Below are 144179 nucleotides of genomic sequence, written 5' to 3'. Positions count from 1 at the left end.
GCACGTCTTTTATAACCGAAATCTGACGGTTACAAAAGATGAAACCGTCAGAAATCTGATGGTTTCATCTTTTATTACCCTCAAAACCCCATAACCCTGCAGTCTTCTGAAGAAGTGGGCCTAAGGAAGTTATCTAAATTAGACATTCAGCATCAATGTAAAATGAAGCAGGGCCCCATCACCTTTCGAAGCATTAAGTGACTTGCAAAAAAAAGTGTGCTATCACATGAAGTTTGCTACCACTTGTGCATTACCATGGGTGGGTTGTACTGTCTTTTTTATGCTTCATAATGTACTTCATAACATCATAATGATATGCCGTTGTTATGCCCCGCTAATACCTTTGCTTCCCTTAAACCCCAAGTCAGCTCAGATTCAGCGTGATCTCCCCAGCATTTAGGACTGTGTCATCTGCAGCTTGTTTTCTACAGTAAGAGTGAAAAAGGTTCCAGTGTTATTAACATACAGGCTTACCTTTGTTCCCATGCATGCTTGCATTATTCCATGTCAAATCGATGCAATGTGATGTGTGGTTATTGTGGCGAGAGGAAACGCATGAGGTCTCCTTTGCTTACCTTCATCTCTGTAGCTGTAATACAATGAGCAGCAGTGCAGTGGTGCAAACTTTGAGCTTTAGATGATGTTCGTAGACACACATCTTTTAGCAAGAGGGGACGGTGTGAATTATTCAGTAGCGCAAGATGTCGTCTCTTCTTCCACTTTGCTTTTTTCTCTTCTTCCTCTGCTGTGCATTCTTTCCTATTTTTCCTCCTGATTTTTCTTCTTCCATGTCTGAGGTCTCTCAAAACTTCAAATAAACTGATTAATTTAATCTAGAAATGTATTTGTTATAATTCTTCGAACAATAAAATCTTAATTTGTGTCGTAAAGTTGGACGTCAGGCATTAAATTGGCACTAAATAATATAGCTATTTCCAAAACAAATGCTGCTTTTAAGGAGCATCAGATAAGCTGCATGTAGTAATAAACTCGAGGAAGTAATCTTTTATGAAGTGGAAGGTAGAAGCGCTGCCTTCGTCTTTTTCGGTGTGTTCACAGTCTTCCCGTTGAGTTACCTTGCAGGCCTCAGGGAAGTTAACACACACTGACTTTCACTGTATCCGAGCGCTCGCTCTGGCTGAGCGCCACACATTGCTTAGCGAGAATCTCAAATTGAACCTAATCGGTTCTCCAGTCACCGTGTTTAAATGGTCTTTCTGCCAGGTTAATGGGATTTCTGCTGAAAGGTCTGTGCTCGACGTCTAAAGTGGTCCAGACAATCGCAATGAGCTCCGAGTCAAGTGTGATTAACCCGCTGACCCGCCTGTAGCCATCGCGCCTCTGCTCCCTCTCAGCTCCACTGGAACTGTGTTCGAGTCAAGTCCGATTTACTTATTAGGATGTAAACAAGGACGCAATGAAACAAAGAGCAATGAGTAGAGCGGACAGGAGAACTTTATCCCAGGCCACAGGGCCTGCTATTTTTCTTTTTTTTTTTCTCTCCCCTAACACCTTCAGTTCAGGCAAACAAATGCCTGTTTGCCTGAACTGAATCCAAGTCTTGACACTCAACAGCCTTCTTGGCAATGCCTAGTTATTCTGAAGCCCCTACAGTATCTCAGTGATTGTGGACAGATGGTTAACTTTAATTTCAAAGGTCTTAAAATCAGATCTGAAATCTGTGATGAAAATGTAAAGTTTTCTAGCATTTGCCTAAAATAAGGCCAAAAATGGATAAGACTTTAACTATTTCATGAGTCCCTCCTCAAAACACTTTGGCTGGCAATTAATTATCAGTTATTATTGCTTCTTCAGCAGATCATCTACCTCCATCTCACCCTCCCACGCCTCACTTTCTGCCCAGCAGCTCCATCTTCACCTTCTTTGTCCAGTATAGCTACTATCCCTCCTCTGCACATGTCCAAACTACCTCATTCTTGCCTCTCTAAACTTTGTCTCCAATCTGCTTGACCTGAGCTGTCCCTCTGATGTACTCACTTCTGATCCTGTCCATCACTCACAGTGAAAATCATAACATCTTCAGTTTGGCCTCCTGTCTGTTTGTCAGAGCCATCATCTCCAAACTATACATCATAACAGGCCTCACTACCATCTGGTAAACCTTCCCTTTCACTCATACTTCTAGCCTTCTGTCACACATCCACCTGTTTTTGTTTCTGCTGACAATCATTCCTCTTCTCTGCAGAACATACTCCACCTCTTCAGGCCATTTTCTACCAACTCTCTACACTCACTACATCTCATTCTTGATGATCTGCATGCTTGATTAGGCAAAGATTTTACATTAGATACCCTTAGTGACGCAACCCTCCCAGTTTGTCCAGGCATGTTCACTGCCTTGTGGCGCCAGTGGATGTGTTACCAGTTATTATTGCTTACTGTTCTTAAAATAGTTAAAGCAGACAAACCTCTAGCTTCAACCAGATTGCCTTCAGTTTTTAAAAATTTGCGTGTGCCAGGCTAATAAATAGGTAGGTTCTGTCAAGAATTGGCCAATGAAATCAAATGTTTAAATGCTCTCAAGTGCACAATTTGGCTCAGGTAAAATTCTGTCCCTGTAAATAAAAATCCAAGATATTCTTGTGTTACTGGTGTCTTTACACCTTCTACCTGTGGTTTTGCTACTAGTACCTGGAGATATAAATGCACTAATTAGTAACTAGTCTTACTATCAAGGTTGTGCAACTGACTTCCTGTCCAGTGGAAGACAGAGTTACAGAGACAAGCTACATGAGGCAACCACTATAAAGATAAAGCCCATTTAAAATGAGTTTTCCATCTCTTCCAGTGGTGCATGTTGATATCACTATGAGATTATGTACAAGTAATTCCTGCGAGCCAAAGGCTCTCTTGGATCAGGTCAAAGAGAGGAAATGCCCTTTATATGATCACCTCAGGTAGGTGGAGTCCCTCCCACCTCTTGCTTGTGAGGGACAGCCAGTCAGAGGAATCAGAAAATGGCTTCTTGTGAATCATGCAAAGCTACTGGAAAAGAGCTAATTAGGCCCCATTTAAACAAATGTGCTGTACTTTCGTAAGCTAATGATTAATTTGAGTGGTACAATGGGAATTATCAACAACTTTGCAGGTGCTTTTAGGTTTTGGTGGTTGCAGTGGTATAGCCAGCGCTCACCTCACCAATGTCAGTTTTGTGGTCAGTACCACAAACACAACTTTAACTTGTGATAAACTTGAAAAATGGATATTTTCTGGGAGGCAGAAATGAACAGTGTTATCACCTCTGACGGCATCTCCTGAACTTGAGTTGTCCTTTAAAAGTCTCATTCAGAGGACATATGGGACCATTTCCAATTCCCTTTTGCTTTTATGTTCCGGTATTTTATCATCTTATTTCTGGTAAACTTTTGTTGCTTAACGTATCGTCTAGTCTGTTGTCTAGCTATCCGGCCCTGATAATGGAGATTTTTCCGCATTGATCCACACGGAGCTTTTATGGCGGTAATCAACCGTTTGTGTGGGTCAGTGTCTGTAATGATTTCTCTCGTCTTCTGCCCCCTGACCTTCATGTAGTATAAATCTTAGTGTGTGAGTGTGTGTGGTGTATTATTGCTCAGAATTAGCCAGTGAACCGTCGTCGTACATGTCAGGGAGGCAGAAATGAACAGTGTTATCACCTCTGACGGCATCCCCTGAATGAGTATTCACTTCTTTCTGATTCAGTATGTGAATCAGTGAAGCATTGCTGCTCCCGCATGTGTGTGAGCACATGTTTATTTTACCTTTATTTAACAAGTGAAGTCTGACTAAATGTGACAGCGTTGTTTTCTGTTTGCTACCAAGAGAAGCCATCAATATCGGTCTTGACGCAGGCTACATAAATGTCTGACATTTGAGCTCTACCTTAGGCAATTTCAGTGCCTTTATTAAGTCCTGTAACTGTATTTCATGTTAAAGATTAGCTGAAGATTAGTCAGGGTGTTCCCGAGTAGCACGGTGGTTAACACTGTAGTATCACAGCAGGAAGGTCCTGGGTTTAAATCCACCATCTGGCTGGCTTCCTCCCTCTGTCCAAAGACATGCAGTTAGTGGGGTTAGGTTAACTGGTGATTGTAAATTATTTGTATATGTTAATATGAGTTTGAATGGTTATTTCTCTGTTTTAGCTGTGTGATAGACTGGCGACCTGTCCAGGGTGTACACTACCCCTTCTTCTATGACAGCTGGATAGGCTCCAGTCCCTCTGCAACGCTGAATTACATAAGTACAAGAAAACAGATGAAAGGCTGGATAGTTTTTGTAGCGGGTGCAAAGTCAAAGTCAAAATGGAACTTGTTTGATAACTTTACTGCTGCACTTTAAAATAAATTTCCGTTCCAGGATTTTGCTTTTGTCAGCAATATAAGAATGTTTTTTGTTTTTTTTTATGGAGCCACATGATCCATAGTAGTAACTCCTAAAGAGAGCAGGCAGAAGAAGAAGGTCCATTGGGCCGTTTTGTGTAGATTTCGCGGCTGGCCAGGCCTGGGACTAAACCTAAGCAACGAGAAGAAATTATTGAAATTATTAAAAATAATTTATTAACAGCTCAAATTAAGCTACATGGTAGAGTAGAGTGCCAACAATGGTAAGAAGTAAGAGAGGATCCTTGGAGTGTAGATGCTGGTGGTGGTGGCTTGTCACGTGACCAGGATGAGGTGGGTCACATTAATGAGGGTCTGAATGACAGAATGACAAAGATCACTGAAAGTGGGATTATGGTGTCTACGTCAGTGTGTCCGCTATGGTCCAGTCTGGTCTGAGTGATGTCAATCTTGTCATCAGATGATGACAGTGAGGATCCGTGAGGATGTGCACATATCGCTTGTTTTTTGTGACCATACACCTAAATTGTTTTCCATGAAAGTAAGACTCTGTTGTCCATGGAGAACTAACATGACAATGGACCAACTCCACTCTGGTAGCACAAGTCTAATAACCACAACCAGTCCTGTCAAAACTGTCCAAAAATACAAAAAAATACTAAACACTAAGTATATGTTATTCTTGTAATTTGGACCTGGCATAAATTAGACTTAATTAAATCAGAGTTAGTCCCAGAAAAGTTGTTGTTTCTGTCAAGAAAGTTATGTGATTGGCCATTTTTTATTGGTTTGATTGTTTGTTAGTAGCAATTAACTTTTTAAGCTGATCTAGACCTGAATCCATTAATTAAAGGAGGGATTCTTTTTCAAATTAACAAAACTGAGAGAAATCATGTTAATAATCTCTAGTAAATATGACAGACTAATGGACTAATGAGGATCCAGTTATCTTGGGCTTCTGAATTGCACATTAACAACACTACCTGGACCAAAGAGTAGAAAAGCTTCTTTTCCATCCATAACTGCAGAGGTTCAGGCCCTGACAGCTGACGGTGGAGTCCTTCCCATTTAAGGCTCTAATTGGGAGCTTTAATAATGAGATTTTTTCAGCATTAACCTGCCTAATATCTATTCCACCAAGAGTTAAAGAGATCAGGTAATATCCCAGCTCAAAGCCTATAAACCACTTTGTCAACCGGAAAGCTAAGACACACCTACTGTCCATGGAAAATTGCCATCATTTGTTTTAATTGAGCACTTTTTGATGTCGCTTCACTTGTCAGTGGATATCTCGTTTGGGAGGAAATCTTCACATGTTCACTTCAAACGCTCCAGGCAAAGGATTTCCCCTCCCTTTTTGTCAAAAGGAGCTTGCTTTCAGAAATTGGGGTTGATTCTGTGACAGCTATAGTACATGTGTGAGAACTAGGTCACACAGTATTTAGAATACTTACTTATCAGCACTTAAAGAGGTTACTCGTGCCCACCTAGTGTGATTGGAAAGTGTTATTCCATCAACTTCTGTAAGTGAAGGGCTTATTTCAAATATTTTTGACCAGCTTAATAAGATGGTGAAAAAAAAATTAAACGTGACGATAATTTTTTCTTGAAGTTCTTGGTGATGATAATAGGTGACATAAAATTGTATTTCTTCCTTAATCAAAGAATGCTCACTTCCACACACATATTTTAATCTTGGACTCTTCTAAAGTACTAAGCTTTGGTGCAGCCCCTCAATTCATCCACTCTCTTAAACAACCAGTTTTAACCCCTCCTTGACTTGATCCATGGCTATGTTTGGAATCCCTGCTGTCTCTGACATGCATGCAGAGGCAAGAAAAAAAAAAAACAATCAAAAAAGCAATCTGATACATGGGCTTTTGGCTATCAGGGATTATTTGAACATATAAAGTCATCTTTTGAAATCTGAAACCGTCACCTTGAGGGTGCAAGCAATAAGACAAATGCTAGCCAAGTAGTTGGCTAGCATTGGAAGACAAGTTGGCACTTTGCATGTTTTTAAATTATGGCATATTTTAAATGAATAACTTTCACATTTAAGAAAATCTGTGACGTGTATGACTTGAACTTGGATCCACAGCTGACCTATTCAACCTCCAAATCTGTTGGAAGTGAGGTCTTTTTGCATTTTAAAAAAAGTGTAAAATATTACTTTAGTGTGCACAGACATGACTCCTGTGTTCATGAGAACACACAGATCAAAATTTGTGTTCAGTAAATGAATCAGGAACACAATAAATGGCAGTTTATGACTAGTTAATGAACTGCTGTGTTGGTGAAACACTCATAAACTGCTGTGATGCTGCACTGTGTAGTAAACCAGACAGGAAACAAATAATATTGACAACTATTAACAAAAAGTTCAATTAATATTAAATTGAGACAAATATTTCAGAGCCTGAAATTGTGACAATACATGTGTTGGAAAAAGCATAGGCCTAATTTATTTGTGCTTATCCTTTCTAAACCCAGCTCCAGGATTCCCCATTTAAAGCATTAGGATGTTTCTGCTCCGCTGTAGTCCTGGACTGAAGCTGTTTTAATTCTCCACAGCTGAACTCCGCAGCTTCAGTATTAAAAGGGATTTCAAATAAAACTCATGAGCCAAGTCTGCTGTATTCACTTACTAATGTTAACGGTCGTGCCTCGGGAGTGGCTGACACAATATTTGACGTGAGATGCCAAGTGTGAGAAAGTGTGTTTTGTTCTCCTCAGGGTGTGGAGGTATTAAACCAACTGGCTGGATTGGACTGGAGAACCTGTTGACTGACGGACCAGAACAGATGCACAGGTACACACACACACATTACGTACAGTGCATGATGATACTATGTTTGCCTTTCATGCCTCATTTTTAGATTGTGTATGGTTGTTGGTTCGCCATTGTGGATTTTTTTTAAATATTCTTCCTGTGTAGGAATATTGGAGGCTTAAGCAATAACATTTTTTATTAATGAGTTTTGCTCAATATTACCTTCCTTACATCATATTTGACCACAGCCACGTTCTTCCTATACACCCCATGAGGCATGAAGCAATAACTTTTAAGTGAATTGTAAATGAAATGTAGAAAATCAGTGGTTGTTTGAACATCAATCAGTAAATAATCGTAATTAAGGTACAAACATTCGGTGCAAACTCAATGTATACCAGTCAAGTAAATTTCATTTAACCAGATCTCATTAAATTTAGCATTTCACATTGTACGTGTGTTACAGTTACAATTACATGTAATTAAATGAATTAAAGTGAGCATTGAACAGAGGTCTAAACACACAGAGAGTGAAAAAATGTGAGTGAACGCTCAGTGCATCATGGGAAACCCCGTTCATCATAGGGATATCGCCTCACCAAAAAGGAAAGTTTTAAGTCTAACCTAAAAAGTAGAGAGGGTGGGATATGTGACTGACCAGGTTGGAACATGAATATTTTTCCCTGGTGACCAAAAGTTTTGTTAACATCCTCTAGGTCTGTGTGACTGGGCCTAAATTAGCTATAGAGAACAAACCAGTTTTTGTACCAGCTTACTTACTTATTTTTGTTTATTTCTGCTGTACAGCATATTTTAGCACAGGTATCTATGTATATCTACAACTGTGGCTGAAATACTATATCCATGAATATCTAAATTGCTCGCTTCAGCCCTGAAGTTTTATCCTGAACGAAGAATGAGCCAAAATGTCATCACTAACTGCGATTACCCGTAAAATTCCTGTGCACAAAACCGACACGCACAGACACACACGCTATTTCCCAACAGGTGCAGAAGAAGATCAAGTTGCAGCACTTTTTCTTCCTCCCTCCTCCTCTTGTCCTTCCCGCCTCTCTCTTTCTCAAATTAATGCCAGCGAGAGCGGCTTTAGAAACATTTCTGACGTGCTTGTGTATGTGTGCGAGGGGGTGAGGAGGAAGGAGGGGGGGTTGCTAATAACCAGGCAAGGTACACTAATCTCCGATGGCAACATTTGGTTTACCTTAAGCTGGAGGGACAGCTGTATTAAAAGCAGGAATTATCCTAATCAGTTCAAACTCCATCCTCCTCCCTCCCCACCTCCCTGCTTCACCTCTTTGCATATAAAACTTCCACATTAGGCTTAAGAGTACAACGGCTTAGCTGCTGTTCGCCCTACATCTGTCTTCCCTCTGTGACGACCAATCAGAAAGGTGGATAGAGGGATGAAGGGAGGGAGGAGAGATGGGGGGAGGGAGAAGGTGGATCCAAAAAAATGAAAGATGGAGAAGAGTGGAGGGGAAGACCGTATAGGAAACAGGAGAAGTAAAGGGGGAAGAGGGAAGTAAGGGAAAACTGAGAGTCGAGGATACAAACGTGGAGAGCTTAGTGGTAGTTTTGAATATCTAGTTGTATCTTCTACTCGTTTTACAGTTTGTGTGTTGAGTTGTTGCAAATAAAGGCATGTAAAGCCATGATATTTTCTAAAGAGAACCGGACAGTCTCGGTCGTTGTGTCCTTGGGCAAGACACTTCACCCGTTGCCTACTGGTGGTGGTCAGAGGGCCCGGTGGCGCCAGTGTCCTACAGTTGTGTTACATTGTGCTTTATTTACCTCTGTGTCAAACAATGAATATTGCACCCATGGCAGTAATAATGCATTGTGTTGATGGATTAATCAGACACGTGTGAAATTTAAGTGTTTCGCTCATCTCACTCAATGTCTCTCCAAAAAGTAACAGTAACTGTAAATTTAATTGTTAGATATGTAATCTCTAAATGAATCGAATTACTTAACATGTACATGCCAATGTTGCTTTTGTGTAATAAAGATATTACTATGCTTGTATTGCCTTTTCAAATTCATCATCCATTCATATTTAGTGATGAGTGAAACAAACTTTGGTGACAGTAATGTTACGTACGGGCTTATCATAATCATTACAGATTGAACAAATGGGAACGTGGAAATATTACGTTCACAGGGTGATGATGAGTTCGAAACTCAAAAGAACTGTGTTTTATCATCTTTCTTAAAACATAAAGATGTTAATAATGGCTGCACGTGTGTTTATTGGGCAAAGTTTCATACAGATTGACTTACCGGTTGAGGAGATAGAATGTATGCAGACATATAGACACTGATCGGCTACATATTAAATATAGCTTATGCGAAAAGGTTGGTGAATAAAAATGAAATTCTCTGAAGAGGAACAGAAATATAATATGGCAAATAAATCACCACATGCAAGAATCACATGCCTGAAAAATGCAGAAATTTAATGCATGAAACAAATATAAAGACCATAATTCCTGTCCTGTGCTTGCCACAATTTTAGGTTGGGCTGTTGCTCTTTTAATTGCACAAGCTCTTCCTTTGCAATGCTTTAAAGGTACATGACTCAGAGTAGCACAATAACTTGTCCTAATATGCTGGATTATAACAGGAATGGATGCAAAAGCACATTAGTTTGTATTTTATTTAGCAGATTTTCTGAAAAGAATGCCGTGCATTTGAATTGAAACTCATGCATATTTTACAACTATTAATGGGTCAATTTTTTTCTTTACTACAGCATCCTTTGGTGGTTGAATTGACGCCCTGGCATTGGCGTAAGCACTGAAAAAGGAGCATTTTGCTTGTGCTTCTCAACTCTACATTAATGGAGAACACTGGTGCATAATTACATCATTAAAGTGACATGTACTCATACCATGACTCTTAAAATATGAAAGTATTGAAATAATCCATTTAAATTTATAAAGGAATTTATAAATCTTTACCTTCAATGCTTTTGTATTTTATCTTCTATTCTGACCTACCTTTAGGTTCAAATGTTCACAAATGGTTTTAGGTGTAATTAATTTATGTACGTATTAAAAACTTCCCATTTTAGTAATTTTTTTGGGGGGAGGGGGGGGGGGGGGGCACTGTGATTAGTTCAGGTACAGTAGGAAGCAAGATAAACTCGGCCCTTAAACAGTTTTTCTGCGTATGAGGTATGTGTATTTCAGACCTGCTCTGCAAACAGCTTCTATCTGGCTTTTTTTTTTTTTTTTTTGCCTCTCTCCGAGGCCCTCGGCACCATAAATCCGACTGATTACTCCGCACCCCTTTTGCTTGACTGAACCTTCACAATCAGCCGTGGCCGCCAACAATGAGGCCCTGATGAATCAAACATCCATGGCATTAGTTTCACCTTGCTGCCCCTTTCCCATGCGCCACCGCCTCTTTGTCAGGCCCCGGTTTGATGAGAAGGACTACTGACACTGGCTGCACCTATTGATAGACAATTCTGTAAAGACAGACCTCAACAGCCCTACCAATCCACAAATGCTCCTCCCTCTTCTGCACACACCACAATTCTTTTACCCCCCAAAATAGGCAACAAAACTTGACTAGTGCACCAAAACCCCTGATGTCTGTTTTGCAGGAGGCCTTGTGTTAAGGTTTGAGCTTTTGGGGTGCTTGATTGCACTGTCCGAGTATTTGCCAGACTTTTATGAACTGCCCCTACAGTGCACACAGGCAGCATTAAACACATTAAAACTTAATAGATAATGATAATGGACTCAGAAAAGTAGTTTGGCAGTGAGGCATTGCTTTATATAAAGGCTAAACAATTCAGCCATTAATAAATGTCTTAAACCCAGATTTCTTTTCCAACTCTAAGATAACCAACCTGTACTTGCCCTAAAAAATAAAGCAAAGTAAAAGATCAAATCTTACTCCATTGAAAGAAAATGCAACATTCAAAATTGTACCACAAACCATAGATGTACACTCACATCTTTATCCTTTATAAAGTTCAACAGTTTCTTAGTGTAAATATCAGCCAATCACATGGCTGTGTTTAGGCATGGGGACATGGGTGAGCACGAAGTTCAAAGTGAGCATCAGAGTGGGAAAGAAAGGATAGTTAACAAACTGACTTTAAATGACTGAATGTGGCATGGTTGTTGGTGCCAGGTGGGCTAGTGTGAGTTAGTGGCACTTCTAAAAAATAGGAGTAAATCTCTTGGTGACGCCAGAAGTAAATTCATACAGGCTCACCTGAAGTGAATAAGAGAAGATTGAAAATATATTGTCTGGTCTAATGAGTCTTGATTTCTGCTGCAACATTGAGATGGTAGGGCCGAAATTTGGTGTAAACAACAAGAAAACATGGATTAATTCAGCCTTGTATCAAAAGTTCAGGTTGCTGATTGCTAGATTTACACCAAATGTTGTTATATGTTATAATTTAAGTACCGTACATGGACATGCAGTGTCAGAACCAGTTTATGCCTTTATCCCATAATCCCCTAATGGTGCCCATATTCCAACACTTTAACTGTTTCTGGCTATAGCTATGCTGGGGTAAAACCAAAAGTGCAAAGGTTAAGCTGGGAGCTTCTCTCAGTTCATGGACCTCTTTTGTTTGAACCTCCAGCCCCATTTCCCTCTGATAAAAAGCAGAAATTTGAATGTGAATATAACGTATATTTAATACTTGTGTGGTTTTAGTCAAATGACAAAAAACCGACTTCCCACCACCACTGTCATGTGTTAAAAAAACATAAATTACTGAACTTCAATAACTTAGTAAAACTTAAAAGAGTGTGTTTAATATATAGTCTTACACTCCCTTGCTCCACCACCACTAAAGCAGTTCATTAGTCATAAAGAAAGCTCAGACAGGACCACTCGAGCTACAATCTGAGGAGACTTGTTTATACCCCACAGACGGACAGCATTTGGGCAGAACGTCCTCTCTGTCAAGGGTGGCCATCTGTGGAACAGTCTTCCTCAACCCATTAGAGAATGCTCTACATTCACTTTGTTTAAGGCAAAGGTTAAAAACTGGTTATGGACAAATCAAGTGTGTGATCATGTGTAAGTTGTATAGTTTTAATGTTTTATTTGGGAACAGAATGGTGTGTATGTGTAAGTTTGGTGATGGAGTTTTTATTATGAATGAATGATGAATTTTTATGAATTATTATGTCTATTTTTTATGCTTAAGGACAACAGATGGAAATTAGCCCTCGGCTATAATCTGGTATGTTCACATTCATGTAAATGTTTTTTTACATTTATGTTCATTAACATGCACTGTCCTAAATAAATAAATTTTTAAAAAAAATTGGCACCGAGCTACCTCAATGAGCTTCTTAGGTTACACGCTCCTGTCCAGAGATGGGCAGTAACGCGTTACAAGTAACGCATTACTGTAATCCGATTACTTTTTTCCCAGTAACAAGTGAAGGGATTACTATTGCAAAAAATGTCCTTTGATTACTGTTACTTTCCCGTAAGCACGCTGCGTTACTGATGCCATAATGGCACCGGATACCGGTACCCATCCCTATTTTTTAATCAGTTTGAATGTATTCCTTTTGCCTGTATATTTCCACAGCTTTTCTGTTATGTGTAGTTTTCTCAAAAGCTTTTCTGTCTGCTCAAGTCCAGTTAAATATGTTGTCTATAACACAGGTGTTTTTTCTACCTGGGTTTCCTCCTCAGGGAAAATGAAGTCTTCGCTTGGTGAAAACCTGATTTCAAACAGCAAGTCCTTATTATCCTCTGCAGCCAGCACAGAGGTGAGTTTCTATACGGGTTTAAGTGGTCCTCTGCCTGTTTCTATGGTTTGCCTATACCCTGTGCAGCAGGCAGCTCGGCCATGCTGCGCCATCGTATCACTAGCAGAAGATCAAACTCTAAATGTACTGTGAAACTGTTTGGGGCCACTAACAGCTAGCACACAGCCTGGTGGAAATGTGTGTGTGCGGGGAAGCGACGAGAGCGAGAGAGAGGGAGTTGCTATAACGCTTAAGGCTGGTTCTAATGAGAGAGAAAGAGAAATGGCGTTCACTGTGAGCAGCGAAAGCTCATCCAACGTGCTACCCACAATGTTTTATTCATTGAGATATATTTGATTATATTTGAATTTAATTGACATTTGGAGATAAATGAAGAGTTTCGTTCCAAAACGAGACATCCACTATTTAACAAAATTAACACCTCTTCTTAGAAAGTGATGACTGGCATGGAAGTGAAATCATATTTAAAGCCTATTGTTAATTGTATTTATTACCTGAGGATACATTTTCTGAATAACAGTGAATATCGCGATTGTTGAGAATTAGTTAGTCTTTTTAAAATCTGTTATAGAAAGCAGCAGTATATTTAAAATAAATTCATCCAACTTTGCCAACAGATACAGCAATAAAAAGCCATTCTGCATATTCTTTTTTACTACCTTTACTTTTGGTAGCTGTAATGTACACCTATGTACCTACTCAAATATCTTTAAAATGTACTCACAGCAACTGTGAACTGTGAACTGACTAATTAAAGTTGGTGCCTTAATCTAACAAATAGTTGAGTTTTGGCCCCTAAACCTAGCTCCCAAAGAAGCAGAGTTATTGGTGCTTAAACCCAGTGTTGGGGAGTAACGGAATACATGTACCACTGTTACGTATTTAAAATACAAAATATGAGTAACTGTATTCCGTTACAGTTACCGTTTAAAAAGGTGGTATTTAGAATACAGTTACTTTGTTGAAATAAATGGATTACACGGCGGTACTTCCCTGTTTCATATTGTGGCGGGTCAGGCCTGTTTGGGTTTTGTTTGACAGCTACGTTCTGTTGTTCCAGGTGGCAGCGTTACGGTTGCCATGGTTACAAGGTGACGCTCTCTCTCTGCGTGTTTCCTGGGTGAGAGAGGCCTTTTTGTTGTTGTTGTTGTGCTAAGCTAATAGGCAGAATGCTACCGGTATAGCTCTAAAAATGTAGCATCATAGGCAGTGTAGTCCGTGCTGCAGGGAGAATGGACTGCCATACACGTTATGTGTCTGTGAGCGAGGGAGGGAGAAAAAGGAAAAGTATGAGCTGTCATCGAGCAAAAACGGGAGCTGGAAGCATGTAAATATAATAATAACCACTGCAGCCAAGAAGAGAGCCTGACGAGCCCAGTTGTAAGTAAGCTATTAAGACTCGACTGTACACCGTGTTCGTGTTTTCCTCCAAAAACAATAAGTTCTGTTGGAGCAGCCTTTCAACGACTCTCTCTGTCTCTCGCTAGCAAAGTTGACCCAGACAACAAAGTAAAGCTAGTTTTCGGCTACGAGCCCGACACAGAACCCACCGTATTAGCCAGAGGTCCCTTTACTACGGTTCGGAGCTGCGGACCTTCAGTAACAGTAATAAATCACAGCAATAGTACATTCACGTAGTTGTAAACAGCATGATAATATATTAAATAATCCAAAGTATTCAGAATATTAACGTATTCCGTTACGTTACTCAATGAGAGTAACGTAACGGAATACGTTACAGAATACATTTTGGGGCATGTATTCTGTATTCTGTAATGGAATACATTTTAAAAGTAACCTTCCCAACACTGCTTAAACCTCATTGATTGGTTCAGATTAAATGTCTAAACCTAACTAAGTGTTTTAGTTTTGGTGCTTCAACCTCATCGAGTAGTTTGGTTTTTGTGCCTAAAATTAACCGACTAGTGTGGCTTTTTGTTCATAAACATAACCTAGCAGTTTTGGTGCATAAACCTCAGTGATTGGTTTGGTTTTAGTGTCTAAACCTCACTGAGTAGTTTGGTTTTTGTGCCTAAAGTGAACTAGTTTAGCTTTGGTTCATAAAGATAACCTAGTACTTCCTGGCTAGATTTGAGAACCAGTTTTGGTGACTAATCTATCCGAGTGGTCTAGTTTAGATGCTTAAGATGTGGCTCTTGATGCTTTGTAGTGTGGTCCAGTTTGGTTTTGTGGTAGACGAACTGGTTCAGGATATCTAAAATTATTGTATAAGTAGTAAAACAACTAGTATACGAGATACTCGCACAAAAGCTCAGTTGTTTTGACCTATAGTTTGTCCCTTGCAACATGATACTTGGAAAAGCTTCAGGGTATTTTCTCTTTAGAGAGAACTGGGCTTGCTTTTTGCACCTATTTCCAGATTTTATGCTAAGCTAGGCTGAACAAGTCTTGGCTCCAGCTATGAACAGATATATTGAGCTTTAAATATTAACAAACAAAGTAATTTGTTAGAAATATTGAGGTTTGACCCTTTTAGTCAGAGGTTCAGTCATATTTCTTATGACAAATTGTATCTGGCATCTTATGTGAAAGAAAGGTCAGCAGGTACATTCATGGGAGGCTAAACTAGACAGATATTTCAATACATCTAAAGCCACCTTTGTGCTATTATAAAATGATGCCCAGTCTACATTTTTTATATATTTTCCAGTGTTCCATAATGTATTCGGCAATTCATCCACTATTTTCTGTGCTGCAGTTTGAAGGTTTCAGAAACAGCACAGGAAACATTTAACAATGTTGCTTTCATTTGATTTCATTTTTTTCTAACCATATAAATGCTGTCTCTTCCTCTTTCTTTACTGCACCTCTCTAATTTCTGTATGTGTGGGATAAATCAGTCATGTTTCTCTCTTTCTCTCTCTGTCTGTCTCTCAGTAATTTCTGTTTCCTTTCCTCCCGTGGAGGCGCTCAGCAGGTTGCTTCACATCTCCACTGTTCCGGATGGAAAGGAGATAAAACACAGGTAAATATGCAGGGACGTGTTCAGTTACCCAGGCGGTGTGTGCGTGGGGGTCGGCAACTAGTTAGGAGGTAATCTAAGTGTGTGTGCATGTAGACTGGACTTTGCCGAGTTTGTGCACAGCAGTCTGTGCTTTTTTCTCCATCTACAGTATAAAGAAGAGTTAAGCTTTGTTAGTAAAACTACTACTAAAATCAGAAATAATGTTAGTGTAATGCAATATATTTGTCTTTAGTGTTCTTGTAGTCCATGTTTTACCTGTTTATCGACTCTTTCAGCTGAACCAACAGAGGAAAAGAGTGGTACCTAAGACACCAAAGATGATTTGGGTTAGAAACGTGTTAAATAGTCATAAAAATGTAATCTATTCTTGTACAAGGACAGAAATTGTCTATTTTTTCCATTACATTCAGCATGACCTTTAAAGTATTTCTACTGGAGGAATGTGATGTAAAGCACATTGTTTCCATTGTGCTTTTCTGCTCTTACTGATTATTAAAGACTGATAACAGTAGGGATGTCTAATTGAGCAGACTTAGTATCTAAACGCAAGCAAATGGTTGTGGTGTTTTTACCTAACTTCCATACCTAAACCTAACCGAGTAGTTTAGTTTGGTGGATGAACCTTAACCTGTAGTTTTGGTGTATAAAGCTAATGTATTAGTTTCATTCAAGATATTAAACCTAACCAATGTTTTCTACTCAAACATCTACACCTAAGTGATGGGTTTCTGTTAATAAAGTTAACAACGCACTTTGGTTTTGGTGCCTAAACCAAACATATTCGTTTTCTGTTGGTGAGTAAACCTAACACAGTAGCTTTGGTGAAAAAACATAACCAAGTGTTTTGGCTTTGGTACCCAAACCTAATTAATAACTTCACTTCTAGTCCCTAAACCTGACCGAGTGGTTTTGTTGAATAAATCCTGTGTGAAAAAAAAGCACTTCCTGTTAAGATACACAAATCATATAAGACTGGGCAAAAAATGATAGTTATGAAAAAGGAGGCAAATACTTATGCAGGAACATGAACCTGTTAAACTTTTTCATAGAATTCATAGAAAGTGTTAGAAGTATTAGTAGTGGTTAAAAACTGCACCATTATCAGAAGCTGAAGAAACCTTTAAAGCGCCCGTGTATCCCATCAGAACTTCATGTTTAGTTATTGTTTTGCCAATGTAAACTTTTGACAGTGGTAAGTTCAGTGTGTCACCTTTGAGCATAGTGCCATGAATGAAGACTGCAGTTCAAACAATAGCCATTGAAAAACAATGTGACCGGGCTCCTTTATGGAGAGCCTTTCATGTGTTTAAACACCATAAAGGTCCTGTGTGGAACCCTGTGAAATGGTACTTGGCAGCAGCAAATGGATTGTTGAGGCTTACATTCGGAGCGCTGTTTTGAACAGTTTCTGTTGCATGTACGCAGACATTTGGAGTTTATCCATGGAATGAAAAAAAAATCCCTCTTTGTTCGGGATGATGGCTTCCCTTCAGTCTCAACATGTGTCCAGCCCAGTGAGGTTTAAATCTGCCCACCTGTCCACACACTAATCCTCCCAGCCTTATTACAAAACTGTGCAATTAATTAAAGGCTCAATCGCCAGGATTAGTAACCTACATTCAACCTGATACTCATATCAGTATCTACAGAAATGATGTTTGCAGGGATTTAGGGAGGGAGAAAACGCTGAATTCAAATGTCTCGAATAACATAAAATCCACAAAATGAGTGAACAAAAACAAACCAGAGGTGGGTTTCATGCAGCAGCACTGCTGTTCTCGTTTACAGTGGCATTACAGAGATTAAGATTATCTGTGCTGTATGTTTACAGCATAATGAAGCAGGTCTGATATAATGACCATCAAATCTGGATTAGGTCATTCACAGCAGAGGAGGGAATTTATTCCGGTGATTATTGTGAGCGGGCTGAGCTCCACGACAATCCCAGGCCAGGCTGACGTATGCCTGAACACCACACACACACACACACACACACACACACACACACACACACCTTTGGATACACTTATTGACTTTGTAACTAGATTGTTAGATTTTCTCAGGAGTGATGAAGAAGATTCCCACCTTGGATTTCTTCCTGATTAACTCGTTCACATGTAGAAAATCACACACACATTGACACGGAAGAGGTGAAGCGTGCATGTGCGTTTATGTGTGTGTGTGTGTGTCTGTATGTGTGTGTGTGTGTGTGTGTGCAGTGCCGTTACAAAAGCAGGTTATGGCGGCACAGAAATGACACGGTGCAACAGATGATGGGCATTATCCCATCAACCTGCTGTTTCTGTACACTCTCTGTCCCCTCTGTGTTCTCTTTGAAAGGACAGCAGGAGTGTGTGTTTGTGCATGTGTGTGTATGTGTGTGTGTGAGAGAGAGAGAGACATGGATGAAGGGAGGGAGTCCTTTCACACACACATTTTCATGCACACACACACACACAGACAGACACACACTCTGCACCTGTCACAAACAGCCTGTCAGAGGAGAAGAAAAGAAAGTTCAACCATGAGGAAGAACTGAGGGAAAAGGGGTGTTTGTTTGAGCCGATCTGGGGTTTATAAGGCCATAACTGACTGCATGTGTTGCTAAAATTAAAAAGGTTTTTGAATTCATAATTCAGTAGGTGTGGGCAATCAATCAGATGTGATTTTCAGTTAAAGCTACATTTCATTGGCTTCCAGGAATGATCAAAACAGGATAATCGACATAAAAAAAAGGATAATTCTGTGTTATTAATCCAGCACATCCCTTTTCAGTACAGTGGTGACTTTGCTCCCTTAATGTGTATTTATTCATTTATTTTTAGTTGACATCATCCAAGTGTGAATTTTTAAAAATCTAAATGGCATATCTCATATAGGACGTGCTGTTGAAGCTGCTTCAGCCTGCCTGCAGTTGTGACACGTCTGCTGCTTTGCAGCCCACCTTGCCATTCATGCCAGCTCTTGCTTTTATTACAAAGCGTAAACTACATTTGTTGTATGGAAATTGGAATTTTCTCTTGAATGTAGGGTCTTGATTGATTTACCGAGTTGTTTTTCCAACTAGTTACAAATAAAGGCTTGAATTGTTTTGGCAACAAAAAAGTGCGACTAGCCAGTATTGTTCAGATATAGAAATGTGTTCTAGCGTCATGATGGATCTTTTGGCGTTGCTGCCTTAAAGTGGTCGCTGTTGCATTGTTGAATAACCACAGATAACAGTGCTCTTTTAAAGAGTTGCAAAGATTTGTCGAGTAGAGTAAGTCAGTAGGAACCAGTAAGGAAACAGCAATTTGCTTCCTGTTTGGGAGCTTTTTGTTTGTGCTCATTTTCCATTGCCTGGTTTATACTTTACCTACTATACTTTCCTTTTCTTTCCGTTTAGCTTGCTCGTTACAATCAAAGGCAGAATTCAAAATTAGTCTTTGGCTTGGTAAATTTGTACTACCTTATTTGACAGAAATCTGTGCTACTTCCAGTCTCTTAATCTTGGGTGAATAATACTCCAGTTAACAAAACTGGATAAGTAGTGGGGTGGCTGTGGCTCAGATGGTAGTGTAGATTGTCTACTAATTAGAAGGTGGGTGGTTTGATCCTACCCATGGTTCTTCCTTCCCTTAGAAAAAAAGGGGGTCTCTTTGAAATGGCAACCCCGGCTGGTGTCCATAGACTTTGTCTCAATCTTTTAAACAACCATTTTAAAAAGAATGAGATTGCAATTTTATTCCACACAATCACAATAATTTAAGTCTTGCTGCTTAGATCTTATATCATAGACACTGCCACGTTATTGTCATTACGAAGATGAGAATGTTAAGCATTTGGCAAAAGATTTTGATTTGGGTTCAAAATTCGCCTCTTCACACCATGGTAAAAAACAAGAATGTGACCCTGGCAATAATCATCAAATTTTACAAGCTGTCCCACTGTTTCCAGGGAGTCCTGAGTGTCACCAACGCCAAGGGACACCTCAAGGGTATCTTAAAGTTGCCAGTGGCTTGGAAAAACGTCAGCATTTGACTCCATGGGAATGGAGATAGAAAAGCATGAGGACAGTTGAATTAAGGATCTCTCACAGCAGGAGGAGCGACGAGGATCCTGACTGATGGACATCCTGGTCTTGATAAAAGAACAGTATCAGCCCAGCATATCAGCAAACACGAGAAGATCTGCATGCATACGAGTATAAATGTACCTCACCAGAAGGTTAAGTTCACTGCCTGTAAATTGCCCCCCCCCCCGCTATCCCCTCTGTCACCCCCCCGCCACTACCACCACCACCGGACAATAGGCTCAGCAGTGGCCTGGTGATTGCCTCTTTTCAAATGGAAATGCCGGTTGCCTCTCTTCTGCCTGGTTCCCCTAAGCAGTGTACAAATTACAGTTTACAAGGCATGCAGGAATAAAAAAAAAAAGATGGAGTAGATAGACTGAAAAAAGAAGGTGGGAGGGAGGGTGAGCAAAAGCAGAATATCTTTTCTCCCGCTATGTTTTTTTCTTTTTTTAATTCGGCAAAGTGACATGTAAATTAGCCTTTAAGTGCTCCACTTGGGGACTACGATCGTGCCCTAATTGTCACAGTCAATTGTGGCCAACAGTCTCTTCAATCCAGGCAGCTTTTGACAACAAGCACGCTAGGATCAAAAGACGAATCATCGACTCCCCTCCTAACACATACGCCAACACACGTACACATACAAAGAGAAATAGAAGCGAGAGGTGCGAGTGATGGTTTTACTCGGCGAGGACCAAACGTGGAAGGAAGTGTTGAACACAACAGCAATTTGCTTCCTACGCCAGCTTATATTCCCCAAAATCCTTTGAGTGTCAAGATAACAAACGCCATGGATGACAATGTTGGAAGGATAGTGCGTCTAAAATGAGCAGTGGAGGTATACAGTGCATCCAGCAGAGCGTGAACTGACTTTCTACGAGTTCCTACAGGGCCATAAACTTTAGCAGAGGATGAAACAGATCTGTTTGTCTGAGGCAGCTCTGAAAAATAATGCAAACATCTGAAAGCCCAAATGAGCAAACTGGGAACTCTGTGAAGTCTTATCGAAGAGGCCAAGGGTTCAAAGCTGACTTCTCTGCAAAGTTACCCACAGTTGATGGCAAAAAAACCAAAACATTCATTTGCTGCAGTCTGGTTTAAAGTTAGTGATCCTTTGGGAAGACACACATAAACACACTCAAACCAGTTGTAGTCATGTGGTCCTAGGCAATAAATTAACTGATAGTGAGTTTGGACAGTTGTAGGTGATATTCTGGGAATCAGTTTGTTTTACTGAATTACTTCTGTGGTATAATGTGTTTTACGCTTTACTTCATCGATAACACCAACACCCTAAACTCTAACCCTTTGCTATCATAATATGTGGCTTTTAACTAACACACATCAAACACGTTTTCCAAATAAAGTAATTTTCCTTCCCTCCAGACCTTTTGGGGTTAAAACTATTCAACCATCCAACGCACCAGACTCACTCACCGTGAAACTAGAAAAGGTACAATGCAAACTGACTGCCTTCAAAGAAAAATTGCACCTCACCATCAAGTTTTACTTACACCAATCAGGCATAATATTATGACGACCTGCCTAATATTGTGTCGGCCCACCTTTTGCTCCTAAAACAGCTCTGCCCCATCGAGACATGGACCCTACTATACCGCTAAAGGTGTGCCTGGGTATCTGTCACAAGGTATTTGGAGTCCAAGTCAACACCCAAACTTGGTGTTGTGCTACTCAAACCATTTCTAAACCACGTTTGCTTTGTGGCAGAACATTATCCTCCTGAAAGAGGCTATCAGGGAATACATTTTCCATGAAATGGTGTACATGGTCTGCAGCGATGATTAGGTAGGTGGTACGTGATAAGGTAACATCAGACCAGGCCACATTCTTCCATTGCTCCATGGTCCAGTTTTGATGCTCATGTGTCCATTGTTGGTGCTTTCGGCAGTGGACAGAGGTCAGCATAGGAACCCTGGCCGGTACCCTGATGGGTACCGGTATCCAGTGCCATGATGGCACCGGTTCTGACATAAACGGTAGTAACCAGACCGAAAAGCAGCGCACATTTCAATGCTTTATTTCGGTGCTTTTTTTTCCCTGAGCTGTGATACACTTTAGATTCTAGCCAATCATTTTACGTTTCCGAGGATAGTAGGCAGATCTAGGTACGTACGTTCTTTTAGAGCAGAGCTACAGATTAAAAATGCCCAAGGCGAAGCGGTCAAAAGTCTGGCTGTACTTCACAGCAAAATATGCTGTAGTGTTGGACCCATGAACATATGCTGGAGCGAATATATTGACAGCAGAACTTTTATTTGATGTTGTGGTTTCATTGACACCGACACTCCCGCTCTCTCTCTGCTGTCACGTCCGCTCCCCCTCCAACTGTCACTGCCAACATATAAAGGCACACAATCAATGTCAGATCCCAGCACACCTGTTCACCCCGCCGCTGCGCCGCCCCGGGAGCTCACTGTGTCACCCCTCCTCTACAGCTGGCCAGAGACCACACCCACGCCACACATCCCCACCGCCCGACTGAGGCCGGGGCCCATCTGGCCGAACCTACTCCCCCCCCCCCCCCGCGAGCGGGAGAGGAAATCGGCCGTGACTATCTGCGCACCCGGCCTATGGATCACCTTGAATTTAAAGGGCTGCAGAGCCAGATACCACCGAGTGATCCGGGCACCCGGTCCATGAGGCGCTGAAAAGTGGCAGGGGCCCCGAACAAGCCGAACGGAAGCGTAACGAATTGGTACAACCCGTACGGAGTGGAGAAGGCCGTCTTTTCCTTGGACTCTGCAGACAAGGGAATCTGCCAGTAGCCCTTGGTTAAATCTAGTGTCGTGAAAAAGCGAGCAGTGCCCAACCGGTCCAGGAGCTCGTCGACCCGGGGCATGGGATAAGCATCACTCTGCGATAATCAACACAGAACCGTATAGACCCATCCTTCTTCACCACAAGAACGATGGGGCTACACCAAGCATTGTGTGATTCTTCTATTACTCCCAACCTCAGCATTTCCTTCAATTCCCGGAAAACAATTTGCCTCTTATGTTCCGGCAGCCTGTAGGGCCGTGAACGCACCGTCACGCCAGGCTGCGTCTCAAAATGGTGCTCTATGAGAGAAGTACGACCGGGCAAGGGGGAGAACACGTCGGCAAAGCGCTGTTGCAATGCGGCAACATCCGCCCTCTGGGCCTGTGTGAGATGGTCACTACAATGGAGGGAGGCGGGGATGTTAGATTTTGGCGCCTCCGGCCCCAACTCATCTCTCTCTCTTACCAGGCTCACCAGAGAAGCGGTCTCTGCCTCCCTCCAGGCTTTGAGGAGGTTGAGGTGGTAAATCTGCGTGGCTCCGCCCCTGTCCGACCGTACCACCTCATAATCAACGTCCCCCACTCGCCGTGTGACCACGAAGGGTCCTTGCCACTTGGCGAGTAATTTAGAGTTGGAAGAAGGAAGTAACACAAGCACTTTATCTCCTGGTGAAAATTGCCTAAGTTTCGCCCCTCTGTTGTACAGGCGTTGCTGCCGCTGCTGGGCCTGGAGCAAAATTCTCCCGTGAGTTGCTCGCAGGTCCAGCACGTACTGAATTTCACTTTTCGCAGGGCTCGGACCTTCCTCCCAGTTTTCTTTAATCAGGTCGAGCACCCCCCGCGGCTTTCTGCCGTACAACAAAGGGAGAAAATCCCGTGGAGGCCTGGGGCACCTCCCGCACTGCAAACAACAGAGGGTCTAACCAGCGATCCCAATTGCGTTCATCGCGAATGAACCTACGAATCATGGATTTTAAAGTCTTATTCAGCCTCTCCACCAGCCCGTCAGTCTGAGGGTGGTAGATGCTGGTCCGAATAGATTTAATACCCAGTAATTCGTACAGTTCCCGCAATGTGCGCGACATGAAAGACGTGCCCTGGTCAGTCAGTATTTCTTTCGGAATACCGACTCGGGAGATGACCTGAAACAGTGCCTGCGCCACGCTCTTCGCTGAAATTGTGCGCAGCGGCACTGCTTCCGGGTATCGCGTTGCGTAGTCCACCAGGACCAGCACAAAGCGATAGCCGCGTGCACTCCGGTGAAATGGCCCGATGAGATCCATGCCAATACGCTCAAATGGGATCTCCATCAGTGGTAATGGGTGCAGCGGCGCCTTTGGCACGGCCGGCTGGTTAACCAGCTGGCATTCTGGGCACGACGCACACCGGCGGCGCACGTCGGCCCAAATGCCCGGCCAATAGAATCGGGCCATTATGCGCTCCAGAGTTTTCTCACCACCCAAATGTCCTGCCATGGCGTTCGAATGAGCCGCCTGGAAAACCGTTTCCCGGCGGCTTTGCGGCACCAACAACTGTGTGCTAATCTCATCAGTGTGAGTGTCGCGGCTCACTCGATAAAGCCGTTCCGCAATTGGAAATGAGGGTAAGTTCGCGCAGCGTCAGGGCGCACCAAGCGACCATCAATATCCATCACTTGGTCACAGGCTGAGCGTAGGGTGTCGTCCCGAGACTGCTCTAGTGGAAAATCTTCCGTGGGGTGCACAACGGGAGGCAGCGGGGCTTCCGTGGAAGTCCCCGCCACCTCCTCACCCCCAGAGTCAGTGTCGGTCGACCCCGCGTCACCGCTGAGCGCCGCGCAAATGTTACATAAATTTACAGACCCACGATTGCATCCCCGCGTACTGCCCCAGTAAGCTGTGGAACCCCGGCCAATTTGTACCCAAAATAAGGGGATGCGACAGGCGCGGGCTAACCGCCGCCTTCACTCTATGCGTTTTGCCCCTGAATTTCAGCAACAGTGACACTACCGGGTACTTGTGAATATCCCCGTGCACACATTTAACCTCCACCCAGTTAGCCTCCAACAATGCCCCGGGGCGAACCAAACTTTGGTGGACCAGGATCTGCGTGCAGCCCATGTCCATCAAAGCATGGCGAATACCGCCTTGACACCTTACCGGCACGCGGTACATCCCTCCTGGACCGGGGACGGGCGCTGGAGCGCCGGCAACACGGAACACCTGCCCCACCTCCATGAGCGGACGTTCTTGGCGCAGGTGCCCCGGCCGCCCACACTTCCAGCAGTCCGGCCCCGGCGTCTGTGCGGCTCCCCGTGGCTCCGGGGCAACCCCGGCGGGAAGCAGCGGCCGGAACAGGTTCCTGGGGCTCCACCCCGCTGCCTGCTCCGTTCCCACAGGGCCACCGTCCCTCCGCTGTGACGCCGCCGCTGGTGGCCTGGGCGGCGGAATACGGGCGCTCCGCCGCGGCTCCTCACGGCTGGGTGCCGGGTTGGCCGCCAGATGGTCCTCCGCCAGCGTAACCGCCGCCGTCAAATCCACTGGGCGGTGGCAGTGGACCCAACGAGCCGTTGCCTCGGGCAGGCCCCCCACGAACTGCTCAAGGACGACCATATTCAGCATCCGGGCCTCCCCAGCCGAGGGGCCCGGTCGTAGCCACCTTGCTGCCGCATCCTCCAGCTGTCGAGCCCACGCAAACGGCCGCTCCCCTCCCGTCATCCTGCTGGCCCAGAATTGACGGCGGTAATCCTCCGGGGAGAGACCCAAACGATCCAGCATCGCCCGGCACACATCCTCAAACACCCCCCGCGAGCCGGGGGGCAGGCTCAGCGCCGCCGTCTGGGCCTCGCCCGACAGAAGCGGCAGCAGCCGGGCGGCCCATTCCTCCTCCGGCCAGCGACTGGCCTGGAAAGCCTCGATGAAAACCAGCGGGTCCTCCCCATCCCTCATCCGGTGCAACGCCGCCGCCGGGGGAGCAGGAGGGGCCGGCTGGGGACCGGACATCGCGCCAGGGTTTCGGCACCAGTGTAGTGTTGGACCCAATAAACATATGCTGGAGCGAATATATTGACAGCAGAACTTTTATTTGATGTTGTGGTTTAATTGACACCGACACTCCCCCTCTCTCTCTGCTGTCACGTCCGCTCCCCCTCCGACTGTCACTGCCAACAAATAAAGACACACAATCAATGTCAGATCCCAGCACACCTGTTCACCCCGCCCCTGCGCTGCCCCAGGAGCTCACTGTGTCACCCCTCCTCTGCAGCTGGCCAGAGACCACACCCACGCCACATATGCAAACTAAGCAGCCTGCAACAAGTGCTTTAAGCTGATACTGTGATACTGTGTAAAGGAGGTAACACCTCAAATCCGATGAAACACCTGGCAACGCATAGCGTTTTTTTTTAAAAAGCCGAGAAATGCGCCGTATTTGATAGCTTGCTGCGAGACCTCACATCGAGCGCATCTACTGCGGGTGTAGCCGTAGCCCTGCCAGTGTAGCAGAAATGATGACGGATGATGATGGCAGCAGCAGCCGTTCTTCTCTGCGTGAGTAGCTTAATGTTGTTCGTGTGTAATTTACGTTGAGTAGGCTAACCACGTTAGTACATTAATGCATGTAAGGTGAACTAGCAAACATCATCATAGCTACATGCGGCTGTCTTCTTGTTTGATGGCAGATACTCCCTTCACCCTGGCTAAAAAGGCTAAAATGACCAAAGAAAAAGTGGAAAACAGTTAAACATGAGAGGTTTTTGGACAAAGTTTGTGTTTTTTTTCCATTGTTTAAGCACTGCTTCCAGCCAAGAGTGATACCATATATGCCCCATAGCTGCAGAAAAGGCTAACATTGTTATCTTTTTACAAAAAAACAGCTGAACATGAGAGGTTTTTTTGGACCAATTTTGTGTTCTCCATTCTTTAAGCACTGGTTTGAGCACCGTTTAAGTACCGGCACCGTTTCAAAAGTACCGGTTTGGCACCGGTATCGGATAAAACCTAAACAATACCCATCCCTATTTACCACTGATCTTTCCTTGAACCACTTTTGATTGATACTGACTACTGCAGGCTGGGAACACCCACAAGAGCAGTAGTTTCGGAGATGCTCTGATGCAGTCTCATAGTTTAGCCCTTGTCAAATTCACTAAATTCCTTACACTTGCCCATTTTCCTGGCTTCTAACACATCAACTTTGATGACAAAATGTTCACTTGCTCTCTAATATATCCCACCCACCAACAGGTGCCATAATGAAGAGATTATCAGTGTTAGTCAAATGGTGTCCATTTCTGGTTTGCATCATACATGTTGCAGTTTCACCACCACTTCGGCGAGCAGTGTGTGACTCCCCTGCGTCTTCTATGCAAACTACAGGTGACTGTGGCTACGTCCACGCTAATGCGTTTCCGTCCACACTGAGATGGCGTTTTCGCTGATGGAAAACGCAGCGTTTTGAAAACGCTCTCGAAAGCACTTTTGCGTCGCACTGTGGACAGCAAAAACGCAGACTTTCTAAAACGATGACGCATGTTAGTCATATGATGCAGTCATGTGACCTATAAAACTAAGGCTACGTCCACACGTACCCAGGTATTTTTGAAAACAACGATTTTTCTATGCGTTTGTCCACACGTAAACAGCGTTTTCGGTCACTGAAAACTGAGTTATTTAAAAACGCCTTCCAGGGTGGATATTTTCGAAAACTCAGTTTTTGCATTTACGTCTGGACGAGAAAAACAGAGAAAACGCAGAAAACGCAGCATCAAAGGTTTGCGCCTTTTTTGACGTCACACTGTGCGCCACGTTGTTGTTTCGGTAAAATGAATTTCTACAATACTGTTACTGTTAATTGTACTCTCTGCAGTGTTTAAATGCTTACATATACACACACAGTTTCTGTCCCTCCACACATAAGACTCGGTTCTGCTTCTATGCCCCAGCTTTGTTTACTTTTTCCCACCGAGGCTTCTAGACTTCTGATTGGCCAACATTTCTGCACGGTTAGGAATATATCGCCACCTGTTGCTTTGGCATGTTCCTAGCAGCGTTTTCCTTCATTTCTGCGTTTACGTGTGGACGGGATTATTTTTTAAAACGAAAACGGAAAATCTCTGTTTTCAAAAATACCCGTGTACGTGTGGACGTAGCCTAAGATAGCGGAGAGCATTATACAGCAGTTGTTTTGTTTGCTCTCAATTTTGACAGCCCTATTAAAGAATAATATCAGTCGGTACATGCTCCAGATAGCTTTTCTTCAAATACTTTAACTCTCACTCACTTTTGCAACTTTGTACCTTTGTGTTACTCGCAGCAACAACTCCACCTCATTGTTAGTCCATTTAAAAAAACTCTGTGCTTTTCCTCGACCTTTTGGCGCGACGTTTCAAAGAGTTTCAATGAGGCAGGTCGAATCTTCTTGCATTTCACGTATGCGCAGTACTGGAACGTAAGCGTTTTCGGCCGTTTCAATGTGGACGCACAACTCTGTAAAAACGACTGAAAATGCTAGTGTGGACGCGGAGCATTTTCAGACGAAAAAGCCGTTTTCAAATCTATTCGGGCTAGTGTGGACGTAGCCTTTGTCAGACTGCCAATGTCTAAAGCAATCCACAGGAGGTTTTTGGTCCAGTGCAATCTACCTCATTTTAATAAGTTTCCCCTAGCAACCGTTCGGGGAATATAGAGGGCCTGCGTCTCTTTCCCTCTGAGTCTTTTTCTTTTTCTGTGAGTTGGCTAAATCACAAATTTCCATTCCTGGAGGCAACACCAGTTCTTAAAAAGTGGCTAGCATCCAACCCTGGTTGAGAGGATGGTTAGCTACTGTGCCAATCTGAAGAGAGTACAACGGCCCTCCAAACAGTTAGTGACAGAGCAAACTGGTTAAAAAGAACTCGTGTCTATGTAATTATAATCTGTCAACTTGGCCTATTTAATGGAAGCTAAAATGTTATAGCACCTAAAAGTAAGACTTTAAAGAGAATAAAAACTGAATGTTGCTCTAAAAGCGAGTAAATGCCCCATAGACCATTGAAAATAATAAAACAGAGCATGTTATTTATTGCTAAAAATGTTTGCCCCCAAAACCCACCCAGTGTTTGGTTCGAAATTGATTGGTTTGATTTCAGCCAAATGTGTTTACTTTTTAAGATATCTTGCTAACAAGCAGACAGGGGAAAAACTTTAAAGGCTGATATTATTCCAGCCAAGACTCATCCATTTCATACCCAACAAACTTTTAATACAGCTAATTCAGCCTTTTTAATCAGTCCACATATACTTTACCTATTCTTGAAAAAGAAACGATACTAAGGAAAATTTTTAGCTGCAGTTGCATGTATTTGCATTCCTAGGTGTTGCAATATTACGTGGGCTTGCAAGTCTTATTTTTCGCCTTTATCCGTATGTTTAGAAACTCTTTTCCTCTCTGAGCAGTGCTTCTTCCCTCTCTGAGTGAGAACTCGCCGAGAGCCGGACAAGGTTTCTGCAGATGTAAGTTAGATCTTTTAATTCTATCCGTGCGTCCTGAGAGGATGTAAACTCATATACAGAGGCAGATATTAAGAGCACACCGATATGCAAATGTCTGTCGAGATTAGAGCTACAACAATTATTCAAATGTTTGATTAATTATTCATCGGAGACGCCGTCAATTATTCATTTCGGTGAGCGATAAGTCGTCTCTCTTTTTCTCCCCCTTCATCTCGGAGTGAAAAGTTTTCTTGAGGGATCTATCAGAATCCCAATCAAAACCATTTTATTTGCGAAGTGCAGTAAACGTGCAGGATTTGTTTTGGTGGCAGCAGACAGACGCTACGCTTTAAATACTGTCTCTTTGTGCTCGTTCAAACATGCTCAGAGCATTTCTGATATTGGTTTTTACAAGAAATAACTGATTTTTCTATATCTCTGTTCTCTATATCTATATTCCTTAGATCTCCATATTTCTATTTTCTCTGTGATCTGCATCTTTCTGTCTATTCTTTATTTTTCCATCTCAGCTTTCTATATCATTATCTCTATGTGTCTATTCTCTGTATTTATATTCTCCATATCTCTCTATATTCTTTCTATGTAGTTATCACTCCATTTTCTGTATCTCCTTTTTGATCTGCCTCAACATAGCTGTTCTCTATTGAAATCAATCTATTTTCTAGTGCAGTGCAATTATCTTAAGCCACCCCTCCTTTCTTTATATTTTGCTAGGAAAATGGAAAACAGATGGGCTTGTTTATTGACATATGCAAATATACGTGTAAATGCAGCATATACGGCAAAATCCAGAGTTTGTACAATTCTAACAAGCTTGAAATTCAATATTTGTTGTGACCACCTTTATTCTTCAGCACAGTCTGAACTCTCTTAGGCAGCTTTCTTGTCATGGCTTTAAGTAGTCTTCAGGAATAGTTCTCCAGGCTTCTTGAAGGACATTCAAAGCTCTTCTTTGGATGTTTCTGCTTTTTGTTCTGTTCTCTGTTCAAGATGACCCAACACTGCTTCAATAATGTTGAGGTCCGGGCTCTGGGGAGGCCAATCCATGACTGATAGTGTTCCACTGTGTGTTTTTCTATCCAGGTATGATTTTACTGCATTGGCAGTGTGTTTGGGATCATTGACATGATAAAAAATAATGCTGTTGACAATCAGATGCTTTCCAGATTGTATTGCATGGCAAATCAAACCTGATGGTACTTTCTGTGTTCATAATTAATTAATTGACAAGATTGCCAACACCACAGACCGAAATGTACCTCAAACCATGACAGAGCCTCCATTGCGTTTTACAGATGGCTGTAGCCACACACTGTTGTTCCTTTCTGCTGATCTTTGTACATACTGATGATGATTTGAACCCCAAAATGTCAAATTTGGATTCATTACTCCATCAGACCTACTTCCACTGATTTTCAGTTTAGGGCAATCTGCAGTCTTGTAATTTGGAATACCTCAGCCTTTTCTCCCTGTCAAGAATGGCTTCTTGACAGCCATCCTTCCACAGGGACCATTTCAGATGAGGCTTCAGTGAACAGCAGATGAATCAGTTGAGGGTTCAGATGGATCTCTTAGGTCCTGTGTCAGGCCTTTGCTGGATTTGTTCCTGTTTCTTAAGGTCATGACTTTCCGATACAGTTCACCTGCTGTAAATAGTAGTTTTAGTAGATAGTAGTTACTGTAGTTTTTTTTCTTCTTTTGTCTTCCACATTTCCAGTTTCCTCATTTTTTTGAGGACACACTGCACACCATGAGAAGTTTTATATGACAAGTTATGAAGTTATGACAGTCTGACAAATTTAAAATTGTATTTTAAATTTGTCAGACTGTTATGTTTGACATTTTTCATAGATTTAACTGAAAAAAGATCTGTTTTTTGAGACAGGCTTCTAGTAACAAAATGTCAAATAATTCATAGGTCACTGCTAAGTGGCTTAACAAACTAGAATTCCTCTGAAAATGGTGAATACAAGAACTGATTAGAAAATGAGTGAAAAAAAAGCCAACGTCCAAAGAAAAACTTTGAAATACCTCGAGGAAGCCTGGAGAACTATTGCTCAAGACCACTTTAAAAAAATGACAATGAGGGGTGGCTCAAGACTTTTGCACAGTACTATACATCTACTCTAAATGTCAGTTACGTCCAAGAAAATAATACATACATTCATACAGTTATGTACTTGTACACTGAATATGACATATTTAAAAAGCTCATGTTTGACTTTCCTAAATTACAGTTTAACAAAAATTAAATAGTCCCGATCTGCTGGGCTTTCTTTACATTTTACGCTGTTGCTGGTTAACCTTTGTGTCACGTGAACATGACAAAAGATGTCAATGTGTGTCTGGCTAAAATAAAAGTTTTCATTCAGTTTTCTTTCCCACACGGTTGCTTTTTTCCCCTCTTTTTTAAAGACTGTCCACAGGAGAAAAGGGCACACGATGTGTTTGTCTTTAAAGTAGCTCAGTCGTGGTCATTTGTAGAAGACTCTGCTCGGGTTTTTCAGCTAACAAGAACAACATGAAGAATCAATACTTTTTTTAGTGTGAGCATTTGTTTCTGCACCAATCTGCTATGCAGCGATCTTGTTCTCTCTGCGAGCTTTCTTGTCCAACTGAGAGAGATCAGAAATGCTCAGAAAAAGAGCAGTTTTTCCTCCTCTCGCCCTTTTTCTTCCTCACGGCCAATGTAAACTAAATTCATTTTGCATGTTTGAAGAGTCCTCGCAGATCACACGCTCCAGCCTTCGCCTCTCGCTCTTTAATTGTCCGTCAATCTCTGGAGTTGTTGTGGTGCCGGGGCTCTTGCGGTGGCTATCACAGAGCCAAACCCCGTCGAGAGATTTCCAGTTTGATGTTGCAGAGCTGGAAGAGCCACAAACGAGTGCAGAGAGGAGCCAGAAAAGGAGATGTGATCTGGGATACTTCTGTCGTGCATTCAAACCCTCTGAACGCCAACAACAACCGTTATTTTAATTGAAAAGAGGCGAAGCTCGCTTTCGGGGCTAAAGCACAAACTGTATGCTGAGGCTTTAACACTCGAGGGGCTGAGCTGCAGCCACTTGACAGCTGTTTTGAATTGTAGAAGTGCATTTTCAAAAATGTCCCTCCTCTTTTTTTTTAGACCCACTTTCTGGTCAAACCAGCTTTGTTTGATTTTCTACATGAAGTGGTTATAATTGTATTTACACCAGCTCCCTGCAGGCATGTTGTTCAAACTCTGTCCATCCTCATAACTTTGTCTAACCTCGGTCTTTCTCCATATCTCCAACAGGAGTCGAGCAGATTTGAAGTTTCTAGCAGTTTAACTCGACACCTAGATTTCCACCCTGTGGGCAAATCTGAATCATTGTGATGATCGCCCAAAGATAATAAAAAAAATCCCCTCTTACTTAATGTCTAAGAGATGTCATATGCCCTTGACACATGAGCAAAGCGGCACCACCCATCACACGAGGTGGAGCTGGTGTATATTACTGTCAGACTTTGTGGTTATATCACAACTGAACACTGAGCAGTTGTTGATTGAAACTCTGCAAGTGCCCCTTAAAGTCTCCGTGCTCATAAAGGAGGGTAGTTTTTAAGAACAAATGCTGCTTAATGCTACAGTCACACAGGCAGCGGCACGACCAGAATTATGGCGGCCGAGTGCAATGAACTTGTGATCCTGACAAGTCCTGCAGTGATTTGTGGTCAGTTGACGTCCTCAGAGCAACCCTGGTACATCAACTCAGTCGTAAATTACGATGGAGTCAGCGTGCTATCAGTTTGTGATTGAATCTGATCAAATTTAAATGTATTTGTCACAAACACACACACATATATTCTTTGAGTCGCTCTTTTTCATGATTCACAACCACTCAGTGCCTAGTTGCCAAGAAGTCGGTATTTTCTATGCAAACAATGTTCAACAGAAAAAATCTGTCATCAAAGCAGTCACATGAGGTTTTTGGTGCGACATCCTCCTTGCAACTGATTCGACTCCCAGGAACTGCTTGCCAACTAGTTGAGGAATGGATGGTTTTCCCTAGTGACCAGAGATAAATGGTAAATGGACTGGTGGATGGATGCAGCTGACATTTGACATCCAATTAGAGCAGCGGTCCCCAACCCCCGGGCCTTGGACCTGTACCGGTCCGTGAGTCGTTTGGTACCGGACCGCGAGAGTTGAGGCTCAGGTGTGAAATGTATAGTTTTCAGGGTTTTTATCGGCTTTCAGCATTATTTTGTTATCGTTTTTATCATTTACTCAGTTCTCCTTGGTCTTTTCACGTGTGTTATGAATAAATTTTATTTTTTTCGGTACTGGTACTAGTTTTATTTTGTTGTATTTATCCGCGACACCTTAAAGGCCGGTCCATGAAAATATTGTCGGGCATAAACCGGTCCGTGGCGCAAAAAAGGTTGGGGACCGCTGAATTAGAGGATGACTTGCACAATCACCTGAGCTACAGCCACCCCAGGGGTTGCAAAGAGGCCCTGGTATGTAGTTGCACATATTATACATAAAGCACGTATTCTCACACATGGTTAGAAAGTAGGGTAAGGGTTAGTCCTAACCCTACCCTCTGGTTTACACGAGTTCTAGATTGATCAGCAGCCTGGCTCACTGTACTATCATTCATCGATCATTGATCAGTGCTTCAAATGATTTTACCCTGCATCTTATTGGCGAAGAATTCGTGGCAAAGCCAGGTGTAGCTATGGCCTCGCAATCATTAACAAGGAACAGCAAAGCCAACCCTAACAGCACTTTCGGATTAGGTAGGATTATGATGGAAACCATGTTTATCAAATGTACAATGATTCTGTGTAGTTAGACAACTGTTTTATGGCACGTTTTAAAATTCAGATTTTTTCCATAGCCGGTATACGGTTGCGGTCACCTCTTCGTTTGAAGAGTGAAACCAGTGCACAAATGTGCAAAAAGCGGGAGGGTGACTCCTCTGGTTGCAGAGAAGCCTGAAAAAAGCAGGCTTACTTCTCACTTACTTACTTTCCTAATTAGTTTTTAGGGTAATTTGCTACTTTCTAGTCTTATTTACTACAACATGATAATAATTTTTATAAATTATGGTTTAAAAAAAAATAAAAAAAGAATGTTTTAGGTCAAAAGTTGCAAATGTGTGTGATGTGTTTGCAAACCAATATGGTGATAGAGAAAATACTAAATAGTCTGTAAACCAATGAGAAACGTTACAGTTGCCATTCTTTATATACAGTCTATGATTTTTTAGTTATGTGTATTGTCACTCATATTCAAAATAGTATTTTTTATAGGAGTGGGGGATTTTCTGTACAGAACTGAACAGTAGTTATGTTACTGGGACATTTGTACTAATGCTACTTTGCGATTACCCTGAATTTCATCTGAATCTCTCATTTCTCCCTGGGGAGTTTCGGCTTCCCATGTCGGACAGAATTCTTTGTAAGGCTATTTTCTGCTTTGATGTCATGAACCAAACTGAGAGGGAAACGCTGAGTCATTGTTTTGCTTGGAAAAGTGTCAGATTTGTTTTTGCCAATAATTAAACTATTAACTGTTGGCACGAAACAGCAGTTTCAGCAGCTTCAAGCCAAATGCATCAGCGTCGGGATCGTCCTCCGTCTTGACCTTTGACCTCCATCATGTCAGTTGTGCGTAACTGCAAATAGCGTTGAAAGTTTCACCCAAATCTGGGCATTGGCGTCAACTGACAGCGTTTTCTCGGCATCAGCTCCACTCCTTAATGGATGGATGTCGGGTGTGTCGTGACACTTGCAATTCCCCGACTGAGGCGTCGGTGCCAAAACGAGCTCAGCTTTGGCCCGAATGTGTCTGCTCTCTGGCATCTTTAACCTGATCTGTAGTCACATAAAACCTTTCCTCTCTCTTCCTCTCTCTTTGATGTGTCATCAGCAGTGAAACTCCTCTCGGCGACCCAAAATGAGGCGTATCACCCCCTCACCGTCATCCTCCATGAGGCTGATTCTATAGCTCTTGCGGTGTAGATCTGAGCGGCACAGGTCAGTTTTAGATAACAGACACACCCGAATGCATCACTGTCATGCAACACTCTTTTATTTCTCCCTGAAATTAAACCATAAGAGAACAGCACGCGCAAACGACCGCAATGAGTATTCCCCTCATATTGTAACAGGTTTGGTCGAGCTGCTTCTGCTACTGATGATGCTGCTGCTGCCGGACTGGGCATAGATTCATCACCGCTGCGTCACGTGACGCTCACAGATCTAAATTAGGCCAATAATCAGGGACGCCTGGCGGCTGAGTTGTTGAATGCACAGCATGTACATGCAACAGTCCCGAGGCGTGTTCTGCAATGGCATCCTTCTTTCTCGCTCCCTTCTTGCCTTATTTCAGCGTGCAGCAAAAACCAGAGACGCACACGGACACGTTGATCCCTGCAAATATATCCCTAGCACATTGTGGGCCTCGTTAATAACCACACACACACACCGGCGGTGTCAGATGGCCAGTGATGTCGGCCACGGAGAGGGGAGAGCGGGCACGGCTGTAACACAAGCGACCGCACCAATCAGGAGACGGGAGTTGTTTGGTCATTTAAGGTTGGAAACAGGTCGACGTAGATCCTGGAGGGTTTTTCTTAGTTATTTACACTATTCCAGATTAATTGATGAGATTTACACCGGAGTGATGGGTGCAATTTGCAGGCAAAAGCGGGGATGGAGTGGGTTGTAGCACACCTGTAATCCTCAATGTGTGACCCTAATCCCAACCATGCCTGAGACAAATTGCAGCTGATTTTTTTTTAGGGGGTGTAAATGTAAAAATAATATAAATAATAATTTGTTTTAGTTCCCTGATTGCAAAGACTGAAAAGAATAATTTTCAAAAGCCCCCTCCCCCCACAAATCACCTTTTTTGTGAGGGTTAGGGTTTGTATTTTATTCAGTTAGTGCAGATTATAATATTATATTTTTATTATATTTGGCACATTAAGACTTTATTTTTTGCTTCCTTGTCCGTTTAGGGTGAGTGCACACCGTTACACTGAGAGACCGGAGAACACCACCCGACACGAAATCAGGAAGCTTCCAGGACGAAGATCTAGCCGTCTTCTAATCGAGAGGCCGGAGCGTCCCCGGGCAAAAATACTGAACCTCAGACTGCTGCTGACAGATCCCTCATCGTGTGTGTGGGGTGTGTGAGCTCTGAGTAGAAATTAATATAAGTACAAACACATTTACACTGACAGAGGTATGCAAATTAACATTTTCAAAGGACAAAATCACATGCAAATTTTTACAAACCTAAAAAAAAAAACCTTGATTGATTGAACAATTGGAAGCCAGAGGAGAAGTAAATATTAGCACATGTGTGTGTGTGTGTGTATAGTCTCTGTTTTCTTTCAGAGACATTGCAGATTAAATTTTCACAAGGCAAGAAAAAGAGAAAAAGATTCCATGTTTGTAAAAGCTTTTGAGAATAAGGGTGGGGTTTAAAAGTAAGCTGTAAGAGGATCACTTCTCAAAGGATACCTGCACGGACAGAAGTTAAGCCGCAAGTGCACGAACGTGTCTAACAGGTCAGCTTGTTACAGACGGGCTCCCTGCACGCTTCTTCTAGAGCAAGAAGTTCGCAGCATCGGGTGAAAGTAACACCGAACAGCGTCTATCACAGATTCTTCTCTAATTCCAGCAAAGCAGTTTTTCTTATTATTATTTTATTTATTTTGCATTTTTTTGCTTGAAGCACAGCACGCATCTCTGCCTCTGATTCGGCTTCTTATTGCTGATTTTTTTCTCCTGCCCCATTAGCGGTAAATACGCCGCCTTTTGTAGGTTTGATTTGTGGTCGTTTACGTGAAATCTTCTGAGGACTCAGTCGCTGTGGGCAAAAACGATCTGCAGAAAACCCACTAAAAGTCAGCTGCTTTGACCTCTGACCTCCCCCGTTTGCCGCCTGTGATCTCAAAGTTGCATCCTATGAGTGACGTTTGTTATTATTAACACGGAGGGTTTTTTCTCTCTTTTTTTTTTGTAACAGCAGCTGACAGCGAGCGTAACCCGACTGCTCAGCAGTCGCAAAAACAGAAGCCGTAATTAGACCGACAGATCCTCCAAATACTGCGAGACGTTCCTGCAGAAGCCTCTGCACTGCTGTCTTTGTGTGTTTACACCGTCAAAAAAAACTAAAAGTGGGCCTCCTCTCTCTCTCTCTCACACACACACTCTCACTCACACACACACTGAGGCTGGGAGAGAAAATTAGGATTATAATCTCGGTAATCAGCAGTCACGCCTGAGGCGGGCAGCTGCAGAACTGCAGAGCTCCAATTTAGGCGTCGGACATTAAAAACCATTAAAACCCAAGTGAATTTCCCACTTATTGATTTTTCTGGGGCAACAATTCAACTTCAGGAAGGAGGAACGACAGAAAAAAGAAAGAAAGCCAAAAGAAAAAGCAACAGCGGGTAATGTGCTGCGAAATGTTCTGGTTTTTATTTCCAGAAAAGAAAAAAAAAAGCCATAAAAAAACACACGTTTTGATCATTTTCACTTCAAACCTGCACAGTTATCTCACACTTTTTATTCTGCAGGTAATGCGCACATACACAAAATGATGAATCATGCATGTGTTGTTTTGGGTACCCCCCCTTCCCCTCCCCTCCCTTCATTGAAACCAATATATTCATTAAGCACAAGGTCCCCCTATAGGTCACACACCGACTGTAATCCGTTTTCACGGTGAATATGTGGTGGCCCCACGGACGATGGAGGGGTGGGGGTGTGGGAGAGGTGCCACTCAGTGGGGGCAGAGTTGGAGCTGTGGTTCAAGTGTGTGTGTGTGTGTAAGAGAGAGAGTGAAAGAGGAGGAAAAAGGGGGTGGGGGGATTATGGCGTGACTGCTTGGTTTACACCGTGGTAGCAAATTACACGTGACAACAATTCACCCGGAACCAGAACCACTCTGGACCCTGAGCAGCAACAGCAACGGGGGGCGAAGCAGCTTCGCTGGTCCTCGTCATGCTCAGGTTCCTTGTCTTCCTCCTTCGACATCATCCTCATCAGGGTTTAAGGAAGGAGACGAGAAGAAACGATGGAAGTGATTAAAAAAATACAGAAAAACAAAAATAATGAGAGAGAGAGGACACTTCCTCTCCTTGCAGACAACAACAATAACAATAATAATAATAACAAAAACACAGAGGAGGGGTTTCTATGCAAAAGTTTCTTTTGCAACATCTGATGTTTTTGTTTTGTTTTTTTGGTGTGAGTGTTGGGGGGGGGGGGGGGGGGGGGGGTCATAGGGGTGGAGGTGGTGGAGGTGATGGGGAGGTTGAGGTGAGGTGGGGGTGAATCAACCAGTTCAGCCCCTTGATTGATGATTTAATTAGCCATACAGTGGCGAACTGCAGGGAGGACAGGACGCAAAATAATGCTTTATTTACATAACCAATCAGAGCACTGCAAAGGTGGAGCTTCCTCCCTCTCTCCCTCCCTCTCTCTCTCTCTCTCTCTTTCTCTCTCTCTGTGTGAGTGGTGCAGAGATGGTTGACTTCTGTAATAAATGCGGGATTCATCCTGTTAAGTGGCGTCCAGAAACACACACACAGACAGAGAGGGAAAAATCACTCGAACCATCCCGGAATATTCCTCTGATATTCCTGCGCGGGCTCGTGCGGCTGTGGCGGTGTGACATCACACTCACTTCATTCCAGTTGGGGTCTTTTTTTTTAAAATAAAAACAAACAAACAGAAAAAATGTAATGATTCCCCCCCCCCCCTCCCTTCACACACGCGCCGAGGCTGCGCGGCAAACATCGAGGGAACAAACGGCGAGGACTCCTGCAAACCGGTAAACATGGGACTATTTTTTTTTCGTGTTTTATTTTCAGTTTTTTAAGTTGGATAATGCGCCGAGTTTGCGCGCAGGTGCATTGATTTAAACACACCTCCAGAAACGAACCGCAAAAAAAAGAACAAAACTTGTTCCAAAAGCATCAAAAAATAAATACGAGGGGAAAAAATAAAAGAATTAAGACGAGCCGAAAACAAGAAAATTATCATTTCTAACATTTTTCACTAAAAAACGAAAACATTTTCTTCAGAACCCAAAAACTAATAAAATTGAGGAAAAGCTGTATTTTCACCAAATTTACATATTTTTACAGCGTAAATAAAAACCGAACATCCGTCAATCTTTTGCAGCCAATTGCAAAATAATAATAATAATAATAATAATAATAATTAAATAAAGAACACATGTAACTGCCCCCCCCCCCACCAGCTCCAGCATCCCTCTCCTGTTTCTGCGACTTAAACCACATTACTCCTAACAACAGGCACACATTTCCACGAGCGAACACATATAAATGAATCATTCTTAGGAGTTTTTTTCCTTTTGCCCCCCTCCCCCCAACCACCACCACCTCACCTCCTCCACCTATCTTCTCTCTCTGCAACACAAACACTCAGAAGACAGGGGTTAAAAAAAGAAGCACACTCACTGTCGCCTGGTTCTTACTCCGTGTCGAAGCCCGACATAGTTGGTTTCACGCTCCAAAAAAATAAGAAGAAGAAAAAAGGGAAAAAAAGAAGACGAAGAAGAAGAGAGAGAGGGAGGGAGGGTGGAGAGAGAGAGAGAGAGAGAGAGAGAGGGGGAAAAAAAAACTTGAGCCCAGAAAGATGCTCACGTTTGGCTCTCCTCAATTATCCCCTCCCGTGAAGATAGGTGGCGTGCGTTTCAGGGGGCTTCTCCTCTCTCTGTGTGTTTGCACGGCAAAGAAAAGGAGGTGGAAAGGGAAAAAAAAATGTCATTAGAAGAGGCGTAACACGTCAGTCCCTACCCAGGTTTGTTTCCTGGAGTGGGTGTAAGACATCAGTTGTAAACCTGCCCTAGCAGGAATAGCGGTCCCTCCCTCCTCCCAACTATTTCTAAGGCTTTTATTTCTAAGGCTTTATCATCACCGGTGGAACAGGACCCGCTCACCGCCGCCAAGCTCCCGCTATCAGCCCGTCCTCGCAGCTCCTCTTCCCTGCAAAAAGAAGCCTCTGGACCCTCCATTTAAAAAAAGCAAAAAAAAGAACAAAACAACAAAAATTAAAACCCAAAAGAGAAAAAAAACAGAGCCGAGCAGGTATGTGCATCCTTACTTTTCTATCATTTCCACTCTTTTTTTTCTTTTATATTCCTCTTCTCTCGCGCTCTCTCTCCTTCTCTCTCTCTCTGTCGCTCTCGCGCTGTCGCTCGCTGTCTCGCGGACAAATTGTGTCGGATATTACAACTTCCACGCGCTCGCGCCAGAGTTTGGGAGCTCCGAAACTTCGACTTACCTGCGCAGGTGGAGAAAGGTGCGCTTGGGTTTAAAAAAATTATTTATTTAATTTTCTTTAAAGGAAAAAAAAATTCATCCGCTTTTTACATTTTTCTCACACACACGCAGACACACGCCTCCCTGCGCTCTGCTCGCCGTCTCCCTCCGCGGTGTCCTGTAGAGGCGTCCTGCGGGGTTGTGACAGTCGGGGAGAAGCTGCTTTTTGTCGGGCGTCTGTCGCCGCACAGCCCCGGAGACCCGGAGGAAAAAAAGGCGATTCCGTACGGGTGTCTTTGTTTTTTTTTATTCATTTATTTATTTCCTCTCGTTCTGGATCTTATTTGAACCATTTCTCCCATTCGCTCGCTCACTCAGCTCTCCACTCCAATACCCACTTCTCCCAGTAACGGCGATTTGCGCTGATAGATTCGCAGGCGAAACGCGCAATTTGGCTCTAATCGCTTCTTCTACTTTTATGTTTATGCGCCATTTGTGCCTTAAAGCTTTCTTTCCTCTCTCCTCTTTCTTCTTCTTCTTCTTTTGGCACATTTGAACAATTATCCCCCCCCCCCCCCCGTCCATCTGTTATTTATTAGCGGAGTTTGGATTCACTTTATTAAACCTGAAAGAGCAATTTTTGCTCAAGTGTTTATCGGGAGTTGCGTGACTTTTAAATCCCAGGGAAAGCTCTCCGTTTTTTAGAAGAACAGAGTGACTGAAATGTGAGTTTGTTCTCCCTAAAAAAAAAGCGCAAAAAACTAGAAAATGATTGTTTTGAAGTTTAATTAAAAGAAGTGGATTTTTTAAATATTTTGCTTACATCGGAGAGGAGGAGGTAGAGAGCGGGCTGTGAAACTTTACTGATTTTAAAATAAGAACAATTCCGCTTCTCGTCCTCAGCCCTGATCTCTGAGCCGATCAGCTGAAAATCTAAATTAGACGGACACGGATCTCCCCCCACCCTCCACCTCACCGCTCCTCTCCTCTCCTTCCTTTCCCCTATTTCTCCCATTTTTTCTTTCCTCTTCTCTCTCTTTGAAACGATCTGTCCCTCCGATCCAACACGCATTTTCAGCTTCTCGTCCGGGGCGCAAGTGGATGTGGATCACTCTCACACCCCTCCTCCTCCTCCTTCTAGTACTTCACCACCACCACCACTACCTCCTCCTTCCCTTCACCCCAACTCACATTGTTGGTGCTGGTGTGTGTGTCTGTGTGTGTTTTCAGATCTCAAGCTGAAATCAAGGAATCGAGTCCATGCGAGCTGCCATCTGATCCCACACACACACTTATCAATGAAGCAGGAGATCATGGCGGATGGCCCCAGGTGTAAGAGGCGAAAACAAGCCAACCCGAGACGGAAAAACGGTAAGAGAAAAGATGACGGGACGCAAAGCTGCTGCTGTTGTTGTTGTGGTGTTAGTGATGGTGGTGGTTGTGTGTGTGTAGTGTAGAGGTGGTGGTATCTTTGGATGTAAGCCCGCTTTCAAGGCTTCTCGCTGCGGTTCAGGGGTGTGTGTGTGAGAGAGAGAGAGAGTCCGCGTTCATTCGGGCTTAAAAAAAATATATTATTATGACTATTTAGTTTATTTAGTTTTTACGCGTGGATGTAAAGAGAGCGTTACCCCGAGAGAGAAAGTGTGCGTAAATGCGTCCTAGGATTCAGTTTCTCTGTTTTTCCCCTTTTTTTAGTTATTTATAATTTGAAATAATAGCGGCTTTTAATTGTGGTGAAGTGAGGCGGAGGGTGGAGGGGGTGAAGATTGTCAGGAGGCTTGTGTTGAAAAAAACAAACAAAAACAAAACAAAAGAAAAGTCCAAAAATGTTAAATAGTAAGAATAAACTTGTGGATGTTGGAAAGTTTGGCGGTTGCCGGCTGCTTTCTCTTTGGGGAAAAAAAGAGAAAAGACAAGAAAAATCCGCCATGGGGGAGGACTGAGTGTCTGCCTGAGTGTAGCGGTCACTGGCTGTGGAGGAAAAAAAAGTCCAGTCTTGTGACTTTGAGTTTTTAATCCACGCGCTGGCACTCCGTGACCACGACACACAAAAACACACACACTCTCCCCCTCTATTTCTATAATAAATCCACGCTAATGGGCCTTTATATTCTTTCTTTTTCATTAGTATTTTTCAAAGTCTTTGAACGCCTCACTGTCGCTGCTTTTCCGGGACATATATCACAGGAGGTGGCACTTGGCTTCTCTGGTTCACTTTTTTCCTTCTTTGAATTTTTTTTAAACGATTAAAAAAACAACAACAACTTTATTTTCCTATCAGTAAGTGAAGGCAGCACGAGGGGCTTGTATAAATAGGGTGACATGTCCGATAAATGCTGGACATTAATTGGGTCTGGACTGGGGAGCGCTGGAGGTGGAGATTTGTTGCTTTTCTTCCTCCATTTGACTGCACCACACTTTTCCCCACAAGAGGCAAATCTGCAGTGACATTTCCTGGCCCCCGTTATTCCTGATTATTCCATACAGGCTCAGAGAGAGAGAGAGTGTGTGTGTGTGTGGAAGTGTGTGTGATTCAGCAGGTTTTTATTTGCAGTTTTTAATTTTATAAGAAAGGAAAGACAGAGAGAGAGAGAGAAAACTGTGCCCCCACAGGTTATTTATCTAGATCAGATTTCACTTATTGATCCCGCGCAATCGATGGCAGACAAGCATTTTGTTCCACGCTTAAAGAGCCTCCCAACAGTGCAGGAGATCTCTCACGTTCTGGATCTGCGGCAAGATGGAATAACGAGGACGGAAGAGATGTGATGGTGTGTGTGTGTGCATTTTAGCCTTGGCCACCTGTTTTGGTTAAAAAGGAAATAAAAATAATAATAATAATAGGAGCACAAATATCATTTTCACACCCTTAAACCTGACGGAGCTCTGGCACGGCTGCAGGGAGATTATTTTTATCCGTTGTAGGGAAAGCATGCAGCGTATTCCCGTCTTCTTCTTTCCTCATTTTAAAAGAAAGTACATTTATTTTAAAAAAAAAAGTCAAACAAGCTCTCTCTGATGACACCCCCCCCCACTCTTCCCTTCTTCCTCCTCACTCCTCAACCCCTCACCCCCCCCCCCCCCCCAACCCCCCTCCTCTGGGAATTCAGAGGCTTATTGAGGCTTGGCCACTCTCTCCTCTCTGTGTCCTCTTCCTGCCCAGGCTCGGGTCGCTCAGAGGGGATGGCGGCGTGTTTACGGCCCGGCTGCCACACTTAAAAACAAAACAGAGATTTAAAAATGAAGAAGAAGAAGAAGGAATGCTAAATATTCCAGCAGACGGATGTCGAGTTAGGCGCACTAACTGGCAAATCAGATGAATGTACACAAATGCGATATACGTTGAATTAGAGCTGGTGTCTCTGAGGCGGCGGTGTGCTAATTCTAATTTGTGTGCCACCTGTTTTGTTATGTTTTTTTTTTTACTATTTTTTTAAAAATAGAAATAACACACACACACCCCTTCCTCCTCCTCCTCCTCCTCCTCGGTGGAGCGCTTTCTTGGAGCCCCTCTTTGACATTCTCCTCCAGATGACTGTTGGCCTTCAGGGTTGGAGTTGCTGCGCTCGCTCTCACGTCATGTGGTATTTAACAGCGCAGTTCGCCACTTATCCCTCTCCCAAAAAAACCCCCACCTCTCTTGCAGATTTCCGAGCAAAATATTTTTTATGAAAAAGCGCAGAAATGACATTTTTTTATTCTCACACGACTGTTAGAACCACCGCAGAGAGAGGAAGAAGAGAGAGAGAGGGTCTCTTCTTCCTGCTGTGAAACTCGATCTCAGCAGCGTGAAGCGTTTGAGAGTTTGGCCTTCGCCAGGTGTTGCTTGTCACATCCAGCTGTGACAGCACACACACACACACACACACACACACACACACACACATACATACACACACCTGTCCTTATTTTCTTATTACTCAACCAGCATCAAAAACAAAAAAGAAACCACGAAAAGCTCGGCTCTGTTTTTGCAGTTTGGACTCCCTGCACGAGCAGAGGAGGAAGGAGGAAACACACGTGTTGCAGATGTTGCAGGTGCTCTTCCCGTCCTGCTTTCTTTTTTCCTTTTCTTTTTTTCTTTTTCAGTGATTCTTCGCCCTCCAAAATACTCCTATTACATAATCCGAAGCAGTCCGAATCCTGCTCTCTATCTATTGCTGACTCTTTCTCCTCAGTTGTGCGAATGTTGTCACATATTTATGAGTAAAATGGAGGAAGAAACCATCTTTTTATTCTTCTTCTATTCTGCTTGTTTTTTTAAAGTTGTGTTTGGAGCATCTGCAGTCAACAATTTAGGGGGGTCAGGGCGACTAAGCAAAAAGAGAAAGAAGGGGTTGGGGGTGAGGAGGAGGAGGTTTCACGGGGCGCTCGCGGACAATTGATTGTCAGCGGTAATGTGTTTCATTTACATGTTTATACCGTCAATAGTGGCGAACGAGGGGGGGGGGGCTGGGGGTGTCCACGGCACGCCATTCACTGCTGCCATTCCCATACGGGCTGGCGATTGTTGTGCACCAGCAGACAGAGCACGAGAAGAAAGAAAGAAAGGACAGAGAGAAAGAGTTCAGCTGTGCGTTATTTTCTTTAAGTGAAATGATGACATCAGGCAGGGACGACTCCTCCGAGCCTCCTGCCTGTCACTGCTTCGGCATCGAGAGGCCCGATATTCCTCCTGCACGGAGCTAAATATATCTGTGAATGAGATTGCTGTGGAGAGAGGAAAAGCAAAAACATGAACAAAAATATATTCAAAGGAAAATAGAAAAGGAGGGACTTTTTATTCCTTATAAAATTCCTGTGATTGGGATTTATTTCGGAGATGCGGTGTGATGTCTGTTCCCCTTAGCGTGTGCTTTCCACCAGGAATTAAATCAGGAATGTTGCTCGGGCTGCAGCACATGCACGTTTTTTTTTTCTTCGACTTCTTCCTCTTTTTTTTTCATGCTTTGATAAGGCAGATAAAAGCAAATAGCATGGCTTGTGGCTGTACACCCCCCCCCCCCCCCCCCCCCCACACACACACACACACATGAACACACACATATTTTAAAAAAAGAGGTAGAAGCTAATGGTCATCTCACCTTCATCCTAAACACAGGACAGCAAACTTTCATCAATTCCCTCCTCCACCTTCTTTTAATTTTTATTATTACACCCCCCCCCCCCCCCCCCCCCCACACACACACACACACACACACCCCAGGGAAAAAAAGGCATTTTTTTTACACTTCTTTTCTTAAAAAACCAAAAAAACTCCTTCCTCCTCTTCTTCCTCCTTCCTCCTCGACCGCCCTGCCTACTTGTGTGAAGATATTTTTTCCGCCTGGCGGCCAGAGAACACACACTCACAGAGGCACGGCGAGCCCGGACCCCCTGACACCGTGGGTCTTTGGAATGCCTTAGGTACGATTTCACTTTCGCTCACATCAATGCTGACCTGAATGCCTTTCATATCTGATCCGCCGCGTCTCTCCTGGTAAACATCCCCCCGGGGGGAGGAGAAGGGGAGGGAGAGGAGAGTAGAGAGGGGTGGGGGGGGGGGGGAACAAAGAAAAGGAGCTCCTCTTCTCCTTCTTCTCCTTCTTCTTCTCCTCCTTCTTCTCCCTCTTAATCACAATTCAGCCCCTTTCGCCGCCAGCAGCAGGGCTCGCACATTTGCATTCAGCATCAGGAAGAAAAAAAAAGGGCCTGAGATGAAAAGGGGGGCGAGAGAGAGAGAGAAAGAGAGAGAGAGAGGAGAGAAAAAAGGGAGAAGAGGAAAGGGGGGGGGAAACTAGAGGTGGGTGGGTGGTGGGAGAGAAATAACTAGGGTGTTTGTGGTTGTTTGTTGGTTGTCCCCTGGTTACAAGCCTTTTATAGCCTCCCTTACTCCATTGCAAGGGTCCCCGGGCCCCTCCTGACAGACAGATAGTGTTACGAGATGCCCACACTATTCGTGGCCACTCACACTTAAGAAGAAGGAGGAGAAGAAGAGAGAGGTATAAAAAAAAGAAAAAGATCCTGGCTGCGACCGATTGGATTGTGCACAAAGAAGGAGATAAGAGTCGGGAGCAGGTGTCTGCACGATGCGCTTTTTTTCCCTCTGCTTCTTCTTTCTCTGTTTGGCACCAACTTCTCGGCAACTTTGCACGTAAATACAAATAAATAAATAAAATAGTAGCCGCAGTCTTTAATTATTTATCTGTTATCGTCAGATTGCCAGAGCTGCAAAGTGTTGGATGGATGGATGGATGGATGGAGAGGTAGGGGTATCATGTGATCTGGATTTCAGTTTTCCTTTCATCCCTTCCTCACCCACAACTTTCCTCTCTTTATTTTTTTTCTTTCCTCTTTCTTTTCGGTTAAGAAGAAGGATTATCGGTACACCTTCCCTCCCTCCCTACTGGCCCAAGCTGCGCAGGATTTAGGCAGATTTACTTCAGCAAACACCTTTGGACACTGGGGCTTGTTGGTGGTGGTGGATGGGGGGGGGGGGGGGGGGGGTGAGAGAGAGAGAGAGGAATACGAGTCTGTTTGCAAAAGGGGCCTTTTGTTCAGAGAGGTTCTGGATAATGCCTTACCAGGCAGCCACGATATTAACCCGTGCTTTGGAGAAAACAGGGGTGGAGGGGTTAACGCTTTGCATGAGAGCGCTGTGACCATCCCTGCCGCCTCCTCCTCCTCTCTTGTTTTCTGGGTTCAGTTAAAAAAAATTCCCATAATTTTGAAAAAATTCGACTCACATATATATATATATATATATATATATATATATATATATATATATTTCATGCAGAATGTATTTGGGCTGATGCACACTCACACAAACACGAAGCAACTGCCAAGAACGATGAAAGCAAGCGAGAGCGGTGGCCGGGATCCGTTGCCTGACTAACACCGAGGCATGAATCAGCCAATAGTGAGCCAACTCTGCCCCTCTCTGACTTGCCTTTATGCTTTTAAACCCGCTTGCAATGACACGTCAGACCAAAGAAAAGCAACTCTTTAAAAAAAAAACTTTTTACTGTATCTGTTCCCTGAACCGCCGGTAAGGGTCGAGCTCGGTTTGCTTGGACTCTGGCAGTTCGTGGTGGTGTAAAGGCGGCGGCAGCAGCAGTAAAGATGGAGCAAAGGTGACAGACTTCAAGGTGTTTGTGGCAGCCGGCTTGGTCCCTCCTTCCTTATTATTATTTTTTATTCCACCACCACCATCCCTGAATTTGACAGCTCCTATCAACTCCCCCTCCACCCTCCCCCTCCTCCTCGCTCTAAAAGTTGCTCTCAGATGTCTTTCTCCTGCTTCCCTGACTTTATTTCATGCCTCCATGCGTGTTTTCTTCCACCTCTTGTTTTTTCTCTCTCATTTATTGGGGGGGACATAAAAAAAAAAAAAAGCAAACACAGAAATTGAAACTTCACTGGTCCGGCAAATAATTGCATGCATTTGGACTTTTCATTTACACTCTTTACCCTAAGCCCAGGCATGTTTTATGCATCGCGTAGGAAAGATGGTAGGAGGAGGGAGGGAAAAAACATGCATTTTCTCATTTTGTTCCCTTTAAAAAAAAATATCATGCCTCATTTGAGTCTTTCTCAAGTGAAAATGCAAAGTCTTTATTTGGCCCATCCGTTCCATCTCGTTCCTGCTGTTTGCACTTATTCAGTCGTTGCATTTTCTACGCCTGTGATTTTTCTGTTTTTTCTTTTTTTAAAAAATGCTTTTCGACATTCTTTCCACGACTTTTTTCCCATTTGCGAGGGAGTCTGGGCGCGACAGGCGACAGGTTGCTGAGCAGGTGTAAACTAACGTTCAGATTTCATAATTAAACAGGAAGGAGGGGGGGGGGGGGGTGAGAGGGGAGGCAAAAAACAGAAAAAAAAGAAGACGAAGAGAAAGAAAGAAAGAAAGAAAGAAAGGAGAGAGACAACTTAAAAAACACTGACTTCTTTTTTTCTAACAGCGCCGTCTGCGTGCACGGCAACTCTTCTAAAATGTCCCGTTTCTCTGGACATTCATCACGACTACTGCGGCTCAAAGTCCCCCCCCCCACACACCACAAATATCGATCATAATGGGGGGGAGGCGAGGCGTCAGCTCCGATTATGAAGCGCTTTTAACAAACAAGATTGAGTCTTAATAGAGCAACAAAGAATCAAATATAGATTTAATCAAAAGAGCAAACACCTCACAGCTGCTTTGAGCTCGTGTGCTAGCACGCGTGCGTGACTTATCGCTGCTGCTGTCAAGTGTAAAGCAGGGCACAGCTTCATGAAATAATCTATTAAAATAATTTTTTCCCCATTTCTTCTTCTTCTCTCCCCGTTTTTTTTTATTTGGCGGCAGCTGCTTCAGAGATGACACCTTTGTGCAAACAAGTGTTGAAAGGAGCCTCCAGTTTTTCTGCTCTGATGTCGGCGCTGCTGATCTGCAAGCGCCTGCTCGCTGCCACATGTACACACACTCTCTCTCACACACACACTTAGTAGGAAACACACACATACACTCTTTGATGTATGTTTGATTGTCGGGTGGAAGAGCTCTTCTGGCAAGGTCACGGCCGCGTGGAACAATCAATAACAGATTGGCAGATTAAGGCACGGTGACATCTGGAAATCTAGGTCCCTTTTTCCACGTTCGCCTTCGTGCTTCCATCCCACCTTTAATTCTGGATAATAGAACATGCTATTTGATCAGGGGGCTCGCTTTCTTACCGTAGTTCATTATTCAGAAGGTGTCCCGCTTCTCTGCCACCTAAGTGCGCCCCTCTTGTTACCTTTTCCTCTTTTTTTCTTTCCTTCTAACGAGGACTTGCTGTCCGCTTCTCTTTGTGCTCCGGTCTCCCCCCCTCCCAGCTCCAATCCCGTCTTGCGTGGAAGTAAATTCAGATGTGTTATCTCAATTTAATTGCACCAGATTGCCAAGTGAGATTAGGACAAAATTAGGTCATTTTGCGGTTGTACAAATTTCACTCACTTTCATCTCGCTGTTGATCAAGCACCTTCTTAACCGGAGGTTGCAGCGCAAAGAGGGAGATGGTCAGAAATTGCCCCGACCTCCTTGTTATTCAGACATTCATTTAACCTTTTGGCACGAAGGAGAGCTGGACCCCCCCCCCCCCCCCCCCCCCTTTTAAATGTCATCTGTGGTGCAGGCAGTGGACTCTGAGAGGTGAATCCACGTGTTAATGGGTTCTGACTGGAGAGGGAGCCCCCTCCCCTGAACGCCTCGTGTCCCGTCGCTGTCAAACACGAATGTCAAACAAACACCTCCTCAGGTAGAGGGGGGATAATCACACCGACAGGCCTGTCCTCAGCCTTTCTGACACGCAGGAAGAACAGGATGGGGGGGGTCTGCAACAGAGAAAAGCTTTTTCTGGCAAGAGCGCAGGTCAAGGTTTTTCGGCAAGGTGGTCTGGCAAAGAGTTCGTGGGTTTGAGTGTAAAATACATGACGGTAAATTAAGGATTTTGGGAGCTGGAGGCTTAGGTTTGACAGGGTCGAGCTTTTTGTGGTTGCAGTTTTGGTTTTCGGGAGTCAGAACACGATTCTGGTTTTGGATTGGAAAAAGCTCTAAGGCTGAATTATTATCGACCTTTAGAAGTCATGATGAGGTGATAAACCCCAGGTTTGTGTGGTTGTAGCTGCTGCTTGCTTTTGAGGCCTTGAGAAATCCGATGAGACCTTTTGGCTATGGCATGCTGTTCACGCTGGATTGTTGGGACGAAAGGGTATTTCCTGACCTTGAAACCTTGCGGGAAACAACTTAGATCTGGTCCGATATGAAGACTCGAGTTCATACTTGGCCTTGTGACTCAGTCTAAGACACAGCCTGGTCTTTGGTTGAGTCAACATTTTATGGCTTGATAGCCTGGGGATGTTTTTGTACATCGCTGAGGGTTTATTCTTTGGGGTTTTCAAAACTCTTATGAATTCCGTAGGGGGTCGCTATCAAGTCAAGGGTTCACCTCTTCTCTTCTGTGTTTTTCCTTCTCATTTTTGGTTGGAAAACCTTCAGGTTAGACTTGTGTTGCACTATCAAGTCATTAGTTCGGTGCCTAAACTCTAAACATGAACAACCAGGGGGAGTCTAACTCTCCTTTTTGCTCCTCGCCCCCCCTTTGTGTCGCCCAACCAGTCCATTTCCCCTTACCTCTACTTCCATCCATCCCAGTCAGTCATCTAATCAGTCAGCCGTCTCTAATTACTTCTCCCCCACCCAAGGGAAGCTACTTCCTTATCGCCTGGCCGTCTTGCTCCGGCATTCCTGAGATAAATTCTCCACCACTTTGTTATTCTTACTACTTAGGGGTATTGGAATTAGCATGGCCATCAAAGCAGACCTTGTACTCTGCCTTTTTTCTCACACACCCCCTCACGACCTTATCTGTGGTCATACATTACAGTCGGGCATGGGGGGGAGGCGTGCCCACAGGCCGCAGAGGTGAATAACGGACAGAGGTATCGAGCCGACTTCAAAGACGTGTGGGATGATGAAGCGATGCAAATGTGCAGCTTGTGGCCTTTGTAGCCGTGCAGGTACTCGAGGGCTGCGTGGTAAAGGATTAGTCAAATTGCACTCGGCGGTCCAGGTATTGCATGTGTCCTTTCATATTTCCATGTTTGTATTTATAGAAAACGGCACACTAAAGGGCTTCCTGCGCTGCCAGAAAGCTGTCATTTACGCACCGAGCCAGTTTCACAACCTCACCAGCTCCTTCATACCTGTTAAAACCTCCACTTGGCAATCTCAAGCATCCTGGGGTAAATAATCAGTGCTCCATTCATCCCCACAAACCCCACTTTCTTTTTTTTTGCTTCCGCTTTTTTTTTTTTTTTGCAGATGTACGGGTTCGCCCTCGCTTCCTTCCTTCCTTCCTTCCGCTCCTTGCCGTATGTTACCCAACATGGTTTATACCTCAACAGCAAGCAGACGCCGCCTTATAAACTGGCAATCACAGTATCCCTAATGTTATTACTTTTCATAATTAGTTACAGCAACACTCATTCCACGACTGGCGGAAAGGAGTATTCCTTAGTAATTAAGGTAATGAAATATTCATTTATGCTACCTTTTCAGCGGTCTCACAAATGAGCCAGCCATGCTTAATGTCCGCCCTGCCTCTGATTTTATTATGATGGCAGACTGGCACATCTGCAATTAGTACTCGCGCTGACAGTTAGCGTTTCAGTTAGCGGCACTAAGCAGAGGGAGGCGAGGTGATGTAGCGAAGGGTGGGTTGGGTGCACCCCGGTGCGATTACACGCCCCTCTGCCACCCTACCTACCCCCCTCCACAGCTTGCAGCCTTTACTCCACTTGTCTTTTTTTTTCTTTTGCCCCCCTTTTCTGCTTTTTTCCTGTTACCTTTTTCTCCTCCCCGACGGAGAGGTTACCTTTTCCCAACGGTGCAAAATTGACTTGACATAACTGTTCATCAGTTTCAGTCCTCCCCGCTGCTGCCACCGCTACCACTGCCGCCCTCTCTCTCCCCTAGCTCACCCCAAGGTAGTTTGCATCAAATCAGGCCCAGTCAAGCTTCAAGTGGAAATTGGCAGGCCAGAACCTGACAGTGGAGGAGAAAACGAAGGAAGGGAGGGAGGAAAGAACCAGGCAAATCGCGGCACACAAGGAGAGACCTGAACTACATCCAACATGGTGATCGGGAGGTCAAGCTTTGGGGTTAAGTGCTAATAAGTCAGCTCGGAATCAAATCTTATTAGCGAGAATATAGCTAACAGTTTGGATATTTACTGGGCCAGATTGCCACATTTCTTCTTGCTTGGAACCACTGACACGAGCAGTTTTCCCACCGGCTTGGAGCCACGACGTAGCAAAAAACATAAATTTTAAGGAAAGTATGAATATTAATTACCAGCTGGGAGAAAAATGAAGTCAGAGGAGTTTTTATTTTGCATATTTTTAAAGGGGTGGTGGCCATCTTCTTAAAGAGGGCCACAAACATGCATCCATATTTGCATATTTTTGGACACATGTCTTTATACGCCACCCATCTGTGCATGCTCACTGGCACGCAGGTGCGCATGTTTTGCTCTCCTCCTGATCCTCGCTGTGGCCCGCAGTGGGACATTTAGTGATGAAACTTTTAGCGACTCTTCACATTTGCTCCAGTTCTGTCGCAGCCACGTCACACGAAGCTCAAACCCCTCCTCGCCTCCCTCCTCACAGCTGCTATATATTCTTATTAAGCGAGAGAGGTGAGTGCTCTTTTTCTTTTTTTTTGTTGTTTTTTTCTTGCCCCTTTAATGGCCTCTGAGGATTTTTGACGCTCCTTCTTCACTCTTGCGTCGCCCCATCACACCTTCTCCCTCTTTATCTTCATCTACTTGCGTCATCTTTGCTCCTTCCTCGCCACTTTCTCCTTTTCTCCCACCTTCTATCTTAATCTCCCCCCCGCCTCCCTAGCCTACCCCTCATATTTTCGCCCTTTCTCTCATCCCCATTCCCTGCCTCCCTGTCCTCGGCTTTGCATGTGCCTCCGATGGGCTGATGGGCTGTTGCGACAGGGCAGCATTGAGGTAAAACGGTGTGACGGCAGAGTTTTGTTAAGCCGAGAACAAAGGCCTCGGAGATGCCGGGGCCAAGCCATTGTCGTCCCCCACCCCCTTACCCCCCCGTCCCCATATTGGCCTTGCCACAGTTTTGCAAGATTTAATGCTCTGTTTACCTCCAGCCAATCGCCACTAATATTCAAAGAGGAGCTTCTTCCTTTAAGATAGATCCCTCAAAAAAGAGAAAGAACTGCGGGTTTGCTCGTAGAGGAGTGTCACGCAGGGTATTCATCGAAAATCATAAAAGGAAGTTGTATTCAAATCAAACTGTCAACCTCGGGCCTGTAGTTGTACGGAAGCAGTGGCATGCTCCTTATATACATCTCAAACTTCCTGCGAATCCCATAAATCTTTAAAATAACACCAAATGCTTTTTGCAAACAGCGAGACTGACGGTGACTGTGAGAGAGATAGGGAACAAGTGTATGTGTGTGTGTCACACAGAGGGAACGAGTGTGTGTGTGTGTGTGTGTGTGTGTGTGTGTCTGGTCCGTTGGAGTTACCCTGCATGGTCTTTGGGCAAACTGAAAGCAGTGCTCAGTGGGATTAGAGAATGAGTGTTGCTGGGGTGGCGGAGGGTGGGTGGAAGGGGGGCAGAACACAAGAGGATTCTGGGAGGTTTTTTTTTTTTTCCCTGTGCTATAGCAGCAATCTGCTAAAGAGAGAAAACAACTGCTTCCTAAAGGGCGCGTACAAAAAAAATCCTAGATCCTGATCGCTCCTGATAGCAAATCATTTCCCAAAAATGTAACCTGGCAAGCTGGGAGTTTTAAAGAAAGGTGCTTAATTTGCATAGAGTGCATAAATAAATAAATCTACAAGTTAAAATACAAATATATATATATATATATATATATATATATATATATATATATATATGTATAAATTTATCCCATATTTCCTCTAGCAGGTCTCTGTCTTCTGTCTACATCCGCCACCTGCATCACTCTACAGGAAAAAGTGTTTATCTACCTTTGATGAGAGGGCGTACTCATTAATGGCTTCCCTCTCAATTTGGCTGGCGGATGTAGATAGCAGACAGAAAATAGTTCCTGCATGCTAAAAGCTACTGCTCACACAATGTTTGTGGATTTTTTGAATAACCTGGTCATGAAAAGCTACTTTCAGCTGCTTCCTCCTCTTTGATCCGGCTTCTGACACAACCCTGAAAGGATTAGTGTCTCCTGCTGGAATCAAACCAGTGACCTTTTCCTTGCAAAGGTCCTTCATGAGGTCCTTTTAGCGCCATTTTACTCAAATTAATCACTCCAAAACTGTGCAACTCACACCAGAAACACCTGCAACACCTAAATTTGACCTTTGTGGCTCAGAGTAAAAAAGTCGCACCTCCAAGCTTACACAAGCATTTTAAGGATTTCCTCCGCAACGTGACGCGTTTGCTTTATTTATTTATTTTCGCTTCAAGTGACTCGGACATTAAAATCAAAGTTTCCGAGAACAAGGGGCCGTAAACGCAGTCGAAAGCGCCGCCATCGAACCCAATGATATTTTCACGAGCGCATAAAGATTATGAGTCCATTTCGGTCGCACCCCATCTGTGCTTTCATTTGCGACTATATGCCGAGCAGTTAAAGGGGGGAGGCAGAGTTAAGACGTGCCGGTGACTTTCACTCGGTTAGATAGTTTGTTAAGGTCAAACGAGATGGTTTAATCCACACGCCCTTCCTCCCTCTCCTCGAAAAGCCTTAAAACCTCGGGATGATTGACAAGCAAGGAAGTTGATGGCAGTTGTTCTGAAGTGGTGGTGGTGGGGAAGAAAGTAAATAAGACACTTCCTGCCAAATCCTCCCCATACTGCGGTGGCGATTAACGGGTTAACTAAATGAAACAATTTGTCAACAGACGAGTCTATCCAAACCCCCTTTTTTTTCCACTGCTGGTTTTTGCCTTCCCGCCCCCCCCCCCCCCCCCCCTGCTTCCCTCCCCGCAAAACAATTACAAAATTACAGTAGATAAAAACTGAACGTCGCTCCGTATTTATGCAATCAACATAACGAAGAAACAAAACAATTTAATGTGGAAAAATCATCATTCATCTGCATTATAATTGCTTCTCTTTCACATCTACAGGGATGGTTAATTAAAATTGTGATTAAATGCGCCTGCACTGCCTAAGATGTCTTCCCCCTAAACAGGTGCTACAGAATTTAAAAGTAAAGAGAGAAAGCTAATTAGCATTGGAAATTGAGAAATTGCCTGCAAGAATCGGTGTTAATTTCAGTCACTGATGAGGTAATTTATAAAGGGGGAGCACCAAGGAGAGGCTGAGATTGCAACATGGACTCCCCCACCCCACTGCACCTCACCCCAACCCCTCCATCCACATAACTGGTTTCCCAGTGTGCAGGTGAAGCTGTTTGCAAAACATCGAAGCCGCTTGGTATTCTGTCTTAGTTACTGCCGCTTTAGGAGTAAAGGCAAACACATATTTTCTTTCCAAGAGGTTAAAAAAGGGAGTCAGGAGAATTGTTTCCAAGCAGTAAGATAAGAGGGGGGTTGAGGAAGTAGGAAGGAGAGGTTGCATCCTAAATCTGCCTAGAAGTTTTTTGGTTGTAGCAGCGCTCAAATGGTGGTCGTAAATCTTTCAATCCAAGTCAGGGAAAACACGACATCGAAGCTGCGGTGCTGTGGGTTTTTTTCCCCCGCTCGGGCTTTGTTGGCCGGCATCCTTCGTCCCACTCAGAGTTTCCAGAAACTTCACAGATACCGCTGATCTCGAGTTCTCGTTGTACGCTCTCCACCCCTCCCAACACTAGTAATTACCTGTCATTGTCCATCATTATAGTTGGCCTAGGAGAAATGTCAGGCCTGGAACGAGACCGAGCCAAGCTGTTCCAGCGTGTTCTGAACTTGGCCGCAACCGGGTCACATCTCCCGTTTCTGAAGTCGCCCCGTTGACCTATCTGTCTCATTTATCTGCTTTATCTGTCTCTCTTGAAACGTGTCAGAGTTTGCATAAGTTTACATGCTTCTGTCAGTGGCTCTTCTTTGACAAAGACAGGCCTTGCTCCCGAATAAAAAAAAATTCTTCTTTGATGCTTGACCTTTTCTGATTTGTCACCAGCAGTGGTTTTTGGAGCAAAAAAAACTTCAGTGGCATCAGCAGCTAAAGTTTTCACAGAAATTGCCGTTTTTGAACCGAGAAAGGGGGTTGGACAGGTGGGAGGAAGGGGGTGAGCTAGCAGGCCGGAGATCATTAGGCTTCCACAGCGGTGGAGCTGAAGCATCAGCCAGCGCAAGGTTTAAAGAAAAAAAAAAACTAGGAAAGCCAATTTGCTGAGACATACTCTGTCGACCTTTCATCATAACTGGGGCCTTTTTCTTTTAGATTAAGTCCAGTGAGCAGAACCCAGCCGCCTGTCAGCCCCGTTAAGCCCCCCTCCTCCTCTTCCTCCTCTTCACTTTTTAACAATCGACTCTCTCACTCAGCCTCAAAGCTCCCCTAACTTTCCACAGCTGCTATGTGACAAATCATCTACTTTATACCCCTCTTACCCCCTGCTTTTGACACCAGAGATGCTTGTTGCAGCATCCACTGGAGTTCTCTCATCCTAAAACATGAGGTGTCTAGTGTTAAAGCCTCACAGTGGTTGTAATTTGTTCAAACATACTGAAAATGTCAGGATGAATTTGTGGGGGAATATTTATGTATATAATTCAGAACAGTGATTCCAAAGCATGGACACCAGTATTCCTCATGGACTCATGGAGTATGTGGACAGATTGGTTTTAATTACAAGAACTGACTGGTCCTGAACAAGTTTAAGCTGTAATATAACAGACCTGCAATAGAAACAGACTAAATCCATATGTGATTAAAGTTAAAAATAATGATAATACTTGAAACAGCTCTGTACAAGTATGGCTAAAGCTATAATTGTTAGTTAATAGTAATGAAAACTTTTTGCTAGAAATATGGATAAGGCATTGTAATAGTTATGCAACAGTTTAGATCAGCTAATAAAATTGTAAACTACAGATACTCTATAAACTATTAGTTAAAATGGTATATAAAATATTGGATTTACTGCCTAAAAGTGGAAATGGATTGCTGAAACTTCAGATTAACACACTGAAATCGGTCAAACTAGCTATCAGTATTGCTATTGTTAGCTAACAATGTTAATGAACAAACAAAATTGTTAGCTAAAATGATAGCAGGTGAATAGTTAGCAAAACCTTTTACTTTAAACTAACTTGGTAACTTGGGCCTAAACTGATAACAGCTAAAAATATATGGATGAACAAGATTGCTCCTAAGTTGAAATACCTCAAACTAAAATGAAATGTTGGTATTTATTAGTTACAAATTTAGCTAACAGTTGAAGTTAGCTAAAGCTATAGATTAGCGTTTTTTTAGTTAGGTAGAAATGTAGCTAAAGGAACATATCAAAGCTAAACATCATGTATTAGAGCTAAAATTGGTCGGTAAATATAATATATAGCAGTTAAATGGATTAGGCTTTGAAGTCAGTAAGTGATTTTCCTAAACATAAGTGCTAAATGATGCTACGTAAAAGTAGTCCAGATAAATTTTCAAATTAGTTTCTGAATATCTGACAGGCCTCTGACGTTACATCTCGTGAAATAAAGTTGGGCACCACTCATTTAGAAGCCGTTTTGACCTTTTCCATGTGGTGCACTGGGCAAAAAAATTATCCTAGGTTGGATATTTTCAAGCCTTTGAGGCAGCTTTATGGTGAAAGAAGAAGAAAGAAGAGGAAAAACTGGAGTACATGTCTTACAAGTATATTCCAAAACAGGAATAAGAACGTGAAGGAATTTGCTGAAACTGTTCCATGGACATCACCCATAGCAGAGCTCCTTCATGATTATTTTATGACCCCCCCCGCCCCCAACCTCTCCTTCCTCTACATCCTTGTCCATCTTCTTCCTCGTCTTCCTTTTTTCCCTTCTCTGAGTCACTTCGCTGAACAGGTCAGGCAGTAAGTGACAAGGTATTTCGTCGTTTTGTGAACCTTTGCCAGACTGATTGTTCAGTGCAAGTGTAGTGTAACTGAGCCGCTTGTAGCTCGCCGGAGTGTGGAAAATAAGATCGAGGACTGATTTTTTTTCTTTTTCCCACTACCTCCCTCCTTTCTCCCTCCCTCTCTGTCTCCGTCTTGGTTTTACAACAATGTAAGATAGTAAAATAGATATCCAGTGGCTCAGTGAGCGCTCGCTCCCGTGCTCCGACGTTGCTGTCGCTCTTCATACATTTTCGTTCCACCTGACAGCCCACTGTATTGCTCCAACATTTACACTTGCACCGGTTTGACCCGTGACCACTTGTAGTTGCCTATTATGCTATTACCGGCCAGGCGGTAGCCATACTGACTCCTCTGTTTTCACCGGGGTTAGGCATGAGAGCCGTCCCTGTAGTGTCAGAACGGGTCAGAAACTGTTGTCAACATGTTTCTGCACCAATGAGAAGAGGCCAAATTCCACTTGTGTTTCTTCTTGTTCCCTGAAACCAGTTTGTTTTATGGACTACATGAGGAAATCCCTGTAGATACACTTGTGAGATTGAAAAAAAGCCACTTTCATTGAGTATTATTTAATAAAGATCTTTGATTTAAGGGATATTCTTTAACTTTGTGAGGTCTTTTCCATGGTTTCAATCCATCTAGCCTCTTTGTGAAAAAATACTTGTATAATCTTACAGCTTCCAAGTTTATGCATCATTTGTTTCAGGATAACCTGTGCTATCAGAATATATGTACTATAGCAATGTCACGTGAATGTATAGAAAGTTTTGTGTCTATAAAGGAAAAAGAAAAAAAAAATCTACAAGTTCCTAGCTCATGGCGCTAGTTTAAAGGGGTTGATTTCTTAAGGAAAGATCCTTAAATATTCTCATTATCCTGGTGCACTTTTGCTTTTTCATCCTCTCATGTGCTAAAACATGGTTTGCAAGGCTCACTTTTGCTGCTGCTACTCTTATAGGTGACCATCTCGAGTAATAAATCCCCAATCCTTGGCTGAGTTAGTGTCTCGCCTTCATAACCAGCTACTCAGTGCCACAAAAGAGTATTTATCTTACAGGCGATGGGGTAAACCTCCTGTGTGTAGTACTGCAAACTCTCTGTTTATTGCTCGAGGCGCAGTTGAAAGAAGAAGGTGTATTTATCAAAGAAAATCATCCTGTAGCTTGTAACTGTCTTCCTTTGTGATTAACGTTTTAAAGAAGATCTGAAGCGGCCATTTTTTCCCTCCCTTCAGCTGAAAATGAAATTTATGCTTTGATATGGCTTTTAACGGAGGATAGGATGTGATGTTAGTGTTGATGTAGTGGTGGCAGAATTGCAGTTTATAAAAGGGGTGAAAGGGATTTTCTACAACTTCAAAAACAAGCCAGAGGAGGAACAAGAGGAAAAGCCTCCCTAAAACCCCTCCGGGAGAGACTCACACAACGACACCAGGGGGGAGAAAACAATCGCTAATATTAGGAGGAGAGGTGGCAGGGGGGGGAAGGAGGTGAAGACACTCTCTCTCTCACACACACACACACAAAAAAAAAGAAAACCTAGAGTTTGTTTATGTGCACATAATGCGAGTCTGTGCGCCCGGTGAAGCGCCGCAAATGGGAGAAGTATGCGTGGGTTTCTCAGGTAACAGGATTACGTGGGCACATAATTGATCCATTTGGGGGAAAAATGACAGGGCTCTAAAGAGGCCTCGGCTTTGGAAATGGAGTTTATGAAACAGGCATTCGTAAATTCAAAGGAATCAATATGTCAATTTTATTACATCTCCGGGCCAGATGGGCATTAAAGGCACAGCTCATCCCTCTGCTTCTCAACCTCTCTCTCTCTGTTCTGTCATCTCATTCGCGGGGTCTCTTTATCTCTGTCTTTCTTTCCCTTTTTTTTTCATTTTCTGCTGCTTCTTTCGCTCTCCGATTCCTCCCGTTGTTTTCTTTTTTTCCTTACTATCTGCAAATGTTTGACAAAGGTTTATTGCCTCCCTCCTCTCCCCTCAGCGTTTTACTGTTTCTTTGTCAGCCTCACTGTGTTAGTTGGACTAAGCCGACCAATTCTGAACACATTTACAAAAGGAAGGCAGCCACCCTAATGTTTTCAGGTCATTCATGGGAAGCCCTCCTTACAAACAGGAAAACAGCCATTTTCCCCTTTATTATCACATTTATTGTTGGCAAAACTATACATTGAATAGTGGTTGTGCTTGACTCAAAATAGCAGAAAAAAATGGATTAATCTACCGCCAGGTTGAGAGCTAACAAATTTGGGGTAATATTTAGATTTGATTGCATTTTAACCACATGCTAAACAAGCCTTGTTTCACAAACTAGAATATGTTACCTCTCAGATTAAAATCTGGCCTTGCAAGTTTCCATTTGGGTAGGTCAACCGGGTGCAGATTCCATATAAAGAGATCTTTTAGAGATGGCGTAATTAAACTGGTGATTTTTATTGTTTGTTGCAAATAAAGGGTTTTGAGCTTTGCTGTGTTCGAGCCAAAGGTTTCTTTAAGGTGTTCTGTAAACTAGTCTCACTTAGGTTCATTCAGCTGTCGTCAATTGGCCTTGATTCTGAAATGATCAATAAAAGTCTATTTACAGCTTAAAACTGTCCAGCAACTAAGAGCTGTTACATTTAGAGGTTTGATTGACCTAACAAGTGTTTTTGGGGTTATTTCTGGGGTATTTTGGAGACTGGATAAATCTGCTGAAGTTACAGGGCTGGCTAATTTTACCACTTTAATGCGCAGACTAAGCTAGACTCCTGTACTGGAGTTCTAGGGTTAAAAAACAATGAAAGTCTAACCGCATCTCTAACATGCTGCCAACAACCTGGTGGAGGTTAAAGATACCTGCTAATTAGCTGACGATGCTTTCTGGCTTATGTCATGGATGCAAAAAGAGGGCAGGCAGTCTCCACAACACATTTTATAAGTTTTTTTTCCATTTCCATTTGGGTATGTCAAAGATATCATACGAGATATAAACATTACTTGGACAAGGAAAAAGATTATGGTCAGGGTTAGGGTTAAAGTTCATCGTTTCACGTTACAAAGGAAAAGACAAAAAATGGTTTAGTTAAATGTAACTGTTCATGACAATACGAAAAGCTATTGTGTAGGCAGGTTCCAACCCCTTTAATATCCACTTGGTTCGTGATGAACTACTTAGGGGTAGGGTTATGTTGTTACCTTCCAAATGAAGTCTCTTCATTTGGAAGATAAAAAGCAAGGTAATGACGTGTTACTCATACGTCATTTCATGATACCAGACTGATGTGCAGGCAAGTTTTTAAAAGTTTACAGGTTCCAAACTCATTATTGGTTTTGCTCATCCTTCGAATGTATGACACAAGTCTCCCGCCCCCTCTCGCTGTCTTCTTATCGCCTCACTTCTGTCGGTCGTCCCTCTTGTTATCTTTCTGTCTCTTCCTCCCTAATTCCTTAACTCTCTCTCATGATCTTTTACTACATTATCAAGGTCTCCCTCTCTCGCCGTCTCTCTTTCTGTGAGTCGAAGGTCCTCAGTGCCCATTTTGTGGGCCAGATTTTGTATGCCTCCATACATGCGTGTGGAAGAGGAAGCTGCATGCAAGCATGTGGGTCTCCGAGGTATCAAATAACCCTGCCCAGGCAAATGCATCAGCTGAAATATGCTCATCAATGCTGCTGTTGACTCAACACTATTATTCTCAGGGAAAAAATCTGCGAGAACAATAAACAGTTTTAAAGCTCGGCCAATAGTCGAGCTCTTAAAAGGCAAAAAAGAAAAGGATAGAGAGTGGGTGGGTGGGTTGGGGAGGGGGCAGATTAAGCATTCTGCATTTCCCCCGCTAAAATATTCACATTTCATTTAAATACAACAGCATACCAGGCAAGATTTAATTACCATCCAGCGCTATAATGCAAATGAATAATGCAGCAAAGACTGATGCAAACGGATAGAAATATAAGACTCCTGCGCTCAATAGGGGAATGTGAGAGAGAGACAGAGAGAGAAGGAAAAAGTGGGGGGAAAGGAAAGGGAAAAGGTTAAAAAATGCCTCTTGATGCTCACTACTTAGCTGGATTTGAAAGGGAGAAGGAGATTGACAGGAAGGAGGAGAGGAGAAGAGGAGGAAGAGGGGTTAAGGAGGCATCGGCAGCAGCAGCAGCAGCAGCAGCAGCACAATTACAAGGCCCAGCTTCCCTGGCGTTTGCCAGGATTTTCCTTCTCCCATTCCAGTAGTTCATTTTTGGAGTAAGTAAATAATAAGAAGTTGGTGATGCTTGCATTTTTAATTCCACCCCCTCCCCTCCCTGCACTTTTTTTTTTTTTTTGTTCAGTTCACTGACTGACATCTGCTATCAATGCTAAGCAGGTGTTCCCGTGCAAACAGACGTGCCCCTGTTTGTGTTTCGCCATCCCCGCCACCGTGCACCCAAATGAGCAACGTGATTAAGAATCCTGTAAATTTTTGAAAGGAAACGGATGGCTGCCCGGCTAGAACGTAATTACACCGCCGCCGACATCCGCAGCTCACCGCTGCAGCAGCCAGAGCCAAAGCAACAGCAGAGAATTAATAATATATAATGGCATCTTTCCTTGTAATTCATAAATGAAATAAAATGAAGGAGGAGTAACTGCTGATAAGTTTTTTTTTCCTCTTTTCTTTTTCCTCTACTCTGTCTCTCTCTCTCTCTCTCTCTCTCGTGGGGTGGGAAGTGAGTGGGGTGTAGCAGCAGTGGCAATTTTCAGAAATTGAGTCGAGACGATCATCTTCTGCGATGCGTTAACTCAGCTCAGGCTGTGTGTAAGGCGAGCTTCCTTTTCCCCTTTAGCTCATTTATTTACTAAATGACACCTTCACATATGTCCCCTCACTTCTTTTCTTCCTTTCTCTGTTTTGTCATTATCCCCCTCTTTTTTTCTTCTCCTCCTTCTTCTTCACTTTGCTCTATGATCTTGTATGCAATGGACAATTAGCTATGACATCTCAAGTGGCGTATAACTTCCTTTTCCTTGAACTTCAAAGGCAGTCGGCACATTAAGTTTGCGCTCTTCTTTGAGACTTTCAGCCTGCAAAAAGGTAGCGCCTTAAATAAAAAGACAATTATAGAAAAAATATTAAAACAAGGGGGGCGCAGAATGAAAGATGAAGCTGAAATGTGCAGCAAAAGGCAGGGAGAGGAGGGGAGCGGGTACAGATGGTAACCTCTGGGGATGCGAAATGAGGTGAAGGGAGTGAAGCAGGAAGAGGGAAGAGGAGTGTAGCGTGACATACAGGCCGACTAAAAAAACTAAACAAAAAACACAAACCCAGAATCCTTTCATTTACTTCTTGTTTTATGTGCTCGATCATCGCTTGCAGGTGGAACATAATCGAGATTTACAAAGTATGGCACGGTGATTTATAATAGAAACCTGCTGCAAGTGCAAAGGGACATTTGTACACATTTTCTGCTCCGCCGCTACGCTCCGCCTCCACGCGGGGATTTGTGGGGTTACCAGAGCCTTGTAATGCACTTTTCACCCAATTTATATCCATTTCTCAGTCTGTATTGCAGTCCAGGCACCTTGGCTACTGTTTCCTCCCACGGCAGCTATTGATAGTGGCTGACAGACATTGTTTGGACAGTGAAAGGTGCGCCTCCCCGTAAACGGTGGCTTGTAAAAGGGAGGCGACACTCCTCTCCTGTCCCCTTTAATCAGAGCCAGAGATGGTTGCATCCTCCCATTCGGATACACAATAATTACCCTTCTCTGTGAACGCTGGGACTTCACTCTGAGACGGGGAGGGACAGACGCTGACAATTATATTAGGCATGTGTGTGTTTGTTTCTCTGTATGTGTAAATCCCTGTACGCTGCCTTGTAGCTACCTTTCCCCAAACCACAGCTGAGAGAGTTCGGAGCTCATGATGATATGAAATAATAAGGTGTAGTTATGTGTGCGGCTCCCGGCTGTAGCAGGACAAACATTGTTTTTGTCTGTTTGCTATCTCTATAAAGCGCTGCTGTGGCTGGGATCAGTGGGCTGACTGTATGTGTTGCTCAGTGGGAAGAACAAGGCACTAACACAGCTGGGGTGAAAGGGTTTGGGTCTATTTGGGACAGCAACACGAAATATGGGGACATTTTTCCATAATTTCTTACAGTTCATTTAATATAGAGTCTTGTATGGTGTCCTCGAACTATATCAAAGTTGCTGTAGATCACACAAAGTAATGCACATAACTGTTATTGGTATATTTTTAAAGTGGGGGATGTTTGTTGTTGACGTGTTTTTGTAGTTAACTTTTGTTGCAACTTATAGTATTGTAAGAAAAAAACTCTTACTGTCATTTTTTAAAATTAAGAATCGGTTTTTGTAGATTAAAGTCCACACAATGTAAAACAACACTATTTTACTGTTATATTTGTTAAAGTAGGACGCTTTTGTTACAGATTACACAGACAGTGTAAAACAATGTGTTTTACAGTAAAATGTCTTAAATATAAAGCTGTTGTTAGATTAAAGTGCTGTAAAACAACAGCGTCTTGCTATTACCGTTATGTTTCCTAAGTGGGAAACTGTTGTTGTCCACACAGTGTAAAGCAACTGTTATATTTTATAAGGTTGTTAACCGTTGTAGATTACAGTGGAGACCATTTAAAACACCTGTTATTGCTATATTTTTAAATGTCCCCATAATATAAGAAAAATGTTTTTACTTCAAATTTCTAACAGTAGGAAACATTTGTTGTGGATTGCATTGAAGACTGAAAAAGAAACATTGTATTACTATTTATGTTGTTAGCTTATTGTCTCTATACTAACAGTAAAATTTTAAAAAATGAAAGTATTACATTTTAGCTCTTAAAATCTGTACAGCATGTTACAGTAGAGTGAAGTAGGGGCACTGTAAAATAATGGTTTCCTATAGAAAAGTTTCACAGTGAGGATCTGCTGTTGTAGATTACAGTGCAGACCCTGTAAACCACTTTTTTGTTTACAGCACGACACTATTATTGTTGATCACAGTCTGCTCAATGGAAAACAACAGTATCGCACCGTTACTGTTGGCAAGTCTGTTGCATGTATTATAATATAGCGTCATTGTGTGTTTAATGTTGAATAGTACATCTGATATGGGAATTTGAAATTGTGTAGGATAAGTGCACATGTTACTGGACAGGATCCTTTTATAGGGAGCGTGCTGGAGCCTTGTGTATGGTGATGTGTGGCTAAACGATGTGGCAAGTTTTATCATCAAGTTTACTAATCTGCAGAGACTACGTGTGGTAAGAATCTTCTGTTCCCACCTTAAAGCGTGTGTTGTAGTAACCATTAGAGCAGTATATTACTGTGCTGTAGCCTTTAGTGTTAATATGTAACAGTTGACTGGTGAATCTAGTTAACATGTGTGACAGCTGCGTTAATGAATGAATAGGACAACACTGCTGCTCCTCTGCTGGGATGATACAGTAGCACACAGGGGGCTGTTGTAACCTATAGAAAGCCTTTTTAATAGCAGTGACAGCCTAAGCAGTGTCCGAGCTGTGTTAGCTGAGCAGAAAGACAGCGCAAGTCTGTCTCAGCTATCTCTGTTTGGGCTCGTAATCGTGTGCAGACAAGGTTTTCCTCCTCCAGCTGCTGGGAGATGATTCGGGTCACTGCGGGCTGCTTGTTTCGGGGGGGTTGGGGGGCAAGCTGACTGAATCAAGGGGGCAATTGTGTCTGGTGCCAGTCAGTCGTAATTAAGAGCAGCATCAGGGGGTGGGCGCACACATACAGATAGACCTAGGGACATAAAATGGCAAAGATACACACTTGCATGTAGACGTTCACACACGTACTTAAGCCGGCCCGCCTATACAGAGCAGCTCACCTGAAAATAATCGCTACGAGGGGCAGCAGGGGATGCAAATGAGGCCGGAGGTTAGCGTGGGAAAAGTGGAGCAGGGTAGCCTGGGACTAGGTGATCCTCCGGGCAGGGGGCTGGCCTCAGGAGGGGCCTTTGTTTCCAGCCTCCGTTTAAAAATACCCACCGCCGCCTCCTCCTTCTCCTCCCCCCTACTCCTCCATCACCTCCCAGTCCAGGCCAAACAGGGAGAGAAAAGAAGAGATATATGGTTTGTTTAACAAAGAGAGAGGTGTGTGTGTGCATCCTTTCAGTGCTTTTTTTTTAAAAAATTGGAATCACGGTGACAGATTTTTGGACACTTTGGATTTGAACGGATGATATTGTGTGCCAATAATAAATATTTGTGTTTCACCAGAGTCAGAAGCTGACAATTATTCAGTGATTTATCAGGCTTTTAAAAAAAATCTGAACATCATATTGTTCACTGAAAGTTGATGTTGGTTCAGTTGGGCAGCCTTTGACAAGCTGCTAGGAGGTTGTGAGACAAATTCCAGGGCTCAAAAGATGACTGAAAGCTTTAAAGTGGTCATTTATTAATCAGTTTCCTCTTTGTCTTTCTCTTTTTTGTGCTCCTGGTCCATGGACTCCTTCCACCTGTGCCTCTTCACTCCAAAGCAGGTAAGCATTTCATCTCCTCACGCATGCTACATTATGTAAACTGCACCTGCATTACCCCTTTTGTTTCACATAATGCACACAGACCTGGCTATCTAGGCCCGATAGATTCCCGAGCTATAACTAAGAGGGAAATACTGCTCTGTGCACAACACAATCTCATAAATATTCAGCACAAGCGAAGCTGTAAAAACGTGTGTATGAGGAGGGGAAAAGTCTCCAAACAAGATGCTCAGCATAAATGTAAGAGTGTGGCTGCAACCTGTTTGACTGCACAACAGCGGATACTCTTCTTCCCGTCCTCTAGACACCCTGCCGCTGTAATACCTCTCTCTTAATTATTATTTATTGGCACTACCTCTGTCCCTTTCCCTCTAAATAATTTCTACAAATGAGGAGGTTTTCTCTACTACAAGCACGCACGCCCGTCCGCCCTAACCCGCCTGCATGCTCTCAGCTTTCACTCATCAAAGTTTAATCGGAGCCCGCGTTTTAGTTTTTTCGAATAAAGCACACTTAAAAAATTTAGATGCAAATTATTTTGCATTATTCATGCCTTCTCCCAGTCCTTGTAGATTTAAACATTTCCGAGGCCACCTTGATTCAAGTAATTACCTAGGCCTCAGCCAGCTCCGTCATGAATAAGGTATTTCCTACAAGCCGAGTATGTGCTTGATGAGCTTTTAAAGTGGCTGTACACCCAACTTATGTATTGCTTCTCCCGCATGAGTGACTAGAACATGCATCGCAATCGCTCTCAGGTGGGGTGGTTCAGAGAGCTGGAAGGGTGAGGACTGCTGGCAGGGGTTCCCAAGAGTGACAGCACTCTCACTTTCATACACTGGAGGCTTTCATGTCACTATCTGTGGTCTGCTTTGTCTACGCTCAGTCCCTCCCTTTGCCTTTCCGTGTGTCACTGCTCTGATGGTGTCAGGTTGCATTCACATATTGGAAAAAAGAGCCATCTCAGCAAGTCCTGCCAACCCAGTTTTAACCCATTTCCAACATAAATGTGCTCAAGAGAGGAAAATTAAACTCAGGGTACAGTCTGTGTTAACCAGCAGGTAACAGAGACTTTTCACTGAACTTCTTTATCTGCCTCCAAGCGAGCTTTTATCTTACCACTGGAAGGTGACAAAAGCAACTAAAAGCAGCCACCTGTACTCCAGGTCTGATTTAGTACCATATGTAGCAGTGGCTTCCAACCTTTTTCATTATGGACCCTCTAAGCACTTTCAAATTAAGTCAAATCTCTGTGTTAATGATGTCAAATGTGTTTGAACTCACTTTAAAGTTGATCTGGGCCATATTATTATTCCTCATTTAGTAGTGTAATTAACAGTTTTTCTTTGTCTTGCTGCGTCTTTCTTTATTTGTGTTGTTAGCTTATAATTTCAGCTGTTAATCAATACTTTTAAGTAGTGTATAAGTTTAACAGTTACATTTTGACATTAACTAATAATTTGACTCCAAGATCATATAGTTTTTAATTTTACTAGACTATTTTTAATGTTTTTGTTTTTATTGTGTTTAGCTAATAACCTTAATCCAAACTTTTAGCTATTAGTTTTAGTTTTAGCTAACTACATTTTTTGCTAACAGGATTCATTCTTATGCCTTATTTACATTTTTAACCACAAGATTTACTTTAGCTAACAATTTAGAGTGCTAGCTATACAATTTGAACATAATTTTACATTATGTTTGTTACACTGTGAGCTAATAATGTATCTGCTATTTGTACTTTTAGTTAACAGTTTATGTTAACTGCTAGCTTTAGTTTTAGCTAAAGTTAAACTGCAAGTTGTTAAATGTTATTTTTTCCCAACTTTATATTCCTAATTTTAGCTAGCTTGGGGATATTTTAGCCGACTAAAACCTCAAATTATGCCCCTGTCATATAAGCTTACACAGAAACTGATAAAAACTACACTAAAAACAAAACATTTAAAACTATTAGAAGCTAAAACAATTTAAAAAGCTAAACTCAAAATGAAATCACAATAAAAAAATTAACTAAACGAGCATGGAGGCATAGTAAATATACACCACAGGTATGGTTGGGAATCACTGACATAGCACATAGCCCACATTATATGGTCTAGTGCTCCTTCCAGACAAGTTGGAAAATATCAGTTAAACCCTCAGCTGCAGTGTGAATGCAGCCTCTCCTTTTCTAGGTCTGCCTTTGCCTCCCTCTCCATCCTTCTCTCTTCCACCCCCTTCTCCTCCCTCCCCACCTCCCCCCTGCCCTCAGCTCTTTGTATCTTTATCCATTTCAGTCTGAAGGATCCCAAAGTATTTCAGATGTGAGCAAGTTAATACCCACCTTTAAGCTGTCAGCTTTGAAATCTCTTTCTGACTAACAAGGGAACTTAGCTTCCCTCCACTTTACCTGAGTGGCGGTGGAGATCCTTCTAAATCACACCTGGCTTTGTTGGGCAAACACTTTCCCCTCCTTTCTTCTCGGTAACACCCTGTAAGCACTTCTTAACGTCTGAGGGGTTTCATTTCGAAATGAAGCGAGCTGCTGCTGCGTGGAAGTTATCAGCAATCTGGAGTCATTTGCACAAGAAATATTAATATTTTACCGAATGATATCTGTAGAAGTGAGGCTGTGGAAATGAGCATCAGGTGATAATTACTTTTTGAAATTTATTCATAGTGTTTTTGGACTGAAACCACTTCATGTCCACTCTGTGAGATGACAGTCACCTTGACAAAAAAAGAAGAAGCACTTTTTAGCCAACGTAAGCTGCCGTTTGTGACTGCGTCTCAAAAGGAGTCTTTTACATCAAGTGCATGTTGTTGTAGCACTTGAAATGTGACCTCACCTTCGGTCAAGACAAGAAGTATTGATTTTCAGATCAAAGTTGCTCAGATGACACGTTAAACCCTCCGGATCCTTTCAGTATTATCACGTGCGGTACAACGTTCTGCTTAAACATCAAAAATTAACATGTTGAGCTGTGAAAGGAATCTGCAGAGTGACCCTGGGTGCAAAGAGGAAAGTGTATTTTTCTGCAGGAACAGGGAACAATGCGAGGTTAGATGGGAAAAAAAATAATGCAGCTGTGGCCTACAAGCAGGGGGAGGAAAAACAAAGTAGTTGACTCCGCGACTCCATCATCTTTACTACCCAGCAGAAGAATTAATATTTAAACATTCTAATAATGTAGCTCGCCTTGCATGCACTTTTAAGCAAAGCAACAATATTTTTCACCTGGGGTAACACAATGATTTTTCTTCCCGCTGTGCACAATTTCCCTTTCTGATGATCTCCTCCAAGCTTCCCACCTCCACGCTGCAGCCAGGCGCGCATCCCCCAAACCCGTTTTGTGATTTCCACGTTATTTTTCACCTCACAAAGAAAAAAAAAGGATGAAGAAAACGAAAAATATTCATGGAGATAAATATTGAAATGAATTTTCCCAGTTATATGAGCAGAGACGGCCGGAGCCGTGGCTTTAGGAATGCACAATGTGTTCCCTTGAGGAGCAAGCAGTGATTCATAAAATCGAACCTGTTTGAAGGAGGAACTCGGTGTGAGGAGAGAAAAGAGAAACAGCAGAATAACAGGACAGCCTTGTGGTTTTCAAATGTTTTGTTTATTTTTTACATCTGCTGTTGAGCTGCTGAGGCTTTTGCCCTTTCATACTAGGAACTTTTTTTCTTACTACAGGCAGCAGATAATTCAAGCGCTGGTATTTATCTGCTAAAAATGTTTAATATTTCCTCTGGATTTTTCATCCTACCCATCACTGGGCGCCCAACATCACTAAAACCTAGATACATGAGTCTCTCTGTGTTAGAAGCTTTTCAATAACAGTTAATTTATTTGATAGTCAATTATATAATGGTCCAAGAAGCTTTAAGACTATCAATTAATCTAAAAATCATCAACAGCTCAAGGGTGGATGACACTGACTAGATATTTCGAAACAAGCTACTGTCAATCCAACAACTGGCCATTCCTCACGTTACATGATTTGGTTCTCAATTTGAGTACCAGATGAAACAAGAAAAGGTCAAAGTTAGGCACAAAGATGAAAGATCGGGATTAGGTAAGGCCTAACTCTTAAGCAATGAGAAATAAAATGGAAAGTCACGCCACAAATCTTCTTTAAAGGACCAACCTGTGATGGATTTGGTAAATTGCTGATAACCGATAGAGTTGCCCAGTCGCACAGTGTTTGAGAAACAAAGTGGTCAAAGTCAGGTCAAAGGTCTGGATTAAGAAAAATTCTCCAGCAGGCAAAAATCAAACAACGAAAGGAAAAATCACCTCTGAAAGACCAACATGCGATGGGCTTGGCCTGTTTCTGATAGCCGGCAAGGATCCCCATTCACCCAATGCTTTAATCTAAAGAGATGTCAGTGTGGCCGTAACATATCAACTTCAAACAGAAAAGGTCAAAGTTACGTCCAAAGGTTAAAGGTTGGGATTTGGTAAAGCCAAATTTCTGAGATAGACAGACCACTCAATTAGCCAGATAAAGGGCCAACCTAGAAATTCCCTTTTAAGAGACTAAACAATGGTGAGCTCATGCAGAATATGGTAAGACATCAATATAAGCTTAATTATATCATCTTGAGTGGCACATATACAACAACAGGTCATAGTTGGGTCCAAGTTTTTTTTTTGTTGCCATTTTTATACATCCTAATTGGCGGTAATGTTGATAATCAGGCACGTAGTAGTTAATAGTAGTAGTTAATAACCATTTTACCCACTGTGAGATTCTTATATCTTCTTTGTCCCTGAGCTGAAACTGGCCATTATTTACTCTTTGGCTCAAGTCAGATATCCAGAATCAACCCTGTTTTTTGTATCTTTGCGGTACAAATTACCACTTTGCAGCTTGTTTCTCATCTCGTTTCATACAAGCTCAGTCAGCTGCAGACACACCTCACACGAGTGTGCGAGTTCAACACAACACAAAGCCTGCTATTAGCATCAAAGGTGTAGGTAACTGTTGACTCCCGGGGGATAAATATAAACAAATACTCAATGAAAAGAGAGGAAAATTAGCCAATTCAGCCTATTCTCATAGGCGCTGGGGTTGAATATTTTACAGCTGTGTGTTTGAGCGAGCACCTGTGAACGCGCCCTGTCAAGCCAAATGCATTACAGATGCCTTAAGGTTTTGTAATTGATCATGAAAATGAATTGCCAAGCGACCGGGGCTAAATTGAATGACATAAATAAGAGTTATGCATTAAGCCAGACTCCCTGGATTTGTTTATGTGTAGCTGAGCGCTGAAGGCTTGTGATCGGGAGCTGAGGAGGATGTATATCTTTCAGAGACCACAATGGTATTTACTCTACCCGTGCACATCTCACCTTGTCTGAAACCTGCACACAAGAGCAAGCTTTCTTAAAAGATCATGTCGTAAGCTGATTTCGACATCTTATGCAAGGTGCCTCGCTGAGGAAAGAATAGTTCGTCTGGTGCCTCGGGGCGGAGATTAAAGTCGCTGCTAAGGTGTAGAGGCACCTTTGTGTTGGTAAAGACTCCTTCCCTTTGATACATGGTGTAACCGAGTGAAATCCAACAAGCTCACTGCTAAACGGTGCAGAATGAGGCTAAAACCCTTCCTACCCTTTCCCACAGGTTTGAAAGTTTTGGTGGCGAGTGATAGCGGTATCAGATGTGAGCTATATTGAAAACAGAAACAGAGGGCTACTTGGAAGGAGGCTAGTGGTTTTAAATGGAGGGTGACAGGGTGACCCAAAGTTCATTAGGAAAATAGTCGTTTTAGCACCAGCAAAAGCCCGAGCCAAATCAACTCAGCTGTTTTCAGTTTTCTACTTGAGTGATCTCTGCATTCAAATTGGGCCCATGACTTCTGCTAGAGCCACTTTGTGTTCAAAAGTGTCACAAGTTAAAATCGCACAGGAAAGTCGTCGTCATATTTTTAGTCACCATGTTTTCTTCACGTTTGGCAGTCTGCACTAGAGCTCGCTTGATGTCTCCAGGCCTTCTGTCTAGAGGAGATTTTTTATTTTTTTGTCTAGACTGCCAAACGTGGATTGGTGACCTGTCCACGATGTAGCCCGAAGGCTAATTTAGATACCTCTCTCTCCATCCCAACACCCACATACAAACATTTTCTTAGCTGCTTATCCAACTTAAGGTCACAGGGAGGCTGAAGCCTATCCGAGCTGTCAAGAAAACTCTGTTGAGGGATGAAAGATGTAAAGAAGTTAAACTTTCAGCATGTTCCTAGGGTCCAAGAGTCAATCAACACTAAAACAACCGTGTAAACTTGCAGATCAGGCGAAACGGCTCTGCCAAATTCACAGTTATGTGCTTTGCTTACGACAATGGTGCCATTGAGGTGTGTGATTATGTGTGTGTGTGGTTTCTATTTTACCCCCATGGGACTACCCTTCCATTCTTTTCCTCCTGCCAGCCTCCTCCTTTCCCCTTCATTCCCTCCCAGGAATAAAGCCAGACACTGCGTCCAGGAATCACCTTTTTAAACCTTAATTGATTTCCTTAAAAAAGAGGCCTTTGCTGCCACCCTGCATTAAAGCCCCGGAGACGGGCTTCATGTCAGATTGGCCTGCCTCTCTGCATTTGTCCCTCTGCTGCTGCTGCTGCAGCCGGCGGCGGCCTGGGACATTAGTGCCGTCAAGAATTCAGTCTAGACTGCAGAGCAGAGGGGGGATTTAGCAGGGTGAAGGTTGAAGCAGATGACTTTCACCAATTAGGCTAAATCCCCAGCTAATTTAAGGTACCTCTCTGGCCATTGCAACTCCCACAGTGTTAAGCAATTTGTTATTTTGGTGCGCACGCTCATTGGTTGGAACAATAGCGACGAGCACGATTATAGGTGTTAATTTACCTCTGAAAAGTAGAATCATGCCAGAGTGCTTGGAAACCGCAGATTTGAGGCTTGTTTGTTTAGTCATGTACTGTAGCTGGCATGGCTCTGCTCAGGTGATTAATCACCCAACGTGGGTGTGGAAAGAAAGGTTGTTGATTTTAAACCTCCTCCTGTAATATCTGTTGATCTAAGCGTCTCACTTCTTGTCCAACTCTGATAAGCAATCGGTGTGGATATTAAAAAGCTGGATTTAAGGTTGCCCACCCCTCCCATCCGTCCCTACGGGGAGCAACTTGTAGATCTTCTGCCATGAAGTGCACAATGTGTTCCCGTGGAATGCAGCAAGTCGGCGTAGGAGCTATTTTCGGTCGTGGCTTTTTGCAACGTGTTGGGACGCCCATCTGGTCTGAATCAATCAGGACCTCGTCCCCACGCTAGCATCTCCTCTGGGTCTCCCAGCTGTAATAATATGCCCCGGCTTCACCAAGAGCCCACGGGTCAGATGACCCAACACCTGAATAGAAGGACACTGAAGAGTCCTAAAGAGTCTTTTTTTTCCCTTCTAAACTAAACTTTCTACTCATGACGGAAAGTTCAAACCAAATATAGTCTGCTCTTATCCGTCTGTGATTTGAGAGCGAAATGAGAGCATTCAGTCTCACCCAGTTTACCAACAAGCTAAAAATAAAACCTGTTTGATGTTGAAACTAGATCAATGCATCAGCTGGCCTCACCGGCCTTAAGGAGCTGCTGCAAACTTCCACTCCAGAGCTCTCGTGCGCCGTGATAGCGAGGCCTGAGCTCTGTGGCTTTCTCCCCTAAGAATAAAACAAGCAGGAATCTTTGGATTTTTTTTGGCACTGTAAGCGCCCACATTACATGCACCAAAATATCAGCACAAACTACCACCTTTGCAGTTTTTTAAAAACATCTGGCTTCACCTCTGTGTCACTCCACGCCACCACTGGGCTGCAGAGACGTGACCAGAGAGTTGGCCTGATCGCTGGCCGACATGGCCGCCTCCAAGTTCCAGCGGCAGCGACTCTGGGGCAGCGACGCGGTTGCTCTTTTTTTCTTTTTCTTTTTTCGAGGCAAAGAAGAGCAGGTTTTCTCTGTGAGAGAAGAAGGAGGAGGAGGTGGAGGATGGAGGAGAAGGCGGAGGGAGGGAACATTCTGCATGACAATACCTACATCTGTCTGCCGTTTTGTTCTTTGTCATATCGGGGGCTGTCTTTGTGGCAGAGCGCTGTCGTGGTAACAGGAGGTTAGAGGTACGGGGTGGCGGGCGGGCGGGGGGGGAGAGGTGGGTGGCGAAGGAGGGGTTTGTCGAAGGGAGACTTGTGACTCAAACGCCCCTGTGACACAGCTTTTGTTGTGCTTCGATATTTGATCCTCTTAGCAGTTTGCCATGCCTCCGCCCCCTTAGTACCCTCCACCACTACTACTACGACTATTAACACACACATACACACTTTCATTTGCTCTTTCTCTCGTTTTCTCTTGTCACCTGTTAGAAAATAACCTCAGCGTGTTTGTTTTGAGCACTGTTACCTCCCAGCAAGGTGGGAAACACTTTTCTGTGATTGTTTAAAACTGAGGTGTCAAACTTATTTTAGTTTGTGGGTCTTAAGTAGGCCAGACCAGGGGATATATTGCCTAATAACCTACAAAAAAAGCACATGCAAATGAGTTCTCATGGTGGAAAAAAAGTTTATTCAGACATTTAATAAATCATTAATTTAAAAAACTGATGATAAAAACACCCTGAGAATTCGAGAATCTGAGGTTTAAGGCATTATAGGTGATAATCCTAATACTGCCCTAACCTTGTATTTTGAAGATGCAAAAAGTGACTTTCTTGGAAATATGTCTCTAGTTTTTAAGGGTGTTTTGATAGAATAATTATTTTCTTTGTTCCCTGAACGGAGAGACTGGGAACAACCCTGATTGTCTAGGGTTGGGGGTTACGGTTGCATGACCAATGATATCTTTGACCTCAAAGGGTTAACTTAATGCTACAACTAGATATCTGCCATTCAACAAAGTAGAAGCCAGTCTTGGATGCCAAGCTGTGGTATTTACATGGCTTTGTGTGATTTCTCGGGTGCGTTGAATTAAAGATTTTAACACATTGAGGTCTAAGTTGAGTTCAAATGATGACTTCAACCCTAACCCAGAACCTTGTACTTTGGAGACCAGAAAAAATGACTTGTAATTCAGAGTATGTCCTTTTCTTTTTTTTTACTGTGGACCGAACTGAAAAGATAAATAGTGAGAAATCAGGAACTTTTTGCTCATTTAATGGTTTACCTTTTACTTTGGTGTAGCATGCCAGGCATTCAGTCAAAAGTCAAAAACTTTCACATTTTCCATATCCATCCAGTTGGCTGGTTTTGACACCCCTGGTCTAGACTTAAAATCTTTGCTATCGCTATCATGTATCTTCTAGGTGGCACCGATGGGCACGGTCGGTTAAAGAGCAAGAAAAGTTTATAACCCGGCCCTTTTTCTTTCTTTTTTTTCTCTCCCTGCCTTCTCACACTTTCAGGAGAAACAAAGTTGAGGCAGCAGGCCTCATGAGAGACCATTACAGGCCCTTTATTGTTTCAAAGCTGAGGTCATCCTTCTGCTCAGCGTAGTCGAAACAAAGGCCAAGGGTTTATTGCATGCCCGACTGTGTGAAAGGAAACACACTCCAACATTGTTTGATTCTCGGAGATAGTCGGCAGCCATCCCTGCTGCTTCCTCTGAATGCTTGTACGGCCGTATTATCGCTATCAAGCAGGTCGGTTTACATCTGAACCGAGAGATGTGGGTTTTGTTTTGATGTGGGGTTTTATTTTATTTTTTTTCTGTGTGGATTTTTTCAGTCACGCCCGCGAGCGCCCCAGCCAAAGTGTCGAGCGTGACAGTTCACTCGTGTTGGGATGTCATCCCCGTTTTCCCTGACACGTTGACGGGCGTCAGGGAGGAAAAAAGAAAAGAGAAGAGGGAGGGTGAAGGGCAGTAAAAGTCAAAATCAGGAGTAGAAATCTGTGTGTGAACTGTTTTTTTCCCTTTTCACCTTAAATGAAACAAGGATTTTGAGCTTTTTTTTAAATTTTTTTGGAAATTATTGACCTATATACAAAAGATAAAACACTCGAGCCTTTATCTGTATTTATCGCCATCACATATAACAGCACCACCCCCCTTCTCTATGATCAGGATTCATAATAAAGGCTCATCAGACTCTATTGCTCCGGTCACAATGTCAGCCCCCTTTTGTTTTTGATGCAGTGACCTTGATAATTGTGATGGTAATTACAATAAGTGGCCATTATATTTCAAGGTGCGGCGACCTTCATTATCCAAATCAATTTGAGTCACTATCAATTTGATAATACCCTAAATGCGTGGCCGCATGGAAGATGCACACTCGGCACGGCTGTCGTCTGCCATATAATGGAATGCTGTTATTGAGATTGAGCCGCCCCCTACTCTCGTCCGCGGCGGCAATCAATATTAACAGCTTGCAAAGAGTACGGCGAAGGATTAGCCTCCCCCCAACAAATGGAAAGAGATACTTAAACAAAGTGTAGCAGATCAGATAGAAACTCCAGCGTTTGTCTCGCTGAAAAGGTGGTGGTTAGTGAGGCAGCAGGTGGATATTTCTGAAAATGATATCCACCAGTCAATTGGGAAGACTTGACTCATTCAATTCATGCTGGTCTGTAGAGCTCTTTTGGGGAGATGGCTTCAATATAATAGATGTAGTCTTCTGAAGGACTTCAGGAATCAAAAAGTACCAATACATCTTCATACAGGAACTACTTTTTTCCCACAGTCTACATCCGCCATCCAAAAAAAGTATGTACTTGTTTACATTTCACTAAAACCAGCGTCTTTTGTTTCAGTTGATGTGTATTGGAGAAAAATGTTTAAGACAGAGGCTTTAGCAGGGACATTGTGGACATTTAAAGGGACAGTTCACTCAAAAAAAAAAAAAAAACCCCAAACCCCAATGCTTCTTTTGTAGAAAGAAACCAGTTCCTACATGAAACTGCTCACAGTAAGGTTTGTGGAGTAATTAGGTCATGATTTCTGCTGGGGTTTTAATTTTTGGGTTTCTTTTTGGCAGATTTAAGCGCTACAAGGTGAGCAGTATTTAGTTCCTTCATATCCAATAGTAGGTGGACATCTCTGCAGCTTCCAAACCACAGGAGAAATATGTAAATTTGGTTTTGGAGGTGAACTGTCCATGGAGTTTTTACTGCGTATGCAACAGAAGTATCTTTTATCAATATATTATTGAGACTCAAAGAAAGAAATTATATATTTAAGCATTTATAATTTGAATATAAACAAAAATAACTTCACAGAAACATAAACCACTGATATATAAGTTAAAAAAAAGAAAACATCAGTTAAAAAAAAACAAGCCGAAAAATCCCTGCTTTTGATTTTTTTTCTTGATTCTCCTGCTTTATTATCCACTCTAGGTCATTTCTAGAAAACTATTTTTTTTAAAACGAGTCTCCTAGGAGTCAATTTTAGTCAGAAGTGACTCGCTGAGATGGAGTTTGTTCACACTAGCTCCACTGTGGAGGATTGCCAGGCCCTGCAGGCTCAGGGAGATCTGTATTCATGTCTCTAACTGTGTTAGGGGAATAAATGTGGGGGGACTTGGCTCGCGAACACGATCCACCTGGATTTTTTGTGACCTCGGCTTGAAAAGGAGCAGGCGTCCTGGCGAAGGCCTATCTCCCTCCTCAATAGAGCCGAGCCACAACGCAGGCTGACAGATTAGGACGTTTTACAAGCCTCTTTATGCTGCAGGAAAATCCACACCACTGAGCTGCACCTGTATTGTGTTGCAGGAGGGGGAAAAGAAAAAAAGTGCAAGCCAGGCACTTCTCCTGGCCTTGTCCAGCAGCAATATTCGAAGCTTATTAATAAAAAACAGACAATTGTTTGGCAGTTCTTTTGATGTATGTGCCTATTCGCTGCGTAACCCCCACCCCCCCACCACCACCACCATGTCTGACAATGCAGGAGGGAGATTGTTTTCTTCAAACAGACCTCCCCCGCCATCTCCCAGCTGAAGCAACTTAGCCGGCCACAGGCATGATTTGTGAGGTACCTGACATCATTTACTGTCCGGGCGACTCATATTTCAAAAGATGAGGACAAACGGTATTGAATGAACCGCCAATATAATTAATGGCGATCATGATCGTGCGGAAATTGTTCGCCCACTTACCCCATTCATGCATTTAGCAGATGTAAAATAGTGATCGGGCTTTGTGTTCAGGGTTAAAAAGCAAAACAGGGCAAAGGGCAGAATCCCTCAGACTGAATATAAAAGATGGATGTAGCCCCTGAGACCCCACCCTCTGGTTTTGAAGTCTGAGCTCTAGATTTATGGCTGTGACCATCCTGTGGTTTTTAATTTTGTATTTAAAAAAAAATACGATCAAACATGAACTTATTTGGAGGCAAGGGTGCTAACTGATTGGCTAATGCTTCAATAGGTTGGTTGGCAAGCTGTATCCACAGATGCACACCCCTGATGAGTACTAAAGCTCACTGAACTCAGGTAATTGCACTAAACGAGCTCCAGAAGGCTTCAAAATCGCAGGGCAGAGAGGTCATCTTCAGTAATTTGAATTGGCTGAGGTGAGCCTAGCATGAAGCTATGGCCTGTGCCTAACTCTAAGCCCTAATGTACTTAAAATGGGGGCGATTCACCACCCTTAAAGCTCTCACAAGGGTGTAAATTAGCTTTATAAAGCAAATCTGTTTGTCGTGGCAGGTGATAAATGTGTTTATTTCTGTTATAAAGGTAGGCTTTTTAACATGGTAGTCTATGGGGATTGACTTACTTTCCGAGCGAGCCTCTAGTGGCCATTTGAGGAACTGCGTTTCTTAAAAACATCAGCGTACATTAGGAGTTACCTTAAAATAATTCTTCACGGGCTCAGTTTGATAGTCAAACGAGTTATCTGTCATAAAATCTGTCCAGAAATCCCTGCAACAGGTAAAAACACTGGTTCTTGTTTTTCTTTGTTCTTTTGTTTTTTAATCACTTAATTTGTAGGCACTACACTTTTTCTGGAGCCCAGCAGCGGAGCAGGATTCGTACGCCTGTCGTTGTTACTTACATTACGTTGTGCGGTTATAAAAAAACAACATAAAAAAACAGCAATTATTTCAGTGACCTCATTGTCATCCACTGGAAAAATGTGTAATTAGCGCATGTTTACAAGTCTGGCACACCTGCAGCTCATCTTTCGCTGTAATGTTTGCCTTCAAGAAGCCGGGCGGCTGCCAGCCACTGTCACTGGCTGTCACCGGGACGAGCAGGAAAAAATAAAACGAGAGAGAGAGAGAGAAAGAAGCGAGGCAGAGAGAAAAGAAAAAAGAGAGAGAGAGGGGTGAAGTAGAAAAGAGAGCGCCACTGTGTGTGCCATTCTTCCAGAAATCTCTGACTGGCTTAATGCCGTCGTTGCTGTGCATGTGAAGAAATGGGCATTTACATGGGTATACAATAGAGACTACATTACTTACACAGTAGCCTCATTATATCCCCGACGCCTACCTTCTGCCCTGCACTGGTTTACTCACTCCTAGCTCTTATTGTTGGGGTATAATGGCGCTTGGGCATTTCTGAAATTCCCTCATTATTCAGCTTATTAAGGCTGCACCAACTCGATAATCGTGCCGCATTTCGTGTCAAAGGGGGCGACTGTGCTGATTTGCCACATTTGAAGGCTAGACAAGGCTCCGAGCTCAATCCTCCACGCATTGCAGGCGGGATGAAATTGCTCTGTAAATACAGGCGACGTGTAATGCTGCTTTTTTTTCTCTGTCTTTCCGTGACACAATGCACGCTCCTCCCCGTAGTCGAACCCGAGGCGAAGTGCACCTGACAGATAACCCCGCCGATTTGGATGTCATTACAACGGTGGGCCGCAGCAATCCGTCAGCACAGACACACGTATTTAAACAAGAAAAAACAGAAAAGAAAACACAACAAGCAGCATCTGATGAGCGAGGAAGCATGTTAAAGTGAGGAGGAGGCCATTTGCGTCCTTCCTCTGACTTCAAATGCTCCATAGTTTCTGGGCACAAAAACCTGAGGGGTTTCGCGGCAGGCTGACAGAAAACGCTGAGAGATTTGAGCGGACGTGTGTCGAGCTGTCACCGAAATGTTGCTTTTTCCCCCTTCCTCCTCCTCTTTCTTCCTCTTTTTTTCTTCTTTTTTTTTTGTACAGTAGATTCACTCTTTTGCGATCAGAGACGATTGTCCCACATTTACTTTGAGACAAAATAGGTGTGTCACTCGTGCTAATGGCACTGACAGCGACTGTGAAGCAGCAAACAGACATGTCAGTGGAAAATATACAGATTTTTTTAAAGAAGGAGAAAATGCCACCATGACGAGTCACCCTGTATGTTTAAATAACAAAAAAAAGAAAGAAAGAAGAGGGGTGAACGTGCGCTCTCTCTAAAGCTTTGTGGCCTCCGAAACGGAAAATGGGTCACAAAGAAACAATCCGCCGCACAAAGAGCGTTTTTCTCTTTCTGTCTTCACATGCATTGAGTTTAATTATTGTGTGAGGCGCTTAAGCTCTCTCCCTGTTTCTCTTTTTTCTCTCTTTTTTTTTTTTTTGAAGAATATTCACAGGCTGCTTGGAATGCCAAGAATATGTGGCCGCCTTGGGCTGGTCGAGGACTGCATTTTGCTATGTGACATGTTGTCATATGCGGAGAGGAGGAGGTGGATGGGGGGGGGGGGGGAGAAAAATCAATTGGCAATTAAATGATACACCTTGTGAAGATGACAAGAGGCATTTGGTTGCACAGGAAGAAGTGGGTAGTGAGGGGCTTTGTAATGAAGGCCCTAATGACTATTCATAAGCGATTTTCAGACCGCTGATCCACTCAACTGGGAAGCTCTGCCCTGGAGAGTCGGTGCTGTCACTTTCCCTCACCTCAAAAAGGCGCCGCAATCGACGGTGTAGGATGTGAGCGAGAAATTACCCAGAATTCAGCCCCGGGCCTGTCTCAGGTCACATGCAGGAGGACGGGAGTTGGAGTGGAAGTGGGGAGGGAGGATCGGCAGAAGGGGTTGGGGGGGGGGTGGTAACGCACATCTGGCACACTATAGGTGCCACCGGGGGACAAAAAACTCCAAATCAGGAGGCTGCGAATGCACGGGATTGACAGTAGCGGATACCTTTTCACACAAGAGCGAGTTCGTAGCTTTTTGTTCTTCTTCTCTGCCTGGATCCCGTTCGTATTATGGAGCTGACAGAGCTCCATCTGTAGAGGCAGCAGCGAGGATTTATGACTTTGCCGTGAACTGCGGTCAATAGGTGATAAATCTGACAGGGGCTCTTTGCAGTACTTTAAATGTGAGCTCTCCAGGGGTAAGGAGGCAGCAGGCCAGCTGAAGTAAAATAAAAAGGCTTCAACGGTGACCTTTCACCTCCAGCGTCAGAGCATCAGGCCACTTACAGCCTACTGACCCTTTCCCTGATTCTTAAGGATTTTGGTTTTTTTTTTAAAAAAAAAGATTTCAATCAGATTTTCTGTGATTGTTGACTGCTCAGGGGCATTTCTAGGATTTCTTTGAATGGGGGGACCACAACCCAGCTGGGTGGGGGGAGGGTGAAATTAGAAAATTATCAGTAATCAGTGATAAATACCAAACTAGCCCACTTGAAAATTGAAAAATCAGTGAGCTATAATAATTTTAATTGTCAGCAGACCACCTGCCTCCATAAATGCACATTAGGAGATACGGCAGCCCCGCACTGAAGCACAAAATTCAACCAGGGAGGTAATGGAGCCAACAGAATGCAGTGTGTTTACAAGACTGATTATGTTTGACTCTGCTGAGAGGAAGAAGTACAGATCAGTGTCTCACATTTCTTTTGATTTAAGTTAGGAGGAGTTAGGGAATAGTAGCTAGTGGAAAAAACCATGCTGCGATTGGGGAGGCGGCGCTTTCTAAGATCTATTATATTAACCACTGATTCATAGCTGGACTATCAGGCTTTAACTTCACAAGTATATAATGATATTTAAACAATTTCTATGACAAATCTAAAAAAATAATGCCAGTACTAATCTAAATTAACAAATGCACCAATGTGTGATCAGAAAAATTGGCAAAGACCAAAACTGGGGGGGAACTAGTCTAGTTATTACAATTTTTTTATACTTTAAATTAAATATAATCTTGAAAATCATACAAAAACAACAATTCCATGTGTGTATTATTAACACAACAAAGATTTCTATTTTTACAGCTATATTTGCAATGACTTCAACATTATTATTCCTATTAAACTCTTAAACTGATATGACAACTCCATTTGTTGTGGTAGCGCTCACTGCGGGGTGGCAGTTAAATAGTAGCCCCCCTCTTCACCCCCCTTTAGCCACTCCCTGTCTCCCCTTTGATCCAGGTGTATCACATTCCTCTTCAACCTGCTCGCCAAATACCAAAAGATCCACTGCGTGTATACGTCCACTATCCAAACACAGCATTATCTGTCTGTTATCACCCCGGGTGGCTCACCTTATCTAAGGTAAATACAATAATGTGCTCATTAGGATCTGCTTCATGGCTACTTGGCAGGCGTGTTTGCTCAGTAATAAGAGCCTGTCAGAAGCAGGCCAGGGCAGCGGAGAGAGAAGGGGAGCGTGTACACTTCCAGCACTGCTCTGCAGAACAGTAATTGAATAAGTACCTGAGCAAGCCTGCAGCCCACGTGGCTTTTAAACCCTGATTCAAGCCAAGGGTCTACAGCTTCTTTTCTTTCTTTTTTTTTCCTTTTTTACCTCTGCTGCAAGTGGCACTCCGCCAAAACGACTATTACATAATTAATCTGCATTGATCATCTGGTTAGCACATGAATCAAATGCTGGGAATAATTGAGTCATGAAGTTTTCAGGTGCCCCCCTTCCTTCCCACCCAACCCGCCCCACTCCACGCTCGCTCTGTGCGTCTCTCTCGATGGTCCGCGGCAGCACGGGTTGGCCAGACAATGCTTTAACATTTTGAACTCGAGGTGACGAGTCAGTCTCGGGTCTTAATGAAGGTTACAAGTTGAGCTTTTAAATTAGGGGAAGCTCAGAAGAATCAGCTCCCCGGAGGAGCGTCGTAAAAAACTTTTCTGCATCTATTTTCTTATTATAAACCGCTTCAAGACTCCAAACTGGGTCAGGTTTCCTCTCTTTATTTGGATTGTTTGGAGCTTTCAGCATGAGCAATAAAAGCCGCACTTGCTAGTTTTAAAAATGGCCACCTTTTATCGTTCTTTTATTAGAATAATTTACTGGTCAGGAGTGGGAAACTTCCTCTTTGTGAGGCCTGGATAGCACGGTGGCAAGTGCGGCACGTGAAGCGCAAACTGACCTCATCAGCAGGAAAAAAAAAAAGCCAAGTCGCGTTCACTGCTGCAGGATTTAGCAGGAAATGTACAAATATGTGCAGGGGGAGTAACGGCGTCCCTTTACAGGCACGGATGGTGGGAGAAGGTAGTCGGCTGCAGTGAAGGGGAGAGAGGAGGGAGTGAAAGTGAGACGTGTAAATCAATGCCTGCTCTATCTCATCCAGATACGAGCTGTGTGTGTGTGTGTGTGTGTATGTCTTTTTTCTTAAATCAAGTGAAAATCCTTTTCATGTATACCTCTTTCTAACACAATACAAGAATTTAACATCTAACTTTTAACTTATTTTGCCATTTTGCCTCATTTTGTCCTATTTCTAGATACTCAAGTTGTTTCCAAAACAATAATATTAGCTTTGAAAACATTTTGAAAGAAGACAGGATGAGGCTGAGAAGCATTTTCTTGCTAACACCAGCTAAAATCCCTTTTGGATTTTAGCTATCAGTAATAAGTCAGTGTTATTGTCCCATTACGGCTTTCTTCCATCACTAATTAGCAGCTTTTGCTGTGCGTTAGTCTTCTTTACGTTTGTTTTGTCAGCCACTTTGAAAGTGCTTCATTTATTTCAAGTTTTCTTCAAGTCAAGCTTGAATGATGCGACACAGAAGGAAATTCTTTCTTCTAAGTAAATTTAGACTGTTTTTAACACTTGAAAAGAAAGTTTTATTGACACACGATTAGTATTTTCATAAAGGCGATTTAACTTTTTTCAATGCTGTTAATGCATTACAGGGATTTTTTGGGATACTGATTGTAGCTAAACTTCAGCACTTGTTGTTGGTGTAACAACTGTATTCTCCCATGTCTCTCGTAGCATACTAAGTAGGTATTTAGAAGACAACCAAAAGATAAAAAGGCAAAGATTGGCTAGTTTTGCCTGTTTTGAATGCTAAGATTGATATTATCAGTTTTTCCAGTCCAAGGTGTTACAGCTTTGCAGCTGTTACTGACTAAACTTGGGAAAACATATTTAGGAAAGTTAAGTTTGCAAGAGCTGGGACTCACACCATTAGGAGACTTATGGCATTTAAATCCATACAGGGAGTCCAGGGCTTTTCAGTTAAAAATGTCAGAAAACAAGGGGTTAAACCAAACTTTTGGATCTTACTGCCAAGCAAAAACAACTGAGTGTAAGATAGAAATCCTCCATCCAATCGGCTGCTTTAGTCTGCGTTTGAGCCCTAAAATATCGGTTTTATCAAAACAAAATCAGTGTTCACAGTAAATTACTTCCAGAACTTTATTTTTACTGCAGATGTTTGCCCTGAACATGCTGTCAGATCCTGACCTGCACTTGATTTTAGCAAACTAGTGCAACTTTAATCCCTGTGATTATCTCTAAAGTAGGTATAATAACGCTAGAACAGCGCCAAATGACCCTTCATCCCAAACTGTTCTGGAAACCAGTCGATCTCTATTGAAAATATTCTCACTTGGTTTAAGAGAATTAGGCTCCACAATAGACTCCAAATGACCTGATGATAAAAGGAGGATTTTTTCCCGTGAACGAGGGAGACGGAGGACTAGCTTACCTCTCCACTCTCATGGGCTCAGTCGGGGTCAGCTGTAGTAGCTAAGTAGTTTTAATTGAAGCAGCAGTGCCATCATTAACATTGCTATCATTATTACAAAGCGAGCAGTTCGGATCATACTTGTTTCCCCAGCTGCCGCCGCCATTGCCGCCGTCGCCGCCGCCGCCTTTTACCAGTCCACCCCCAGACACCAGCACATCATTATGCAGTGGCATCTATCAGATACTAGCTTAATTAGGGCCTGTACAGCACATTAAGCAAGGGGAGTAGCCAAGCTCAAATATTTATAAGGTTGAGTATATTTATGATCTGTGTCATAATCCCTTATTGGAAGATTTCAGCAGAGGTTTCAGAAAGCAGACCCTCGCTCTCGCCGTCACCCTCCTATACATTACCTCTCCTGCATTTAATATAACGCACCAATGTCCACCAAAATGCAGTAAAATTGGGCACTTTCAGCAAAGTTTCTTCAGGTAAAAATATATTTGTTGCGTTGCTATGTCTGTTGTTGCTACTGTACATGCACAGACAATTTGAGCGCCCCTGAAAACAAGATTAGCTAATCTAAGGAGACAGAGAGTCTGAACTTTTACCTGTTGAACTATGATTGTTATTTTTGCCTGATACGCCCTATCTGCAGGCACACTGTGGTCTTATAAACAGCTCAAATGCTTAGATTATACTCTTGAATGATGAAAATACTCTTGCAATATAGGATTCCTTGTCTTTATTTCTCCTGTCCTGAGTGCAATGAGGTTAACGTTGTGCTATTTTTAGAGAGTGCAGGTCTGAGTGGCTCTGAATGGCACTTCTGCCTCCCCTCTCTGATAACTCTCCTCGTCTCTTTTTGTCCAGGCGAAGGTATCATTGTTGTTGTTGTTGTTGTTGAGAGCCCTTCTCTTTCTCTCTCTTTTTTTTAAATGCCTCGCCTTGGGAGAAACCACAAGGGTCATGTTTATTTAAAATACAAAAACATGGTGCCTGTCCTTGTCCTTAAAACCCACTCGCACTCTCTCTCTTTTCTATGTGAAAGGGGGGAGGCAGGTAAGAGTTGTGGAGGAGTGCAACCAGGATTTAAAGCTGGGCTATTTCCTCTATTCAGTGGGAGACAGAAAACGTTTGAGCGAGAGCAATTTAAATGTTGTAAGTGCAATGTTTTCCAATCAGGGATATAAGTAGTCTACTCCAGGGGTGTAGTTCAGTAAACCTGAACAAAGTTAACAGTGAGCCTAAAAGTATGGATGAGCAGAAGAAATATATGAAAGTAATGGTCAAAAACCAAATATAAATGTTTGAATAGCTAGAATTGTTGTCAATAGATGAAACTGATAGCTAATACTAAGCTAATAATGAATTAAAAGATTCTTAGCTAGCAGTATTGCTACCAGTTGATGCTATTAGCTACAAATGGCTGGCTAAACATAAATGATAATACATGACATAGCTAGCTAAAACAGATTAACTGTTGAATTAACTAAAAACTAAAGTAAAAGTAAAATTTGGAATAAAAAAAACTGGACTAACTAACCGGACTAACTATTTAAACTTGTAGATAAACATAATGGATTGTTGGCAGAAATAGTTAGCCAAAATTGAGACGTTAATGGACAGAAACATACTTATAAGTATGAATATAGATATAAACAGTAGAAATTGTTGGCTAACAGTGTGAATTAATAATAATAATTATTGGCTGACAATGTAAGTGGGAGAACTGGTTACTAAACATACACAAAAAACCTGTTAAATTGAGTAACTTCTAAGACACACACAAATAGTTGAAATTGCAGTTTCTCTGTAATAATAAGCCAGCTTTTCTTTTAAAGTAATTTTTTTAATTCCCGGGGAAATAATGACTAAAAACAAACCAAACAATCAGACCGCCAGAAAAGTTTCAGTTCTCCAGCGTAACCTCCACCTACATTGCTCAGCTCGACGGCCGAGGGCAGTAGCTGTGACCCTTATAGCAGCTGGCCGTGATGCGGTCTCGGCGTGGGCAGGCCTCTGCTGTAACATCCCAGCATCCAGGGGATTGCTGGCATCCAGAGCCAAAACCTTTGGAAGGAAAAAAAATGAAGGAAAATTCTCCTGGTCACTAAAATCCTTCCTTTAAGACGCTCTAATACAGATTGCAGTGGAGGAATGAGGAACCGTAAGAGGTCGTTTCTGCTGACCTCAACCACAATACTCTCTCCTCTCGCCGGGTGAGTGGAGAAAAGCACCGCTCTTAAGAGTTCAGCTGGTTGTTGTTCGCCAATCACTCAGGTGGGGAAGTAAAATGGTGCTCACCTCTAGGTGTAATTTAGATTAAGTCGCACTCTCATATTGTGTGGGAGGAAACAAGTACTCTCTTTACAGGGTGCAGCAGCATTTTAGGGCGAGTCACAGTTGGAGTGCATTAGGGGTTTTATGTTGTTTTGCCATATGTTGCCAGAACAGTGTGTCAGAGTGGAAGAGAGAGAGTGAGAGGGAAGGAGGGAGGGAGTGTTGAGTCATATTTTGATTTTAGCCATTCAACTGTTATCCAGAGGAGCTCATGCATGATGTCAGAGGGAAATACTCTGAAACAGCCAGCGAGGAAAGGTTTCTGACTGAAACTGAAGTAACTGGGTTTGGCACAAGCCGGTGAAGAAATTAAAAGCTGTAAAAGAGCCAGAGGTTGAACAGTAGAGCAAAAAGGGAAAGTGGAAAAACCTCAAAGTCTTTATATAAGGCTTGTTTATATTAAAGTCACTTCAAAGCAATAAGACATTAATGTCTCTGTAAGGGTTGGACAACAGGACGAATCTATTGATTATTGATCAGCAACTCTTTGGTATTATCTCTCACTTCATCTAGCAATTTAGACTTCTGCCTTATGTTGGGTTATGAGATGGATGGATGGATACCTCGCTGAGATTCCAGTTCAGTAAATAACTGCTTTCAAAGTAACTGCTTTGGATTCAGATAGACATCAATAGATATATTGGCAGTTGCTGGTTGTTGAACACATTTTTAACTGTCGCTTTAGTGCTTTGTTAGTTTGGTCAGACTGGTGGAGCTGGTCTTAACTTCTCAACAACCCTTGTGGATGCTAACCTGAACTAGCAAACCAATAATGGTTAGCGTTGGTTTTTAGACCTTTTATAAACAAGGCTAGTTTCAGAAACCAGAAGATGTTACCTTACAACTGGAGCCTTTCTAGAAAAAACGTGGCCTTCCAGTTCACATGTGAGTATGTTAGAGGAATAGATCTGAATCCTACCCTTAGCCCCAACAGGTTGTTCTCAAACCACTTAGGGTTTGCTTGCACTGGAGTCAGAGGCTAAACAAGCCTAGTTTCAAAAGCTAAAAGATGTTACCAAACTGCTCAATTCCACTTAATCAAAGGTTTATAACCCTAAACCTTACTTTGGGTCACTGGCAACCTGGTGGATGTTAATAGGTTAGAAATCCACAGCCAAAACGAATAATTGAAAAAAAAAAAACACTGAATAATCTCGAGAAAACTACCATCGAGGCAAGCCAAGGAAAGCTGATAAGATTTATTGATAGTTGCTAAACAACGTCTGACCTCAAAAGTAAGAACAAAAGACCTGATGTAAGCAAAGAAACTTTCCAAATAAAGATCCTTTGGACTTGGGACAAACGTAGTAACTTCTCAGACAGGTCGATTTGTTTTACTGAATATTTTTTTGCTGCATGTACAACTAAAACACTGTTTTTTTTCTTGCTGGGCCCTTAAAAACTTTCTTATAGAAGTGCTTAAGATATTTGGTTTTGATATTTAAGTAAACCCTCCCAAACTCTGGTTTGCTTCACCCACCTTTCATTTGCAGAATGTAGTTCACACAGTACCACCCACGCTATTAGACTGCCAAGTGATCTCAGCTCAAAATACCTCAACAAAGACCACTTAGCACCAGAGATGGAAACAGCAAGGATTTTGACTTTACAACCATCACTTTAAATACCTTGAATCTGACTGTAGGTAGTAGTGCTGATGGTAATAGTATCCAAATGATCTGTGGCCTTCTGCCCCGACTCGAGAGCAGTGCAGACAGCCCATGGACAACACTGTGGGAGGAGCCCAGCAACTCCTCAGGCCTCCTGTGTGGCTCCCCGTGGTCTCCTCTTCTCAGCTCCTCCATGCTGTAGCTAGCGTAGGAAGGAAAAACCTAGGAGGGAAAGGAGCAGGGCTCATAACAACGTGTATGAACACAGCGAGCCTTTGGCCAGGTGGTTGGTGGTGGGGTCTTGCTTTTATTGATTTTCGTTACTTTTCTGACAAACATCCTCCTCTTTGTTTGGCCACTGAGGGCAACGAGCGGCGCGAGCAGCGTGGGGCGTTTGGAGTTTGAGAGCGAAAGCCGAGAAACCGACTGTGCTGCCTGGCCCGGGAAACCTTTGCCTCCTTATCCTCGTCTTCTCTGCGTTTTCTGTGCTCCCAGTGGAGCGCTAACACAATATTATGCATTTTGCTCTATTTTACTGCATTGATTCAAAGTAATTTGAAGGTTCTGCAAGGACTGGTACCTGAGTTTTCTCGCAGAGAGCTCAGTGTGAGCTTGTGTGTTAAAACAGCGGGGCCTCTGCTGGATACCGGGCCTGTTTATCCCAGAGGGAAATTTTAAGTGTCAGCGAGAAGGTGGGACACAATAAATACATTATATCGTTGAAATACTGAGAATCCAAGCTGTTGGAGTGTTACTTACTCTCCCTAACGGTTAGGCAGAAAGGACATCCTGCTATGTTCCCAATATATATCATATATTCCCTCTTTCATATCTGCTCGAGAGCCGCCACTTCAGGAAACCCACCAAGGTGTCCAGTCGCTCACAGTTCCAGCCCTTCAACCTGTCAGACACACTTTTGTGATGCCAAATCCCTCTATTCATTTTTCTCCTCTTTGGCACAAATATATTTTCCCTTTTTTTCACCTCCTTTCTCTCTTTTATCAAGGGCAAACCTGAACTCCATGGAAAACACACACACACACACATCCAGGGCAGGGAGATCTCCAGGGCCTGTCATTTTACATTTACATTTGAGCCGTTTAGCTGACGCTCTCATCCAGGGTGACTTACAGAGACAGTGCAATGGCAGGGCTGAACGCGAATGGTCAGATGTAGGTGAAGGCAGGAGAGCCGAAGGAGGAGACGTCAGGTTTATATGTATTTATTACAATTTGGGGAGCTGGTTTGGTGACCTTCTGATCCCTGAAATCCATCTTTCAAAAATTTAAATTTCAGATGGGTGTGATAAATTCAGGACAACCCACGCTTTTGTTTGTGCAACACCACCTCCTTTGCTTACATCTATGTTAAATGTGCTGTGGAAATCAAGCCCTTTTACTCAGCGGAGTTTATTCTGAGAGTCTGCACCTGGCCACTTGAATTATTTAAAGGTGCAAGGAAGCGAAGCCCACCGCCTCTCTCGCAGGTTGTAAAGACCAAAATTGCTTCATCACGCCCGTCAAATGAAAGTATGCATACATTATTCAGTTGAACCCGAGGAAGATCAGTTGTTTCCCCTTCTTCCCTTTTTCCAAATGCTAGCATCAAATTGAAAATTAAAAAAAAAAAAATACTCAAAACGATCCACGTTTCTTCTTTAAAGAAGAAATTATAAAACACGCACACCTTAAATTGCTCCATCTGTACTCTGTCCCTGGACTTTTCTTCCTCTAATTGTTTCTCCTTTCTATCGACTGCCTTATTCATCCACTGTTCCACATAATGAGAGATAAGTCGCTTCATGCCATCAAGCACCTTTCTCATTTGTCTTGCACGCTAACACACATGCACTCATATATATCTGTGTACAAACACACATCCCCCCTAAACACACACACATGAGACATCCGTACGCAAACAGCATTGGGCCTAGGGCCTACTGTATGGCACTCTTATCTGCAACGCACAGACTTAGCATTATGCCATCAACAAGCTGGTGTCTCCCAGACGCCACCGCCGCACTGATCTCCTCTCAGGTTGGACTTCTTCTCCCCTTTTCTAAATTGACGTTAATTTAGCATTGCTAATCAAATGGGATGGTGTCTTTTTTTAAAATAAATCGCCAAATTCGCTCAGTGTCAGAGGTCCTTTTCCACACTGGCAATATTGTCTCTTTTTTCCTTTTAATTTGCTGCTCATGTATGCTATGAATATCCCCACGCCGTGCATAATGTAATTAAGTATGACCAATGCTGCACGGGCAGCCGTCCCAGAGCCAGTCAGTTGACTAACTCAAAATATAAAAACCTTATGAACTGCCACCGCTTTGCTGTTCTGTCGCTGAGCTGTTGTGGCAGTGACACCAGCTGCGTTTATCTGAAAAGCTGTGTTGTAGTTCTGATTTACGACGTTATTTGTCTGAACTTGATATGTATTTTCTACGAATGTGACAGTTAAAAGCATCTATTAGATAAATATGTATTGTGTGGCTTTGTGTGATGCCTTTCAACCTAATCTGAGCTACTTTTGGCTCAGCTACGGCACTGACAAACACAGTGTGGGCCAGACATGGGCCCAAAAATCACCAGCCAGATTTGACACAGGTTGTGTTGGCACAAGTTTGCTCAGTTTTCACACACATTTCGATCTAATCAGTGCTATTTTCAGCATTTACAACCTTGACAAATGTAGTACAAGCCAGACATAGGCCAATGTGTTATGGAAAGCATTGTGCGGACCAGAGGTGGCCCAAAAGTCACGGTACACCTCACATCTGGCTCATTAAAGGTGGACTTGGAGCTACGACTCACCCTGCCGTCACACGAGGCCAAATGTGGGCCACACTCTGTCTGTAGCAACATTTCAAACACAACATAAGTTTGGCGCACAAAGTTCAACTTTTCTTGATGATAAAACAGCTCCCGTTGCTCAAGAAAATAATTTCAAAATGGAAAGCTAAAGTTCACCGGAAAGCTGTGGGAAACACGAAGCTGCTGCCTGCTGTAAAAGAGAAGGGACGGGCGGATATATGTGATCCTGGTGATATCTGGCAGGTTATTGTTTAGACTTTTTTCCTAAACAGCTTGGAAGTCATGTTTGCACATTAGTGTAGGTTTGCGTTCTTGAACATTTTGACGATCTTGCAAAATTTGAAACTTGGACACTGTTTCATGTGAGGGAGAAAGCAGAGCAAGTGTCACAGTGTAACAGCTCAAGAATCCCAAAAGGAAACAGCTGCATGGACAGGCTGAAGTGTTTCTGTGTGTGTGTGGTTGTGTGTGGGTTTGATACGGGCCTGCATATTGCCAGCATGTGTTTTCCCATAGTTTCCCAAAGCCCCTGTGTGATTACGTGTTCGGGGCAATGTGTTTGCATAAGAACGGCAAAGATTGCACCAGATATTTTGCAAGGTTTAGGGTAAAGCCTGGAAGTGCAGTTGTTTTTAAGGAATATCCTGCCAGGTGGAGTCTTCGGAGTTGGAAAGACAGTGTCTTCCAGTCTTCTCAGCTGTTGTTCTGTCATTCCAAACGGGACTCCGGAGAGATTTGGGGGGGGGGGGGGGGGGGGGGGGACTTAAGGGAAAGCTTGGCTGAATGTAATTTCTTGCCATCCTGACAGCACCACGGAATAAAGTGGCGCTCTCCTCCTGGGTGATTTGGGGGGAATTGCTTCTCAGGGTGACAAATGATTAGCCGTTATCTTGGACAGGATTTGATTCCTACAAGCAGGAAGGCAAGTCAGCTGACAGTCAGTTGCCCGCCGGACAGACTGCGCTGAGTCAGGTAACTTCACGGGAGGATACAAGGGTGTACTCACAGGAAATGAAGTTGCCGGCCATGGCTAACCCCCGCCTCCTTCTCCTTCCTCCCTCTATGAGGGTCCCTCCAGGACAAAACCTAATCTGCTCTGTCAGGGGCAGATTATGACTTTGTTTAATTGGAGATGGGCTTCGCAAACAATCGTGCCTGTTGTTGCTCAGTTGTGCAGGTGTTTTACCGGTGCTTTTCATCACCATTGAGCATCCTAGAGTTGTGGAATAGGTCCCCGAATTACTAGGTTTTAGGCAGGCTGATATCTGTGACCCCCACTTGAAGGATCAGAAAAATGCTTGAGCTTTTGACAGCCTTGAGGTCCATTGAAATCATGATAAATACTGAGGTGAATTGGTATTTATCATCATTGTACATCCAGTAATGACTCTTAGATTCCTAGAAAATACCTCACTGAATTACTAGGTTTCAAGAGACTTATATCTGTAACCCTGAGTGGAAGGATCAGGTAAATGCTCAAGCTCTTGAAAACCTTCAAATCATTTGAAATGATAGTAAATGCTGAGGTGAACTGACATTGCCTCTCTTTCCTTTATAGCGAGACCTAATAAAGAGAGCTCATTGCAGTGTAAGGATTTCTGACGCATTAATCGCCGGGTAGACTTCAAGCCTTTGTCCGTCTAATGGCTCTTTGGCACCTTGGATTCCTGTTGGAAGCCAATTTGTTGCACTGACATTGAAGCGGTGTAGCGGCTCAGCAGCGGCGGCCACATTCGGTGAGAAGAGTCAAGGTGTTAAAGCTTGATTGGTTCCTCTCTGTGGTGCAACGGGCGGCTGATTGTCACCCCATGAACACATGTTTCTCAAATGGGAAAATGTGTAGACATTGTCCTCCTTTGCACCTCGCCGTGCCCTGCACAGATAAGAGAATTTGAGAGTTGTAGTCACATTAGAGGAAGAGCTTGAGAGGAGGGAGAAAAATGTCTGAGCTGAAATATTCCTGTGTCGCAAGAGTAAATAAGTTCTCCCCATGCCAGCGAAGCCCCATGGGATCAATTAGCTGCCCATTACCATAGATACAGAGAGTTTCTTACGCAACAGCTTGCTTCAAAATTTGAGTGGAGGACGGGTGAGGAGGAGAAGAGGGGAAAAATGTTTAAGGATCTTGTCAAACCTCACCTCTGGGTTGAACAAGCGTGGCGGGAGGCTCTGGCACGTTGTCCAGGTCACGAAAACAACATGAAAACGTCTCTGTCAGCCACTTTGTTTTCATTACCTGAAACAACAAACAGTGTAGAAAAAAAATAGGAGACGAGGAAGGAAAGAGTGAGTGCTCCCTTGGGGCGCCATTTACTTCCTGTGTAGATGAGGAGATAGGTGAAAAAAGACTACTTGGCTCCTGAGATTGGGTTAAGATTCTCACTCTTCTCTGTTCTTTTTTTCCACTTGCTCTTTGTCATCTTTTACGGGTCCAAGATTTTCCTTCCAAAAATCCTCATAGTCCTGGCAGATGGACTGAAGAACAACTTAATTCAAATATCTTTATCTAAACTCATCTTTAAACTAGATCTGAATTAATTTCAGCTTAGCATTTGCTCTGAGTATTACATTCAATTTACCATTTATCACTTTAGCATAGCTAACGCTTTATAGTTTCAATAACGCATTCACAGACTACTTTTACTACTTTATTGACTAAGCATTTTATTTAGTGACACATTTTAACTACTTATTCGTCGTGTTTTGCTTGTTTATCCATACAATTAGCTAACAGTTTAGTTTACACTGTTATTTTATTCTTGAGGTAAACACACAAACTGATAGCAATGGAAAAAGTTTAACCACTGATCGGTACTTAAGGTAATGACTTCAGCTGGTGTCTATAAAAAAATTATATAAATCCGTATTTTTTGGGATTCAATATGAACTGCTTGCTAGAAAAAATAATTGGTAGTTGTAATTATAAGCGGTCATTTTGAACTTTTAAATCTTTCTTTTATCTGTTTCAACCAGTTATCCACATTTAGCTAAGTATTGTATTTTTCTCTTTTTCTGTTAGCTAACAACAATTCAGCAATTTGTTCGCTAATATTAGCTTGCTATTGCTATTTGCTATTTTATTTACTTTTTACCATTGTTTTCACTAATCCAGCTGTTTTAGCTAACAATTTTAACTGCTTTTAGCTGGCAATTATAACTACTAGCCATACAGTTTGCTCAGAAAGTTTGAGCTTTTTTCATACTGTTGGCTTTTACTGCAAGCAAGAATTTTAACTTGCTATTGCAGTGTTCCTTTTTACTTTTTAACCACTACTTTATTGTAATATCTGTTACCTACAGTTTTGACCTTTTAATTACTTCATGTCCATATAAATGATTTTTTGAAAAATATGTTGCAAGTGTTTGGTGTGTGATTCTGCACTGGGTTCTCCAGGGTTAAAGGTTCAGCCCTCCTGGAGCAACAATGTCAGACTACCAGTCTAACTCCGGCTGGTGTCGCCCATGCTAAAATTGTACGCAGCAAAAATGCTTTGGATAAAAATGTCCACCAACTGGCTCAGGCTATGTTAACTGCACTTGAGGGAATTGTCCCGCAATAACAACCACCCACTGGAGGTTCTGCATGTATCCTCCTCTCCAACCACAGGGAAGAGGGCATTGTTTGGCAGCCCCCACCCTCACTGGGCTGAGGTTGCTGATATTTTAACTAAGGTGATGATAGCCTTAGTTGTTTTCCTCTGAGGGGCGTTCCCAATCCCAAAACCCCTCTCTTTTCTCCTATCTCGCTCCCTTCATGGGAGCTCAACTTTTCCAACTTCTTCTCCGTGATTTATGACCTCTCCATCAGATCCGTCCCATGGGCCCTCCCCCAATGTGCACACAGCCCTGCCACAGCGACTCCTGACTAAAATGGATTAGGTACAGTTATCCACAAATGGATTCTTGACTACCTCCATCCTGTTAGCCAAGATGTTGCCTGGTTTGATTGCAAAGGTGGAGTGGGCCTGAGCAGCTTGCTCTGATCCGTGGCGTCTCTGTTTGCCCGCCGTAATTACCTGTTTTGAATGAGTTAATAGCCATAGGAAACCCGTTTGCCGGGGATAAAAGGGACAGTATCTGGCGTTCAAAGCACTGAGAGGTTTTTAGCCGCACTGGGGTGTGCGTATATGTGTGTGGGAGGGGGATACTTTCCTTTATGCACTCTCGAAAGGGAAGAAAAAAGTTTCCTTATCAGGTATGTACTTAAAAGGATCCCACTGCTGGAAGCACACTGTCTTGGGGGGAAAGCAGAGAGAAAGATGAAAGGCTTTTGTTAAAAGTGACGCTTGGCCCAGGTTTCCTGTGCCTTGCCTAGACTCCCCTGTCCCTCCCCTTCTGAGTGCTCGGCTCTCTTCCTCCTTCCACTTTTGCCTTCTCTGTCTCGCAAAGCTGTCTTTGAGGGGGGAAAAGTAAACCCTTCTTGCCGCCTGCCGGTGTTAGATTAAATACCGAGATGGCGACAGGAAAAAGGCAGGGAGGAAAAACAAAAAAAAAGAAAAGGAAAAAAAAGAAAGTGTCTGCCTGTTTAGCTGGCTGGCTGAGCTGCGGTGAGGGATGTTGGAGGAGAGTTATCAGGTTGGCGATGGAAACTGCCAGTTAGTCAGCAAGACTCCCAATCCGGTGTAGTCCAAACATGCCGCCGCGGGTTTTCGATGACACGGTAATCTGTCCCAGGGAGTTCAGGGTTGATCTAAAGAAGAGGGCTCATCTCTTTTCCTCCTTATCACACCGACATAGCAAACTGGAGGTGCCTAAGGCCAGCGACACAATAACAAGAGAATAAAATGATCTTCTTGAGGAAGGTTGTATTGAGTTCATTTTTCATGGCTGAACTATGTGTGTGTTTGTGTATGTGGTGCTTTTTGGGGGGTGGCGAGGTGGGCTTTAATTCACTGGTAAATACAGACTTAACAGGAACATTTGAACACATTTCCTCTCATTTGAAATCATTTGCCTCTTACACAGGAAAAATAAAAATGATATGACTTCCGGGAGCTGTGGAGATCAGACTACGGCGAGCTGATTGAGGGGCCTTCTCGGGCTTGGTTTGTGAGGGGAAATATCAGGAAACAATAAGACTCAGATCTAAGATGTCTCTGTTTTTCTGCCTGAATAATCAGGACTGCTGAGAAAAATGCTTGGTGACAGTGCCCTGGCAGGTTTGTAAGCATCTCACGAGGGAGAGGGGGAAAAAAAAAAGAAAAGAAAAAGCAGCCGGGGCTATGCATCCTAGAAATGAGCCTCGGCGAGCGCTATAATGTGTTTAACTTGTAAACCAGTGCGGGTGACAGATTACGGGCGGTCCAGGGAGTGTGGTGAGGAGCCGCCGTCTCAGCCCGCTCACCTTTTGCCTCTACATCTGTCCTGCTAATGGGCTTCGCTTCCACACTTCCCCGCCGTTAAGAGAGCGGGCTCCTAAAATCCTCAGGCGAAGCTCTCATTCCATTTCCCAATTAGACGCGAGGGCATGATTAGTTTATTAGCAGTAGCAAAAGCTCCGGCGAATGTGTTTGCGGATTCTTAGCCGTTAATGAGCAAATTCAAACCCTATTGAACGGACGCGGGGGGAGGAGGGTTGTACGCGTGCACAGTTGGCTAATAATAGCATCCCAAAGACAAAAGATGGAGGAAATAGCATTATAGGAAGAGAAGGTGGAAGAGGAGGAGGTAGAACAATGGAGGCCTACCGGCGCTCTTAATGGCATGCTCTTTCATTTTGAAAATTGTTTCCCTTTTGGAATTATGTATGCTCGCCATCCTCTCCTTCAGGGTTTGGCAAAGCGTATATACACATTCCCCTCTTCCACTAACACCAGGGACCAGAGTCAGGTCTGGAAGCACAGGAGACAGTAGTTCCACCTGTGGGAAATGAACTCTGGTGCAACCCCTCCTTTGTTTTCCCTCTGCCTTGGCAGGCTTAACCACCTCCTTTACAAGCCAGGTAAATTGTTCATTAGGGCCGAGGTAAAAGGAGATGGTGGTGGGGTAGGTGGGTGGTTGGGGGGGTACGACTTTCTTTCTTTTTTTTCCTGCTTTTTCCTCGCACGGCAACCGAGAAGTGCGAAGAACAAACAAGTCGGAGCATTTGTTCAACGGTGTAATCTACACATCAATTATCCTGCCGAGCTAATTAGCACCTCTGCATACCCCAGGTACCTGAGCACTCACACATGCTCGCCTCTTTCAAGCCACTGATCAAAAAAAAAAAAAAAAAAAAAAAGCAGAGGATTGACAGAAACACGGGGAGGCAGAACCCAAGGGTAGGTGGGGGGAAAAGCCTTAGATCAAAATTTCCTTTTTACTTACAGTATACCACAAGTGTGCGAGTGAGTGTGTGTGTGCCCGCGTTTCAGCCATTCACATCATGCCAATGGAGCTGCTCAATTATGTAAGCCCTATATACATATACATTCATACACACATGAGAGTGAGTGTATGCAATCATAGCCTATAGTAGGAAATTCTCATTTTTGCCTAGACTGTGACCTTTGTTTGTACTTCTCTCTGCACGAGAAGCCTTACCGGTACCTGAAATTTGATTGGAGACATTATGTTGCATCTATGAAGGAAAATATCATGTTTGGAGGTGACTTTAAGAAGCACATACTTTCACCAGCCACTTTATTAGGTTGACCTTGCTAGTACCGAGTTGGACCATCTTTTGCCTTCAGAACTGTCTTAATTCTTCATGGCACTGATTCAACAAGGTGCTGGAGACATTCCTCTGAGATTTTGATGCATATTGACACGAGAATCTCCCGTTTCACAACATCCCAAAGGTGCTCTGTTGGATTGAGATCTGGTGACTGTGGATGGATCCATGCGATTATTATGCTTATCTGAAATTTTGACCCTGCCATCTAAATGTTGCAGCAGAAATTGAGACTCATCAGAGTCCAATTCTAATCTTCTGTTGTCCATCTTCATGAATTGTAGTCACAATTTCTTGTTCTTAGCTGACAGTGTGGTCTGCTGCTGCTGTTGAGATGCTCTTCTGCATACCTTGGCTGACCGAGTAGTCTGGCCATTCTCTTCTGACTTCTTCAACAAGACATTTTCTCCTTGAGAATACTGCTGCTCGATGGGTAGTTTCTCTTTTTTGGCCAGTTTTATGTAAACCCCAGAGATGGGGGACGCAGAAAACTTCTCATCACGTCAGATTCAAAGCCACCTTTCATCTCCATTCTGATGCTAAGCTTGAACTTCAGCATGTCACCATGCCCTAAACGCACTGAGTGGCCGGCACATAATTGGATAATTCGATCTCTGCCTTAAAATGCAGCTGAACAGGTATACCTAATGAAGTGACCACACAACTTATGCAGTTACAGCAAGAAATGTACCACAAGAATTAACCGTTGCACTTTTCTCTGCATTGAGTAAAGCGAAAGCACAAGTCTTTACTTCATTGCTCGTATTTTTTGATCTAGGGATTAATGGTAGGGTTAGAAGTACAGCCTAATACCTAAAATATAATTAGAAATATTATAACTTTCTTAGATGTTGTCTTTCTTGGGTTTTTAGCCAATTATCTTGCAGGGTTTTTTTCCGCATCTGTGTCCACAAAATATAGTTTGGTGTTGCTTTGAGGAGTCAGAAAAGGTGCTAATTTTGCTGTTAACTGCTAAGCTAATCAAATAAATGGCTTTCACCTGTGCACATCGAGGCTGTTGCTGTTTTGAACTTTGCCGTTAACGTCTGAGCTCCCTTATTAAGGTGTTTTGAAAAGAGCCCAAGGTATTCACACACTACACACACACACACACACACACACACACACACACCCCTCCCTCCTTCTCCTTCCCTCCATCCCTCCACTGCTACCGCCTGCTTCCACCCTCTACTCCCACCATGTAATTAAAAGTGTAGCTTTCGCCCTCCTGCAGCTAGATAAGAAAGACAGGTACAACATGAAAAAAAAGCATCTGGCGAGAGGGAAGAAAGGAAACGAAATGCCTCGATCTGCTCCTGTTTACACCCACCCACGTCATGTGTAAGTCATGGGCTCTGGGGCCCTCCGACTTCAGCGCTGCCTGTTTGCGCCGTTTACCGAGATCGAGAGAGAGGTTAAGTTGTGTCATCTAGCTACTGTCTTACACCTGGCGTACCTTGCCGCTGGCACCATCTAACACACACACACAGATCTGCGCATATGAAGGTGTGCAACATCTCATTCAACTGGAAATCAAAATAAGAGCTAAAATCAATTGAGGAAGGCTGTAAATGTATACTTATAAGCATTTTTTTCACCTCAAGTTCAAGCTTTGTGTGTTTTGTTTTTTTTTATTCCTGTGCTATTAGCATGCTTTGCATGATTTACTAATCAAAACAAGCCTTTATGGCTCCTCCCCCCCAGAAGGCAACTTTATTTTAACTGGCTGCCGATCGGAAGCAGGTGGATGGGGCTTCTGTCAGATGACCATACTAGGGTTATATGATTTCTCTGATGTCATAAAGTTCCAAGAGGAGAGAAAACTGTTAGAAACAGCATATTTAGAGCACTTTTATGTGTTTATTTAGCCTGGAAGTAAGACGGGTAACCTGGCATGATCTCAGCAGTGTGAGAAACCAGATAAGAAAAAGCACAATAGGTCCCATTTAACCAGCTTTTATCATTCCTAATTATGATTTTGTAGGTCTTTGTCACGCTTAAGGGCAGCTTATTATATCATAAGGTGCTAGCAGACAAGCTGTAGGGGATCATCACGTGACCTTTGGGTTACAGAGGCACCTCTAATGCTACCAAGCCAGATATTTGGCACCGAATGCTGCTTAGATTTAACTGAAATCACCTCACAAAAGAGCCCCTAGGAGATGGTTGTGGATGCTCAGGTAGTTGCTGTGACAATAAGCTGTGCCCCCTGTCAGCCCAAACCCTAATATGACCCCCTCCTCCTCATCCACCTCCTCTTTTCTCTCCTCCCTGTGGCTGGCTAGTAGCTAATTGGGAAGTTGGTAACAGTGTCAGGGAGAGTTGCCTTTCTCCAGAGGGCTTTCCCTCTCTGCAAGGGTCCAGGCCACCTCTTCTATGTGTGTGCGTGTGTGTGTGTGTGTGTGGGGTGAGCCCAGTTTGCCCGCTGGGAACGTTACACACAGACACACACGTACACACATGTACACACACACTTCCCCATTTCCTGGTCCTTATTTGATACCTGGTGGGGATGCTATTCAGGTGACAAAGAGCTTCAGTGTGTGCGTGTGTGTGTGTGTGTGTGTGTGTGTGTGTGTATGTGAGGGGGTAACAGATGTGATTTTACACTCTCATTACCATGTGAATGAGGCCCCAGGCCCCCAGATTGGCTTCAACCACAGAAGAAGAAGCAGATTCAAACCTCCTCCTCCCTTTAACGTGGTGGCCCCTCACCTGGACCCCCCAGCCTCCCGGTTCATCCTGTCTGATCTCTTTAGTCCATCTGAGCTCCCTGTTCATTCCACACACACCCTCATACACACAGACACACACACAGATCGACCTTTAAACAGCTGCTGATTGGCAGAGTTTTATGGCTGCGCAAGGTCCCACTCTGCTCAAAGAAATATTTCACAGGAGCGTTTTCTCTCTCTTTCTGCCGCCACTGCCGCTTTTGAGGACTGAGAAGTGCTCGCTTTTGCTCTCAGGTGCTGTTTTGCTGAGATAAACGCGGCCATGGCCCCATCGCTGTGGACAAGAATGCAAAACAACCTTGGCCAGATCAAACCGGTTGTTGTGTTAGTGTGTGTGTGTGTTGTGTTTTTTTTCCCCTTGCTGCTATCTGGCCAGGGCGACAGTTTTGTCGTCTGAGGAGAAAGGTGAAAGGAGTAACCACGGTGATGTGTCTCTAGCAGCAGCGAGGTGGCTGGTTGTCAAAGGGTTGGAGGGGGTGGAGAGATTACTTCAGACACTTTTATGCAAGCAGAATGAACCAGACTGATGTTTTACTGCTCTTTTTTTTTTTGCAACATTTTTTTTTCTTTTTCAAACCCCCAAAGTGTTGCCCAACTAGGTCTGCAACCGCTAACCTTTGCAACAATTGCTCAACTCGCAGACTAAACGACTTCTTCCACAAAATGAAGTCCTCCAGCTTTCCAGCTTTTGGAATTTTTAGCAATATTAAAAGATGAACTTCAAGCCTCGTGATTAATTCCTCCAAAATAGACGCTTTCATTTTTGTTTCCTTTCACCGCATCCCCATTCTCCTTCCTCACGGTGAAGGAAATCAGCATCAAAAAGCTCCCGTTAGCCGGTAATTACAGCTCAGGTTCTGCTTAACTATTATTAACAAAAAAGTACAGTAATCTGGCCTGGCAGTGCAATATGTTACCGTCGCTTTCTAATTAATCTTACAGGGAGTGTAATAAATTTACAATATCAGATTGGCGCAATACTGTATATAGATTTATTAAAGCTTTTAATCAGTTCTGGCAAAATTAATTTTGCAATGATTGCTTACATTTGAATTTGCATATACTTAGTGCGAGTAATTTATTTTTATAGATTCTTTTTTATTAAACTGAGGCACGTGGGAGCCGTCAGAGATGAGGAATTGCTGGGGTTTTTTTTTTTTTTTTTGGCTTTCCGTGCTGCGAGGGAAAGGGTTTCCTCTTAGGTGTGAGGAAAGGTGTCACAGCACCTGTCCTGACAGGAGGCGACGGGTCACGTGGTGGCAGCCCGGGGTGTTGTGAGGAGGCTGTTTCATCCCTGTTTCCTGTTGTTTGTAATGTCTCTGCCTGCACTGAAGGTCACTGCGTATTAGAGCCATGGAGGAGTGTTTTTAACACCGCTGTTTCAGGGTTTACAGATTTTTATGAAGGCTTGAGATATGAGCCTATTTGTATATGAACATAGAGCTTCAGAAAAGCTGCAAAGCAAGTTTCCTGTTTCCTTACATTTTGACCTGTAAATAGTTGTTTCCAGAGAAAAATGGCTATTTTCTTTCAAAGTGTATTCATTTTAAGTTTTATTACTGGGGGATTTCTTCCTTTCATTCTCAAAAATGTATCTCTACTTACATAATAGAGACCAAATTCACCCTATTGCAGCACCAGTTTGTCATAGAAATACTCTTCAAACGTTAAAATGACTGACTTGAGTATGTGATGTGCGATTAAGATTTAGCGTTTTCAAATTATTTAGCAATTTCTTGGAAAAAAAACTTTCACTTTAATGGGCGGAATGTTCCATTACCAGTCTAAATTGTTTGCCTGTGACCATAGCAACATTCTAGAATACTGCCTTCGGTCTGTTTTGACATTCTAGAAGCAACAATCCCACTGATATTTAAGCAGTTGCGTATTTTACTTTTTCTCATTCTTAAGGGATTCCTGGAATCGTATTGATCAAGGAGGTTAGCTAATATTTAATCTCTAACTTTGGTAAAAATGTTGTTCAAACCTGTTGAGTAATCCTGCTAAATTCGCAAATCAAAGAAAGCACCTTAAATGCCACTTTAATGCCTCATACCGTACTGAATGCTACCCTTTGCCACCCTTTTGGCCTGTATTATCATAAAAATGCAAATATGGCCTGTAACGGATTCAGGTGTGTTTGCTACTTGATAAAACGCCACCTTCCTCCTCGTCTCGCTGTTTTCCTCCCGTGTAAATGCTCACAATAACACGAGCCTACAAAGAAACACACACTTGGGTACACAGGAACGCAAATGTACACACATACACAAGCACACGCACACACACACTTGCAGGGCAGATAAGAGTGATTCATAAACAGATGAACCCAAAGCAGATGTGTTATCATGGTGGCACTGTGCACAAAGTACTGCAAGGCCACACCAGCTCTCCTGGGGCTCACACACACACACACACACACACACACACACATTTGATGAAGTCAGGTTTAAACAGGGAGACCTGATAACAGAAGGCTGCCTCTATCAATTTGTTACCCCCACCTCCAACTTGATCCAAGGCTCCGTCAGCAGATTCCTCCACCTGAGTGTGTGCTATCATGTTTGTCTATATTTAAAAACGCTATTTTTATAAATGCATGTTGAGGCTGTGCAAAGGTGTGTGTGTGTGTGTGTGTGTGTGTGTGCGTGTGTGTGTGTGTTTTTTGTGGGGCGTGGACTCATGGCATTGAGCCACAGTGTCCCTTTGAGACTGGGCAGGAGGAGGAGGAGTGGAGACCGAGAGAGAGAGAGAGAGAAAGAGGAACGATTTAGATAACAGTCTCAGCTTGTGGCATGCACACACACACACACACACACACACACACACAGCTGCTATCAGAAACACATTATTATTGGAGAGAGCTGACCACAGGAGAACCCTGGCAAGCACCCCGAGATAGGCTCTTATATTCTTCCTCCCTCCCCAGGGAAGAATTCATGAATTAAATCTTTCTATTAAAGGTAACTCTCTCCTCCTCCCACAAGAATACAAACAAGGGGGAGAGAGAGAGAGGGAGAGAGGGAGACGTATTCAGTCTGGACCTGCAACTGGTGATTATTTTCATTACCAAACAATCTCCTGATTATTGTTTTGGTAAGCTGATCAATAAGTTGTTTTAAAAAAGACCCAGCCACTCTACTGTCAGCCGTCGGAGCTCAATTAAAGTCAGCACAGAATTCAGAGATGTTCAAATTGAAACAGCATGTTTTTACACTGTTAACATGTAGGAATAGATGGCACTTTTCTTCAAGTTCTGATTAGCAAGTTGTTAAGTTATGTAAAAAGTGTGCAGATATTTGTGTCAAAAAAAAGGAAAAAATCCAGCATTATATTCAGTGCAAGTGTTTCCATATTAAGAAGCACGACATAGTTCCTGTTAATAATTTTAAAAAACGTGTAGGGGGAATTTATTAGTTATTTTATTTTTCATTTTAATGAGAATAAAGTTCAAGAAATAGATTGAAATATTAATTATAACTAGCTATAATTTTTTGATTAAAGTTGAGAGGTGTCAAGAATAAAGTTGAAAAGTAGGAGAAATAAATAAAATCAGAAGTAAAGTGGAAACAAAATGTAGAGAAATCAGTTTGAATTGAAGTTAACGTTTAGAATACAGTTAAATTATTAAGAGTAAATTCAAAATGTTTCCCAATAAAACCAACAATTTTGCAAAGCTGACTTGTTGACAAAGTTTAACATATAAAGATTCAAAATCTTAATATTGGGAGTAAAGTTAAAATTTTGAGAATAAATTCTGAATGCTTAAATATAACGATGTTACAGAGAATGACGACAATGTGAGTACGGGTGTAATATCAAGAACAAAGTCAGAAAGAAAACGACACCATTATATAGTATAATTAAGCCTAAATAAAGTTGAAATACTGAAAAAATTACCGTAATTTTCAAGATTCTAGTTGAAATATCAAGAATAAAATCACAAATGTAGGAAAATTAAATCAAAACTTCAGAAGAAAGATAGAAGAAGAAAGTTGGAAAGTAGATTAAAATCAAAATGTTAAAAAATACAGTTAAATTTTTAAGAACAAACTTAAAATAAGTTTGAGAATAAAGTCAAAAAGTTGAGCAGAGGGTAAAATCAACATCTTAAAAAAATGAAGTATAAGTTAAAATATCAAGACTGAAACTGTACAATAAAGTCAAAATGTTGGAAGATGTAGTTAAAACTTTTAAAATAAAGGAGAAATGCTGAGAACAAAGATGAAAAGTAGAAGATGTGATGAGCGTGTCGAATAAACGTGAAAAAGTAAATAAAAGTTTTAATAACAAGACTACAAATGATGGAGAGAAGGCAGCAGAAATGTAGAGTAAATAAAAAACGATGGAAACTTCGAAGAATAAAGATGAAAAGAAGAGGACATGATCAACTCATCCACAAAATGTTTTTAAAAAGTACGTAAAATAATGATGGACTAAAAGTTCAAATGTGGGAATAACATCACATCTTCTGATTTGTTTCCTTTTTGTTTCTTATGCCAGTAACACTGAAAGTCCTCCTTCCCTAGCGTGGCCCTGGTACTTGTCCATACTCTGGTTTGAATCCACGTGCGATCATTGTGTTTCGGCTCAGCTGCAGACACGCGTGTAAACATGTCCGTCTCTTTATTATGCTCGCAGCGACTCCACACATCTGTTTTATTAGCTGTGTTTCCTTCTTCATATTAACCCGCAGGTGCTCTTGTCGCTGCCTGCACTGATGCTTCTTCTTCTTCTTCTTCTTCTTCTTTACAATTCACATTAATACGCGCACGCACAGAAAAAGCCCCGCAAATTTCAAATAGTTTAAAGCACTTGCTGCATTCATTCAGCTCCGAGCATTAAAAAGGGCCTTTATAGTGGAGGGGAAATTAGCGATGGTCTCCCTTTATGTGTGTAAGAAGCCCTGCTTTGCCTGTGACGACTCCAAAACTAGAAGCAGTTCACCCAGCAAACACACACACACCCCTTCTGTGTGTGTGTGTGTGTGTGTGTGTGTGTGTGTGTGTGTGTGTGTTTGGTTAGTTACAGTAATTACGGCCCAATAACTGACAGCCAAAACCAGGCAGGAGAAAGTAGAAGGGGGCTGTTTTTCCTCAGCCGTGCGCAGCCTCGCTGCTGAACATCTGCTGAGAGATTTGCATATTAATTAACCCATATTAACTCTAATTATTCTGGGAAATTATCAAATAAATTAAATTTTCTAATTTTAACCGTTTTTTCCCCCTTCTTCCCGTTGCTTGACGAGTGTCAGGGTAACGTGAGGAGACGAAGGGGAAGCTCACCTGTGCCGAGAAAACATTTTATATATGTATGGATATATATATATTCCGTCACCACCTCCCCCTTCTCCTCATCCTTCCCCTTTGCCTCCCAACCTTTCCCTCCTCTGTTCTTCTTCTCTGAATCCTCCCTCCCACTCTCCTGGCCTGGGAGTCCTGAGGGCAGCCAGGGGAAGCTTTTGTGTGTCTTTTTTATTCTTCTTCTTTGGCTTGTGTGACGAAGAGGAGGCAGGCGGTGGGGGGAAGGACGGGAGGTTTACTTCTTCGAACATTTGTTGGAGGCAGGAACATGTGTGAACTGGGGGAGGAGGAGGAGGAGGAGGAAGGGGCGGGGTGGGCACAGATGGTGAATCCATGCAGGACCCGGCAAAGGTGGGACCTCTGAGCTGTTGAGCAAACCTTGAAGCTTTCTGTGCCTCCCTCGCCCTCCCCAGCCTGTTGCTCGGGCCTCCTCTGCAAATAAATGGCGCTTTAATTGAATTAGAGTCAGGGCTGCTGCGAGGGGCTCCTCGTGGACAAAACCCAGCAGCGATTCGACGCAGTCCAATGGGTCGGAAGACGCCACAAATATCGATGCTGCGAGTTTTTTCTTTGGTAGTCTCTAACAGAGGAAGAAAATCTGCCATTTGGTGGCCTCTTTACCCCCTTATGTGTCTCCGTGTAAAAATCCTTCTGTAATCTCAGCTTAATTATGCACAATCGAGTTATGGGCGTCGTTTATTTTCAGGGCAACCTACGTTATCGTGCTACAGTGCTGTCGCATTAAAGTTAAATGACTGCAAACACGAAAGAAAAAAGGGCTACGATTGCCTCATTTGAACCCCGCAATCGGTCCTTTTTGCAATGCTTTAGTGTCATCTGGTCAACAAGACTTATCAGACACATTAGTCGGAGCAAATTTCCTGAAAAACGCTCATGCTGGGAGGCTTTTCTTGGCATGAAAACAGTGCAGTATTACTTACTTTTCACTCTCTTGCAAGCAGACTGATTTAAATTCCGTCAAAGCTCTCATCACGTCGCAGTGTTTGGAGTTTATTTTGTTTGCCTCACTCTGGATGTCCACAGTTAGACTTTCTTTAACTTACTAAGCTTCGACAGTGACTTCTTTTACTGCTATTTGCTCATAAATCTGACTCAAAATTAGCTCTTAAACACCTAAAGGTGTCGTCCCCAGCAACTTATATCCGTCACTTACTTCACATTGCAGCAGCACACCTCCCCCTCTCTATAGACGCACACATGCAGTGCCCAGACAGACGCACACACACAAACACTCCCAGGTTGCGTTTACACTTCACTGAGTTTTCACCATTCATCGTCTCTCCCTCCCCTCTCTCCAGCCCTCACCCCTCACTCTCCCTCTCTGTCTCCTTTCAGAGCTTTTGTTTGCCCTCTGCCACCGTCCTTTCACCGACTTGGCCCTGATTTGCCCCTTGTGCTCGATCACACCATTATACTGAGACAAGATAGCACAAAATATCCAAACATGTCTGCTATCCTTTTGTCTGGCCTGATTTGGGTTGGGGTGGCTCTGGTTTAGCGACTGAAGGAGGGTGTATTCTTGTTTTGAACACAAAGGTGAAATAATCTATAAAATAGTTCCTCTTTAAGGAGCACTGTTAGCCCAGTTTGAGTTTTATTTCAGAAAAAATGCCATAAAGTCTGTCTAAGGATATGTATAAAATAAGATTTAACCGTCTTCGCTGTAGGTGTGAGCTTTCCATCAGACAGGAGTAAGACTTACCCGAGGAAGTGCTTAAACTGTTGCAGACAGGAACAATGGCAGACAAAAGGTCATCGCGAGAATCCACTACCGCTGGCCGTAGCCACAAGGCAGCGACCTCGCTTCCACCTTAATGCCCTCCCACACACACACAAACACGGACACACTCTGACTAACAGAGCGCCCCTGCTTCCCCATCTCCCTCCCAGCCATCCAGGTGATCCGCTTGGCTCACATTCATGAGACAGGGAGCGAGCGCGAGCAGTTATCGTCCAATAGGGAGAATGTCCTGGCTCATTATCGGCGTAGGAGGCCGAGCGTGTCACCTGGAGCTAAGCCTCGACACTTGACTAAAAAGTCAGCCGGGGTTAGCGTGAGAGCGCGAACGTGGGTGTTAGTCATTCTCCCCGCAGCGATCACCTCCACCGTTGGCCTGCCGAACAGTAAGAGCTCTTTTTCCTCTCTGGCTCGGAGACTCCAGCAGGAAGGGCTTTTAGCGCAGCCTCCTCTGGGCACCTGATGACTACTTTGGGATTGTTAAATAAATGTGATTATACCTGTTAGCATTGTGAAGTGGTTTTTCTTGGCAGAACGCAAGTGGAACACCTCTGAACTCGGGCTTTAGAGCATAGGAGGGTGGATTTTATGGCATAGAGTGACCTAGTGTACTTGGGCATTGAAGAGAAATGTTCTTGATTTGTTGTAACCCAGCTTCATTTAACTTGATGCTACAATCAGATATCTGATATTTAAGGAAGCAGAAACAAGTTTTGATGCTTAAAATAAGGCACAGATATGGGTTTGCATGATTTTAAGAGTTAGATTTAAGGACTAATGACCCAAACTACAGCTCCTAACCTATTTGCAACCTTGTAGACAATCATATCTCATTTTTTGCTTTTATTAAATTAGAAAATAATTTAATGATTTAAAAGAAAATAATCATTCCATCTGACATACAATAAAAGTTGTTCACATTTTACCAAAAAAGTCCATTTCCAGCCCAAAGTCTAAGTCATCAAAGAGTTAATGTGTCGCTACAACCTGATTTCTATTATTTAAGGAGCCCAAACACCTTTTCTATGTTAAAAATTTAGTTTAGGAGACAAGGAAAAAAAAGACTTTTTGATGCATATCAGTTCGAATGATCCTTTTTGTTTTGGTATCCTGATTGCCAGAAAAATGGCAACAACAAAAAAAGATATTCTAATAGCCTAGATTTAGGGTTTTGGTCATAACCAGTGATTACTTAGACCTCACAGAGTTTAATCAGGTTTCGTCAGATGTTTTAAAAGCAAACTTTGGTATCAAAGAACGTAAGCTCCTTTTTTGACTTTTTATTCCGCGTCAAGCACGCTCGGCTTGTACAGACTTATCATATATGCAAAAGTTTTCCGACAAACAGATGCATGCGGTCAACATCAAAGACGCAAGTTGGTAGCTGCCTATTCCTCCAAGTGACTTTGGGCATCTTTGAACGCAGCATGTGGCCTGACAACTGTTATCTTTGGTGGGTTTTTTTCTTTCTTTTTTTGTGTGCAGGAGTCGATTGTGATTCCAACATTAAAAGCGTGTTTTGATCACTGGAGCTACTTGTTCCCTGTCAAACCTGAAGCTTTGTAAATACAATCATGTTAGAGTTGGACTAAATTAATTCCACTGGCTTCTCTGTGTCTGCAGAGTGCAACTGTCACAGCTGAAGAATTGCCTGCGCCATTGTTTTTTTTTTCTTCCTCCCTGACTTTATCAAAGAAATGATGAGATTTTAATAAGACTTTGTCCCTTTGCACTCTTGATTTTTTTCTCAGGCTGTCATTGCTGATGCTTCCAGCCGTACTAATCAATATTAGTCCTCACTCTGTACTTTTTTTGTGAGTGACAGAATAATGCTGGGACTGTGAAAGGGTTATGTCAGATAGCTTAAAACCTGATATTAAACAAGAATTGCGCTGCTACACATGTCACTTTAATTATCAACAAAAACGCAAGTCGAAGACCCCCCCCCCCCCCTTAATTTACCTTAAGAGGAGTAGAAGAAAGCAAACAGGTAGCGGCAACAGTTTGCGAAACGTCGTTCGTAATTGCTTTTGTCAAGGATGACACTTAAGGTAAGAAAGGGAGAGAAGAGGAGAGGCACTGGAGAAGTAAACACTATCTTTTCTTTGTCTTTCGCTCTCCTCTGCAACACAAAAGACTGATTAAGAGTGAGGTTCGGGGAGGGGGATGAAATAACTGCCTGCGAAATATTAGTAGGTTAGAATTACTTTGTTGCTTGACACAATACCAATAGATGCTTCATGCTCAGAGAGGGAGAGGCTCTTGTCAGCAGTGGCACCTAAACAATGGCAGCTTTCTTGACGTTAATACTGCGCGTTTGACTTGACGAGCACCCCACTGTCATTTTGCCTTCTTGGAGGTATACGTTGAATGCGGAGGAGACAGCTGACGTTCGGGGAAGATTGCATCCACGGAGACAGTTCAACGCCCCCGTGTTTAAATTTGTTCAGAAACTTGAGGACAAGACGTCACGAGAGATAAGAAAAAGCAGCAGGAGACATAAACTGGTGTCAAAAATAAAAAGAAAGCTCCTCTCTCTTTCTTTTTTTTGCTTTTTTTTTGCTTTACTTTGAGGTCCGGTGTTCTCAGTCCTGCCCTGAAAAGTTTGCTCCGCTCCCTCATTCCTTATGTGGGAAGTCAGAACGGTGTGCATTGCTGTGGTGGATGTGTTGCTAAACAAAAAGAAGCTCCCTAGCTCCTTTTATTAGGGAAGAATAGGCCCTTTAAAACCTGTCCAGCCTTAGATAATTTCATTCAGCCGGCCCCTGCCCGGCCGTCATTGAATCTGCATCCAGAGATCAGGTTCACAGCAACGGGTTGATAGCTTCCCAAGCCTCTTGGCCTTTTGTTCTACCAATCCTGTGCTGCTGCCCCCTCCTCGGAAAGCTGGGGAGGAGGGGGATACAGAGCTGATGGGACATTGCTGAGGAAAGTTCAAAACTTCAGGGGTGAAGGGGCGCATAGAGGTGAATTCCAACAATTTTTAAGTTAAGAGATTTCTAAGTCTGGCAAACTTTCATCTCATTCAGACGTCTAGACGTTTGACAGGTAGAGACGGCTCTCTTTCAATCCAACCTTTCAAATAAAAGCACAATATATTGTACCAAGGTGGATGTGGACCACCCAGGAACTCCTAACGTCTCTCTCCACTCGTGGGTCTCCTGCCTCGGTTGCCTTTTTTGTCGTCCCCAAGGAGCATTACTGAGTCTGAACTTGCCTAAACCCTTGTGATCACACCTCTTGAAAAGGTTTTGTTTCCTCCGTCGATTGGTATTCGAGGCAGGTCACCGCACTCCCACCCTCCTCCTCGTCCTCCTCCTCATCTCCTCCCCCACTTTCTGCCTGCCTGCCACCCCTGCCCACCACCCCCAACTGCCTCCCCTCCCACGTTTGAAAGCCCTGTTTTCATTTTAATTTGCACCTGTTGTGCAGTTGTTCGCTGAAGGCAAGTGCAGACCAGTCAATCGCACAGAGACGTGTCAGAAGGAGATGTGGGGAGGCTTATCTTTTGATATGTATAACGTTTTCAGAAATGCCGTGCATGAACTTCATCTGGTTGGCACTCCTGATTCTCAGAGAGTTCAAGAGGCAGGGACACTTGTAGCTATAACTTTGGCATAAAACCGCCTTAATTAAGCTTGTTGATTCCTCGCAGGGTCACAATGTGAGGAGTTCTGCATATTTTCCACAAACAAGATATAAATCTATTGATTTTCACCGAAGCTCTGCTGACTTGTGGGCTCGCTAAGGCTTTTTTTATGACTCGGAAACATAAATTCAACGAAAGCCTCCACCTCTTCACTTCGGTGGCTCAGACTCTGGGCCCTCCCATGATTGGCTCTCACCACAGAACATTTTTGCACAAGCTGCCAATGAGGTGTGTCCCCATGTGATGCCATCCATCTGCACTGCTCCAATAAGTCCTCTGACGTCCCTTTTCTGCAGTGATTTACGCCGTGGCGCGTACTCGCTGAGAACCAGCCGATGGTGGTGACTAATTTGCACGAGAGCCACCTTTGATTGAGTTCACAGCCCTTATTTACAGGCCGTCTATTTTAAGAAATGCAGGCATATGTCTGGGACCTGGGTGTTGTGGAACTGGGCGAGCCCTGCTGTTGGAGTTTTGAATGCGTGTGTGTGTGTATGTGCCTTAAGGCGCTGCCATGCTTTTATATTTTAATATGTTAGGAAACATTTATATTAATGTTCATGGTTCACTGGCAATGCAAATGTGAAGACATCCAAGGGCTACATGCAGTGAATAATCTAAATCACTATAGGTTAAGCCTTTTGTATGCATAGCAACAACAGTTGTAATATTGTACGTGCTATGTGGAGCATCTCAAATGTGAGCGGTATGCTCCGGAGCAGAGCCATCCTGAAAGGTGCAGCTCGTTGGCATCCAAGGCATGTGAGCACGGCTGAAAATTAGTGGCTATTTTGGCTCGTATCTCCTCGACAGCTGTCTGCCCACCGCTGTGGTTTAGTCACAAATTCCAGCCGTGGATGCTGTAATTGGGGTGTAACCCACCAAAAGAAAAAGGGGCCTACGCCTTGCATTGAGCAGTGATGTGGGGTTATCCTTTTAATCTGCGGATAGACCTCAGTTTTCCAAAACTGGTTGAAATCCCTCGTCAGATTCATCTATCCACAAGAAGTTGTAGAGAACTGCATTATTTCTCCGCCGTGCTTTCCTGTACTGACCAAATTTGTTTTTCCTTTGTGTCACAGCTCTCAACTACGAGAATGTGGTGGAGACCGGATCAGAGACGGAGGAGGAAGACAAGCTGCCAGTGTCTGAGGAAGACCCTCTGATCAACGGAACCGGCAGCCCGGCCAGTCTCACCAACCCTGAGGTCTCGCCACGTATCGAGGGACACGGCCTGCTGAACAAGGACGACGATGACGACGAGATGAGGGACAGCGGCGTGGAGCACATTTGGCCCGACAATGACATGCTGAGTGCCTCCGTGGATGGTACTGGTGAGTGTAGAACAAGTAAATTCACTCATGTCAACTGTAGGAGTTTGGTAATAGTTGGGTTGCAAAGCAGCTTGCATAGGCAACCTTAATGGGACACTTTAAAATGAGCCTTGGCAGTTGTCAGATGTGTAGAATGGCATCAGCTTGATGTCGTGATCGCGGATAAGCTCTGTGACTTCCCAAAGTAACTCTGTGCTGGATTTTTCTTGAGCTTGTAAAGCTGGCAAAAAGGCAAATTGATGATTTCCTAATTAAATTCTGCTTGGCTTTCAGTCTAGGTTTTGTTGACTAGAACAGTTGTGGATCTGCCCACTGAGGTTCCTAAACAGGCAGCAATCTGTTGCCTGAAATGACAAAGAAAACATATGGGGGTGTTTATTCCAAACTCGGATATCCACTATTTGAGAAACGTGACCTGCACTATTAGAAATATCAGAAGATGATCGAAGAATATATTTTAAATCATGCAAACATCCATGTTTTTTTTTTTTTTAACCCTTTGCGGTTTAAGTTCTTATAGGCGGTAACACTAATACCTACCCTACCCTTAGCCTATGTTTTGGGCTTTTTTAAGAAGAAATGTTAAGTTTGGTTGATTTTGGTCAATTAGGATGGTTATTTTCTTTGTAACCTGACTGCCAAGACTTAATAAAGCAAAAATTAGATTTTAGATTTTTTTAGGTTTAGAGTTAGGGTTGGGGTTGGGAAGATTTAGAACCATAAGAACTCTTGGCTTTTCTCACCAGATGTGTGGGGTTCAGGTGAGCTGTCAGTCAGAAAAACTACCACTAAGCTCACTCTTGGATACTCTATAGTGAATGTGTGCTCATCCTGCCACTTGTGGTATCATCTTATGCTGTAAACCCCACCCATCTGGTGCCCGAGCAGACTTAAACAAACGCCACGGAGCGTTTTGCAAACAATGCTTGAGCCAGGTCTGACGGTGAAGCCCCAATGACGCTCCCTCAGCAGACAGACATGATAAACAGTTTCTCTGTGAGCGGCAGAGACCATTTGGTTCACGCTTAGAGAAAAGCCAAACAACAAAAAAATATTTACAGTAATGTATAAGGAGGAGGTGGGGTGGGGAAGAAGCCTGTGAGCTGCAGGAAATGAAATCTTAGCGTGTTTTTATGGTGTTTCAGCAACGTCCAGCAGTGACTGATGCTGCTTAATTCGTCTCGCCCCTAACAAGCTGCCTAATCCCAGGCAGGTGATACCTACCCCAACTTGACTGACTTATTGTCTTTTGTTTGAGCAACTCCTTCTGCAGGGGCCCCAGTCACAGATGCTTGAAAGATAAATACTTTTAATTAGGGGGCAGGGTATAATCATTAAAGGAAGCCAGACTGCTGCAAAAAGTCATTAACAATCTTAAATGAAATTTTTATTTTTATGATAGCCATTTACATGTATAATAAGAGTCAATGATTCTTGGAAGCATGTGACAGGAACAGAGTATGGCGAGAAGTCATGTAAGACAGCCCATTTAAATGAGCTGGGCTTTGCTATTCATTTCTGCTAATGAACTAGCTGTGCACAGTGCCGAAAAACGGGGGAACATTCAGCAGTCTTAAATTTTAATATGGGGGAAAATTGCACATTTATTAGGGATAGGGGGGGGGGGGGAAACTTAGCGGGTATCAACTTTCACTTCTCCTAAATAACCGTTCATATTGCCTCCTTAAGGGGTGGAAGAAAGAAAAGACAGTTTGGTAAATAAATCAAGATAAAGGATAAACAAGCTGTCATTGCACACGGTAATTGTTTATTTGATAAAGACCTGCGGTGCCATAATGTCTGTAATTCAACTATGTTGCAATTCCCAGATAATATGCTTCTTGTGTGATAAAGCGTCTGACATATTTCGGAGAGCAAGTCAAGTTCATTAGAGCGTTTGGGAGTCTCTTTCCCAATCTTGCGGGTGCTGTGTTTCCCAGCCTGCCTTTTTCTTCTTTTCTTTTTTTTTTTTAACATCCGCGGTGCCTAAGTGTCTACAGTGATACCTCAGCACATAACTCAGGCCTGAGATAAGTTAGCACCCTCCCTCCTTTCTACTCGGACTGATTTGGTCGTCACTCCCCTATCGAGAGTTTTTGCACAGGTCTTGGAAGCGTGATTGAATGAAGGTCCTGGGAAGGGTTGGGAATATTCGAGCCAAATAGAAACTGTACGGGGCAAAAACAGCCGAGGTGACTCTCCCAGACACAACTACAGCATGTAAGAAAGAAAAAGTTTATCGCAGAGCCTCGTCTGATTCCACCGCACAATCAGAGTCTTGTGTCTGGCATTGTCCTTGACATTCCTTAATCCCACAGTGAGGCTGGACACGATGTGCTGGAAAGCATGACATCATTATCACTGACAGGCGTTTTCAAATAAATCACCTGTCTTCCCCCCGTTGCCCTTTTTAAACCCCTTCTCCCAGCCGTCGGTGGGGGGGCAGGGGGATTTCTGACAGCAGCGCTGTTTGCTTCATGTTTGTGTTGTTTGCAAACAAAAAAAAATGAAAAAATTTATTTTTTAGCCAAATTTGGCCTTCTGTTTTCGATCAAACAGTGGTTCTTGTTTTCTTTGCACATCTATCGAGTTGTGCAGTTATTAATTTGTCATTTAAACACCTACTGCAGTCCAGGACTTTCCCATAGCGTTTTAGATGCCTATCCATCCTGCCAAGAATAAAATTCAGGGGAAAACACTGTGTTCTTTGGCTGCTAAATGCTCAATTTCGAAGCGATGGAACAGAGTATCTGCCATTGACAAGTCTAAAAATATCCAATTTTGCATTAGCCTTCTAAAACCTTTAATCCTGCCACTTTTGTTTTGTTTCCGAGATTCAGAACTATTAGGCGCTTGACTCAAACATGACAGATTCAGGATAAATGAGGCTAAATGCACAAAGGCAGAACTTTAAAGCGCCTGTGACTGCGGTGACCGGCCATAAAAACAGGAATGTTTTCAAAATAAACAGCATCTGAGCTGCTATGAAAATAGGTGGAATTACAGTCGGGCCAAAGGTAGTCTGGACTCCTCCTGAGTCCAGAGTCGGCTCTCAAACCTCAACATCACTCTTCAAGGAGGTGTGTACCTTACCGCCTCAGGTCTTCAGTGATTTACTGCTAACAAAACACACTTTTCCACCATTTAGCGGACACTTTCATCCAAGACGCTTTCCATGACCAAGAATAGGCACATATTTGTGGTATAAGTGGATCCAGCAGAAATCAGATGCCTCTCTTCTTTTGCTTTCCTGACATTACTTGCAGTTTTTGTTTTCATAATGTAACATTTTTAAGCTCCCTTTCAAGGATAAACTCACTTTTCTAAGAATTCTTCTCTAAACAGAAGCTAATAACACTAATGTTGGACGTTTTTATTGGTTTAAGGCAGCAATTCCCAGCCAATGATTCCTAATCATAATTCCCATCCATTGCCAAGGGCGTGTTTCTATATTCTGTGCCCAGCCCGGCTAATATGAAAAAGGAGAAAATACAGTTTATTTTACAAACTAAATATAATTGAACTGGCTAGCTTATTAGCTTTGCTAATGATATAGCTAACAATATAGCTAACAGTTAGCTTAAATTATGGACAACAGTTGAAATAGGTAGCTAAAATTAAGAATTTACAGACAGTGATTTTTTTTTAGTAAAAGTATAAATAACAATTGAAATAAGGACTTAAAATTATGAATAGAGAAATGAATTTTTTAAAGCTGCCAGGGTATTAGAAATATAGATAACTGTTTGAAATAGCTAAGAGACTTAAAGATATTTTCATGGTTTTAGTCCAGTTTGGCCCATAGTTTCTTTGGATATACACTTAAAACAGTGAACTAAAATTGCAAATTTTGGTTGGAAATAAAGTTGGAAATTCTTTATTTAACAGTATGGCTAGCAGTCACTTTGAATTGCAAGCTAAAAATGTGGATTAACAAACGAAATATCTAGACAACAACATGGAGTAACAGTTATTACTGATCCCTGTCATGTCGGGGAAAAAAGCACAACTTAACATAATGATTAAATTGTTATAAATATATCACTAAATAGAACAAAAAGGCATTACATTGAGTGTAATGCCTTTTTATTCTATTTAGTACCAGTTTTAAAACAAAGGAACTAATTTGAGTCTATCTGAGAGAGGGTTGTGCGATATGTAAACAGAAAAAGTTAAAAAGAGCAATGAGCCACTGTCACTCACTGCAATGGCACTTTGTCCCATTTGAAAGTAGCTCAGCACTGGCATGGATCTATGTATTTAAGTGTCCCAGAGGCCATAGCAAAGAGGTGTATGTGGTGTTAGTCTACCTCCTACTGGAAGCAGCCGTCCCTCCCTTCAGACCACAGATAACAAAAGTTCTCCAAGGTAAATAGGGGAGAGTGAAGGGCCAGTAAATCCCACTGGTCATCCCCTTGCGTCAGACTAAAAGTATGCAGTCAATTTTGATTACCCAACGCAAACACGGTGCCTACGAGGACACAGAAATGTGAGGGAGTTTTAAGCACAAAAGGGTGGACGGGGTGGGGGGGAGGCTTTTCTACATTCTGATATCTGATACTTGTGGGTATATTTTAATCTGTGGTGGAGGTATTTTTTTTTATCTGTTTTGTTTTGTCATAGCTTTAATTTATGTTCTTTAAAACCCATTTATTTTCCCATAGTGCGACTGTGGTTTTGATGCTGTTTGGCAGACGTGCAATCAAATGTACAGCATGGGGAAAGTTAAACTAGGACATACCCCTGCAGAAGAGTCTGTCATTATTCTCTGAAGCCATTGACAGGGGTATTTATCATTTCACCGCAGAAGCCAAATCTCTAATTTCAAGCAAACCCGAATTGCGAGCCTTAGAAAGCATTCCACAACGATCAAGCCCATTGTTTCCAACTCCAAATAAAAACTCTTTTTGCTTCTGGCTTTTGTGCAAAGCAATGTAAGCAGGATAACATTATTATCAACAACACACCCACCACCTTTCCTGTATTATCTCAGCCAGGTTGCTCTTATGTAGGCGCTCATCCTGGTTTAATAGCCAAGGGATAGTCCGATACATCGGATCCTGCTGTCATCTGGGAAAAAAAAATAAAAAATGCTCACAATGCAACGCTTGTAACCTCCTTGCAGGAGCAGCAGAGCAAGAACAGATGCGTGAAAAGAAGACAATGCAGGTTTTTTGTTCTTGTTTTTTTATTTTAAGACAAAGGCCTCATGTTCTCGGAAGCACCTTGATTTAATTTTTACTGACGAGGCAGGAAGGAGGGACCAGGGACTTCTTAAGCTGATTGTCAAGTCTGTGTCCTCCTGTCGACCGTGAGGTGGAGGTGGAAAAGAGCGTTTGTTTATGAGCTTGTCAATCCACCCTTTATTTACTGTCGCCTCACCTGTGCCAGGGCAATATCTCCCCGTCTGCACAGACCGGGAGCCATTATCCTGATTGGCAGTAAGAACTTGTCCTGCTTAAACCAACATTTCTCCGAGGAAGGGTTTCTTTGAGATGAAGGAATAATCTGAATAGCTGAGGTCAGGCTTGAGTAGGTGGAGCCAAAAAAAGAAAGCCACAGATTCTTAGAGCCTAAAATCTAGCCAGAGACTGAGGAATATTGCTTGATAACTTTCAAGTAAAAGGGTAATATGAAAGGCTTTCAATCCAGATAGGTTGCTGCAGAAGAAGGAATATTCAAAAGTGGTAAATAGGGCAGATCAAATGTGTCTTTTTTTTGTTGGTTAAAAATGCATTTTCCCCTTCAGTATCGTGTGTGCGAGGCTTTGAAATAATAGTTTCCGCCTGTTTTACATGTTTTTCTGTATTGTCGGGCTTCATACCTCACCAGAAAACATTAATTTATTTATTTTCTGACTCCACCCACCTGAGGTTTACCCCAACCAATGAGGTTATTTCTGCCCGGGAGAAATGTTTGTGCAACTAAAACTCTTAATTTGTGGTTAAGGGTTGTATTCCTTTTAGTTTCGGAGCAAGGCACTACTAAGTCTCTGCCAGGGCTTGTGGTGAATCACAAAAATGTGCGCGCTCACAATACTCCAAGCTGCTTTGGATAAAAGCATCCACCAAAATGACATATGATAAAAAACAAGCGTGATCCTGCATGCAGCGGATTGCAGCGGCGTCACAGCCGGGGAGTAATAAGCTCAGCCTGCGTGTTGGCTGGAGCTCTATGATTGCTCAGGTGGATGTGTTCCGTGTTGTATTTAATCGCTCTGTTTGGCGATTGAAGCTTTCTTCGCCTCCCCCGCCGCTTGTTGTCACGTTAAAGGTAAATAAGTCTCTGTCTGGCTCAGATGATAGCATTCATTAAGCATGCTGAATAAAGCCGCGGTGCACTGCGATGCACAGCGGTGCCTTTATTGGTTTCGCCATACCTTCTTCTTAAAGGCCTCATTGTCAGCGTTTGTCAGCGTGCATGGTACATCGAGGTACTCACCCTCCCTTCTCTGCTTTTTCTTCTTCTTCTGTTTTTGTGCAGATGAAATAAAAGATGATTTTGACACCCTGGGGCCTGATACCACTTTGCAGACAGTTGGAAACGGTACAGGTGAGTTCAGATATTTGCTGTATGTGTGTCAAACCTTTCATATTAAGCCATTCTTGTCTGGTGCCTTACGTGCATGTTTCTTTGTCAGTCTGCAAGTCTTTAAGGTCTGACAGCCCTATCGTTGATGACTAGTACTCTAACCTATTGGAACAAATAAACATAATAATGGAAGTCCTTTGTTTTTAACTCCGAAATATAGGGTAAGGGTTCTCTGCCGTCAAGGAGCGGATATTTTAGTTTTCTTTCTCTTACTGTTTTTTACTGTCTTTACATCTAGCAGGTCATGTTAAGAGGTTAAAAACTTACTTCCAGCAGCTCAACTGCAACTTGTAGGACCTCGTAGATGTTAAGAGCTTCTCAAACTGAAAGTGAACTGTTCAACATGACCATTTCACGCCCAACACTGGGTTCAAACTCAGCTAAAGTTGTACGTTTTAAAGACCCCAAACTACCGACTACTGATCTAGGGTTAGGCTAAGCATATGTTTGTAGTTTCTAGTTTATGAAAAATTGACTATTTAGTAAGTGACTGAAACTAAACAAATCCCTCCTTCTTAGCTAGATGCGTTGCTGGTGACCTGGTGGATGTTAAGAGGTTAGAAAGTCTTTGATGTGCCATCAGGTTGAATGTGGCTTGTTTTAGTAGGGTTAGATTTCAGCTAATGTCCAGCCCTTTGATGGCACTTCTGCCTGTTTTGGATACTCAGTTGGATAATCTCAAAAAAGAAGAACTGTAATTCCAAAATGTATGTAACGCATTTGATTAATTTGAAGGGTCACTAGTTTGTAATTCTAACCTTAACGGTTTATTGATAACCTGCTGAAGACTGATGGGGTCAAAATGAATAATTCCAAGTCAAAACTGTGTTTAAAACTAGACTAAAGTTGGCTGTAACATAAAAGGTTGTAATAGTTATAACCACTAAACCACAGAACCTGAATCTCTTAAGATCTACAAGGTCACTGCCAACTGATCTAGAGCTAGAGTTATGGGTTTCCAATTTGTGAAAATTTGCCTAATAAACATGTGGATAAAAGAAAAATCAAACCTAAATGGGTTGCTGGTGGCCTGGTGAATGTTAATAAGTTAATACAGGCCTTTTTAGCTTTTTGCAGTCCCTGGAGGAGTTCCTGAACAGAACAAAGCAAACATATCCACAAACTGCGCGCTGTAATTAAAAGGAAATCTTCCTCTGCTGACTCAGTGATCACTGAGGCAATCCCGTGTATGTTTATAGGCAGCTGAAGTGATTTTGATTTTAATAACCATTGATTACACATGCTACTTTCAGCTTTCCCAGTTAGCTAAGTGTTTCTTCTGGTGGAGTCGAACACGATCTGCCATTTTTCATTAAGCCACCAAAGCTGATTTGTCGCCACATACCCTCCCTTCCATGATATCATCCTGGCCACCCTGACAATTGGCCTCGGACGCCGTTATGGTAAACCGAACTCGCCCCGCAGAACGCCATGCAGCCCTGAATCAAAATCCTCCCATCAGCTTTAATTACCGTTACTTTCTGCTGCTGTTTTCCTTTTCGCGTTCTTTTCTCCTCTCCCTCTGTTCATGTTCTGAAAATTCAAGCCCAGCAAATGTTTTCCATTTAAAGGACTTTTGGAAACAATACTGTGGCACCGCTGTGGAAGCTCCCCGCCACTAGATCACATGTGATTTCATTTAAAGACATGAGCAGTTTGATCACGTCCCCCGATGCCAAAGCACACTTTGATCCAGGTGATTTCCTCGTCCGTTGGAAAGAAAGCTGGTCGTTTTCTCCTTAAAGAAACACTTTGCATGTATGTTTTTTCATCCAGAATATGTCCTCATTTTATTATTCCTGATGATAGAAGCTTGGTCGCTTGCATCAGATGAATGTTAAAGTAAACCATGTTTCATTACCCTGAAGCTTTTCAGCGTTAAGTCCAGGAACTGCTTGCACTGAGCCGCACCCAGTCAATCATCAGTCAATCATCACAATTAGCTTAGCACTTCCTCCAAAGCCACAAAGAATCATCTAATGAGAAGACTGAGAATTATGCCATCACGGTTATCAAAAGCGATCCATTGGCACCGATGACATTTCGGTGCCATTTTTGACATCCAAATATCTACTACCTTGACCTTTCGCAAATTGGCCTGCAAAGTCATCACGGTCTAACAAATCGCTCTTTAAACCTCACCTTGGCTCGCAGTCTAAAAGCCTAATTAACGGGGTGAAGTCTGGTGAGACGTCACTTGGTTGTTTTTGTTTTGTGAGGATTTTTTTTTAAAAAAAATTTTGGTCGCCAAACATCCTCCAGGATCTCTCCAGGTTGTAAACAGTATGTGTGCGTGTCTGTGCGCGCATACGTGTGATGTTTTGAAAGTCGGCCATCCCCTTGACTAATGAAGGCTGCTGATTTTCTTTTTGCTCCGGTTTGTTGTTTAGGAGGCAGCTATCTCCACGCTGCAGCTTAAGAGTTTCCCTGAAGAGAAGGGACTGGGAAATAATTTGAGAAAACGCATTGTGTGGCCTCAGCACTTTGGTTGGCTTAAGATTCATTCAGCTCAGCTATGGCAAAGCATGCCCCCCCCCCCCCCCCCTCCCCCGCCCCCACCCCCCACATTCTCTCTCCTCTCTCGCTCTTTCTTTCCCTTTTTTTTCTTCTCTTTTTGTGGTTTGGCCCTGGTAATCTGTTCAACACAGAATCAACAAAAGCCACAGCCTCTTGATTGACCTTATATGTGAAAGTCGATACTGAGAAACGTGGCTCTGTTGCTGATTAAGCCAGGCTTGTCTGTATGTGTGTATATGAGGCTCTTTTTTAAAAAATTTATTTGAGTAAATTAGGTCAGTGAAGTTTTTTTTCAAGGCTCATGGTAGCACCTTTATCTCCCGACTTTTGTTCGGATTAAGTTACAGTTCTTGTTTTAGCCGACATGGCGTGACAAGCAAGCCCAGTAATTTAGATGCATTCTCCCCAAAGCACAGCCGTAATGTTTTAGGGTGGCTATCCTCATCACATTTCCACCAAGATGTTCCCAATATCCTCCTGTAAGACATTTCTCTGGGGACAAAGGGAATCCAATTTATTCCTCTCGCCTCCCCCCCACCCTCCTGTCCTCAGTCTCCTCCTTCACAATCTCCATCTCTCTTTCTTCCTCTCTGTCACTTCAGTCAAGAGCGTCGATTGCACTTCAGAGTTGGAGGACTTCTTTGCCAAGCGGAAGCTGGATGACAGCGACAGCCATGTGGTGAGCATCGCCGAGTACCTGCAGCGGGGCGACACCGCCATCATCTACCCGGAAGCCCCCGAGGAGCTGTCCCGCCTGGGCACACCGGAAGCCACTGGACCCGAGGAGAACGGTACGGGTCCTGTCCAAGAGTTTGTAGGAAGGATCTGGGTCGAAAGATTAGGGTGAGAGGAAGGAAACAAGACAAGATGTAACCCAGAACAGCTATGACTCAGAAAATATTGGGAATTGATGCTAATTTTGACCTAATTTTGATAACCTATCTATGGTTCCCTTTGTTAAGGAAGAGTTGCAGGTAGGTTTAACCTCTCAGAGTCAGGATTATTAGGGTTATTTTTAGCCACGTGTTAAAAGAAAGTAAAATCTAAGTCATTGGGGTCATTGGCACTGACCCAACCCGAACCCTAACCTATCAGAATTTGTCATTATGATTTTTTAATTGTTCTTCCAAATGTTCACAATCATGGGATACCAAAAAGGATCCTTCTAGATGGCAAGCATCAAATCTATTAAAGTTTTTTTTCTATAAAACATAAGTAGGTTTAGGGTTAGACCTCACAGGGCTAAACAGGCATATTTTCACGAAGGAGAATATGATATCTTTCAAATTAAGCCTCATGCATTTGTTTTGGCATCATCGTTTTTCAGTTCAAGGTTGTCAAAGTAGACAAAACCTAACCCAAACCCTGCTCTTAACTCTAGATGTGTTGCCAGCAGCTTGGTGGATGTTCTTTGCAGAAAGACACCCACAATAACCTTTAAACTTGAAGAATGTCTTAAAACGTTCTTTAAACCGATCCATTTAAAAACCTTTCCTATTACTCCAGACCATTTTAAAGGATACCCAGCTTTAAATGTGCCTACTCTTATAGCATAACTGCTGCTGTAACTGAGGGTGCTTGCTCAGCTAATGTCCTGGCAAATGTTTAAAAAAAAAAAAAAGAAAAGAAAGGGGGAGAAAAAGTCTCCTCGCTGACACGACCGGGCAGCTGTTGGTCCCACAGATTCGCCGGATGCCTGGGTGTTTACCTACAGTCTTAAGCAACAGCTGGGCAGGGGCTTGAAATCAGATAGCACACCTCCGAAGCTCCCCGGAGGGAAAGAATTGGAAGAGGGGGGCTTGAATTTGAGCGGGATTGTGATTCACGCTGCAGACACGATGAACGTGCCAGCGGTGGTGGTTAGGTGTTGGGGGGATAGAAAATGAGGGCTGTTTAAAGAAATTCGGACTATCTGTGGAATAGTGTGTGCGTCCAGTACCGTGTACGTGTTTGTAACTATGTGGAGGAAAGTGAGAACGAGTGGGAGTGCTGTGTGTGAGTCGGGAGGAGGTCGTAGTGCAGCGGATGCCAGCCTGACACTGTGACTCTCATGTGGAGCAGATTGCAGAGATAACTCCCATACCACTCTGGGCAGCCCGCCCGTTAGTTGCCATTGATTCGCTGACCTTTTGGCCCGCTTTCCCTTCCCCTTCCTCCTCCCTCCTTCTCCTCCTCCCGCTGTCTCCTGTGCAGACCTGCCACCTGGAACGCCAGATGCCTTCGCCCAACTGTTGACCTGCCCCTACTGCGACCGGGGCTACAAGCGTTTGACATCGCTAAAGGAGCACATCAAGTACCGCCATGAGAAGAACGAGGAGAACTTCGCCTGCCCCCTGTGCAACTACACGTTTGCTTACCGCACTCAGCTTGAGCGGCATATGGCCACACACAAGCCTGCGAGGGATCAGGTGAGGGGGATATTCTTTCTTTTTTCTCCTTCTTCTTCCTCATCCCATCCCCTTCTTCCTGTTTCCCCTCCTTCCTTCTCCTCCTCTGTCTGTCCCCTGTTTCATTTCATTTCTAATGTGCCCCGATCCCTCAGAGAAGGGAGATCATTTTTTCTGATTGGCAATCATTATTAATTTTTCATGGCATTTTGAAGATGCAGATCCTTTAATGGTAATAACTTTAATTGAGGCCCTAAATGGTTTTTTGATGGCCCTCCCTGATATGATTTTCCAGTCTCGTGTTCACGATCGAATGATTGTGTTAATTTCCAATTTGGAAATTTTTATCAGCTCCTTAACTTCACTTCACTCCTGGCCTTTAATGTTCTTCTGGTGCAGCCCGCAGTCGTAGCACTCCATCAAACTCCACCCCCCTCCACTTCTAATTTCATGCACTGCATAAACATCTGTGTATACTTTCATTTTTTTCTCCCACGATTTATATCCTGTACGTCTGAAATATAATGTGAATCCGCTGGCAGTTAGCATGAATCACCTTAAAGTTCTGTGAGGTGAAAACGCATCCAGCAGTTACGGGTGTTTAACTCGCTTGTCAGCTTTTAGTTGAAGATGTGCGCTGAGATAGATTGTGGCAAAAAAAAAATTGCACGCTTTCAGAGTTTTTGCACATTTGGGGATAATTATAAGTTCTCAGTAAGCTAAAACCGGAGCAGTAAATTTCAAAGTAGATGAAGTTGGTGTTTTTGCTTCGGAGGATAATTATAATTGAAGAATTTTTGCTTTATTAAAGACTGCGACTTAACCTCTAAATGTAAAGAATCCACTTATGTAGACATGTAAACAGCGCCATGCAACAGTCATGCCAAACTGTATTGTATTATAAGTTAATGACACTAAAGCCAGCAATCCATTGATCCACCTATGAACAATCACTTGATGAAAGTGGGTACAAGGAACTCCCTTTTTCTCAGGAAGAGACCTCCAGCAGGCAGCTGTTTGGCCTTTTGTAAAAAAAAAAAAAAAAAAAAGAACAGACATTTTTTTCACTCAGACACCCTGAAATCATTGGCTAATAATTTGTTAAAATTTGTTAATTTATTATTTTTAACTACATAAATAATACAATTCTGTAATAGTTACATTCTGATTATATAACAAGCTATTAATGATTAATAAATGTTACCATCACTTTCCTCCTTTTCTTAGCTCACCCTGATTTGAACAGCCTAATGTGAACCTAGACTACAAAATAACCAAACAATGAGTAAGACAGGAAATGATGTTTAACCATCTATAAACACAAACTATTAAGTAGCAAATAATATTGTCATTTTGTGGTTTGTTAAAAGTAGAAAAACTGTTGTAAATCTGTGTTGCAATGGTTATTGTAGACATGCCAGTAATCAGATTATGTATGGGTCTCAGTAAGAAACTCAGTTAAACATTTTACTAATAGCAGTAATAACTTGGCGGATTGTAATAATAACTAGACTAATGTAGGGCGTCCAAAATGAATGTAATGCACTTACCTGCCAAACTAAGTAAAAAATCAAATATGAATTGGTCCTGGTGAGATACAAAGGTCAGTTAACTATCAATTTATGGTTTATTACCAATGTTTATTATAAAATGTTAGACTTTTTCTTTTACATACAGAAAAACTACAGCTCAAATGGGTCAGCCCCGTTTGGAGAAAAATAATCTGTCACATCTTGGTGTCCAATTTTCTCTTGGACTTCCTCTGCTAGAAAAACCTTGTAATGCAAGTAGAGTTATAAAAAAAGAACTGAGCCATTCAGCCAATAACAGATGATATCATGTACTCTGATGCTTTGCGGTGTTCAGTCCCAGGTCGTGGGTGTTGTGTTGTGCTCTCTGAAGCGAGGATGACAGGCTCAGACTGTGGCTGATTTGATCAGATGTCAGCAGCCAGCACTTTCACCTGATCTACCAGCTGGGTGTAAACGTGAGCAGATGGGCCGGCCGACTGAGCCGCTGTCCCAATCCTCATATTACAATGCTGTTGCTGCTCCCCTCCGGAGTCCAGTCAATGGCCAAAGACTCCTATTCAAGCACCGTGGCTCCTTCTACAAAGCCGGTTATCTTGATTTGTAAATGAGCTGGATTGTTTAAGTGCTAATCCTCCAGATGAGATTGAGGTGATGTCTTACTCTTTTTGATTCCTTTCCCTAGGTGGCGCTCTTGATTTTTTAAGCCTGTCCTCTAATTATCGACACTGACAAACTCCACTGTTTGCTTATATTAGATGTACATTTGGCAATTAACAACAAGCCGAGCCGCAGTCAGATTAACATAAAGAGTAATGTTCTGATAGGTAAACATGTGCTGCTCCGTTCTGTCTGCTATGTTTACAAGCGTTAATACTCCTCCTCCTCTTAAGCAATTAGCTGAAATATGACTAATTAGAGGTTATACATATGCAAACATCCAGTCCAATCCAGTCGGGCCCCCGCCCACAAACAGCAGTGGTGGCATTCACACAGACAACAAGCCATGAAGGAGAGACGGAGCGTTTTCGCCAGTGCCATTCACAATTACGAGCGCGGAGCAATTGTGTCTTATTAGCAGTGGTGGCGAGACTAAACTTTACCGGGCAGGGGTCCTCAGGGAGGGGGAAGTAAGAGGAAGGTGGTGGCGGTGGCGATGGAGATGGGGGCGGAGGTAGCGAAGCAGCTGTTGCTGTTTGTTTATGCAACTCAGCAACATACGAGCGGTGGGGTCCCTCTCCGGCGCTTGGCGGGGCCTCGACTCTCCCTGCTTGATCTTTGAAGGTTGGGGCTGTTTGAACAATTCCTCCCAGTCCTCCCAGTGTCCTGCGCGCCACCATCTGTCTCCCCAGGAATGTGGGTAGAGTCAGCACACACCCCAGCATTTGTCAAGGCTGAACTGGGAGGAGGGAGTCGCTCTGCTTTTCCCCCTAGCAAGCTCAGAGAAAATGTGTCTCTCTCTCTTTTTTTCTTTTATCCATATTTACTAACCATTTAACATCCCTACCTCCCACTTGGAATTAATTGTTTTGTGAGTGACGAGCCAGGTTTACACACCCTGTGTTGTTGTTGCTGAGTATTATTATATTTTGATTTTTCTTTCCCTTTTTTTAAGAGAGGAAGGCTCTGTTTGAATTGCAAATGTGATGGATTGCAATTGATGTTTACCTTTTTTATTTTTTTGAACAGCAAAATCAAGGCCGGGCCCATGTGCTGGCTTTTTTATCCCAAGATTATTAAAGAGACATTTGAGGTTTTTTTTTGTTTGTTTTTTTTTTGGGGGGGGGGGGGACCTAATTACTGCAACACATTTGCAGAGGGGAGGAAAGAAAAAAAAAGTGCAATTCAGATGGTGTGAATACAGGTATGCTGGGCGAGAGAGAGCTCACAGATGATTCTGAATACATTTTGGACTGATTAGACCCCAAATTAATGAAAAGTAGATCACATCGGCACCTCTAATGAAGGAGAAACGCTCTAAAAAAGACTCTTTTCATTTATTCTATTTTCTCGGCTGCCAAATTCTAAAGGCAGGCCTCCTTTGGCTGTGCAGCCAGGAAATTAAAAGGTATGTGATTCTCTCTGTTATCGCCGCCGCTGCCTGTAGTTGCTCAACGGAGGTGGGAGTAGAAAGCCAAGATGCTTCGTTTGCGACAGGAGCCATTTGGCTTGTAGCGTGAACTGAACTCTTACCCCCTCCATGTTTGTACATTTTTCTTTTTTTAAAATCTCTTTCTCTCTCTTTCGCTGTTTTTTTTTCTCTCTCACAGCACCAACTGCTCAACCAAGCGGCCGGCAACCGCAAGTTCAAATGCACCGAGTGCGGCAAGGCCTTCAAATACAAGCACCATCTGAAGGAACACCTCCGGATTCATAGCGGTGAGTTGCAGGAAGAACGCTGCCCTGCTCTTTGAATATTCATAACGGTGATTTAAGGATCCACAGATATTCCTTTTGGTTTATTTTGGACACTCGTCGGCTGTTAATGGACACTGAAGTCCTCGGGGTGTGCAATATTTGCTTATGTGTGTGAAGCTTTTAAATTGAATTGAATTTATTTGTTTACTTGTCGCAAACTTTCCTTTTTATCAGCCTTAAAAGAGGAGTATTTTGTTGCAGAGATCAGATGTGTATATTAAACTTACTTCAAAACTTCATGTACTGTGGAGCTGTTATTCTGGTTATACAAGCATGAAACAAATAGTATCCTTACCTAGGAAGCCCTATTGCTCAACTATAATTTATTATTTTATATAATTAAATTTATTTTTAATGCAGTTTTTTTCAGATTACATTGACTTTAGGTTCAAAGCAAAACATGAAGAATTAAATAACTTTTACATTTTCTTAACAGTGCCCCAACCACTCTTAAGGAATTTGTTTTTCAATTAATTCCTACGGTTTATTGGATGAGAGCCTTTTTTCCTACAAATAAAATCAAATAAAAATAATTTGATGTCCATCACACTTGTTTGAACATGCTTAAAATGTCCAAAACAAAAGTAGTCAGTGAGGTTTCCATGCCTTTGTGTTTAGTGTCTTTGTGTGCTCACTGAGCTGAGCAGAAAACGTTAAAGCTAATAAATGTTAAAGAATGGTTTACTTTCACTCAAAACATGTAAGTACAAAAAAAGAGCAAAGATCTCTAAACCAATTCAGTTTGGCAGAAAAAAAAGAAAACACAGACACTACACTGGCAGATTACCGGCTCTGTGCGCATATTGCACATCTTGGCACAATTCAGTTAATTTCAATTCTGTTTTATTTATATAGCACCGGTTCACAGCAACAGCCACCTCAAGGCGTTTTATATTGTAAAGTATAGACCGTAAAATAATATGAGAGAAAAAGCAAAATTGCATGACCCCGCTTTGAGCCAATTGGTTGTTTACTGGTCTTGGCTAACCATCTATATTTCTTGTTTCAGGTGAAAAACCTTATGAGTGCCCCAACTGCAAGAAGCGCTTCTCTCACTCGGGCTCCTACAGTTCCCACATCAGCAGCAAAAAGTGTATTGGCTTGATTGCAGTCAATGGCAGGATGCGCAGCAACATGAAGACAGGCTCCTCCCCCACCTCTGCCTCCGCCTCCCCCACTAACACTGCCATCACCCAGCTGCGGCAAAAGCTTGAGAACGGCAAGCCACTCAGCCTCGCCGAGCACAACAACCACCTGAACATCAAGACGGAGCCGCTGGACTTCGACTACAAGCTGATGATGGCTTCTCATGGATTTGCCGCTCCTGGGCCTTTCATGAATGGAGGAGTGGGGGGAAACAGCCCACTTGGGATCCACCACAACTCTGCCCAGAGCCCCTTGCAGCATCTTGGGATGGCCGGACTTGAAGCGCAGCTCCTGAGCTACCCGGGTCCACTGGGGAATAACCTGAGCGAAGTACAGAAGGTTCTCCAGATCGTGGACAACACTGTGTGCAGGCAGAAAATGGACTGCAAGCCAGAAGAGCTCTCCAAGCTCAAAGCCCACATGAAGGAGCTGGGATCCCAGATAGAGGAGCAGAAACAAGCGCTGACAACGGCTCAGGTCGGTCTTCCACTTGTCAATCACAACGGCGCTACCAAAAGCATCATCGACTACACATTAGAAAAAGTGAACGAAGCCAAAGCCTGCCTCCAGAGCTTGACTACAGACTCAAAGAGACAGATTAGCAATATCAAACGAGAGAAACCCAACCACATGCTTGAAGGAGGTGTGGATGAGAAGGTGCAGGAAAACAACATGTTTACACCTTACGCTTGCCAATACTGCAAAGAAACCTTCCCCGGGCCAATACCTTTGCATCAGCACGAACGCTACCTGTGCAAAATGAACGAGGAGATCAAAGCTGTGCTGCAGCCCAGTGAGAATTTGATGCCCAATAAACCAGGGATATTCATGGAGAAGAACACTCACTTACCCTCCTCCGTGTTGTCTGACAAGGTACTCACTGGGCCTCTTAACCCTTACAGGGACCACATGTCTGTGTTGAAGGCATACTCTGCCATGAACATGGAGCCCAACTCGGAGGAGCTGCTCAAGATTTCCATAGCAGTCGGCCTTCCTCAGGAATTTGTCAAGGAGTGGTTTGAGCAGCGAAAGATGTACGAGTACGGCACTAACAGGACCCCACCACTAGAGCACAGGAACAACACGGATATGGTTGTCGGAACAAATAACCACCACACTCCACCAAAAGACTCTTTGGCAGCTAGGTCGCCACTGTCTCTAATCAAACCTACTGACCGCATCACATCACCCTCCATAGCAGAGCTCCATAACAACGTGAACAACTGTGACAACTCGCTCAGACATTTGAAAAACCACCAGTTCAGCGGCAGCCAAACCAAACCCACAGGTGAAAAGTTGGACCACTCCCGCAGCAACACCCCCTCCCCACTAAATCTGTCCTCCACTTCTTCCAAAAACTCTCACAGCAGCTCCTACACTCCAAACAGCTTGACTTCAGAAGACCTGCAGGCTGAGCCGCTGGACCTGTCTCTGCCGAGACTCATGAAGGAACCCAAGCATGCACTGACTGTCAAAAGCAGACCTAAAGTCAACAGTATTACCATTGACCATAACAGCATCCCTTCTCCCCGAGAGCACTTCGAAGAGCCTTTGAACTTGGCCTATCTCAAAAAGGATTTCTCAGGCTCTACCAACAATGGAAACTTAGAAAAAAGCACTAGCCCCATCTTCGGCATTAACCCGTTTGCGGCCAAACCCTTGTACACGTCGCTTCCACCTCAGAGCGCTTTCCCACCCGCCACATTCATGCCCCCGATGCAGGCCAGCATACCAGGTCTTAGGCCCTATCCGGGCATGGATCAAATGGGCTTCCTACCACACATGGCCTACACTTATGCAGCAGGGGCAGCTACCCTTGCCGAGATGCAGCAGAGGAGAAAGTACCAGCGGAAACCAGGTTTCCAGGTAAATAAGCCACCTGTGGTTTTGTGAAAGCCCCAGGCTCACTCAGATTCTCTGAAATGATCTGAACTCATTTCTGTACTAATTAAAAAACCACTCAGGAGTTAGGAGAGTGAAACGCTCACCTGAGGTAGACTGAACTGGCATAGGCGATGGAGATAAACAGCTGTGACACAACCCCGGGGTGGAAAAAGTGAGGCGTCATTAGTGGGAGGAAAGGAGGGCCTGTGCGGCCTGTGTTCAGCTGTTTTAGCAGTAATATCATTCAGTGATGAAAAAGAAAAAGCTTTGAGGATTGCTTCTACTTCCTTGACTTCATTTTAACTGGATTATCTCATCCCGTCTTAATGAGCCTCCAGCCCTTCTACCAGAGTTTCATTTGCAGATTTATGAATGTTAGTGGTGTTTTAATTTTTACCCTCAAAAAAACACTGGCACAAAATATCAAACAGCATCAGGTTCAAATATATGACAGGACCCATATTGGCCCTAAAGTTTAATCTCGTTAAAGCTCTAATTGTTACCACTCTGCACAGTAAATTTTACCCGCTGGAGTACATTAATGCTCTCGACTCCAGTCCTCCTCCAGAGCTGGCCTGAACTCACATATTTTGTTATTAAATATGGGTGAAAGGCCTTTGTAAAAATGACAAAGGTGAGCCCCGGAGCTGTGCACTTCTCTGAAATTTCCCATTGCAACTTTGCTGCATTTTAAAGAGAGCCAAAGCCAAAATGAGCTTCTACATGTGGATTAATAATGCACAGTCTCCATGTTCATTACCAGTGAATGCTGAAGGCTGTTTAACATAGAGGGAACCATTTTGATGAAAAAAAGTATTAATAATGTTTCCTATTCTAAGTTATTAAATTAGATTTTAAAAATACAGCTACAGGCGTTTAGTTCAAATTGATTGCAGAGTGATAGTGGTCCCTTCTTAAAACACAGTGCAGTGCTGTCCCCACATTATCACACACATATTCATTAAAGAAAGCTTCGGTGGCTCAATATTGGCCATTAAGGTGCACCTTCTGATTTTAATCATTATATGAGTTTGCAGTGTCAAGAATGGCTCACTGTGCCTCCTCTAATGTTGTAATATTGTTCTCCATCAATTCATATTTAAGACTAATCTTCATCATAAAAGAGAATTTTAAAGGAATGTGCAGAATTAACGCTCGTGTACAAAATTAGACCACACTGAATACACCATTATGGTGGTGTTTCATAATGAGGAGACTGTCAGTTATAGATGGGTGATATTACTGCAGAGCTGAAAGTTTTATAAGAAATAAATGCCGGTATGTGCTGGTAATCAAAAATGCATGAGAACATGTAGCGTTGTGTGATTGTTTGGGAGGAACGCTTCAGTGTAATGATCCTATGTGGACAAATGGTGTCTGGGTGGATATTTTTATGATCTTTCAGCAGCTATTGTTTAAAGAAAAGAGGATATTCACCACTAAATAACTTGTTCTTTTTTTTGCGTTGATCTCCTGGACTTTCCTTTAAAATTAACAGGTAGTTTAGAAATTAGCATGCTATCAGTAACTTTATATTAATGTAATATGGAGCAGTTATGACCTAAACTTACAAAATTCAGCTAATAATGTAAATCAATGTAATTTAAAATAATATAAGTATCAAGTATGAGCTTTTCCACCAACGTAGATTGAGCTACAAAGTGTTTGTAGTTTTGCTAAATGACACTCTCAAAGCATACTAATTAGCTAACAAACACTTAGCTGTTAATATAGCAATTAGCATGACACCTAACTGCTAACTTTTTGTCAAACTTCATACAATTTTTCAAGATATATCATAGCAAACCTAAATATATAACATATATAATAACTATCAATGTCAAGAAATTGCAACTAAAATTGTAAACATTAGCTTTCTCTCAAATTAGTATTAGGAGTTAATAAACCGGCACGTGAACACAGGCATCTTATTTTTCCTTAATTTAGTTATAATTAACTGTCACCTTAAAAGATTATATAGCTTGAAAATGTAACTACTAGTACAAGGTTGTTTTTCTAGCAAGACAAAGTTAGCAGGAAAAAGAAACTTTAGCATTTCTAACATACATATTCTAAAAAAATAAACAACTAATAAACTTTTTTTCACATTTAAAAAAATATACACTGCTTATAAAGAGCTTATAGGTTTTATAGCTTTATAGATAAAATAAACTCCACTTTTCATTAAAACCAGATACTGGGTTAACAAATATTAGCTTTCTTGCTACAGCGGCTTAAGGTAAATACCCTTGTAAAAGGGTTAAAAACTCCCAGCAGCTCAGAAAATATTTATTGTGCTTGCTAAAAAAAATTTTTTCACAACTTTTGAGATTTTAACACGAACGCTCTTTGAGCAATATGTAGCATTTCAATATTTACTCTTAATTTACAGTTAGCTTAGCAATTTACACTTCAAGAAAAGGGTGTCTTCTGGTTAAACCTAACTATAAATACATAAGTCCCATTAAGAAAATGAACGCATAATTTAAGTAAAACTTTAAAGGGATTACATGTGGAATAATGTCAACAACAGATATTAGAAACATTTACATAAAGCTAGCTTAAGCTAGAGTCATGTTATTTGCCACACACACAGTGACCACCTCACTGTTTTCTCACTTTTAAAATAATATACAACATCTCATCATCACACTAAATTCATTATTGTGTTATCCTTTCTCCCTTTTTTTGTTTGTGATTTTTTTTCTTTTTAGGGGGACCTGCTCGACGGTACACCAGATTACATGTCAGGGCTGGACGACATGACAGACCCCGACTCCTGTCTGTCGCGGAAGAAGATTAAGAAGACCGAAAGTGGTATGTACGCGTGTGACTTGTGCGACAAAACATTCCAGAAGAGCAGTTCCCTTCTAAGACACAAATATGAACACACAGGTATATACTGTTCTAGACCCTTATTTTAAACCCCATGCTTTTTTTATGTTTTAAATGTTTGTGTTGCCAAATCCTATCAGTATGAATATATTTTAATATATAAATATTTTTTTATGTTATCCCCCTTTTCCCTCCTTCTTTCCTTCTCTGTTTAACCCTTAAGTTGTATATATGTAAACCCACACCTAACTTGCTTCTTCATTGACAGGGTTGATATCCAGCGAATGAGTAAAGGCTTTGTGTGTTCTTTTTCTGTAATTTTGCAGGTATAGGCAGGATTGTACCATTTATTTCCCAATCATGTCTTCCTGTATGAACCACTTTGCTATCTTTAAAGACACACATCAATTCACCTAGATATGTAAAGCCAGCAAAAGGCCCCCTAATGCCTTTATCGGCCCTATTATTGACGATAGATCACATCAGCGGAGTAGTGCTTAGAAGCTTCAGAGCACCGATAACAAGTCTTTCATTATAGTTATTATACAGAGATCCTCTTTCACCAAGTTGCATCATTTATTTTATCCACTATCTGTAGAGAAGCGCTCTGTGCTTTACGCAGCCTTCGTGTTATCTGGTTGGACATAAAAGGGAGGGAGGCTCCACCGTCAGAGCTCCTCTTTATTTAAAAGAGAAAAAATGGGGTGGGGCGCGGGGATGCGTTATCTCCACTCCTGATGCGTCGCTGTGCGTTTTTAACAATATCGTGCCAGATGTTGGACCTGGAGTGCAGTTTCGGAGCTGTCAGAGGGGGGAGTCATGTGATTTGTGCGAGGCAGGAAGCCATATTTCCACACGTGGTGAGCAGCAGTTAGGGAAATGCCAAAATTAGAGGCTTCTTTGTAGCTTCTTAAAAAGAATCCAGGTATCTTTTAGGTGAAGGAGTGTGGGGAAAAAGTGCCATTTAGCCAGAGAGCTTATGGCCCCGTGTCATAAAACTATCTCACCCTGCACTCTCGGACAGCTCAGGTTTCTCATTTTGAGCCTTGGCATCTGAGCCGTGCCGTCATATTTGGTAGGGAAGGAGCTCCAGCTCAAAACCTAATATAGGCCCAGGCCTCGCCATGAACTCGAATTGCAATTGGAGATGAGCAGGGTTACCCCTCGGAGCCTTCCCCGCCCCACAGCCCCATCTCGGGTTTGTTTACCCCTTTGTCGCCTTCTCTGTTTGTTTGCTTTTGCAGTAGTTTATTTATGTTGCATTCATCAGTGTGGCACGCAGGGCCTAAAATAAGTAGTTGCGGTTGAGTTTCTTCATGCTTCAACCACAGGAGGGGAATTTCCATAATGTAGGCCCGTGAATGCGAGCACGCTTTTCTCATCGTGCTCCCAATTTGAATAAACAAATAGCCCAAAGTCGTAAGTTGGATTTAATGCTCGGTGATGTCATTTTTACTCCATGCCATCCAGTTCATCAGAGTTTTTCCTCAATACTTTGCTTTGATTCTGACTTGTGTGTGTGTGTGTGTGTGTGTGTGTGTTTGATTTGCTGTGGCTGCAGGACGCCTCTCACGTCCCTTTCGTTTTTTCTCTGCTTTGTGTCTCCGCAGGCAAGAGGCCGCACCAGTGCCAGATCTGCAAGAAAGCCTTCAAACACAAACACCATCTCATCGAGCACTCCAGACTGCACTCGGGGGAGAAACCTTACCAATGCGACAAGTGCGGGAAGAGGTTCTCGCACTCGGGCTCATACTCGCAGCACATGAACCACCGCTACTCCTACTGCAAGCGGGAGGCCGAGGAGCGGGAGGCCGCAGAGAGGGAGGCCCGCGAGAAGGGCCACCTGGAGCCCACCGAGCTGCTCATGAGCAGGGCGTACTTGCAGGGCATGACTCCTCAGGGTTACCCGGAGCTGGCGGAGCGAGAGGCTATCCTGAGGCATGACGTGGTGAACGGAGGGATCAGAGATGCAGGGCGAAAGGAAGTGGATGGAACGTACGCAAAGATCGGACGGAGGGACGACGAGTTTGAGGAGGAGGAGGAGGAGAGCAAGAGCATGGACACGGACCCGGACACGTTGAGGGACGAGGAGGAGAACGGAGAGCACTCGATGGACGATAGCTCGCTGGACGGCAAAACGGAAACCAAATCGGATCACGAGGACGCAATGGAGGATGGCGTGTAATCGGCGGCGACACTTCAGAAGCTTCCCATCTTTAGAAGTTTAAAAAAAGAAAAACTAATGAAAAAAAAAAAACAAAAGAAAAGAAAAGAAAAAAAGTTTTTAAGTTTCTCTCTTTTCGGTTCAAGTATTCTTACCTGCTCGGTTTAAAACGCCGTGTTTTAAGCTGTACGTGCACGTGCCTGAAGCTTCCGGGAAGCTTGACGGACTCCTCAACGTGGACTCAAATATCAATCCGGAAGAGGAGGAGGAGGAGGAAGAAGGAGGCATTGAAGGGGAAAGGGGGAGGCTTGGGTTTGTGAAATAAGCTGCATTATGCAAACCGAACAATGAATAAATGAATACATTTCAAAAAATGTACAGTACTAAGGCCTAAAAATATGTGTGGTGCTAACCTCCTCAAATAAAAACCCCTGTGTTCCATAGTATTTATAGCACAACTAGTGACTTGTACAAATTGCACTCCGCTTCTATAATCATGAACAAAAATAATAAAAAGTATTGCCTATGTATATATTTATACAGTGTTGGAAAAAGAGCAGTAGTATCTGCACTACTACAGTCCTTCGGTATTACCTTTGTTATCACCAACCTACCTACGGTGTCGTCTTTAGTTTTCATCTCCAGCCACACTGTTTTAGGCCTCTTGAATCAAATGAAGGAATTAAAATTCAAAGACTGTGTGAAGGAGCTTTTTCCCCCCCTGTTTATTTTTTTGTTCGTTTCTTTATTATTTTTTTTAAAAAGAGACCTTCATTTTAAGGGAAAATACAGTTTTACGGACAGATGTTGTCTTTTGGGGAGGGTCAAAAAAAAAATGAAGGACGAAGCCTTTGTAAGGTGTTTTTGATAAGAAAAAAGAAGCCTTATATGCAAACCTTTTAACCTGTGTGTTTTCTGCAAGTGCCACCCTCGTATTGTGTAAAAGGAAGGTTACTTTTTTTCACCAGCTTCAGTATTGATGAAATGGTTCACCGTTGTTCTTTGAAGCACCCGTGTCAGTATTATAGGCAGCAGTTCCTTAGTTTACATTATGTTGTGCAATGTTTTCTCACCTCTTTTCTTTGTCAGTATTACACCAAACCATTTTTTCCTCTTTTTTTTTGAAAACAACAAATTGCATTTCATTTATTTGTAGGTTGAAAAGAAAACATTATTTATGTGGCCCATTTTATATTTCCTAATTTTATTTATTTCATACTGTTGTGTACAGTACTATAGTTCTTCAATATATAGATATATTTTAGTAAAAAGGAACATGGTGTCGATCATAGGGGCAAATTTTACGTAAAGAGAGCATTTATTGTGTTTTGAAACATTGTGAAATGCGAAGTTTAATCTTATTTTATTTTTATTTTTTTTCCTTTATTTTCCAGCTACTGGAAAATTCCAAATTTGGGAACTTTTATACAATTGTGAAAACACTGTATTTTCGACTGAAAAATTCCACTTTCTTCATCTTTGTTTCTTTTTTTAAGCTAAAAAAAATGAAGAGGGACTGTTAAATACTATGTATGATATCATGACTGAAGAAGAATCTTTCCTGAAATGTCTTTGTAAAAGTATTATTGAATTCTTAATTTGTAATTTCTCTTGAAAATGACCCTGCTCGAATAAAAGTAGCCAAATTACAGAGTACCAAACCCTCGGGGCTTCGTGTTTGTTCACAAACGGTGAGGTGTGCTTGGCGTCGTCACGATGAAGTCTTTCTTTTCAGATGGATTAAAGTCAACTGAGCCCAGCCCTCCTGCTTATTATCACTATTTTAAGATGAGAAAACAACATAAATGCCACGACCAATCAAGTTTTAAACAATAAAGCCAAAAATATTCTATATTAGTTTCTTAATAAATCACATTAAATGACTAAAACTTTGATTCCAGTCACTGGGAAACTAGATGTGAATCAATCTGCCAATGAAAAGAGTCTCATCCTGTTTTTACTGAATTTGCTGAAATGTGCTGTGTCCAGCTGTTCTGGAAGTGTTCTTTTGCAGGTTAAAAAATGCTGTACATATAAAACAAATTATTAATTTAGACAAGAAAACACAAAGTGAAGCTTTTTAAAACCTTTAAAAAATACTAAAATCATCAAACTTTTCTTTTGAAACAAATGACATTTGAACATTTTAATTAAAGCATCTTGAGCAAATTGCTGAAAGCAGATAACATACTTATGTAGCTGTCAGCAAGTTTAAGAATGAAAATGATTTGCTTTGTTTCACTGAGTTGCTCCCACTGATTGGAGGACCAAATGTACACCAGAGCAAACCTACGACTACTACTTATTTAAAGGCTGGTTTAAGGCAAGAAAACACAAGGCGAAGACACATTTAAAGGTTTTTAAAGCATATTTGAAGCTTTTATTTTGACGCATGACATTTTTGATAAACTGCTTGTTGTTTCACTGAATTGATCCGACTAACTGAAGGATCTAGCATGCACCGATCCAACTTATCCCTGATAATTCTAAATAAATACACCACCTCCGCTTAATAACTGATTAAAAGCTACTACAAGAAAACTCAAAGACACATTTAAAGGATTTAAAACCCTTAAAGGTTTTATTTAAAACTCATTTTGAAGTATGAGATTGTATGATAGTATTTAATAGTTCATAATAAATCCCCCTCTTCCTCCTGTTATAGTGAAGCAGCTGAGAAGCTACAGTGATGACAGTAATAAAAATGCTGTGTGTATCATTCAGTATCAACACTGATTATTGAAAAAGCACGAATAGTTTAAATAAAAACACATTTTGAAGTTTTTGTATTACAGTATTAAAATATGGTGTTTATTGAGCCTTTAACTATATTCTTTACTATATACAGATAGCTTTCAGCTAGAATAGATGTGTGATTTAAAAGCATCTTTTGCTGTTTCCCCACATTTTTGGAATAAAGGTTAGTTCTATATATTCTATATGTGATTTTCAATTAAAAACCAATATTAACAAAAAGAAAATGCAACTGCATTCCCAGATTACTTTAAAGGCTTCACAAAACTGTCAAAATCAATGAAATAACACTAGATAAAAAGAGAAGACACTTTTAAATGTAAAGAAACTTTTTTGTGATTTTTATTTTGAAGTATGACAACATAACATTAAAGCACCTTGAGCTGATCGGAGTTGCTGAAAGTACATTTAAGGAAGAAAGTATCATCTTTAGATTGGGTTCAACTATCTTAATATTCACACTAAACCTAAGAGATTTGGGGTGTTGACACTTGGGAAGAATAACCGAGACATTTAAAGGCTTCACATTGGACTCTGAGATCCTGGGACCTGCGATTTTTATGGTTTTGTGAGGATTATTTCAAATATCAAATGTTAGGAGCTGATGACTAAAATTCTCTGCTGTCTTTGTTCTACCAGCATTAAATAACAAATGTCATTCAGATTTAAAAGTGTCACATTGGACATGAAACCTGTGACCTCGATTTTTTATAATGTTTTACAGTGAAACATCTCTAAAAATCGAACATTTTTATAACAGCTAGTGAAAAAAAAGGAACTTTCTGCCTTTTAATTGTTTATCTATTAATTGTTTACTTTGGTGTAGTGTGAATGGACATGAAGGAAGTGTTTATAAGAAGATAAAAGTTGTAAAACCTTAGAAAATAGAGTAAAAACTTAAAATTCATCCCATTTTCCAAAGCCTTTGCTGGGCCGATTCTGGCCCCCAGGCCTTATTTTTGACACCCGGGGTTTAAACCCTATCAAACTGATAAACATAAAATTCAACAGAAAGACCAAAAAACGACTAATAATGAAATTCACTGCCTACAGAATAACATATGTATTAATCTGCTACTGAAAATAGTACTTATAAATAGTCTAAATGCACTACTTCATTTTGGCTGAGTGTAAACTCATTATTATACAGTGATCAGCTGTTTTGGTAAATTACTAAACTTTTTCTTTGATGAAACGTGTGTCTTTACCTGACTTATTCCTTTAATATTTATTTGTATGCACAAGACAGCATTTATTTTTAATGGAGACAATGGACGGGGTTAATCAGAAGCTCTTTTAAAGCTTCTTGAACGTGTGAGTATATAAAAGTTGTGAAATTACATAATCTTCTATTAGTCATACGTTCTTGATTGTCAAAACTTGAGCAATCCTGCAATCTGCTTAAACAATTAAAGTACAAGTTTGTCCAAATCAGAGCTGCCAACAAATTTTAACTGTCTTAATGTGGTTCTTTAGCCGGAGGTTCTTTGCAGGGTGGTCTTCCTTGTCACCTAACAAGTGAAAGATCCTAGTTTGATCCAGGAAGAGAGATGGAAATCCCTTTGGGACTGCGTCAGGAATGATATCTCGTGTTAAAACAATTACATTTAAAAATCTGCCAAATCTAATGTGGAGCTACCATTTTCCAACTAGGTTATTTCGTGTCGAACATAAGAAATGGCTTTACCTTTTTAGGCACATTACAAAGATCTGTAAACAATAATTGACTCAATTTCTCCTTTCAAAATAAAGCTACCAATTTCAAATTAAAGCATTTGCAAGTATCTATTCAACATTATAATTAGATATAACAAAAACAAACACTGCAATTATGGTTCAAGGATGCCAGATGTAAGCATTTGTTTGTTTTCTATCATGACATTAAAGATTTCTTGGGTTTGGACTTGTGGCGAGACTGAAGAAGACATGTGAGGGTTTCATGTTGAACCCGTGACCTGCATTTTTCCACCGTTTTCTGACATTTTTTTTTCTCCCCTAACCAAAAATCAGCTCCTCATTTCCTGAATCTCTTTTTTCGAAACTTCCCTCTGCCCTGACAGGTGGACTCCATCGGAGGAGTCCTCTCCAGTGGAGGAGATGCTCGCTTCTATCATCCACTCACGCGGCGTTATGCAGATTAAAAGCAACATCAAAAGGCAGAGATAAAAGCGCCAAAGGTTGAGCGATGCCAAACATCAGAACGCGCTTTGCATATCCCGATTTTCCTATCGATCGGCACGCCATCGGATCATGCGTGGACCTTCTTGCAGATAAAAGAGGGGGTCTTAAATGATTAGCTGATGAATTTGATAATGTGCCGTGAACCGCCTGGACAATTACGCATGCGGAAAAATGAGCGGGTGAGGAGGGAATCCTCTGGAGTATATCACTATCATTAAGGGAGAAATTTTCAACCTTCCTCTACTTCTGCATTTTACATCTATTAGACTTGCATACAAGACTGCGTTCACCACTCTCTGACTTCACAAGCCACTAATGGGGAAGGTCAAAGGTCGAGATGGGAGTGATGAAACATTCCTGCAACCCTAAAGTAAAGGAGGCAGAGAGTGAATTGGAAACAGAGGAAAGAAATGACAGGATTTCAACTTATTAGACGGTGTAGAGGAAAATAAAACAGGGAAAAGGTGCAAAAGACAGAAGATGAGTTTTCCACTTCTGTTTACATTAGAATCCGGTGATTTCTGAAGTGTGTCTGCCATCCAGCTCCTGCGCTTTTCTTCCTTCTGTATGAATTCCCGCTGTCACTCTTAAATATTGACTGACACTGATGTTGATCCAGTCTACTCTTACATTTACTGATCAATACTGTCTCATACTATTAGCCGTGGGCCCAGAGGAGGACAGCTTTTAATTGCAATCAAGCTGCATGATGGTGCCCTGAATTGATTTTTTTCTGTCTGTGTGTTTCTGTATGTTCGTGTGTGTGTGTTTTCTATAAATATGTTTTGACAGAAAATTGAAATTTGCTCCTTTTAAATTTTTAAGCTGCACATCACACAGAAAAAAATACATAAAACAAATAAATCAAAAATAAGAGAGGAAAATAATTCCAGTAGCTGCAGTCCCTCTAGCAGCCACTAGAGGCTGGCTCCTACAGTGAGTCTCTCCACATAGACTCCCATGTTAAAAGGTCCAACTTTACAGCAGAAATAAACACATTTATATAGGGTTATGAAAACAGTTTTAATCTCTATACCTGAAGCCCAAATTTGTGAAAACTGCACAGGTTTTGAGTTTTTTAATAACTTACCTATTTCAATTGTTTCAGGGCTTAAAATTATGCAGTAGTAGGGGTGTGACTGTGGATGCCAACCACAGAGAGTAAAAAGCATGGATGTAGCAGGTGGGAATGAAGATGACTGGACTACAGCAGTGAGTTTGATACCATGAGATGTAAAGAGCTAGAAAAGCAGGCAGCCCAGTGATTACAGATCTTCCTTATTGTACCTGCTTGGTTCTTTGCTAATATTTCAGTCATGTGTAGACACACACAACACTGGTTCATCAGCCTTTCTTTTGCTTGAATTATAGGTCAGTGTAAAATAGCTTAACAAACAAAACCATCCACACGAGGATGGTCAGGACTGGACTGAAAATGAGTAAAAAAGCAGAGAAAAAACATTGAAAGACCTTCAGAGTTACGCACTATGAAGAGAGCCTAAAAATCCCAAAATAAGTCACTGAAGATGGCCGATTGTTATCATGTCAAATTTGAAGTCTGCTGCTTTAAATGCAGTTTTATCACCAACAAATATTCATTTTCACATCTTTCAGACTGATCTGTGAAAACCTTGAGCCTGATCGGATGTCTCTCTCTCTCTTTCTCTGGTGTTGAGAAGCTGAAAAAGCAGACCTGTCTGGCCGCTCTTCTCGGGCATCGGGGCAGTGATTTTGATCTGTTCTCATGTAAAACGGTGGTGGGAGCACTACCCGGCTCATAGAACATTTAAAAGGGAAGAAAAACAACAACACAAGCGTGTAGTAGTAATTCATACGAGTGTCATGCAGCCATATGCCTCGGCCAGATTGGTGGTGTATTTTGGACAGCTGAGCTCTGATGATTCAGTGCTGGGCCTTGTATAGACCAAAGCTAAGTGTACATTTTGCCTCGGGCTTCTCTGCTGCCTCCACAGATACACTTAGTAGTAAAATCGACTCGTTTTGCATTTAAAAAATGCTCGTCCGTCTTGTATTATTCATCGTCTTCACTCATTTACCTGCATTTCTCATCCTCAGAGAGACACAAAGGTCATTTGTCAAATACCGTAGGTGATTGTCAATCAACTCTATTTATACACCAGCTTATAAATACAAAACCGGCGCATACATGTGCTTTAAGAAGCCGAGGGGTTACATTATGGAAAAAGGGAGCCGGAGCATGAAACATCAACAGCGAAATGAAGTCGTAAGGGAAAAAAAGATCACGCTT

The 144179-nt window shown here is 42.6% G+C and overlaps 1 protein-coding gene and 1 long non-coding RNA gene across 5 annotated transcripts; one reads left to right on the top strand and one right to left on the bottom strand.

The window, feature by feature from the left end:
* Nucleotides 1–37631: 37631 nt before the first annotated feature.
* LOC118454317 (uncharacterized) lies at nt 37632–41570 on the bottom strand. Its single transcript, XR_015717175.1, has 5 exons — nt 40574–41570; nt 40305–40484; nt 40141–40209; nt 39659–39914; nt 37632–38211 (listed from the first exon to the last, which is right to left on the bottom strand). It is a non-coding gene; the product is annotated as an uncharacterized LOC118454317 (long non-coding RNA).
* Nucleotides 39804–138636, top strand: zeb2b (zinc finger E-box binding homeobox 2b). 4 transcript variants are annotated; one of them, XM_035908596.2, is made up of 10 exons: nt 39804–40288; nt 41693–41833; nt 113253–113504; nt 119988–120056; nt 123215–123403; nt 124806–125020; nt 128799–128907; nt 129956–131958; nt 134691–134871; nt 136422–138636. In XM_035908596.2, the coding sequence occupies exons 2-10, from the start codon at nt 41761–41763 to the stop codon at nt 136994–136996; spliced, it is 3666 nt and encodes a 1221-aa protein (XP_035764489.1). In that variant the 5' UTR covers nt 39804–40288; nt 41693–41760; the 3' UTR covers nt 136997–138636. The 4 variants fall into 4 exon arrangements, with proteins under 4 accessions (XP_035764489.1, XP_035764485.1, XP_087691956.1 ...); XM_035908592.2 differs by having other exon boundaries at nt 113250–113504; XM_087835830.1 differs by having other exon boundaries at nt 39805–40288; nt 134691–134793.
* Nucleotides 138637–144179: the final 5543 nt, after the last annotated feature.

The sequence above is a fragment of the Neolamprologus brichardi genome, chromosome 23, assembly GCF_056152115.1.
Source record: "Neolamprologus brichardi isolate AB-2024 chromosome 23, ASM5615211v1, whole genome shotgun sequence".
In the NCBI taxonomy this organism is placed as follows: domain Eukaryota; kingdom Metazoa; phylum Chordata; class Actinopteri; order Cichliformes; family Cichlidae; genus Neolamprologus; species Neolamprologus brichardi.
The sequence above is the reverse complement of the archived record's forward strand: the minus strand, read 5'-3'. Positions and strand labels throughout refer to the sequence as shown.

Bases quoted from the DNA above. Each gene is read 5' to 3' on its own strand.
- zeb2b (XM_035908592.2), top strand. From the start codon at position 41,761: ATGAAGCAGGAGATCATGGCGGATGGCCCCAGGTGTAAGAGGCGAAAA. The intron at 113,505-119,987 runs GTGAGTGTAGAA...GTTTTTGTGCAG, and splicing joins TGCCTCCGTGGATGGTACTG to ATGAAATAAAAGATGATTTT. The intron at 134,872-136,421 runs GTATATACTGTT...GTGTCTCCGCAG, and splicing joins ACACAAATATGAACACACAG to GCAAGAGGCCGCACCAGTGC.